Source organism: Trachypithecus francoisi, unplaced genomic scaffold (genome assembly GCF_009764315.1).
Source record: "Trachypithecus francoisi isolate TF-2019V2 unplaced genomic scaffold, Tfra_2.0 Lachesis_group16, whole genome shotgun sequence".
Lineage (NCBI taxonomy): Eukaryota > Metazoa > Chordata > Mammalia > Primates > Cercopithecidae > Trachypithecus > Trachypithecus francoisi.
In genome coordinates, this window is record NW_022681461.1 from 61,681,597 (window position 1) to 61,825,775 (window position 144,179).

At 35.9% G+C, this 144,179-nt stretch overlaps 1 long non-coding RNA gene across 1 annotated transcript; it reads left to right on the forward strand.

The window, feature by feature from the left end:
* Positions 1–18,246: 18,246 nt before the first annotated feature.
* LOC117098700 lies at positions 18,247–110,327 on the forward strand. The gene is made up of 4 exons (XR_004443548.1): positions 18,247–18,371; positions 99,161–99,338; positions 104,457–104,569; positions 108,739–110,327. It is a non-coding gene; the product is annotated as an uncharacterized LOC117098700 (long non-coding RNA).
* The last annotated feature ends 33,852 nt before the right edge of the window (positions 110,328–144,179 follow it).

Sequence of the window (144,179 nt, forward strand, 5' to 3'; positions counted from 1 at the left end):
TTAAGTTTCTCTCCAAATCTAAGGTTCTATGACATTATATTCAATATTCACATGTGCGAATTTAAGGTTAATTTAAATTATGTAATATAATTATATTCTCTATCCCATTGCTTTGAGTTTGGGGTGAATATCGCCAGTATAAGGTTGGAAATCAGCACATTTGAAAAACAAGATATTTCCTACATCATATAGGAGACAATCTAGACTAAAAATATTTGGATATACAAGACATATTATATATGTATTTTTGTATTATATTACGTAATTTACTATAGTACATTTTGAATAAGTGAAAAGTTGTCATTCTTAATTCAAACATGGTTTTATTTTCCCATTAACACAATGTTTTTAAAAAAGCAAAGTCTTTAATGGGTCAATAAAAAGCGCTTTTATATTTTCATGACTTTAAGGCAAATACCTGTCCATAAAATGAAGAAGACTCAGTAAAAAGAGAAGCTACAAGAGTATCCCTTCTGAATGACTATCATTTCAGACAACAAAGTTATCACAGTACAACTATTGCCATTTGGGGATAACCACATTTTAAAAGTCACACTTTTAACAAAAGAATACTGTTTTCTTTTACTAGTGCCAATGAATTAATGGAAATAAAATCTCATCATTACTCCCTCCACTGTTTGGAAGGTTGTGCAGGACCATCTGCTGATAAAAGAGACACAACCCTGACCGAAATATTCAGGGTTTCCATTCACATCCGTTTGCCTTTTAGTATCAGCGAAATTATCTTTGAGCAGGTCCCTTGGAAATCTCGTTCTCTGATGATTCCCTGTGTATTCTTCCCAATCTGTCTGCTCCCTCTCTGATGGCCTCTTTCTGAATCCACCTCTGAGACCATTATTCCAGTCCCCTTGAGGACAAGTCAGTGAAACCACATTTCTGATTTTTGACCTCAGAGGCAAATAAGGACCTTTACATTCTTCACAAAGGAGCAATAAATATAATATATTCTTGCATACATGGACCATCTGGCAAACTTGCTATGAGTTAGAGTTGAAAACTGTATAATCTACACCAGCGGTAAATATGTAATAAACAAGCTAAATGTGGATAAAGCCCACCCCATCACACAGGTGCCTTCAGCCCACAGGTCAGTGCCAGTCTCTGTGACTGCCTTGCTTTGTGAACTTGGACAAACAGTCTAATCTGCTCTGGTACTTTTTATTTAACTTGTGTAAATTCAGTATTTCTTTTCTCCACATAGGTATGTCGTAAAAATAGCAAAATGGTTTTAAAAATATATTATTTTGAGATTCCAGAAATAAGTGAATTATTTTAATTGGATATATTAATAAATACATGTATCCATCCCTGTGTATAAAAGTTAATCCCTGGTTACGTACAGCATTAATTATATTCATGGTCATCACTATTATTATTTGTAAAGTATATTTATGTACAAGTGACCAGAAACATGAATGGCATTATGATTAACAATGGACTTATTCAAATATCACTATTTATAGTAATTAATAATGACTGAGCTCGTACTGCACATCAGACAGTGTTCCAGGGGCTTTACTTATATTAACTCACGTACACAAACAATGAAATTCAGAGATAAGTTCTGTTAATACCCTTCCTGTTTTACAGATGATAAAATTGATTCATGAGTAGGACAAGTCATTTTTTCAAAGTCACACAGTTGGCAAATTTGAACAAGATAATTTGACTCCATAGATTCCACTTATTACCACCATGATACACATTCTCTCTAAACACAAAGGGAAAATTGTAGGAGTGGTACATAAGGGATCCATCCTAGAATCAGAGCTGCCAGGCAAAGAGGAGGGTATAAAGCTCAATGTGATTCACTTTTTTTTCAAAGCATGAATCAAGTGACTCAATATTGCCATTAAATTCATTCAGTCCCTTGGTTATAATGTGTTTCAAAGTCTCCACAGAATAATAGCACTGTCAGCCACTTTAAAAAGTCATAAAATAAAATTTCAGTTTATTAACAAGGAAGATGAGATGCAGAGAAACGAAGAGCCTTGATCAAAGTCACCGTGTCACTGAAGAGCTTAATTGACCTGCCACACACCCATTTCCAAAAGTCTCCTGATTCTAGCCCCCTACTTCTTTTACTTACCTCACTCATTGATGTTCTGTAGAATCTTTGGTCGTAATAAGGAGGAGTGCTTTCTCCCACAGAATCACAAGATAGTAGTTATTTATTGATTTAGGATCAGGAACAATATTTTAACCTTAAAATACTTTCCAGTCTTACTTCATCTTGTACCATCATTCTTCTAACCAAAATGGTTTAGCCTAACTACACACAACTTAGGAAGGTCTTTAAAGCAGTATTATGCCCCTTTCATTTCTCTCATCACAGACTCCTGACATTCATCCCTTGATCTTGTATGACTGTCTGATCTGAGGGCTATGACAGCTAAATTGCTGCAAATTCTAGTGAGTGATACCACCAATATGGCTCATTCCATTTCATACTTCAAGAAATATTGTTTAACCAAAATAAAATAATAAAATAATTTTAAAAGGCAAAATATGTGAATTAAAATATCTTAAATTCACTGATTGTTGAGAAAAAAAATATTCAGTAAAGCAACCATCAGAAAATCAGCCAAAAACTTTAATTAAAGCAATCAGAGACTACCGCTTCATTTTGCCATATGTTGAGTAGGTTTTTTAAAACTTACAATTAAAAAAAAAATGCACTAAGAGTCTTAAATAGTACTTAGAGTGAGAAAAGAATATGTGTGGTGTTATACTTTTTTTGTTGTGAAGTGTGAGGTTGAAAATAATATTCTCAGCTACTGAACTGATAGCACTTTATTTACAGTGCACTGTATTTACCCTAGCAGGCTACAGCCATAATCTTTTGCTACTGACATTCTGGAAGAAAAAAATCTCAGTGCCAGGAAGAAGTAATGATGAAAGTACATCCATGTGGTTATATTTTTCAAGTTTGTGCAAATATTTCTTTAACAAGAATTCAAAAGCACATCACTAGAAATCTAAAACAGATATACTGAATATGCTTTTTGTGGAAGCTAAATTATGTTTTTAACCTTATGTCTACAATGTTTTGATTTTTAACCTTGGACAAATTTTACTAAACTTTTGGGGCCTTAAATTATCTACCCATTCAAATAAGTTTCAAATTCCTTTTTTTCTCTTGCAGACTAGTTTTTTATTGTTATTTTATTTTTCATAAAGATTCAATGTAGTTCAAAACTATGACTTAGTTGTCATTTGATGTGCATGAACAACTTTTAAATTAGAAGAAATAAGACTACCATAATGAAGGAAAAGCAGTACCCTCTATTTATTTATATTTTCTAGTTTTTAATTTTCACCTATACATGGATGGATGGATTTTTTATTACAAAATATTACCAACAACATTGGGTTATTTCATTTCACTGTTTTTACAAGAGCCTATTCAGAACATGGGCACTAAATATACAAGGGCAAAGTACAAATGAGGATCTGAGTTGGATCAGGAATTAATCCTACTTTAATACTTAGCAATTACAAATCTGATGGAACACTTGAAATTTTGCTTTTAATATTGGGTTCTATAATTTTAAAAAGACTTTCTTGAAAGGAAAATAGAAATAGTTACTCTAAAAGAAAAGAAGCAGCATAAGTGACCAATAACATATGAAAAGATTTGTCCTCTTATTAGTAAAGAAACTTAAATACAAACGATAAACATACTGAGCATCTTCACTGTTGTTGAACGTATGGGGAAGCTGGAACTCTTACTCTTTACAGAAGTGTCATTTGCTAAACGTGAATAAATTGACGAGCTATTGCAGTTTATAAACTATCCCTGGGTTTAACAGCATAAAACAACAAGCATTTATAGGCGCACAACCCTGCAGGCACCTTGGGATGTCCTGCTAATCTGTGCTGGTATGCTCACATATTTAGAGCCTGAGCTGGGACAACTGTTCTGAATGAGCTAGATCCACATGGCTTGCTTAGCTGGAGGCAGGGTCTCATGGCAGTAATCAAAAGTATGCAAGGCTTATTTGAGGCTTAAGCTCAGAACTAGCACAGTGTCAATTCCAGGGCATTCTATTAGGCAAAGCAATTTTCAAAAACAATGCCAGATTCAAAAAGTAAGAGAACAGAATCCATTTACTTATGGGAGAAGTAAAAACCTGTTGCCATTTCAACAGTAAGCTATAGGTAATTTAATCTATACATATCAGCCTAAAAATTTTCCATACTTATACCCACGAATTCCATATCTGTTAAGTAAATATACATTATGTGTGCAAGATACTTGTGGAAAGCTATAGCAGCATTGATTATTTTAGCAAATGTTGGAAACTTTTCATTAATAAGATTTTATTGTAATAAATTGTTACATTCTTTAATGAAAATTACTATAGGACTTAAAGTGATGTTTAAAATGATATGTGTGCTTATACACATATTTATAGAGATAGCAAACACTATAAATACATTTTAAAGGAAAAGAAACTAATTCCAAAATTAACAGTGACTTCCTATGGATGATGAGGTTATAATGGATTTCACTTTTATAACTTATTTCCTAAATTTCTTTTATAAATAATTCATGCACCTATCCATTAATTTATGTTTTTCCCCTTTGGTTTCCACAACAAAGTAGACTCTGCACCTGTGATCTTAAATCTTACGTTCTAGCTTTGAAAACAGACATTAAATATTTTTAAAAATAATTAAATGAATATATGTTCTAGAAATGAAAGGTAGAGTCAGCAAAGAGAATGTGTTCCAGTGAGATCTAAGCTAATTTGGTGAATTGCTGGTGTCATGTTCTGGAAAAGTATCAGAGAAGGTGTCTCTACAACAGTGTCATTTTAGCTGCCTTCAAAAGACAGCATAGGAGTGACTTAGATGTAGAAGCACAGGCCATTCCAGACAGAGGTAATAGAGAGAATACGAGAAGGCCCAGAGGTAAGAAGAAAGAAAAACTGAGACACTAATGTTAGCTGTAGGGTATTGATTATTTACTTATTTTATCAAAAAGATCACACATGCATATGGAAGAAAAAGAAAACTACAAATGTGCCACGAAGAAATGTAACTTTTCCTATTACGCTAGATTTACTGAGAGCTACAATCAAATTACTGGAACCTAGCTAACTCAGTCTGAAAGATCTCAGGGTCTCAATTGTGCAGGCTTGGAAGCAAGTCTATTTCTCATTTCGGAACATGAGATCAATTGATCCTATCCAGAGCACTCAGTTCTGGACATCAAATATGAATAGCCTGATCACCTGTCCTCTCGTTTTCCTCTGCAAACTACTAGTCGTTTCTCCCCACTCATCCTCTCTAGCTGGTGTCCTTTTTGATCCCTTCTCTTGAACATTCCGGACTCTTATCTTGTCATCAAGAAGCATCTTTAACCTTCTTATTCAATGGGTATTTTATCTCTGAATCTAGACTAAAAGCTATTCTGTCCCAGGGACATAATTTACAACCATGTTATTTCTAGGGCAGGAGAAAGGTAGCAGCATTTTGTTTGATTTTCTTCACTTTTTCTAGACCTCTGGCAGCATCAATTTATATACCCCTCCTCAACATCATCAATTTACAAATCTTTCTGATCTTCTCCATATTCATAAAGGGCTTTGTAGGAGGGTTCAAGTCTTTGTCCATACCTCTTATCATATTCTTGGGAGATTTCAATGCCCATGGGGTTTATCCAATAGATCTCAATAGCATCATCTTTAAAAATTTCTTAATCCAATGACCTTCATTCTTACTCCATTTTAGCCTCCATTCTGTGTCCATATATCAGATTTTTGTGATTATATGGTACTGTTCCTCCTCCAAAGCTCTAAACTTCAAACATCAGCTGTCTATATTTCTAGTTTCTCTTTCATTCTCCTACGCTGCACAACTTTTTCCACTGTGCTGAGATTGCAGTCCCATGACACCTCCATTTTCGCCCCGTCTGTCAATTCCCTCTGGATTTCTCCCTCTTTTCTCACTTGAACCCGGTTGTTGGCAACCTCAGCTATTACTTTTCCTCCATTCTCAGCTTCTTGCATCTTGTCCTGTTATTTCATTCACTCTGCAGAACTTCAGGTCAATATTAAAGTATTTTCTATTTAAACAATTATGGAGGGAAATATGAAAGCAAATAAATTAGTACCATTGTAGGTCAATGGATTTCAATTCATCTCGGGGTTCTGAAAATGCCACCTGATAATCCTTTAGCTTGCCTTTTTCACTTCTCCTGCTCCATGCCCATCTCTGCCTCCCAACCTCCCATCCCAGCCACACTCATCTCACATTTTCTAGCCCAATCCACTTCAAAAGATGACTTCACCTCTTTTGAGAATGATTAGAAAATCATTACATCTTTAGTCTTGTAAGAACTTTCTCATTGCCCAAGAATTTTTCCCACACTTGTATTTTGGTCCTTCCCAGTGATCTGTGACCCATCAAATGGTATACTTTCCACTCTTACAGGGAACTCAGAGGTAGCAATTGTTTTACCCTTGCTGTCAAATAGTCTGTCTGTTTTTGCAGATGTAGAGTTTGTGGTGTTTATGCTTGTATAACTTCGGTTTCTCTCTGATTTTACTTTTCATGCTTTTTTAAAAGCATAAAATGTTTCTAATGGTATATTTTGAAATATTTTTAAAGTACAGAAAAAAATACAATGGACACTCATGTACCTGTTACCCAGATTTAACAATTCAAATAAATGTTCGTATTTTCTTCCATTTTTATTAAGAAATAAAATATTACAAATAGTCCTTAGTGTGTTGGATATAAATATACATACTTACATAAAAATTATCCCAGGAAACTAGCACATTATCCACTGGATAGCAGATAACATTCTGCATGTTTTTATACATTTAGTTCATAATACACATACTTAAAACAAAACATAGTGTTGTTGGAGCATTAATTCATTTCAAATAGAATGAACAATCCTTTTGCTTATGAATGCGCTATTCAAAGTGCTTTTTTTAAAGGTTTGTGACTTTCTTAAACAAGTATGTATTTCTGACATATGTTTGGCATAGCTAAACTTCAGATTTATATTGCCACCAGAGAAATACAGAACATCTGGCATTTTTGGAAGTGATCCTTTCTTGATTTATTTAAGTATAATACATGTATTTACATGATGGTGGTTCTGCATTTTATACTAATAGACTCTAAGTCTAATGAATCTGAGAGTAAGTTAAATATCTGTTCACTCCCTAGCTTCCCTAAAATGACTCTCTCATCTATTTTTTCCTTCTAGCTATTCTTCTAATGCATTGCCTAATTGCCTAAGATATAAAGAAGCATTTTGCCTAAATGAAGCAGCATCAGTAAAACAAATGATGCTAGACTTTGACTATGATATTCATTCTAGTGCTTAATCATTCATCCAGAGAAAATTATCTCTAAAGGGCCCTGTTCCCTCTCCTATCTGTCTCAAAAAACACCCACCTACGTATTCTGGAAACAGTTTATTTTATTTGAATTTTAGTGAAAATGGACTTATGTATGAGAAAATTTACCAAGTTTAAAGTCATGTGGCAGATTTCTTTTTTAAGTATTAAAATGCTACCTGGGCTTCATTCCCTGAATTCTTCTCTCAACAATATTGAAAAATAGTTGTGCACGAGTAATAGAATTAGCATCACCTGCTTTAATGTAACACTAACTTCAAAAATATTTCAGCATTCTAAACATAAAAAAAAAAACAGAACATTGCAAATTGTGTTTAAATACAGAAGGTTCTTAAACTTTCATTGACACAGTGCTCTTCGGTTTGCTGACAATGCATTAGAAAGAAATGCATTCGAAGAATTGCTAGAAGGAAAAAAGGCTCTACAGTTATTTTTTTAAAGCAGTTTAGAAACTACCACACTTCACTAAAAACAAACAAAATAAAACCCACAAACACTTCTCCTCTCGCTGACCCCCTTTGTCCACAGCTAAGAATGGCAGCAGAATGCTATGTCACCATACACAGAAAGGAGACAACCTGAACCTGAATGGATACCCACTGCAGAGACAACAGGTCCAACCTGATGGTGCACACCCTGAGCTACAGCTCCTTCAAAAGTCATCTTCCCTCACAGCCTCAACACCAGGCAAAAAGCATCAAGAGTTTATCTCTGTTGTTTTGTTCTTCCAAATCACAGATACATACAGTTAAGAACTCAGAATTTCTAGCCAATAATCACCTAGTTACCACCACCTTAGAAATAAAAATGCCAGAAACATCTTTAAATGCTTTGTCCCCCCAGCAGCAAAGTGCACAGAGTAAGAAGAACACAAGAGTGCCTTTCCATATAAAATTTTTATGGAAATAGATACAGCTTTGATACAGTTTCAGGATGCTACACACTCATGGCCACTTCATGTGAACCACTGAGAATTTCTAGAGCACTTTGAGAGACTACACTATGATGGTAATCAATTTTTTTCTTTTACCATACAACCCAGGAATCCCACTCCTATGTATTTATTCAAAAGAAGTGTAAATGTATATCTACACAAAACCCATATGCTGATGTTTGTAGCAACTTATACAGAATTGCCACAAACAGGAAACCTCTCAAATATCTTTTTTTTTTATTTTTTTCATTTTTTATTTTTTATTATACTTTAAGTTCTGGGGTACGTGAGCAGAATGTGCCTGTTACATAGGTATACATGTGCCATGGTGGTTTGCTGCACCCATCAACCTGTCATCTACATTAGGTAATTCTCCTAATGCTATCCCTCCCCCAGACCCCCATCCCCTGACAGGACCCAGTGTGTGATGTTCCCCTCCCATGGTAATCAAATTTTACAATTAAACCTAGTGAGGGTAACAGACACTTCTCAAATAAGGGATGTGTTGGTAGCAGTGCTCACCTACTCTAAGGTATTCACAAGGAGACAGTTTTTTTTTTTTTTTTAGTTCATCCTTCTCTTCTTCATCTTTTTCTTCTTCGTCTGACACTTCCAACTTTTTATGGGCAACTTTAGCGGGACTGTCCCTCTGCAGCATCAAGTTTTCCTTTAGACTTATAGTTGGCAATATCCTTCTTATACTTCAGCTTCACTGCCTTAGTGATGTCAGGCTGCTTTTCACTGTCACCTAAGTTATTCTGCATCTCAGCCAACCTTTTTGTTTGTTTTGCACATCTCCAATGGGGGTGTCAGGGTTTCTGGATCGGATCTTGGGGCAGGATTCTGAACAGAACGGGAAAACTTCAGACAGAGGCCTTTTGGGGGCATTAGGGTCCTTCTTCTTGCCTCCCTTAGCTGGTCTGTACTCCTTCATTTCCCTATCATTGCATTCTTTATCCACATCTGCCATGTTATAACTTCAACTTCTCTTTCCCATTGTCTTCGACTTCTCATAGCACTTCTTGAAAAACTACAAAATTGACAGAGATCTCCGAGTTTTTCTTATGTTTCTGCACGTTTGCACAAAGAAGACATAAGCAGACATCTTGCCCTTGGGTTTCTTGGGGTCACCTTTAGCCATGCTGACTATATCGTTTGCTAGTCTCTACAAAAAACAAAACAAAACAAAACAAAAACAAAAACAAAAACAAAAAAGATAGAGTCTCACTCTGTCACCTAGGCTGAAACGCAGTGATGCAATCATAACTCACTGCAACTCAGATTCCCAGGCTTAAGCAATCCTCCTGCCTCAGTCTCCTAATAACTGGGACTACAGGCACATACCACTACCCCTGGCTAATTTTTGAATCTTTTATTTTTTGTGGAGATGGGTCTCGCTATATTGTCCAAGGTGGTCTCAAACTCCTGGGCTCAAGGAATCTTCTCACCTTGATATCTCAACATGCCAGGATTATATGTGTGAGCTACAGCACCCAGCCATGCACCTACTTTTGCATGGAACAGAAAAAATATATATCCACAAGCTTCCAGGAGGATCAACAGTAACTCCTGCTGGATTTCATTGGATATTTTATAGCCAGGGCATCACAAGATGAAAACAATATAAACAGGTGGGTCCACACACTCCCCAGATCAGTTTCCTTTCACTTATCATTCATTAGCTATTTAATAGGAACTTCAGCTTTCTGAGTCTATCCTTGTGTTACTGCATCCATCAGGGTCTTGGGAGAAAATGCAAGTAACTAAGGTGAGGTTTTGAAGATAATTTAATGAGAAGACTAGGTATAAAGGTGTTGAGAAAAGAAAGCAATAAGAAATATTGAAGAATACTGGGACAAGTAAAAGTGGAAGGGAGTGAAAGGAGCTGTGGAAATCACGTTGTAGCCTCAGACTCCCTGAACAGGGCAAGTCTGCGCGAGAAGATTGTAGCAGAGGCTACAATCTCCCCAATGGAATTTGGGGGCCCACTGAATCTGCATAGATTACATGCAACTTGTTGGCATTTTGAAGAAAATATGAAAATAACTAATAAGTTAGAATAAGAGAAGTAATCTCTGGCCCCAAAACAGAGGATCCTCATATTAGAAGTTATGACTCCATACCATACAGGGAATGCCAGTCCAAAACACAGGAAGTCCAGAGACTACAGCAAAGACCGGCCAAGCTGCCTTCCTTCATATTATATATTTCACAAGATGTGCTGGTCTATAAAAATACCCTCCCTCTATTGCAGGCAGCAAGACAACTCTTTGTTCCTATGGATTATGCTGCCATTAGGATAGAATGTAAGATGCCCTTAAAATTCTTATGCTTATATATTGTCGTTCTGACCAATTTCTCTCTCTCTCTCTCTCTTTAAAATAAACATAAGTTCTTGTGTGGCAGAAAATCAATAAAAATGTCTTAGACATTCATCATAAAAGAATGATAAAGACAGAGTAGTAACTTGATGAAAGCTAGAGTCATAGAAGTTCCTGGAAGGAGCTATAATATTAGAGAGAGAAATAGACTAGAATCAATGTGCCCAGGTTTAGAGGGAGGTGGAAAAAAAATCAACTCATCCTCTGTCCTTCTTGTTCTGCTCTTCTATTGGCCACACTCAAGTGGAAGCCAGAGTCCAAACAGTATTGGTGATGCTTCTGTAGGACAAGCCTCAAGGATTTCTTTCAGAAAAAGACTTTTGAGAAACACTGGCTTTAATTTCTTCATCTGAAAATAGTTTAATGTTAAGTGCCCCCTACATGTCACTACATAGATACAGTTCTGACTTTATAATATTACATTATCTTTATGTTAGCTATATCTTCTAATTCAGGATACAGCATAGATTTTTAAAGTTTTATGCACTGCTTATAGGCATATGTAATACTAGGTACTTGTGCAGCTAAGTTAGACTTTTATTTGTTTTTGCCTTGTGGCTCTAATTATTGAGGTATAAATTTACACACAGTAAAGCATAAAATATTAAGCACTGTAAAATTATATGTATATATGCATATACACACACACACACACAACTACCAGATAAAAATATAGACGATAAGGCAGGATTTTATATAAGAATCTACCAGCCCTGTTTATAACGGAATCATGAAAATGAGGTGTTCATTTGGGGCTGAGAAAAATGTTTCTCAGGCCTGCTTTTCCTTTTCCTGCTTATTTGCTATAGTCAACCTAACATGCTCTACTTAGACATAATTCTCAGTATCTGGCTCACATCCCAACAGTATAAACTGTCACGGTTGTACGGAAAGACAAAGAGGAATCAACATTTGGCAAACATCATGATAAAAATTGATTCAGGGCAAAAATATCAACAGATGTTAATAAAGTAAAAGTGCAATGAGGAATAGAATAGTTGTCTGGTCTCAAAATATTAATTATACAATATATTTATTAATTATAAAATAAAATAACTTTACAATGCAGAAACCCCAATTGATCAGAGATAACATCAATAATTCTTCTGGATACGAAAAACCAAGAGCACAACACTTCTGTGGGTATTCCCATCAACACTGAATAATAGGAATTCAAGCATGAAGAAACATCAGACAAACCTAAATTAACAGTCATTCCACAAAATACTAAGCCAGTACTCCCCAAATATGTAAATGCCATTAAAGACACTGATGTACTAAAGAGCCGTCCAGAATAAAAGGACTACAGAGACAGGATACCTGAATGCAGTGCATGATTTGGAAACTTCCTTCAGTGTAAAGGATAATATTGCGACAACTGAAAAACTCTGAATATGTATCAGTGAATTTCCCAGTGTTATTAAATTAATTAATTAATTTTTTTGATAGAGTTTCCCTCTTGTTGTGCAATGGCATGATCTTCGTTCACTGCAACCTCTGCCTCCCGGGTTCAAGTAATGTTCCTGCCTCAGCCTCCTGAGTAGCTGTGATTATAGGCATGGGCCACCGCACCCAGCTAATTTTTTTGTAGTAGAAACGGGGTTTTTCCAAGTTGGTCAGGCTGGTCTCGAACTCCCGACCTCAGGTGAACAGCCCGCCTTGGCCTCCCAAAGTGCTGCAAAGTGCTTACAGGTGTGAGCCGCCATGCCCAGCCCCAGTTTTAATTATTATAGTGTGGTTATGCAAGGGAACATTCTTGTCTTTTGGAAGTACGCACTGAACTGTACCACATAGAGACATGAACTATTCCACATAAAGTGATGTGAATTGTATAACACAGAGATTTAAAGATAGAAACAGAGATAGTAATGGAGAAAATCATAACATTTAGAGAATTTTAATGAAAGGAGTTTGGGAATTCTTTGTACTAATCTTGAAAATTTTCTAAAATTATATCAAATAAAAAGTTAAACAGAGGGGCAAAAAAAGGAGGAGACTAAACTAGGCAAAGGAGCCCTACGGCAAGACAAAAAAACTAGTCCCAGTCCTAAAACAAATCAAAGAAGAAGTGATGATATTTTCGGTGAGGAGTTAGAGATGTCCATTCCTCCTATCACAAAGCAGAAATAAATACGTCTGTTTTAGGAAAAACAACAAAACAGAAAAACCTCAAAATAGAATAATTTTGAGGAAAGCAAACTCCAGGCACAAGCATTTTCACTGATACATAGTACCGCATGCTCCATGGCTGATACACAGTACCCCACGCTCCATGGCTGATACACAGTACCCCACGCTCCATGGCTGATACACAGTACCCCACGCTCCATGGCTGATACACAGTACCCCACGCTCCATGGCTGATACACAGTACCCCACGCTCCATGGCTGATACACAGTACCCCACGCTCCATGGCTGATACACAGTACCCCACGCTCCATGGCTGATACACAGTACCCCACGCTCCATGGCTGATACACAGTACCCCACGCTCCATGGCTGATACACAGTACCCCACGCTCCATGGCTGATACACAGTACTCCACGCTCCATGGCTGATACACAGTACCCCATGCTCCATGGCTGATACATAGTACCCCATACTCCATGGCGCACAGGCTCAAAATAGTTGCCCCCAAAGGGACCAGGGTTGTTGCCATAATGGGTGTTCTCATTGAACAGTGAGGACTGCTTGGCTGCTGATCACACAGCACCCTCAGTACCTTAGCACTGCACTAAACTCTGGTAGAGGGATCTTCAAGAAAGGCTGATGTTAACATTTCCAGCAGCCTGGAAAAATGGGAACCGTGAGTCAGATTTGGGTTGTTTTAATGAAAATAGAGGGTTCCAATTTCTCCGCATCCTTGCCAACTCTTGCCCTTTGCGTATGTGATAACAGCCATTCTAACAGGTGCAAGGTGCTATCTCATTGTGGTTTTGAATTGCATTTCCCTAATGATTAGTGACTTTGAGCATCTTTTGATACACCTGTTGGCCATTTATATGTCTTCTTTAGAGAAATGTCTATTTAAAACCTTAGTTCATTTTTTAATCAGGTTATTGCATTTTTGGACAATGGTTAGTAGGAGTTTCTTACATATTTTTGAAATTAACTTCTTATCAGATATACGGTTTGCCAAAAGTTTCTCCCTTTCTGTGAACTGCCTTTTCACCCTGTTGATTGATTCTTTTGTCACATATTGGCAAGGATGTGGAGAAACTGAAACCCCTGTACAGTGTTTGTGGGTATGCAAAATGGTAAAGCTGTTATGGAAAACACTACAGAGGCACCTCAAAAAAATAAAAATAGAACAACCATACGATCTAGTCGTCTAGTTTCTGAGTCTATATACAAAAAAATGAAATCAGGATCTCAAAAGAATAAATACAACCCCATGTTCCTTGTAGAATTAGATTAACAATAGTCAAGATGTGAAAACAACATAAACGTTCATCAACAGATTAATGGATAAAGAAAATGTGGTATGTACATACAATGGAATATTATTCGGCCTTCAAAAGGAAAACATTCCACAATATGCAATATCATGAATGAATCTGGAGGACATTATGCTCAGTGAAATAAGCTAGATACAGAAGAACAAATACGGCATGATTCCACCTATATGAGGTATCTAAAATAGTCAAACTCATAGAAGCAGAAAGTAGAAAGGTGGATACCAAGGGCTGGGGGAAGAAGAACATGAGGAGTTGCTAATCAATTACACAAAATTTCAGTTGTCAAAGATAAATAAGTTCTGGAAATTCACTCTACAACATTGTGCCTACAGTTAACGATACATTGTACACTTAAAAATCTGTTAAAAGGGTAGATTTCATGTTAAGTGTTCTCACCACAACAAAAAGACCCCATGAGCACCTAAAGAAAATATAAACAGAGAAATGTGACAAATACTGGACTAACATTCTGTGATGATTTAAAAATGCTCTCCACTTCTTTGTGACTCTCCCATAAGGAGGGGAGGTCTGTATTTTTATTTTTGCTTTTTTTCTCACTGATTTTGGAATGGGCCTGTGACTGCTTTGGCCAATAAAATATTAGTGACATGTACCGGCTTTCCACTCAGACTTTAAGAAACCTGGCAGCTTTCACTTCCTCTCTTGGAATGTTTGTGTTGGAAACCCCGAGATGCTTTAAGAAACATGCTGGAGAAACTAGGTGCAGGGGCCACATGGAAACAGAAATAATTTGAGACTCCATAGGAAAAGAGGCCTGAGCAGCCCCACTATGCCAACCTAACCAGTCCTCCTCTCTTCCCATCCCAAGGCACCAGACATGTACATGAGCCATCTTAAATATTCCAGACTAGGGGAGACCCCAGATGGCTGTATTCCCAGTTCACATCACATGGAATAGAAGAAACACTCAGGTGAGCTCAGTTAACATTCAGAATCACAAGAAGTCATAAAATGGTTATTGCTTTAAACCACTAAGTTTTAGGGTAGTTGGTTATAAAACAAGGACAGACTCATATTCACTCACATGTGTAATTATTTCACTCATTCAATAATTATTTTATTAAGCATTTATTAAAGACCCCAATGGCAGGTTCCTTGCTGTTGATTTCTGCTTCCTTGGAAAATAAACATAAAATACATGAGAATAAAATACATCCATGATGTTTGTAACTAAAGTGTATGGTATAATAAAAGGAGATTGGACCCAGGCAGGAAAGTCAAGGTGAAGCCACATCATTTGACTGGAGAAATACCCAAGGTTTGTTGTCTCGTGCTAAGGAAAACAAAGACATGGACATACACACAGAGTGGGTTTTAAGAGCAGAAAGTTCAATAGGCAAAAGAAAGAAGAGGGAGCTTCCTCATGCAGAGGAAAGGAGTGCCCAAGTTGGTTTCCAGGTTTGGGGTGGGATGCGGTTGATATTCTAGAACAGCTTGAGGTGGCAGTGTCTGATTTACACAGGGTATAGTGGATTGGTTTGACCAGGTGTGCCATTTACATAATCCCCGGAGAGGATGGCCATCCCACCCTAATCTTTTATTATGCAGATGGGGTTCCCACTTGGCAGGTGCCATGACACTCGCACACATGGTGGAAGAAAAGGAGAAGGGAAGAGAAAACCTCCATGTTGGATATACCCTGCTTCTGTTGTAGCTGCTGGCATTCACCTACGCAAGCTTCCAGCTTGCTTATCTATGCTTGCAGCTTGATTTCTATCAGGCTGTTTTCTGTTAGAAAAGAAATAATTTGGCCAGGCGCGGTGGCTCAAGCCTGTAATCCCAGCACTTTGGGAGGTCGAGACGGGCGGATCACGAGGTCAGGAGATCGAGACCATCCTGGCTAACACCATGAAACCCCGTCTCTACTAAAAAATACAAAAAACTAGCCGGGCAAGGTGGCAGGCGCCTGTAGTCCCAGCTACTCGGGAGGCTGAGGCAGGAGAATGGCGTAAACCTGGGAGGCGGAGCTTGCAGTGAGCTGAGATCTGGCCACTGCACTCCAGCCTGGGCGATAGAGCGAGACTCCGTCTCAAAAAAAAAAAAAAAAAAGAAAAAAAGAAATAATTTGGGGGCTGCTTTTTAATAAAAGAAAAATATTACTGAGGATTCTTGTACCCTATCTACCTAAATAATTTTTTTAACTCCTATACTGAAGGCTGTGAGGATTAAACTGAGATCAAGCAGTAGGAGGAGGTAACTGGCATGGGAGAAACAACCTCCTGTGGAAAGCCATCATAGTATCACAGAACATGGTACACTGAGGACTGAGAGGCTCTTGTGTCTAGGGCCCAGCTTAATGAGCAATACGTGGTCAGGTGAGGCCAGAATCAAAGCATGAAGCCAGAATATAAACTTAATTAAACTGTAAACATCTGGTTAGGGACTGTCTTGTTTGCCTTGTATTTTCCTGGCACCTGATAGGTGCTCAATAAATGCTACATCTTTCTAGGAAGGAGGGAAGAAAGGGAAGGAAAAAGAGAAGGAGGGAGAGAAGGAGGGAGGGAAGGGGAAGAAGTGAAGAGAGAGAGGAAGGAGGAACTTGTCCTTTGCACTTGCGTTACTCTGTTTAGACAAGAACACACTCTCATCCAGTAGTTCTCAAATTTTGTCACATATTACAATTACCTGGGATTTCAAGAAAAATCCTTGTATCCAAGCTGAATCCCATACCTAATCAATTAAATCCTCTCGAGTGAGACTCAGACATCACAGGTGCTTCCACTGTGCAGCCAAGCTCGAGGAGTGGTGTTCCCAGCAGTCTATGCTCCTGTATAGGGAATGATGCTCCCTGACTTATTTTCTACACAGACCTTGTAGTTGTAAAGGTCAGAATATTAATCTAGGTCCTAACACAACCAGATGTTGGTAAGAAATGGGAACAAAAGACCACGTCTAAGAATCACTGACTATTACTGAAAATAGAAGACATAATTTGAAATATACGTCTCCATGCCTGTGTCAAATAACCCATAATAGCTGAATAATCAAATCTCTGAATCAATGAAGTCCATGTTTCAGGGCCCTGACTTCAGCTAGCAGCATCTTTACCTCACCTATCATTAATTAATTCCTAAGGAAGCTGTCCTCTTTCTGACTTCTCCCCATCAAAATCCATATACTGTTTGACAGACTAACAGAACATTTTAAAACATAAGTTGTGTTTGTCATTCAAACTGCCTTGTTGCTTTCCACCAGCTACCATATAAATTACATCCTATCAGTAAAAACTTTTATTACACTGTTTTTCTGACACATTTTTCAGCAATATGATGAGCTTTGTTTGCTTATTTACAAATTAAACTCATCCTTTTTATAAAATTATCACGATGCCTAACTCACCCCCGTTTGAGTCCACTTACCCTACTTATATAATTATTCCACAATATACCTTTGATTTCCTTTTCTACTGCTCCTGTCAAGTTAAATGTCCCCTTCTACATGTATCTATTATATCTTCTACTTGTCCTTTCATTTCGCTCCTTACGCTTTCATTAAAAGTTCAATGTCTATCTTCTCTACCAGTGTGTAAGCTCCATAAAGGAAAAGCCTGAGTTGCCACACTATCAGAATATCCTCAAAGTCCAGCAAAAGGCTGTGCACTTAATATAAACCCATGAAATGAGTTTATGAATGAATAAATGAGCAAGTAGATGAATAAATGCCCATTGAGGATAATAAAGACAATTTATCTTTGACATTTTGTAGACATCTCAGAAAAGTTCTAATTCTGTCCACAGTCGCTTCCTAGAATAGATTCAGAAGGAAAAAGAGAGAGGAGCTGTTACTCTAGGCTTTCATTATGTTCTAAAAACTTTCCTTATGTGGAACTCTTAGAATCACTCAATCACGGATTATTGAACTGGCAGCGACTACTACAGTACAGTTTGTTTGGCAACATCAAGGGCCAATACATTTCTTGGAAAAGTAGTCCCAGGCCTGAATAATTTGTATTTGTATCATAAAATATTTGATTACTCTGGTATATTCTTATGACACTGAATTGATGAGTATTTCTCTTGGCATCATCATAAATACATTTATATTAGACATAAAACTACCTACTTTCCTTGTTATAGATGAGTATGTTTTTGATGATTTTAAATCTCAAGTTGTGGCTCAGCATCACAAGTGGAAGAAAAAATAAAAGGAAAAATGAATGGCAATCAAAGGTAAGTTTGTCATCATTATAACAATAATGGTAATAGAGGTATTAATGGTATCTACAGAAGAAACTTACATTTTTAAGTATATACTATAGATTATCCACTTTGCTAAATGTTTTTTGTATATTATTTAATTTTTACAACGTCTTCATGAGAGTGTTCTATTTTTCTCGCTGTACAGATAAGGAAACAGGTTAGAAGAATTAAGAGACCACCAGTCAAACAGATCATTACATATGGCTACTAGGGCCTCAAACTGAGATCTTTTTGTTTGGTTGTAAGATCAATACACTAACATCAGGTGGGGTTAATGGCTCCAGTTTCAGGTTCTGGTTGTGCAGAACATACATCTACCTTTTTGTCAAGGCATCATTTCATTTGCTTCATCTCCCTTGGAAGCCTACGGGCAAGTTAATTGAATGCGATCTCACACTGACTCCCTTTACAAAAATAGCCTAGTCAGAATCTATGTACATACTCCAAATTGGATGCATAACAATGCCATTTTACACAAGAGCACTGAATATATTTACAAATAATTGTCTAATATTAACTAAGATACTTAGAGAAGAGTGATAAGAAAAAAAAAAAAAAGAAATTAAGATGGGACACTGAACCAGAATGTGCAACTGGCAAAGATGCAATTAAGATAAACATGTTCCAAGAATCTTACCTATAAAAAAGTGAATATTGAAAATGCTGGAGTACAGTTTGTAGAAAAAGAGTTGTGCCTACAAAGTGAACAGAGAGATATGGTAGACCTTCAGTAAATCTATGAAATCAATTCCTGGTAGGCTCAATGCTACTTGTATTTCAAGAAAGAATTCAATCAAAAAAAAAATTTTTTTAATGAAATCACCAGTTTAGTACAAAAGATCTCAGAAAAGGATATAAGGCTCCTAAGTATAAAACACACATAAATGAAAATAAACTGCACATACAAGTGTATTGAGGAGAACAAAACTAAATCCAAATTTATATTTAAATGCTCCCATTTAAATTGTCTAAGAAATAAATATTTAACTTCAGTAGAATGAGAGAAAGCTTGTTTGGCTGCACAGCTTCTTCAATTCAGTTCTGCTTTCTGGAAACATTTACAATGGGAGAAAGGTTAATAAGCTCCCCTGATGGTAGTAAGGGCATACACACTAGAGAGGAGAAAGAATGATTTTTTAAATTATTTCTATCCAATCTGTTTTTCCTTTTTACTCTAATGAGACATGCTAAGTACTCCTATTATAGTAATTTACCATAATATATATGGTGAAATGACCCTGACACCAGGCAAACCAAAGACTGTATCTTTTTAAATAATTGAAAAACAGACACAGAAACATTTTCTTTAGAAATGGACCCTTAGATTGTCTACACAGTATGCTGACTAGTGGAATACTTAAGGAACAATGACACCTGTATTTATATATTTCTAGGCAGTTACAGCTGACAGTATAAACTCATTTTATAGGATTGCTAAAACAGCTGCAGGAAAGAGATAAAGACATTTTATCATTTTAATTTGCTATCACGTAACATAACAGCAGTGGAACAAAATTGTCTGGGATTATTGAAAATAATCTGTCATCAGAACTGATGGTATTTACCAAAGCAGTTTCACTAGCAAACTTCACTCTGTTCTCAAGTTTGAAAAATAAAAATCTATTCCATGCCGTGTGAAAATGTCCTTGGTTCTACCTGTATTTATAAATAATTACATCAGCTACAAAAAAAAAACTGATTTTGGATAAAGAATAGTATTCTTCGTAATCACAAATAATTATCCTAGAAAATTGTATTAGAATACATCCAAATCATCTGATTTAATAGAACTATCCCTTAAGACCTTTTATATATAGGTTTAAAACATATCTTAATTTTTATTCACCAATATAATCTCTATTCGTGCAATTTTTAGAATGTGCTAAAAGCAAACAACCTTGATAAATTCAAAAAAAAGAGAAATATAATCCCAGAGCCTCATTATCAATTTCAAGCCGTATCACTTTTATGTTGGGTTTCACATCAAACAAATACCTTAGGTGGCCAGAGACAGACTTCAGGTTGTGATGGCAACATGAAAATTAGTTTAAGTCCATCAAGAGCTTACACCAGGTCAGGAAGTTATTGGTTTGACGTGTCTATTAAGGGGAGAAAGAGCTTTGCTGGCATAGACCTAAGGACCTAAGACACACATCACTGTTTCATGCCCATTTGGAAAGCTGCAGGTCTCTTGTAAGAATGTGCCCCTACTCTTCTTTCAGGGATAAGTTATTGCTTCTTCCTTGGAATACCAACAGCACCTGTCATTAAACATTTTATCATAGTCTGTTTTCATGGTTGTAGAACTGAGAAAGTCGTTCAGGAGAAGGGCAGCTGGAAATGACATTTATGTGCCAGATGTTGCTCATGAAAGTGAAATGTGGAGAAAAGCTGGGAATTTAGAACATTTTCTTCTGACTCCAAAACCTCTTCAGAATCTCTCCACTATTATATTATTGTTTGTGTCATATGCCCAGATAGGTTTGTAAGCAATTTGAGATGAGGAATAAGGTTTTATATATGTCTCTGCACCCAGGACTACCTATACAACTGTACCTGTATAAACTGTTCAATGGAGATTTAGCTATCAAAACAAAACCCATAGCTGTGTTGGCTATTTAGTTTTGGTATTTTCTTAATTTTTTTTTACATTTTAGAATAAGCTTGTCAATGTCCAAAATGTCCACTGGAAGTTTGACTGGTAGTGCTCTGAATTTCCAAATCAATTTGAAGATAATTGACATCTTAATAATTCTGAGTCACTACAATCATGAAAACAGTGTACTTCTATTTCGGATTTACTCTCAGCAGTTTTGTGATTTTCTTTTTTTTTTTTTTTTTTTTTTTTTTTGAGACGGAGTCTCGCTCTGTGGCCCAGGCTGGAGTGCAATGGCCGGATCTCAGCTCACTGCAAGCTCCGCCTCCCGGGTTTATGCCATTCTCCTGCCTCAGCCTCCCGAGTAGCTGGGACTACAGGCGCCCGCCACCTCGCCCAGCTAGTTTTTTGTATTTTTTAGTAGAGACGGGGTTTCACCGTGTTAGCCAGGATGGTCTTGATCTCCTGACCTCGTGATCCGCCCGTCTCGGCCTCCCAAAGTGCTGGGATTACAGGCTTGAGCCACCGCGCCCGGCCCAGTTTTGTGATTTTCAATGCACAGGTTGTTCATATCTTTTTTTCTCTCAAATTTTAAGTTCTGGGACACATGGGCAGGAGGTGCAGATTTCTTACATAGGTAAATGTGTGCCACGGTGGTTTGCTGCTGAGATTATTCCACCACCCAAGTATTAATCCCAGCATCCATTAGCTATTCTTCCTGATGCTCTCCTACCCCCCACCCCCAAAATGCCCCAGTGTGTGTTGTTTCCCCCCAAGTATCCATATGTTCTCATCGTTCAGCCCTCACTTACAAGTGAGAACTTGCAATGTTTGGTTTTCTGTTCCTGAGCTAGTTTGGAGGATTACAGCTTCCAGCTCCATCCATGTCTCTGTAAAGACCATGATCTTGTTCCTTTTTATGGCTGCATAGTTTTCCATGGTGTATATGTACCACATTTTCTTTAACCAGTTTGTCAGTGCTGGGCATTTGGGTTGACTCCATGTCTTTGCTACTGTGAATAGAGCTGCAATGAACATGTGTGTGCATGTATCTTTGTAATAAAATGATTTATATATCTTTGGGTATATACCCAGTAATGGAATTGCTGGATCAAATGGTATTTCTGCTTCTAGATCTTTGAGGAATGACCACACTGTCTTCCACGATGGTTGAACCAATTTGCACTCTGATCAACTGTGTAAAAGCATTTCCTTTTCTCCACAACATCACCAGTATCTTTTATTTTTTTTATTTTTCATAGCAGCCATTCTGATTGGCATTAGATGGTATCTCATTGTGATTTTTATTTGCATTTTTCTAATGATCAATAATGTTGAACTTTTCTTCACGTTTCTTGGCCACATGTATGTCTTCTTTTGCGAAGTGTCAGTTCATACCCTTTGCCCACTTTTTAATATGGTTGTTACTTGTAAATTTGCTTAAGTTCCATATAGACTGGATATTAGACCTTTGTCAGATAGACTGCAAAAATTTTATCCCACTCTGTAGGTTGTCTGTTCACTCTGGTGATAGTTTCATTTGCTGTGCAGAAGCTCTTTAGTTTAGTTAGAGTCCATTTGTCAATTTTTGCTTCTGTTGCAATTGCTTTTGTTGTTTGAGTCATCAAATCTTTGCCTGTGCCTATGTCCACAATGGTATTGCCTAGAGTTTCTTTTAGGGTTTTGACAGTTTTGGGTTCTACACTTAAGTCTTTAATCCATCTTGGGTTACTTTTGTATAAGGTGTAAGGAAGTAGTGCAGCTTCAATTTTCTGCACATGGCTAGCCAGTTCTCCCAGCACCATTTATATGGGGAATCCTTTCCCCATTGCTTGTTTTTGTCAAATTTGTTGAAGATCAGATGGTTGTAAGTGTATAATCTTAGAGTTATCCCTTCTGTTCATTGGTCTATGTGTCTGTTTTGTACCAGTATCATGCTGTTTTGGTTACTATATCCTTATAGTGTAGTTTGAAGTCAGGTAGCATGATGCCTCCAGCTGTGTTACTTTTGCTTAAGATTGTCTTGGCTATTTGGGCTTGTATTAGTCCATTTTCATGCTGAGGATTAATACATACCTAAGACTGGGTAATTTATAAAGAAAAAGAGGTTTAATGGACTCACAGTTCCATGTGACTGGAGAGACCTCACAATCATGGCAGAAGGCAAAAGGCATGTCTTACATGGCAGCAGGCAAGACAGAATGGCAATCAAGTGAAAGAGGGTTCCCCTCATAAAATCATCAGATCTGGTGAGACTTCATCACTATGCTGCGAACAGTATGGAGGAAACCACCCGCATGATTCAATTATCTCCCACCAGCCCTCTCCCACAACATGTAGGAATTATGGGAGCTACAATTCAAGATGAGATTTGGGTAGGAACACAGCCAAACCATATCAGTGGATAAAAAAAAATAGTTTTATCCAATCCTGTGACAGTGTCAATGGTAATTTAATGTGAATAGTATTAGTCTATAAATTTCTTTGGGCAGTATGGCCATTTTAATATTGATTCTTCCTATCCATGAGCATGGGATGTTTTTCTACCTGTTTTGTGTCATCTCTGATTTCACTGAGCAGTGGTTTATAATTCTTCATGAAGAGGTCCTTCACTTTCCTTGTTAGTTGTATTTCTAGGTATTTTATTCTTTTTGTGGCAATTGTGAATGAGAGTTCATTTACGATTTGGCTCTCGACTTGCCTGCTGTGGGTGTATAGGAATGCTAGCAATTTTTTCACATTGATTGTATTCTGAAACTTTGCTGACATTGCTTATCATTTTAAGATGCTTTGGGTTTGAGACTATAGGGTTTTATAGATACAGTATCATGTCATCTTTAAACAAAGATGGTTTGACTTCCTCTCTTCCTATTTGAATATCTTTTATTTCTTTCTCTTGCCTGATTTCCCTAGCCAGAACTTTTAATACTATGTTGAATAGTAATAGTGAGAGTGGGAATCCTTGTCTTGCGTGAGTTTTCAAGGGGGAATGCTCCCAGCTTTTGCCCATTCAATATGATATTGGCTGTGGGTTTGTCATATATGACTCATTATTTTGAAGTATGTTCTTTCAATACCTAGTTTATTAGGGTCTTTTAACATGAAGGAATGTTGAATTCTATTGAAGGCCTTTTCTGCATCTATTGGGTAATCATGTGGTTGTTGTCTTTAGTTCTGTTTATGTGAGGAATCACATTTAATGATTTGTGTATGTTGAACCAACCTTGCATCACGGGGATGAAGCCTACTTGATTGTGATGGATAAGCTTTTTGATGTGCTCTCAGATTCAGTTTGCCAGTATTTTGTTGAGGATTTTTGCATCTATGTTTATCAACAATATCGACCTAAAAGTTTTTTTGTTGTATTTCTGCCAGGTTTTAGTATCAGGATGATGCTGGCCCCACAAAATGCGTTAGAGAGGAGTCCCTCCTTTTGTAATTTTTTGGAATAGTTTCAGTAGAAATGGTACTAGCTTTTCTTTGTACCTCTGTTAGAATTCAGCTATGAATCTGTCTGGTCCTGGGTTTTTTTGTTTTGTTTTTTGTTTTTTTGTTAATAGGCTATTTAATAGTGCCTCGATTTCAGAGCTTGTTGTTGGTCTAGTCAGGGATTCAGTTTCTTCTTGGTTCAGTCTTCGGAGGGTGTATGTGTCCAAGAATTTATCCATTTCTTCTAGATTTTCTAGTTTACATAGAGAGAGGTGTTTGTAGTATTCTCTGTTGGTTCCTTGTATTTCTGTGGGGTCAGCGGTAATATCTCCTTACCATTTCTGATTGTGTTTATATGAATCTTTTATTATTCTATTATTAGATAGTGGTCTATTTTTTCCAAAAAAAAAAAAAAAGTTCCTGGATTCATTAATTTTTGAAGGGTTTTTTGTCTGTATCTCCTTCAGTTCGGCTCTGATTTTGGCTATTTCTTGTCTTCAGCTAGCTTTTCGGATTTGTTTGCTCTTAGTTCTCTAGTTCTTTTGGTTGTGATGGTAGGGTTTCAGTTTGAAAACTTTCTAGCTTTTTTTTTTTGAGGTCTTTTCCAGCTCTTTGATGTGGGCATTTAATGCTATAAATTTCCCCCTTAACACTGCTTTAGCTGTGTCCCAGATATTCTGGTACATTGTATCTTCGTTCTCAGTTGTAAAGTTTTTTTGTTTTGTTTTGTTTTTAGCCAGAGTCTCTCTTTTTTTTGCCCAGGCTGGAGTGCAGTGGCGTGATCTTGGCTCACTGCAACCTCTGTCTCCCAGGTTCTGGCAACTCTCCTGCCTCAGCCTCCTGAGCAGCTGGGATTACAGGTGCATGCCACCATGCCTGGCTAATTTTTATATTTTTAGTAGAGATGGGGTTTCACCATGTTGACCAGGCTTGTCTGGAACTCTTGACCTCAAGTGATCCACCTGCCTCGGCCTCCCAAAGTGGCAAAGAACTTCTTTATTCCTGCCTTACTCATTTATCTAGTTTTCAGACTTTTAATGAGTTTCACTAGAGCTCAAAAATTACTGCAACGAATTCCATATATTGGAAAATTATTTCATTTCCAAACTGCCAGCTTATTTTTAGTTATTTGACTGTAAATGTGTCTCCTTTGATAAGAGATTCAAATTTTCTGAGTTTGTAGGCTTTAATACCAGTATGCAAAGATTATGTGCCTGACTAGTATTGAATGTGATTGCCTATAGCTTCGTACATGAGTCACTATGAGACAACCTACAGGTCCTCAAAATTAAGCTTTGTACTCTGGACATATTAAATAGCATTGGTATATAAACATATTTCATGGCATCTTCGTGACAGAATGGGTTTTTTAGTTGCAGAATTTTTGTATAATTCAGATATTTAGTAAGACTAACACAAATCCAAAAGTAATTATCTGCATATAAACATACATCCTGAGGCAAATCAATGATGAACAACTGGTATTTATTGAATATTTTTAATGTGGGAAATATGCTTCTATATCTTTTAGGAGCTTAAAGACTAGCTAGTTCATCAAGATGAAATTAAATATGGCACTAAATAGTGTTCTGTGGAAATTGGTCATCAATACAACAGTAGAGTTAAAGTTTGCAAGATGTAAACTAATGCTATCAATTTTGACTAATATTCCAAACCAGGAAATTAGAAGTCATCCTTGCTTCTCTTATTTAGTCACCAGAGTTGGTAGGTTCTAATTCCCAAATAATTTCAAAATCTGACTTTTCACATCTATCTCCATTGACTTGACTTGGACTTATATCGCCTCTAATCTGAGTAGTTCCAAGAGCATCTGAAGTATTATCTGTGTTCTCTTCCAAATAACACAAAGTTTTTCATGGTTCTAGTCTCTTCATCTTGATCTTCTTTGCCCAGAGCTTCAAGGATAAACTCAATGTCACTTGGTTGCTGTTGTCTGACCTGCCCCAAAGTCCAGTAAGAGTTGGCTATCATGTCACTTGTGTTTACATATCATTTAATATAGTCTTTTTTTTTTTGTAAGCACTTATCACATTGTATTATTTGTATTGTGCCTGTCTCTTCTGGAGGGTAACCATAAGGTTTATTACTTCTCTGAATTCAAAGAATTTGGTCAATGCTTGGTTCACAGCAGGTAGTCAGTATTTAAGGAACTGAATTGAGTTCCAGGACTGTTAGTATCTTAAATGTCTCATGAGTGAAGAACATGACTGGAACTGACATGCCTTGCTCTTGTCACTCACTTCCACTTCCATCCCCATCCAGAGATGTAAGTGCAAAACTCTGTGAAATTAAAAAAATCATAGACCAGAGATTTTAGAAGTATGGACCATTTGATTATTTTTATCCCAACAACCTTTCCAGCCTGCTTTATAACAAGGTAGCTTTTCAGCCAAATTAAAAAGATCAGGGAAAAAAAAGTGTTAGTTAATTATTTCTGGAATAGAAAACTGAAAGATACACTTTGTTAGTTTTCTTGGAAGATATTTTTCAAATTATTATTTATGAAAAAATATTAAGAATTTTGATACATATTCAAAATATTTTCCATCATTGCATATCTACCTATGTTATTTTGTTTCAGTTTACAAACATCTCTGATGCTAAAATACCTCCTTCAATATATAATTAAGGATTACAAACATGCTTCAGTTTTCAAACTAATGTCTATACTCCAAGTACAAATGAAATCATTATGAAGTTTTAAAACACCACAATATCATTAATACTATAAAATCTTAAAAACTACTTTTATCATTGTTCAAGTATTTTATGAATATCTCAGATCCAACTTGAAAGCATTTTTTCATGTAGTACTGTTTTATATGCATTTTAATGTCTTCTCTACTTTCCACAATGATCCCATGAATGGTTGAACACAATTTGAGATAACATCTTTGTTTTTAACATAATTCATTTGATTATGTGATGAAACTATTTCATTTATGTAATAAAGCTCCAATACATATCTTTTACTTTTTCCTTGCTTTGTAAATTATTTGGATTTTTTCCTCAAGTCAAATTCCCACAAATTATTATATCAATGAATGAGAACATGTGCATGGCCCTTAACATATTATGCCAAGTTTCTTGAAAAAAGCTGTGCCTATTTATTCTGACTCTCAAGAATGAATATAAGCATATCATGTTCACTGGGCCCCTTTCTAGTGCTCTTCTAAAAACAGCCTTCAACTCCTGAGCTTGTTGTGCCATTCCCAAAACTGCTCCTCCTGAGTACAGACTGGTAGGAGAAGAGACCCTGAGAGAACCTTCGCTGTTACCACCATATCCCCCACTCTTGTTGTTGCCACCACTTTTGCCTGCTACAGGGCTGCAGCTTCATTAGGGGCAGACAGGGAAGGTTCAAAGAGCTCTATTCTGTAATAAACTGTCTTCCAAGTCCTCCAACCAGTCTTTTTTTTTTTTTTTTTTTTTGTCTGTAGCTTTTCAATATCCAAGAGATATATATGACTAAGAAGATACAGAAGTCAAAACAAACAAATAAGCAAATAGAAGAAATAAAGTAAACTAACTCTCCAAAGTATGGTCATTCTTTGAGTTTTGATTATGTCTACCCAGTTCACCTACTTTTCTTTACTTTTAGAGGCATCTTATAGTTGCTTTATGAATTTTGTCTTCCTTTCCTTTCACCTTTCATCAATGGGAAAGATAGAATGGAGTGTACTTATTCCTTCCTAACTGACATTAGAACCTATCAATAAGTTTTTAATCAGGAGACTGAGAAAGTAGACTTACTCCTTTGTCACTAGTTGATTTCAAAGATAGTGGCCTGGTTACAGTATATGTTTGGTTTTGAGCCAGTTTGATCCAATGAATATGAGATTTACCATTGATTCATTTATTGGAAATACATGACATTGGAATTATACCAGTTGGGCAGATTTAATTCTACATTAAATTTGCTAGATGAGAAACATATAACCAGTTGTCTTTTTCTTTTCTTTCCTTTTCTCCCCTCCCTCCCTCCCTCCCTCCCTCTCACCTTTCCTTCCTTTCCTTCCTTTCTACCTCCTCCTCCCTGCATATGGGAGCCTAGATTCATGGTTAACATTTTTTTTTCCTTTATAAAGGACCCGAGAGTATTTTAGGATTTGAGGGATACAAAGTCTCTACTGCAACTACCGTATTCAACTCTACTGTTGTGGTGTAAAAGCAGGCGATGGACAATATTTAAATAAATGAGCTGGCCAAATTTGGCCAACAGGCTATAGTTTGTCAATCTGTGGCTTAGAATGATGAATTAACATATTTGATCTTCAGTATTTACCCAGTAGTAGGGTTGTTACAGTAAAAACCCATCATAACATTTTAAGTGGCTTAAAAAATGTTTGAGTAAAAATGTGTTTGGGGTTATTGAGAAGTTATTGACGCCTGATATGATACTGAAATACTAGTATGTGTGGGTCCAGGTTCTGAGATTTCCGGGAGCCAATTTCTTCTAATTACTTTTTTACATTTGATTTTTTTATCTATGTATATGTTCTTCTAATGAACTCTTTACTAGAATTTAGGCCATTAATTAGAAGACCTAAATTAAGAGTTATGTGTATATATATGTGTGTGTGTATATATATGTGTGTATACACATATATATACACACACATATACACACACATACACATATATATACATATACATATATAGATACATTATTTTTATATATATGTGTGTGTGCCTAGGTAATCTGAAAAAAAAGCTGACTTTTAATTATATAGGTTGAAAAATACTGGAAAATAACATTTAATTAGACTCAAATCAAGAGCTGCCAGATTCCACACTGAAATGTAACATTACTGAAAACAGAATTTTTGAAGGTTCTGTATTTATGAGTATTCAGTAAGAAATTATTTCAGCTCCCATTTTTAGTATAGCACTCCAGACAAGAAATAGACTATCTTGGCTTTTAAAAGTTCTGTTAATTCTTCATATGAAACAAAACTCTAAAACAGTTTTATTTTTGTAAAACATTCTTACAAAGTATGAACAATTATAGTTGACTGACTTAAGTTGAGAAGTTTCTGTATAAATAAATAGCACTCTCAATTTTTGCATTCACAATTCAACACTGTCTAGCTCTGTTAAAATGGTGTCATTTCACAATAGTTGTATCATCTACGTTTCAGAAAACAGGGTTGTTATCCTGCCCTTCAGACAGGACAGGACCAGAAGATACTGTAAGACAAACATAAACGCTGTAGTGCGAAGAATCTAAGGAAGAGGTAATAACCAAAGCCATAAAATGATATATATTTTACTGCAGAAACATGAGCAATATCTATGTGGCTATTCATGCTACAAACTAAGCCACCCACAAACATTCAGCAGAAAATTCCCTTTGAATAGTTATAATTCAAGAAACAGAAAGCTCTCTCTAAAAAATGTGCCAAGTATTTTTAATAGAGAATTCATAAAGAAATACAGCTGCTCAAGATATGAATGATAAGAGGATCAAACATATAGAACAGGGCTTTGTGAAAAGCAAAATTTGGCTTAAAGGAATGTAGGATGAAAATAAATGAAAAAATAAAGAACTATCAGAATGCCTCCAGAAGTTATAATGGATATGGGCTCTATCGCTTTTCTCCCAGGTGATAGTAGTTTATTTCCTTGCCCAAAAAACTTTTTCAAATCACATTTGCCACTACCCAGACCAGGAGCATTACATAGCCACTAAGTTTCACTTTCTTAAAAGAGATATGTTAAGAATATGAACGTAATCTATGCTGAGGAGCAGTTTACCGGCTTCATGGAATTTACAGTACCAGGAGATGCCAACCCAGTATTCAGCTGGGCTTTTTAAATAACACTACATATGCAACTTTAAGTATCATGAGTTCAAACTTATAAGATTGTGCAGAGGAAAGTGCTGTTAATGTTAATAAAGATCGCATTGCCAACTGAACTATTACTCACCTACACCTCATTTGCTTTGTTAGTTTAAGTCCAATACAGCATTTTGGGAATCTGAGAGGCTAAATAAAAAAGCACATGAAGAGAAGTTTACAGTTTGATTTGACCAATAATTTCTGCTATCATGAACTTCTAGGTGTCACATTCTAGACTATCTTTCTTAAAATTCTCCATCTTGGTATTATTATAAAGAACAAATGGAGGACTGAGTCACTATGCATATTATTGTCTCTTAAAGTCGGCACTCCTAACACTGGGCTTATCAGGGCCTACTGAGAAAAGGGGAACTTCAGGAAGGCCCTGGCTTCAGGGGTGAGGATTCCACCCAATTCCTGCATTATCTCCTTTCAAATTTCATTTAGGACGATTGGAATGTCTAGACAGATTTTCGGTTTGAGTGAAGCAAGCCTAACAAAAAGTTTTCTTTACTACTTAAGAGAGGTGTCATTTGGTTCATTTCTCACAACATTTTAGAAAGACGCCAATGTCCCTGAAATGATGTTGAGTGCTAGAAAACCAGTTATCATAAAATGTTAGGGAAAGATGATAAAATATGTGTCCGTCCAATCTCTACATTTAATTTTTGTATTTTACTTTTTGGACATTTTAATTCTATTCTTAAGTTGTCTCATTTGTAAAATGAGAATAATAGTACCTCCTTCATTGAGATGACATAAGAATACAACCTAGAAAATATTACAACAGGAATAAATACAAGAACAGCTGAGGGAGTGATGTAATAAATTTGCCTTGAAGAGCAGGGGTTGGTTGCTCTCTCTCTCTCTCTCTCTATACACACACACACACACACACACACACACACACACACATTCCTATATATACATATATACCTATATATACACACACACATATACACATACACACACACTATATATAAAATATGATGTATGTATATGTATATATACATACACACATATACATACACACTAGGAAACATGAGCCGGACTTTATATAATAAAGAATAAAAGCAGTGCAGAAGGAAATGCATTATAAATACACTAAAATATAGCTAGAAAGGGACATGGATAAATAATTCTGGAGGAATATAGGGTTATAGGCCATGATGCTAGAAAATCATTGTGGGGCACAATTGTGAAGTCTTTCATAGCCTTGCTAAGTAGTTTAACATTTGTGGTTTTCATGAGAAGCCATAAAATATATTTAATGAGCAGTAATATGAACAGCCCTAGGGTTGCTTGATGACCTTCCAAAAGCACAACAGTTTTAGCAGAATAATGATGAAAACAAGTCATTTGTGTTGAAGTAAATCAGATCATACAAAAAATCAATTTCAGATGGATTGTAGATCTAAATGTAAAGGATAAATAAAGCTTTTAGAAGAAAATATTAAATGTCTTCATGAACTGAAGTGAGCAAATATTTCTTGAAAGGGCATAAAAAAACACTAACCGTAAGTGGAAATTTTGAAAAATTAACCTATTAAAATTAATAACTCTTATTCATCAAAAGGCAACAATGAGAGAAGTCACAAAGAAGAAACAATCAATATTTATATCTAGCCATATATCTACATCCAGAAAATATAAATAGCTCAACAAATCAATAAAATGCAGACAATTCAATAGAAAGTAGGCTAAAAATATGCATATCTATGACCTAGAAATCATATTCACAGATACATACAATAAGAAAGTGTACATGTGTTCACCAAAAGGTATGTTGAAGAATGTTTAAAATACAACTACTCGCAAAAATTCCAAACTGGAACTAACCAAATATCCATTAAAAAAAAAAAGGCTAAATTTTTATATGTATGCACAATGAAATCCTACCACAGCAAGAAGAATGAACAGCTACATGTAGAGACACTATGGATAAATCTCACAAATATCACAAGTCCTGTACACTATGGTAGTCCAGGGTATTATGTTCTCACATGGAGTGTGAGAAGCCTAACACCTAGAGTGCATTCTACCTGATTCCATTTCTATAAAGTGCAAACCCAGGTATATGGTGTTAGAAGTTAGCATAGTGGTTATTTTCCATTTGGGCCTAACGATCGAGAGGAACGATGAAGCTTCTAAGAGGCTGATGAAGTTCTGTCTTGTGATCTGGCACTGGTTACATTTTTGGTTCATGTTGAAATCCATAAAGTTTCATTTATGCTTTGTGCACTTGTATGTATACTTGAATAGAAATTATGAGAATTACTAAAACAATATTTAGAGGACTTCTACTTCCAACATCATGCCTAATTAAATATATTGAAGAAAAGTCTTCCAAAGCAAATGCCAACACACTGGATAAACCATGACTACTTTTTAATGCATAGCTGAGCTCACAGTAAATTACAGGAAATCTGCATGGGACACATGAAAACATAGGAGCTAGAGCCATAGATGTGATCCTTGAACTCTGAGCTGGTGCTATCTTGAGGGCACACCTATCCTGGGGATTAAATCACAGCCCTGAACTACCACAGTTTACAAGACTTGACTAAATCAATGAATCTCTCTCTTTCTCTCTCTCTCCCCACACCCAAAAGTCCATGCCTCCCTTTCTCTCTCTCATTGATGAATCTTTGGGATAGAAAAGAAGTTAAAATCCGGGCCGGGCGCACTGGCTCACGCCTGTAATCCCGGCACTTTGGGAGACTGAGGTGGGTGGATCACCTGAGGTCAAGAGCTCAAGACCAACCTGGCCAACCCAGTGAAACACTGTCTCTACTAAAAATACAAAAATTAGCTGGACGTGGTAATGGTTGCCTGTAATCCCAGCTACTTGGGAGGCTGAGGCAGGAGAATCACTTGAACCTGGGAGGCAGAGGTTGCAGGAAGTGAGCCAAGATCACACCATTGCACTCCAGCCTGGGCAACAGAATGAGGCCCCGCCAAAAAAAAGAAAAGAAAAGAAAAAGAATAGTAGTTAAAATCCAACTAATGAAATACACAAAATTTTCTGTAGAAAATAAGCTGACTTTGACTGCTTTTCTGTCCCAGTTTTCCCTAAAATATATATTGTCTTGTTCTTCTCATTTTCTGACAGAAAATGGGCTTGCCCTCAGCAATCTTGCAATTAGAATTCAACCCACCAGTAGACACTCTTTTTTTCCCTAACACCATTTGAGGCACCAGAAGCTCTCTGTTTTACAGATAAAGCTACCTATAGATACCTCATGTTCATCTAATTTCAAAAGAAAATATTATAAAAGAGTTCTGAATTGGAACTCAGGAGGAAACAAAAAAGCACCTGGTACCCAACATGTCCACTGATTATATGGTGCCCTCAAGCGTCGCTGTTTAGGCCTCAGTAATTTCATTTGTCAAATTTAACGAGTGGACACTGGTTTACTGGTTTTTCTAGGTATTATGTTCATAAGCTTTGGAGTCAGGCAAACTGAGAACTGCCCTGTATTATGTAAGTAAATTGACAGGAGCATCCACTGAAACCTCACATAGACTTTGCAAAGATGAAGCATATCTGTGTGCTTGAAACAGAAAGATCTTTATGATGTACTGTTAAGTAACAAAGCGCAGAGCAGTATGAATAGTAGTTTATTTATAAAAGAAACAGTGTGAATACAAATATATTATTAATAGAATATATCTGCAGAGATCTACATAAATCAAGTTTCTTCTAGGTTAAAAAGAGGTAGTACAATGTTTCTGTATTGATTGAATAAATAACATGTGGATACATAACTTTTATAATTTTATAATCACAAAATTTAGTTAATTCTTTTTCAATGGCAGGCACAAAGCTGTAGTTAAATAAAATTTGGTAACCTTTACCGTGGTGAACACTCTAAGAAGCTACTGATTATTATTATTTTCCTAAAAACTAAAAATAAAAATATTTGAAATTAGTGGATTGTATGACAATGTGATAATAAATGTATTTAACAGCAAATACATGTTACAGTGAATCTCATTTATTCAGGGATAGGTGGTAGTTAGGTATGAAATCAAGCTTGATCAGAAAAAGATCAGATAGAAATAGGAGAAAGATAAAGGATTTGGCCCTGTTGCCTTCTTAGAGAGAAGAAAGCTGACATAGGACTGGTAATAAATAGTGTAGAGATGGGGCATGCCAAGGGACATTGTTAATGACATCTTCCTGAGATTACAGAAGCAACCAAACAAATGTCCTGGGTGGAAAGATGTAGAAGCTGCGAAAAGGAATGATACACTTCTAATACAGGGTCTCAGACTACAATGGTGATAGGAAAGTAGGATTAAGTAACTCAAAACAAGGGTTTTACTCTAATTGTCAAATTCAATTTAGGGTATGCAACATAAGGCATAGCAGTGAGGTACAACATTTAGTGATGAGTTTTTCTGACCACTAGGAGCTATTTAATAGAATTCCATTTTTAGAGGCACAGTGTCCAGAAAAAACAAACAAACAAACAAAAACCCAGTTTTTCTAGTTATGAGATTGAATCAAATAATCGTCCTGTGCCCAGAGTGACATAACTCTAAAATGAGCCTTGTTTCTCAGAAGTGTCCCTGTTGCTAACTGCTCACAAATTGTATGCTGGCTTATTGAAAGAATCTTGTGTCAATGCTGTCACTTTTGTCCCTTTGGCTCTTTATGAAACTACCCATTTTAGCTCTTTTGAAAGAATGTTCTTTTTTTCTCAGGTTTATTAGATCTCTAATACTGATCAGAAGTTCTTGAATTCCTATCATCTTTTTTTCTTCAACCATGGTTTAGAGGAATACAGAGAATATTTTCATAATATTCAAGTAAAAAGAAAAATCTTTCTAAGCCTGTCAGGAAACTAAATAACCTCAAAAAGATGAAATATGGCAAATGGTAACATATGGTAAATGGTAACAAATGGTAACATATTGCTAACCATAACTAACTCCAAAACTCTGAGCAGTCAAAAGCAATCATAATCTCAAGAAAAATACATGCCTTTATAAACAGCAAAAGCTCCTACAAGAAAAGATGGGCAAGAAAATGCCTCAGTAAATTAGACCAAGAATGTGCTTGAAAAGATATCTGAAAAACAATGACATCAGAATATGGGAAAATGGTCTAATAAAGTAATTTGAATTAAAATTATGCTGTTGTCAAATTTCTATAATGTGAGAATGAAAATTTTAGAAGTATACATTGTTAAACATAATTGAATGGCAATTTGTTAATACTATATATCAAAATTAAGATGTAAAATCTTTTAATCAGAATTAAACCTTAAGTATCCTCGAGTATAGCAAAGAGTAAACAACAATGTCAGTACCCAGCACCAGATTTGCATTAAGAGATGATACATTTAATGAAACCTTAAGGAGTAGTGAACCAAGTAAAGGCCAGCCAACGGGTGGCAGAGACTGCCAGCGAGCACCCACATAAACCCACATTTTCCCCTACATGTTAAAAAGCCTTCCTGGCTGAAGACTGAGGCTATGTGACTATGTTTTAGCCAATTACATGTGGGCAAAAATAATGTATGCTGCTTTTAAGCTTTACCTTAAGACACCTGCTCAATCGTCCATTTTCTATCTACAATGACTATGGAGTCCATATGTTGGTAGCATCAAGCAAGGAAAATAACTTGAATCCTTGGCTTATCAGACAGTTCCCAAGGAGAGTCACCTAACCTGAAGTGACTGTGATGTCACCAAGAACAAGCCTTTATTGTATTAAGTTACTGAGTTTTTTAGGTTTATTCGAAATTTATACAATTGCTTAGAACAGTGCTTCTCAAATTTAAGTGGACATAAAAATTCTTCAGAGACCTTGTAAAAACCCAAGTTTCTGGGTGACTTCCTTAGATATTTTGATTCAGTAGGTCTGAAGATGGCAAAATTGGGATTCTGCATATGTAACAAACTCTGGGTATTAATGCTGCCAGTCCACAGACCACACCAGACTAAATATTCTGAATAAAATACTGGAGTGGAATTAGATAACAAAATGTGTGTAAAAAAAATAGGTCTTGAGGCAGGATGGAAACTTAGGCTGATGGAAATGAAGATGGGTGAGTGGAAAAAATTATTGTAAGCAAAAATGATGAGTCAAGATGATACAGAAAGTTCAAGCTGTGAACTTTGAGGTCAAATTGGCACCAAATCAGAATTCCCAGAGGAAGCACGTGGCACTAATTCAAAATTAGTTGACCCACTAATATTTAATGGTATTGATGGAGGGCAGAATTTGCTCACAAATAGGGCACGTCTGACTGCCAACACATCCATCTCATGTACCTAGAGGTCTCCAGTACAAATTGAATGAATTCTGAAAACTCAAAGGACAAGACATTTTTTATCAAGTGTAAAAGCTGCAGTGTGAATGGGCATTTTGACAGACTACTCCTGTGTGAACAGCCTTACCTCTGTAAGTGGTATATAAATTAAGGCTGTCTATAAATTAAGGCTGAAAAACAAAGAGGGAATCAGAGTATCACAATCTTTGTAGTCACCAGAGGCATCATGTAGAAGCAGTGGTACACTCAATGGTAATGTTCACAGTGGGTGGGAATCAGAGACACACAGATGGACTTACCACTGAGTGTGGAGAAAGTGTGACCAAAGACCCATTTCCAAAATGAAACCCTATATCCCAATCATGATATATGGTAGAAGCGGTATATGGTGATGTTCATGAGTGGGGCTTCTGCAGCCAGGTAACCTGTGCTCCAGTCAATCCTAGTCTACCACTTGTTATCTTAGTGATCTAGGAGCAAGTTACATTTCTCCTATTCCTCAATTTCCTCATTTACAGCACTGTTTGTTGGGGGAAAAAAAAAACAACAACAACAACAACTGTAAACTAGAGTTTGATAGAGAACTAGACACTAATTTTTTAAAAAAGAATGAATTAGGTATGTATATATTGATATGAAAAATTCTCCAAAACAGGTTGACAAACTATGGCCTGTGGTGGCGCACCACCTGCTTTTGTAAATAAAGTTTTATTGGAATACAGCTATGCTCATCCATCTATATATTGTTTATGGCTACAGAAAGGAAGCCTAAAATATTTATTATCTGGCTATTCAGAAAAAAAGTTTGCTTAGCCTTGCTGTAAGATATTATGCTAAACAATAAAAGTAATGAACATCTTATATTATTTCCATTATATGCCATTAATGTGGTAAAAAAAATATGTATACACAAATGTATAGAATCTCTCTATGGATTCAGAAACAAAAATGAAAAAATTATGATGTGCACTCTCCTCTCCCCTCCTTAGCATCTTTTGAAACTTTTGTCATGTAACATGAATTATATATACATATAAAAAGCATTATGCGTGCATAAACAATGTTCAGTTAATCATAGACATATACAGAAATAGCACAAGTGTTGTACAGCCAGATTAAACCATTTGATAAAAGTTCCATCTATCAGCAGTTTGGCTACATTAAATTATGCAGGCAATTGATCTAATTGATCATTTTCACTGATTATTCTTACATTAAGAAAATTCATATTTAAAATCTTTCTGTCTATAATAGAACTGCTTACTTTCACTACGTCTTGAGTTTTAAAACCACCTTAAGAATTTTCAATGTCATCTCTTCATTAATATTATTGTAAATTTGGAATACTATTTTATGTTCTGTTCCTGATAACGACTTAGTTCATTCCCACTGTTCTAATATAATACCTTAGACTTAGCAATTTATAAACAATAGAAATGTATTGTTTACCATTCTAGGGGCTGGGAAGTCCAAGATAAAGGCACCAATAAATTCAGCGTCTAATGAGGCTGCTTTCTGCTTCCCAGATGGCACGTTGCTGTTGTATCCTCACATGGTGAAAGGGGTGAATGCTGTGTCCTCTCATGGCAGAAGAGTTGAAAGGACAAGGCAGCTCTCTGAAGCCTCTTTTATAAGGGCATTAATCCCATTCATAAGGGTAGAACCCTCATGGCCTCATCACTTCCCAAAGGCCCCACCTTTTAATACTAACAACTTGGGGTTAATGTTCCAACACATGAATTTTGGAGGACATGTACATTCAAACAACAGCAACCACTTTCTAAAATCTCTAAGTACTTCTATGTGCTGTCCCAATAACACCAGGGAAAAAAAGTTGATCATGGTGTTCTCAGTCCTCCTTCATGTCTAGTTTCTGAGCTACAAGTTCCGAAAAGACTGCTCCAAACCCACGTATGAGAAAGGCTTGACTGGCTATGTAGTAGTAGAAACAACCCTGAAATTAATAACTTAACAATATTCATTTCTTGCTCATACTACATGTCCAACTCTGGCCAGGGCACTCTGCTCCATGCAGGCACTCAGAGACCCAGCACGACAAAGGCTCTACTATCTTGTGGCTTTACTGTATGGAACATGTAACTTCAGTTGCTGTGTTATGGAAGAGTGCACTGGAGGGTTGGACACTGACTTTTAAGTGTTTGAACTCAAAAGTGACACTAGACACCTCTGCCTACAGTGTAGCAACCAAACTTAGTCACAGGGACCCAACTAATATTTTGAACCAGGAAGTACCAATAATAATACTTTGATCTCTAATAATACCTTGGTCCAGTTTCTCAACATTTTTCTTGTTTTCATAGTTTTCGCTGTTGAAACACTGTCAGTTGAAATAAGCAGTTTTACTATATAACGCTAAGGCCTACATAACTTTGTCCAGCAAGGGAAAAATGTAACTTGACTGCAGAAACCTATGGAGACTAACACCTAGAGCACTGTTTCTCAATGACAGCTGCACACAAGAATTAGTGAGAAGCTTTAAAAACTACTCTGTCTGAGCCACCCCTAGAGAGTCTAATTCAATTGATCTGGGTAGAGGGAGCCCAATATATCTTATGACACCTCCCTACCTTTTCTCTCACTGAGTGGGTGGGAGTTTGTAAAAAAAAAAAAAAACTCATATCTATAAATGTTCAGATCCTTTTAGTTTAAGTCATTAAAATTTTAGTCATTTATAAGCTCCTGGGTTTATGAACTTCTTTAAGTCAGATATTAGGTGCTGAGAGTAGAACTTCATAACAAAAAGATGACTGTTCCCCCATTTATTGTAAAGATGGTTAGAAGGCAATGCTGGTTAACTTGTTTTAACCTGTTTGAGATTCACCAAATTGAAGTAAAATGAAATATATGAGTCTTATTAGAGAGCTTGCTTAGATATTCATTTTCCTAAGCATTCAGTAGGTGACATTAACTTTGTAAATAATTTTCTGAGCTCTAAAATGCTCCATATGAGAAAAAGAAATATATGAAAATTGTTAACTGTGAGATCATCATCATATAACTTCATTGAATATGACTCATATACAAATCAGTTAAGTTACTTCTGCAAATGGTATTCTTGATGACTGTTCATAAAGCATAGTGGCCTAAATAAGATACTTTTGCATAAAGCATCAACCTCTGGTCATGTACCTGATTTATTTAGATTAATTTCACTTTCATTTATATATAATTATCCTTTTTCACATTTTTCTACTAATCTTTACTCTTTCTGAGGCATTCTTTAAACCACTGAAAGATAAGATACTATTATATTCCTTAAATGACACGCTTTTCTAAGAAAAACTTTGAATCAGTAAAGGAAAAACGTTGATAACTTCAATCAACATTAAATCAAGGAACAAATAAAAACAAAATTTATGGCAAGAAAGCAAAGGTAAACAAGTTTGAAAAACATTTTACAGTATATAAGTCACATGAATTACATGAAACTCTTATAAAATTAGTCAGAAAAAACAATAAAATTAATCAAAAAAAGCACAATGATGAGTGAAGATATTTTTTAAATTCTCTGGTGGGACAAAAATAACATTTATAACATTTATAAATCCATAGAGGACTTATAAATTTGCCATATAAATTTCAAATTTGCTGAGGCAAGTCTAACCACAAAACAATTAAAACTTCTGCTATTAACAAATGAAATCAAAAAACAAGAAAACCTAGTAGAAAATTGGATAAAAGCATAATGTTAACTCATATAAGAATAAAGATAAATGCTAAATAAAGTTATAAAAAATGTCAACCTTTTTAATTACTAAATAATTAAGTAGATTTTTAACTTTTAAGACTGGCAAAGATTTAAAATTAATAAAATTCAGTATTGGAGGGAATGTAAACTGATATTTTTTGGAAAACAATTTGTAAATGACTATTGAAAATTTCACTTGTCTTTTAACTACCAATTTCAGTACAAAGAATTATAAAAACGATATACTTGAGTTGGTAGATATATGTTTTAGGGCATGTACTGCAGAAATTCTATAGGTCCACTCGTAGGAGCAATTTATATTTCAAAATTATTTTATGACTTTAGAAAGACTTTAGAAAATGTACACACATGCACAACTGTGTGCTATGTAGTACCATCAGAGGCATTCATGGAAGCATTTCATCACAAAACAACATTAATATTTCCAAATAGGAATATATGAATATTTGCACGAAGTTGAATAAACACAGACACTGAATAGTTTTAGGTGAGTTCTGGTGAGCTTCTGACATCAAATGACTTCAGGCTAGGTTAGTTTCAACCTCCAAATTAGTGAAAAAGAGACTTTTAATTTTAAGTGCTTTTGGGGTTTCAAAACGGAAAATAAGGGAACATAGACCTAAATTATTTAAAAACCTGAAAACTAAACTAATAGTTATCTTAAATTTATGATTCTCCCATAATATATCTACTAAGGGATCATTTTAAGCAGTGATAGAATTAACATTAAAATATAAATGCCTAGGATATATGATAAAGTGAGAAAAAGAACAGCAACATTATCCATTTCTTTTGTGCAACAAAATTTCTGCTGATATTTCCTTTTTGTTGAGAGAAATAATGCAAGACTTAAAGACTACTGGGAGGGGACATGCAGATTTTATACATTGCCCAGGATCCTTTTTTGAAACTTGACTTCTTCCTCTTCTTATATATATAATCTATTACCTATAGGTAATAAAATTTGTTAGAGTGCATCAAGATGCACCTGAATGACCAAAGTTGTATGACAACTAGGGACAAGGATATCATCTACATGAAGATAGAAAGAGAGAAGATCAGGAGCTAGACTTTGCAGAGTCAGGTGACAAAGATAAATGGAACCTCAGTCACACCTAAGATTCCCATTTACAGAGCTGTTGTCTAATAGAATCTAAAGATCTGTGATTTGTAAGACTAAGGGCACTGTAAGGCTCAAATTACCTAATAAACACACACACACATACACACACACACACAACACTGCAAATAAAGTAGAAAAACACTGAAAATTTTAGAAGCAAGTCAAAATCTATGAAAATCCACGCATGCATGAAAGGATATGTAAACAAAGCTTAAACATTTTTTAATGTTTCTTTTCTCTGTGTTTCGTTTAAAATAGTTTCTATACCTATGTCTTCAAATTCACATAAGGTGCCTAATCTCTCTCAGCATAAGGGATTTGTGTATTAAAATGACAGTAAGGACTTTCATTTCCAACCAGGATGGAATTCCGGAAGCAGATTTGTGCTCCCACCTGAAATAAGTAAAAGCGGAGAAAGTACGTGAAACAATTTTCAAGACACTGGACATTAGGGCATTACACGGTGAAGGGCAGGGATCCTTAACAGATAAGAAACAAATGAGCTGAGCCCTTTGGCAGCCCCAGCTGAACTGCTTTTGGAGCTTCTAAACTGTGGTGCTGGGAGAAGAAACCAGAGCACAGCCCTGTTGATTGCTTGAACAGGGCAAAAGGAGCTGACAAACACGAGAGATCAAGGCTAGAAAGCTCAGGACAGAGTATCAGAGAGAGAAAAACGCTGCTCAAGGAGAGAACTGCAGAAAGCTTCAGGAGTCTCCCTTTGGCACTTTCCTCACACTTAATTTAAAACATCTTCATTCTTCTGTGAGTCACTTGACTTTCTTCTTCCAGCTGTTTCTGAGAATTTTTTCCCCTTCTCACCAATATTGAACAATTTGTTTTTGATTTGAGTTGGTGTCTTTTTTTTAACTGTTTTTATGCTTGAGTTTCATCCATCTTCTTGGTTTTGTGGATTTATGATTTTCATCAAACTTGGAAAATTTTTGACTGTTATTTCTTCAAACATGTATTCTATCTCTCCTGCTCCTCAGCTCCTATGACTTGTATTTTAGGGTTTTTGAAGTTGTTCCACAGCTCACCGATGCTGTTCATTTGTTTATTTGTCTGGATTTTCTTTTTCTTTTTTTTGTTTTGTGTTTCATTTTAGATGGTTTACACTGCTGTTTACAGATTTTTACTTTTTTTCCTTTTTCAATGTCTAATCTGTCATTAATCCCATCTTTTGATCTTTTCTTCTCAAACATTGTATTCTTCATCTCTAGAAGTTCAATTTGTGTCTTTATATATCTTTCATGATTATTATTAATTTCTGAACACATGAAGTAGTGTTATCTTAATGTCCTTATCTGTTAACACTGACATTTGTCAGTTCTAAGTCAGTTTCAATTGATTGAATTTAGTAGCAATGAGTCATATCTTCCTGCTTCTTTTTCTGTATGACAGTTTTTTATTAAATGCCTGACACTGAGTTTTATACCCTGTTATTCAAAATGACTTTGAATTAAGTAAAACTAAAAAAATAGGACATCAAAATCTGTGGGATGCAGCTAAGCAATGTTTAGGGGGAAATTTACAGCACTAACGCCCTTAGAAAAAAAAAGAAGTTCTCACATTAATTGTCTCAGTTTCTACCTTAAGAAACTAGGATACCATGATAAATTAAACCCAAAGTAGAAGCAAAGAAATACTGAAATTCAAGACAGAATAAATAAAATACAAATTACAAAATATCAGTCAAACAAGAAAGCAATGCAGTATTGATAAATGCAACAACATGAATCGATCTTAAAACAATTATGCTGAGTAAAAACAACTGGGCCGACAAAAGAGTACATACTATACTACGTAAGATTATAGAAAATGAAAAGCAATCTGTAGTGACAGCACATCAGTGGTTGCCTGCATGTGAGGAAACTGTTAATATTAGAGTTAGGGAGAATAGAGTGCCAAGAAGTACAAAGAGTTCAGAGGAAATTTGGAGGGTTGATGGATATGTTCATTATTTTATCATTAGAGGTTCAGTTATATACATATGTCACAACCCATCAAATTGCACATTTTAAATATATGCAGTCTATAATGTGTCAGTTATTTCTTAATAAAGCTGATCCTACAAACACTATACTGGAAAGCAGATGACAAATGACGTGTGTACAAGGTTATTCTGCAGAAGGTATAAAAACAATAAATTAAATGCAAACTTTATGTCTAGGAACAGAGGACTTGTTAAATTATGTTCATCCAGTTCTGCAGAAAGAAAATAGAATATCTTAATACATGGCTATGAAACAGTCTCCATGACATATTGCTGAGAATACATGTATACACACACACACCCCTCAAAAATAAAAACAAATTCAGAATAGCATGTATTGTATGTTTCTATTTTTGTAAAAAAAAAAAAATGGCAAGGAGCATTTGTTACATCTGGAAAGCATATGTAAAAGTATAAAAAGTTTGATTAGCATCAGCAAAGTGACATGAATGGCTAGAAGACAGGGAAGAGAAATCAGTTTTTTGTTCTATATATTACCTTTATCCTTTCAATCTTTGAAACACGTAAATGTCTTACATATTAAGAGCCTAAGCAAAATGTATCATACTGATTATTGAGCTATGGAGTCAGATAGCTTATGCTGTGTGACTTTGGACAACTTAAACTCTCTATCTCTTAATTTCCTTTAAAGTGAAACAGATATACTGATGGTGTCTTGTCATAGGCTCTTTATAAGTATTAAACGAACTCTTATAATAAAACTTCCCACATGGTAAACATACACTATACCACTGATATTACTAATGTTATAGGTTCAGTTAAACCTGGCTGTTTGCAAACTAAGAGGACTGCCTGTTTAAAATTCACAAGTTATAGAATATCTTAAACATCTGCATATTGATTAATCTTATTTTCATCTCTTTTCTCACACTAAACTGACTTGCAAACTCTAGAAAGCAAGCCCAGTGTTTATTAGGAGCACATCCATTGTTTCAAATACATGGTACTTCAGAAGTAGATGAGGGCTCTTAAAACAATTTGTCATCATTCCCATTCTAAAGAACCATACAAAATGTTGCCATTATGGATTATGCAATCTATTGTTAATAAAGTCAAAGTAAGTAAATATCAGTATAAATACATTTTATATGTTTATGTGTGTATATGTATATACAATTTGGTAATATGTTGCTATGTGGTTTGAATGTCCCCTTAAAAACTCATGTTGAAAATTAATTGCCATTATGATGGCAATTAAAGAGGTGGTTAGATTATGAGGGCTATGATTAGATTATGAGGCCTCTGCCCTCAGGAGGATTAATTCCATTACCACTGAAGTGGATTCCCAATGAAAGGATGAAGCTTAGCCTCTGTCTTCTCTCTGTCTTGCACATGCTCTTTTGCTTTTCCAATTCCTGCCAGGATGCATGAGGCAGGCCCTTACCAGTGCAATGCTTTTAGACTTCCCAGCCTTCAGAACTGTAAGAAAATAAATCTCCATTTTTATAAATTGCCCAGACTCTGGTATTTTGTTGTAGTAGCAAAAGATAGACTAAGATATATGTCAAAAGGAGTTACTTTTCCAAATTCCGCACCATGGCATCCAATACTGATTTCTATCAGAGATGACTATTATATGGTTTGAAATATAGCAATTAAAATGTATGCAAATTTCCCACAGGTTGTTTGTGGAGTGAAATTTGCTGCATACCTGCTGGATGCCAAATAATTTTGTATTTTATTTCTATTTTGTAGAACATAATGATACAATTAACAGCATTGCTCACCTATCAATGAAAAAGACAATTCAGAGTTTAACTGATTTGCCAATGATCACAAGTTTCACTTAGTAGGAGCCAATAATTGAAAAAAAAAAAAAAAATATATATATATATATATGCACCAAAGTTACAGTACATTGTATCATAAAAAGTTATTTATATATTCTCCTCTTCTCTTTCCCAACATGTAAAATACAAAGAAGAGTTCAAATATAATTGACTAATTATAAGAGGAGTGAGCAGATCCCATTCCTGGTTTATAAAACAAAACAAAAAAAAAAAATGAGGGGCCTGGAGAGTAGACCAAGTTTATGGAGCAGGTGACTGGCACCATGTTGCCTAACACCCCCTCTTCTTTTTCTTTGAACTACATCATATTCTCTGTCTTCCTTTTGATCTTGAAAAGGCCGAATAAAATCCCAGAACCCCAGAATCTCAGAGAGAAAGGCCAGTGTTTCTGCATTACCCATTTTTGGAAAACACCTTTGAAACCAATGTTTCCTACATGATTAGTGACACACTGATCATTCTAACATTATGAAGCAAGAAATACATGGCAAGAAAAAAAAAGGGAAAAGGAGAAGAAAAAGGAAGAGAAGGAAGAGGGGAATAGGGAGGAGGAGAGAAGGACGAGAGGAAGAGGATGAGGAAGAGGAAAATGATGGCAATGGTAAAGATCAATTATGTTTTAAAAAACTCTAGAGGGTTCTGTGACATCAGAACAGATTCAGACCAATGGCACACACCACTTATAGCTCAATTATACTATATTTTACTTGATTACATTATATTAAAATACTAAATTATCAACTAAGGAAGCATGTATGTCATGATTTGTGGATTTAGGTCATCATTTGGTTACTTTATTCTTGATTCTTGTGCATTGCAAGAATTTGTTGTGGAGACAGATGGGGGTAACTGTTCTCTCTTCAAAGGGCTGTGGCTAAAAGGCTCTCACTCTTTGTGCTGGTAGCCTCTCCAAACCCAGTATAAACAGGGAGCTTACCAAAGGTCTCTGAAACAGTATGAACATTGGTATGTTCCCAACTTCGATATGTTCCCAACTTTGCACAGTGTATTTTTTTAAAGGGACTCTTGGATGAATTTCTATCTTCTCCAAAAAAAATGAAAACAACTAAACTTTAAGTTATGTAAGTCTCAGAGACTTTGCTAAATTCTTCAAATACATTATTTAATCTTCAAAACCACCATCTGAGGTGGATATTATTTCCATCTCCATTTAATGGGTGAGGATATTAGGCACTAAGCAGTAAATTAATTTTCCTAAGACTAGAATATCTACAAAGCTATAATTTGAACCAAAGTAGTCTGATTTTCCAGAACTTTGCTCTTCCTCTTTGCCCAATAATTCAAAATTAAAGTGCTTCTTCTGACAACAATTATTTATATCTGGAACATTAAGAACTATGAGGCTTACCAGGATCTCCTTTTAACCCATGGATATGACAAAGCTTGCTTACCCTAGAGATTTAATTGTAGATCTCTGTGCTAGTCATTTATTTGCCTTACTTCCTCAATTTCTCTTGTTCTTTTTTTCCTCATTAAGCATTTGCATTATCTTGTTATATTTTATGCGTTCTCTGTTAGCTGTCTTTATATCCCTTCTGCAATAAGTAAAGACATATAAATGCATTGTAAAACAGTCATCTCAGAAAGAGAAACATGGGCAGTGACAAATAAGTGATAAAACCCAAAATTACAGAAAATTACTTCATTATGTTTCCATCACTGTATACCTAAAAATGTCTTGTCTGTTTTTAGGAATGTTTGCAAAATTATCACCATAATTAAGGATGAGCTAAGGATCTACGATCCTTGAACTTTGAATGCAGGCTTTATATCAATATAAATAAATGAATCCACCACTTAGTAGAGCCAATGAGGCCACCAGAGTCAGCCCTGACAAAGCAAACACCTCCAGAGAAAATTTTGAGTGCTTTATCACATACACTACATCTTAAAAGGAAAATAAATGGGTTCACCAAGTCTACAGTACAGTGAAGCATTTAGGATTATTAATCTGTTCCTCTAATGCTATATTCAAATGGCCTTCCACATGTCACTTCCTATCTCATAATGGATCTCTATCTTACATAATGAGTACACATAATTTCCTTTATCTCCTCTTTAGCCAAATAAGTTAACCATTAATCTGGAATTCGGGTTGTAAAATGCCCTTAGATCATGTAGTATAACACCTCTATTTTTCTAAAGAAGGGACTGAGTCTCAAGGTGTTTAAACCATTTCTGAGATCACACTGCGAGTTAGACTCAGTACTGGGACTAGATTCCAGTCACCTCAACTTTAATTCTTTGATATTTCTAGCATGAATATACTGCATATTTCCCAGAAAAAAAGCTTTGACTCTTACAGCTCTTCTGGTATTTTACCAAATATGAATAAACTCTACAGCATTTAGCAAACATTCAATGTAATCAATTAATAGTTCACATATTCAAAACTGCATCTTCCTAGGATAAAAGTGGAAGAACCAAAATTGTCTAGAAAATTCCTTCTACATATTTGAAATTCCATCTCACAAGAAAGAGTTAATAATCAGAATGGAGTATTGAAAGTCTCAAAAGAAACGAGCCACTCAGATGCTTGAATTGTCAGTCATATGGCTATCCTTCACCTCTTTTAAGGTTTCTAGCTCACTGAGACAAGTTCATTGTGACGAGGAAAAGGTAGGCTTTGAAAAAAGTAAAAATAATAATAATAATAATAAGTTAAATATATTCTACTTTGCATTAAAAAGAGAAAAGCAATTGTTTTATTTCTTAAATGTATTTAATTTATAGAACAAAAATATATTTAAAGAGGATCTATTTGACTCGTATCAAATTAATAGTACTGTCATTAGAAGGCTTTCAAAATGAAATCTTACTGAGATTTGTTTTCTGTGAATGAATAGAGCTAGAAAACTGGGATGAGGATTAAACACAGAATGAATATAGGTGTTTAAATTGGTCAAAATTTTGTCCGTTTGTTTTTCAATGAAAACTAAACCAATATTTTAGGATATATTTTCTTAATCAACAGAAAAGATACTAAGGTTTAAGTTTTACAAGGACATATGAAAGACCAAGAGAATATTTTTACATTTATAATTTGATGGGACAAAGATATCCAGTTACAGGAAGGATTTGCTGCCAGAAGTAGCTGAGTTGGCTGTGGAGCTGGAACAAATTGCAATACAAGAACTCAATATGCCATAATACTTTTGCTTTATTTGATTTTCAGTATGTTCACTGTAATTTTGTTTTAAATATACAATTCCTTTGTGATTAAACAGTGCTGATTTTCTGGTCCAGTGAAAGCAGATGCTTTTATTAGTCGTAATTCAAAAGCTTTGAATCTCTGCAAACAGTAAGCACACCATGAAGATTTCTGAATAGAAGGTCAGCTCTGTATAGAGCTTAATGAGAGACAGCACATCGAAGGAAGTAGAGCTGCTACTGTTATTTCTATGCATCATGTTTTAAGTAAGTAAGCAGACATCCCTAAGTCACTGAGGGGGGTACCAAGTAGATGGAGAGAAAATGAAGCTGTAAGAGTCAACTACAATTTGTGTCTTTCAAATCTTAATATAAAGAGACAATCCTAGTTTTTTTGCATTTAGGTGTGAAAGTGAGAAGCTTTTGTTTAAATTATTATATCCCTACTATACGACCCATATTGGGTTTACAGTCTATGTTTTGTATTTGACCTGTAAGTAATTTTATTGTATAAATATATGCTTTCTTTTTTTTTTCTTCAACCTTTAAGTTCAGGGGTACATGTGCAGGATGTGCATGTTTGTTACATAGGTAAATGTGTGCCATGGTGGTTTGCTACACAGATCAACCCATTACCTAGGTATTAAGCCCAGCATCCATTAGTTATTCTTCCTGGTGTGCTCCCTCCCCTACCCACCCCACAACAGGCCCTAGTGTGTGTTGGTCCCCTCTTGTGTCTATGTGTTCTCATCATTCAGCATTTTATTGTATTAAGTATTATAAGTAATCTAGTGATTATTTAAAATATACAAAAAGATGTGAAGAGTTTATATGAAAACACTATGCCTTTGTATATAAGGGACTTCAGCATCTGCAGATATTGGCATCTGTGGGGTCCTGGAACCAATGCCCCATCAACACCAAGGAAAACCTGTTTTTAGCTCATTGTCTGTAAGTATAAGGCTGAGAAAATTTGGAAATTCCCAAATCCAAGGAAAGTTACCAAAGTTTCTGAGTAGAAACAGGACTTAAATATAATTCTGGCTAAGAAAGCAAAATCTAGTTCACTGTAAAAAAAAAAAAAAAAAAAAGGCCATATTATTATAGACTGTTAACAAAGGGAAGACAGAATGCATGAAGTGTAGAACTAAGTGGGGAGGATCAGAGGAAATATATACTAATGTTTCTTTAGCATTATCTATATAATAATAGAACTGGAATATTCTGATCTTTAAATACCTGAGGCTTGCTATGAGACAGAAAAAAAGTCCAAGTTTCTGTTTGTTTATTCACTTGCTTCATGAGCCATGAAAAAAGCCCCTTGAGAATTTTTCTGAATTTTTATTCACTAAGCAATCTTCTGTTCTTTGAGCTCTTTTACCAGGAATGACATGCAAACCTCCTGGAGAGTTGCCACCTTGTTTGTTACTTGCATGAGATAGTGCAGAGAATGCCCTTTGCATAATGCCTGGAATTCACTGCTATAATTAGAGATACCTTAATTCAGTTTGCCAGCTAATTTGATAGCAAGAAGACTGAATTCTACGCCAAATAAGGTGAAAAGCTGGCACAGTTGGGATCATATCTAGACTTACAATTTCTGTCCTATGAACTGAAAAACAAAACAAAAATAAAAAGGTTGGAAGATCCTAACTCTTTTTGTCTAAAATTATAAACGAAAACAGCATGGTACTGGTACCAAAACAGACATATAAACCAATGGAACAGAACAGAGCCCTCAGAATAGCACCACACATCTACAACCACCTGATCTTTGACAAACCTGACAAAAACAAGCAATGAGGAAAGGATTCCCTATTTAATAAATGGTGTTGGGAAAACTAGCTAACCATATAAAGAAAACTGAAACTGGACCCCTTCCTTACACCTTATAGAAAAATTAACTCAAGATGGATCAAAGACTTAAACATAAGACCTAAAACCATAAAAACCCTAGAAGAAAACCTAGGTAATACCACTCAGGACACAGGCATGGGTAAAGACTTCATGTCTAAAATACCAAAAGCAATGGCAACAAAAGCCAAAATTGACAAATGGGATCTAATTTAACTGAAGAGCTTCTTACAACAAAAGAAACTATCATCAGTGTGAACAGGCAACCTACAGAATGGGTAAAAATTTTTGCAATCTATCCATCTGACAAAGGGCTAATATCCAGAATCTACAAAGAACTTAAAGAAATTTAGAAGAAAAAAAACAACCCCATCAAAAAGTGGGGAAAGGATATGAACAGATACTTCTCAAAAGAAGACATTTATGCAGCCAACAAACATATGGAAAAAAGCTCATCATCACTGGTCATTAGAGAAATGCAAATCAAAACCACAATGAGATACCATTCTCATGCCAGTTAGAATGAAATCATTAAAAAGTCAGGAAACAACAGATGCCGGAGGGGAAGTAGAGAAATAGGAACACTTTTACACTGTCGGTGGGAGTGCAAATTAGTTCAACCATTGTGGAAGACAGTGTGACGATTCCTCAAGGATCTAGAACCAGAAACACTATTTGCCCCATCAATCTCATTACTGCGCATATACCCATAGAAGTATATATCATGCTACTATAAAGACACATGCACATGTATGTTTATTGCAGCACTGTTCACAATAGAAAAGACTTGGAACCAACCCAAATGTGCATCGATGATAGACTGGATAAAGAAAATGTGGCACATATATACCATGGAGTACTATGCAACCATAAAAATGGATGAGTTCATATTGTTTGCAGGGACATGGATGAAGCTGGAAACCATCATTATCAGCAAACTAACACAGGAACAGAAAACCAAACACTGCATGTTCTCACTCATAAGTGGGAGTTGAACAATGAGAACTTATGGACACAGGGAGGGGAACATCATATATCGGGCCTGTCAGTGGGTGAGGGCCTACAGAAGGGATAGCATTAGGAGAAATACCTAATGTAGATGATGGGTTGATGGGTGCAGCAAATTAACAGGCACATGTATACCTATGTAACAAATCTGCACATTCTACACATGTATCCCAGAACTTGAAGTATACAAAAAAAAAAAACCGTAAACTGGTTGAGGCTTCAAAATGGTCTGAAACATACAGGCAACCTCTGACTTTAATTCTTAGCACTGAATAAGCAATGTCACTTTGAGAAAAAAGATTGTAAGAATAACTGAAGATTCTTATTGTTCAGAGCCTTTGCAACAGCCATCACCACCCACATCTTCTCCTCTGCTTATGAAACTCTGATCCATTCATGTAAGCAAGCACAAATCCCTCAAACTCTGGGAAAATATGTGTATCTGCTGATTCCAGTAGGTTAATCAATATTCGTCTAAACCAACCATGATAATACCAGTCCCCTTTTCCATGTATTTTCCCACCCTCTCTTCATAATATGCATGGCCATGAAACATAAGTTTCAGGACGAAAGAAGAGGAAGTTCTGCCGGGGAAATTTTGAAATAGATTATTGTCCCAGGTCAATACACACAACTTTGTGAAAAGAAAAGCATTTCCCATAGCCATTTCTTTTTAGCTTAAAATATTGTGATCAAGAAGTGATGCCTGGAGCTGTAATAGCTATCTTGTCACAATGTGGCAATAAAGCAGAAGAATGAAAAGCCAACAGTCTGGGCATTTTGAAGCACAAGGATGGAAACCCTGTATACTTGACATCAATGACCCTCTGAAATAAATCTGGACATACATATCTATAGATTTCTTAATATATTAAATACTCTTATAAACTAAAGCATTTGGTGGGATTTTAGTTATTTGCAGCCAAATTTATCTTAACACTCATTTTCAAGCAAAGAGCTGGAGGAAATGTAGATAACAGACAAGTATTATTTGGACACTGAATTTGATAAAGGCACATAAAACTTTTGACTAGTCTTTTGTTCTTGCTGTTGTGTATTTAAATTTGTTTCATTTCAAATGATACAATGTTCCTAGCCAAAGAAGAAAAACATCTCAAATACTGGGAACTCATAAAATACATGAAAAAATTTTACATTTAAACTAAAAAGAATTACTGCAAATGATGAATCTTTCTAAAGACATCATTTTGTTAGCACAGAGGCTTGACTCTGGTTACCATATGCATTGGGGTTCCACAGAGGGACAGAATAGGAGGATATATATGTATATAAGAGAGAAGGAGAGAGAGAGGAGTTTATTAAGTGTCAACTTACACAATCACAAGGTCTCACAATAGGCTGTCTGCAAGCTTGAGGAGCAAGGAGAGCCAGCCCCATTTCAAAACTGAAGAACTTGGAGTCCAACGTTCTAGGGCAGGAAGCATCCAGCACAGGAGAAAGATGTAGGCTGGGAGGCTAGGCCAGATTTGCCATTTCATGTTTTTCTGACTGCTTTATATTCGTTGGCAGATGATTAGCTTGTGCTAATCAGACACACCAGATTAAGGGTGTGTCTGCCTTCCCCAGCCCACTGACTAAAATGTTAATCTCCTTTGGCAACACCCTCACTGACACACCCAGGATCACCACTTTTCCTCCTTCAATCTAATCAGGTTGACACACAGTATTAACCACCACACTATAAATAGATATTTTAATCTCAGGATCTCGAATTTGGATCACTGTTTTGCTGATAAGAACACTGGAAGAGAGACTAATAATTTTAGTCTAACTATCTTAACAAATCTATGGTGTTAATTTTTTAGACCTTCATTTTGTTTCTTTCAAACTGGACCTTGGTCACACTTTTCAAACTCTCTTTCCCCATCTAAAAAGTAATTCAAAAGCATAATAGTATTATTATTTCTAAAAGTAAACTGGATTTATATTTCTTTTTGTTAGCCAAATACTATATTAGTGCTTTCATATAGATAAAAAATAAAGTACTATAAACAAAGTCAAAATTCCTGCTCGTGCTTTTACCAGGGGTTACCTCTATTGTAAGTCTGTAATTCTTCTAGATTTTTCACATTTATTTGCTTACCAATGGCTTTACCTACAGAATATACTTAAGCATACATTTACATAAATATATAGTTTTTTGTATTTTCTACTTAAAGAATGTATACCATATGCATCATTCATTTTTCCAGTCTCTTTAATTATTCCATAGATATTTCATAGTATGTACATACTATAGTTTAATTATAAATGTATTGTCAGATATATAGGAGTTTCTTGATATTTTGTTTTATAAATACTGCAGTTAATATCTGTGTATATGCAACAAGTATAAATGAATCTTAAGATAGACACGAACAAGTGGAATACTTGAATATACACAGTTTAAATGTTAGTGGAGTTCGCCTGTTGAAATGAGCAGTCTAAACTTTATTCCCATAAAGAAAGTTTGTGAGAATTATCTACTGTCCAATTACTTGATACTATCAGATTTTTCTATTTTTAATAAGCTGATATATAAAAGTAAACATCTGAGGATTGTTTTAATTCAGTTTTCAGAATGCAAGTGAGGCTTAGCATCTTTTCATATATTTAATGGCTGCTTACATTTTCCCTTAAGAGAAAAAAGGTTATATGTTTAATTTCCTACTGAGTTTTAATTTTTTTTACTAATTTGGAGCTCTTTATGAACCCTGAATGTTAATCCTATGTCTTTAATAATTATTTTTATCAAAAATATTTTATCCAAATTGTCTTTTAATTTTTATAATCGCTTATAATACATTTTAATATAGTCAACTTATCAATGTTTTCCTTTATTTTGTTTTTCATATTATTTATGCACGCTTTCAGAGTATACGTGTGTGCATATACAGAATATTAATAGAGACATATGGTATTTCTATAAATTACTATGCATTTGGAGAACAAATGCAATTAGATTTTTACTCCCATCACACATAAAAAAAAATAAATTTCAGCTAGATTTAAAACATAAAAGCAATATAGATAATGTTAGAATGAGACTGCAACTGTATATAATATGCATCAGTCACATAGAGGCATCACAATGCTCAGCTGGCTCAGGTTTAGAGCAATGCCTCACATGAAATTCTAGGAAATCCACATTGGACTCTAACATAATAACATCAGAATCTTTTTACTTGGAAATCTAATAATCACATTATATAGATACTTTAGACCTAATGTATTTTACCCTTGCTGAAATACACATGACTACAAACACAGTACTTTACATCCATATTTCTGTGAACATAAGCTAGCTTTCACAAAAATCACATACTACCGAGAAAAATAAAATTTTTAATAAAACAATTTTGTCAAAAAATGTCTAGGAGTCAGGAAATAGAACACTAATATATTTTTTTAAAGTGGAAGGAAAGTGTTGGCTTCATGCCATATTAAATGACTGTAACTTCTCTACACTGCAATTTATTTAATTATTGGTACCAGCTTCCCAGAATGAGGTCAACAGAGTGGATGTGTTCTTGGAGCATAGAAACTAGACTAGGTTAAAAATGTTGTTACCTTTTTTTTAATGGCATTGTATCCTGTAAAAGGCATTAATTTTCAAAAGGGTGATTATGGCTTGCCTTTTTGTACCATTATGTCTAATTTGTTTTATGTTCCAGCAGTGAAAATTATTTTCCTCCTCCAATTTATATCACAAACACAAATGAATATTCGAGTAAAAAACTTCATTGGTTTAATTTGACAATCCTCTGCACCAGCATAAAAGTACATACTTTATTCTAAATTATTGGTAGAAATAATAACTGGTCTTTAAATCACTGCAATTCATTTGCCACCAGAAAGAAAGATTCTTGTAAATAAAGTATAATTCTCATTCCAGGAGGGTAAGAGAGTGAATGTACCTGAAAGAAACCAAAGCAATTAATAGTAATACCTAAAAACAAATGACTCAATGTGTCCTTAGCCTTAGTTAAAAATATCTCAGTAGGAAGAGGCAGAAAACGTGGATAGCTAGAAAAAGTTAAGCAATTTTGTCTAACAAAATGAGATCTGAAAAATTCTTTTTCAGATATTAAAACAATTATATCAGTGTTTATTTATTTTTGTAAATAAGAAGATTGAAACCCAGTATTGTGAGGGAGCTTATAGAACCAGGGAAGTCCAGATTTGAAGAGGTTATTGATGCTGTACATTTCTTCTGGTAGCTAGATAACATAGTGAGTGCATAAAACTTTGATAAACATTATTATTATGATTATCTTAGATCAATTGTTAATTATCAGAGAGAAGTTTTAACATCTTCACCGATCTAGAGTACATGGTCTCTTCTCTGAGGAGTAAAACTAACAACCTAAGCCAAATGGTATAACTTAAATGTATTCCCTAAAGTTCATGTGTTGGAAATTTTAATTCCCAATGCAACAATGTTGAGAGCTGGGGCCTAATGGGAGGTATTTAGTTAATAAGGGCTCCAACCTCATGAATGAATTAATGTCAATTATAAGTGGGCTTGAAGCTGTGAGTTTGCTTTTTTCTTTTTCTGACCTTCTCTTTGCCCTTCTGTCATTGGATGATGCAGCAAGAAGACCCTTGCCAGATATTAATCCCATGATCTGGGACTTTCCAGCCTCCAGAACGATACAAAATATATCTCTGTTCTTTATAAATGACTCGGTCTTTAGAGCAGCAAAACACAGACTGAGACACCCAGATAACTCTGCCCACACCCTGAAAACCAAGAGCAAGATCCTTAATAAATCTTAGCTGCTGTTGTGAATAAACGAGGTTGGCGTAAGAGTTTAACTCACAGTAAGATAAATCACCAAAAAGGTACAGTTTTACCTTTATCTGTAAAGGGGAGGCAAACTTTGATATACTGAATGTTTAAAGGAAATGAGACTTTACATCTGAAGAGACAGAAATATTTTTCAATTGTTTCCCTACTCAAGGTATTGTAACTTCTTGAGGAAAAAGTGGAACTGGTTTAAATATCTACCTATCTATACATATTTATGCTATTTTTTTCTACATACTTGACGGTATTATGAATAAATTAATGATAGTACTAAAGTAGCAACTTCTGATAAGAGCTATAGAGAAATAAAAGGGTCTCGAGATAGAAAGTTATGGTGAGAAGCAAAGTCTGAAATGAGATATGGTCCAGTCACATATAAAGGTGGTGGAGGGTGAGGAGGTGGGGATGGTGACAAGTAAACAGGTTCCAGATATAGGGAAGTTCTACATTGGCAATGACTGGGTGTGCTCTAAACAGCTAAACATCTTGTGGCTAGAGTACACTGGGAGTGGGTGAGAGAGGTATATGAGAATGAAAGACAACAGGAAACAATATCTATAGGAGAGTAAAACGACCTGATTTATAATTTAGAAAAATCAGTCTACATTCTACTCGAAGAATGGAAAAGGGAGACAAAAATTAATGAGGTCCTGGAGGTTTCCGGTTTGACTGGAACAGTATGACAGAGACTGAGATACAAAACGGGATGAAAAGGAGAGTTGAAAAGAAGATATGAGTTAAGGTTGAGCTATACTGCATGTGATGCCTTCTATGCAGACTGTGATATGAGGTCCAATAGGCAGTTGAAACTATTGATTTTAAGCTCTGGGAGTTGGAGATGGGAGCTTATATGCATATGAGGTCACTGAAGTTATGGGACTGTTAATATAGAATAAGGAAGAGAAGTTGACTACAAATCAGTCTTTATTAAAGTAGCCTATGAAGTAAATTGTTAAAGAAGGCCTGGGAATCTGCATTTTTGAAAACACATCAAGTTGTTTTTAAAAATTCTAAAGGTTGAACACCACCTGTTTTATATTTTAAAATGAGCCTCTGGAGTCAGACTTTATGAGCTTATATTAATGCTCCCTCATATAATGGATGTCTAAACTAAGGCAAATAGTAAAACTTTTATCACTGGCAAAAAGACAAACAAAAATATCAGTGTTATTGTGGACATTACTGAGTTGTACATGTAAATACTCAACAATGTCATAGTATTCTGAAGTCAGTTGCCCTCTCTCTTTCATATTACTAGAGGTATGACCCCCAAAGGATATATATGAATATATAGCCCAGTTCATATTTATTATGGCCCAGTTGTTTACCTTTTTGAGTCCCGAATTCTACATGACAGATTTTATATTTGCAAAACTGTTAAATCAATAAATAATCACATAGCTATAAAGTTAGGATCAATTATCTAATACATCTTCTGCCCCCTGACAAGCAAAATGTCAGAACTCTTGCATCACTATTGGACTATCTTTTAGGATTATTTAAAAAAAAAAAAAAAAAAGACTTTTAGGAGAAAAGAAGAATTTAGGGTTCTCCTTCTCTGTCCTTTCCTTACTCTCATAAGAATAGGGAACCAATTTTCTTGACTTTGTCTAGTTCTAGGGTTTCACAAAAGATTTCTCTAAATACTAGGAGTTTGCTATTTAAAAAATCAGAATTTTTTTTTTCAAATTTACCTTAGGAAGGCAAAGACAGTCTCAGGGGAAGGTCATAGACATTTCAGAGAAGATTGTTCAGAGTACCAGACCCAGGCACAAGCATTTAATTGTCCACACTAATAACTTTCCCCCAAAAAAGAAAATGCAGTTCCTATTTTTTGTTGTTCAAGCATCACTGGAGTGTCTGAGCTGCTATGTTCTCTGTCTGTAAAGAAGATTTTTCTTTTTTGCAATTAACACTGATAATATTTAACAATACAATTTATTCAGCCACTCAGGATAGTCTCAGGATAGAGGAAGGAAAATTTGACTTTCTGCATTTAAAGTAAAGTAATATAAGTAGAACGATAAGAGTTCAAGTCATCTATCCTCATATCCCAAATCTTAAAGTCAAAATATTTATTACTATTCTGCTGCATTCATCCTGGGGATAGAGTTAGGAGGTTCTATCTACAGAATGCTAGGTTCCTTCCTATTTCTTAGCCTTGGTGCTCTCCAAAATACAACAGCTAGCCCCATTCTAGTTCCCAAGCTGAATGTAACTTCAAATAGGAAATCCGTAAATTGAATAATTTTAGTCTGACAAAGATAAGCTGTGCACTGAAGTTTACAAGTCCTCCTTGAAGAGTCATTACATACATAATGCAAATTTTGAATTTGTTGTCCAAGTGCAATGCCCCAAAGTGCCCTTCCATGATCACTGAATGTCCTATATGGTTCTTTATCTTCTGCTTTCTAGGATAGCACCCTGACTTATCCTTGACATGGACTCTATCAGGGAATAGATTAATCATAACTGACACTCTACTTTTCTGGAAAATGTTGTCCCTTAGCCATGACAATGATATTTAGATTTGCTATTTTTATCACCTTCCTACTCAATAAGAAATCTTGATCTTTATCCTGGCCCTTCCTGTTTATTGTTTACCAAGATTTTGTTTATGGTTTTAAATATGGGTTGAATGTTCACTGTTACAAGTATTGTGCTGGAAGCAGTAGATTTAGGAAGAATAAAAACAAAAAGATTTGATCTCTATCCTTTAGAAGTTCAAGAAGACTTCAATCTTTGTATCCCTTGCTTTGTCCCTGCAGCTTACACATCTGCTGTCCACCCTTGAAACTACATTAGATTCCCCAGCATGTGTCCTGCCTAAGAAAGCAGAAAAGGACAGATGATTCCTTTTCCATGCAGACTTACAGTAAGAGTTACCAGTTCCCAATTCTCTAAGCAAATAATACATAGATGAATTTTCTAAAGAGATAATGCTTAACCATGATATCCCGACACAATGGAATTTGTGAAACAAATATTTTTATACTAATAGAGTTTTAATAGAGAACGTAGGTGAATTACTTTATTTGTATTAAATATATTAAAAACATTCTGATATTTATAAAGTAAAGGTGTATTCACTAGAATCTTTACATTTTATCCTCAGAAGGAAAGAAAAGGCAGGGGTATAGCTCTTCTGGCCAGGCAATTTCTGTCACAGACTATAAACTTTGATACACCCATAAGAGAATGTGAATTACTTTATTTGTATTAAATATATTAAATGCATTCTGATATTTGTAAAATAAAGGTGTATTCACTAGAATTCTTCCATTTTATCCTCAGAAGGAAAGAAAAGGCAGGGGTATAGCTCTTCTGGCCAGGCAATTTCTGTCACAGACTGTAAACTTTGATACACCCATAAGAGAATGTTGAAAATGAATATTGTGTAACAAGTCTTGTATGGAAAACAGAACATATTTGGGCAACTATTATTGTAAAGAATATCATGGTTTATGAACAACTAGAGAGCCTGCTTAGTGTCCAAGTTGTGTTTAATCCAGAGGAAGAACCAATAAGGCCATTAAAAGATCATTAGCCATACATAACCAGTTTTGAGATAGAATCACAATGTAGGAAACTTACTGTTTAATTACACAGAAGTTTATTAGACAAAGGGTATTTATAAAAAGCAAGAAGGCATGCTCTTAAATATAGATACACTAGATCCATGAATACTTAGCTATAAATAATTTTGATATAAATTATAATTTGATATAAATTATAATTTTTATGAAAAAGAAAGAAAATATCTTTTTAAAAAGGAACAGGAATGTACTGTCATGTTAAACTTGTAATTTTATGTAGTCAACATAACAGCAAATAATAATTTTTTGTTGTCTCAGTGGTGACTGAAGTTGTTAGAATAATAAAACTACTATAATGCTTTTGTAGCATTCCTACCAAAATTTTTAAGGAAATGTGTTCATTAACTGAAACTGAGTGCAGGGTTTTCTCCTAATAAATATGAATTGTAATTTCCCTCTAGCCCTTCACACAGCGTGCAATTTTTTCTCTCAAATATCATATTCCACACAGTGCAGAGGCAGGCCTGGTTTCTTTTATTTCCCATCACATCTTGTCTCTCACTCAAAAACCTGAATATTCTGAAATACACTCGCTCCTGCCCTTCTTTACTACCTACTGATTTCTTAGTTTCTCTTTATACTATGATAATTCTAGCCCCAGATTCAAGATCTTTCTCTCCTCTATTAGTCTCTTCATTGTTTTTGGTAAATTCAACATCTATGTAGATCATCAATACCTTGGATTTTCATTTCTTTTACTTTATTCTCCTAACAACTATTTGTGTTACTTTAGCTCAGGTAACCAGCTCCACAGTCAGTACAGATAACTGCACCAACTGCAGTGCAAAATGTTTTGACTATTTGTACCCCCTATTCATGGTTACTTGCAATACACCTTCACTTTCCTTCTTCTTCAGCTTAGTGTTCATAGTCAAACACAATTGTTGCTTTAATTGCACAATCAGCCTTGTTGCTTTAATTGCACAATCAGCCAACTTGCCTCTCTCTTTGTCTTCAACTAATGTACTTTCCAATCTACTAACCTATTATTTTATAAGATTTAAAGGTATTTTGATGGTGGGACACAATACAGTCACACTCAGATGTAAGAAAAGTAGAATTTCTTGTTACCTTCAGCTCCAAGACAGAGAAATATGTCAGGCAGAGTTGTGCAGGAGGGAAACAGCAAGCTGAAACTGTAATGAGCCACTTATGTATGGCAAGTGGGGTGTAACTGGCTAGGTTTTGCAGGTTCTTCATGGGTTAATTTGAATAATCTTAGTGAACTCTTGGACATAGGGGTTGTCCCTAGTTGTCCAGTACCCTGTCCCGGAGTGACTAGGGCAGGTGTATAGTGGCCTGGAATGAAAGACCGATAAGAAAAGTGGTTGTAGGTCATGGATTTAGGAGCTCACTAAGAAAACTGCCAGGCCTCTAGCCAGAGCCTCAAAACTGGATCAACATATCTCTTACCATATAAAAAAGTCAACTTAAAATTGATTAAATTCTTAAATGTAAGACCCAAAACTATAAAACATAGGGAAAACCCTTCAGGGCATTGCTGTAGGCAGATTTTCTGAGTAAGACTTCAAAAGCACAGGCAACAAAAACAAAATAAACAGGTGGGACTATATCAAGCTAATAAGCTCATGTGTAGGAAAAAAAAATCAACAGTGACCAGACAACCTTTAGAATAGGAGAAAATCTTTGCAAACCAGTCATTTGACAAAAGACTAATATCCGAACATGCAATAAATTAAACAACTCAACAGCAAAAACACAATTTGGGTAAAGACTGGGCAAAGGCTATAAATAGACATTTCTTTAAAAAAGAATTAAAGATGGCCAGCAGATATATTTTTTAAATGTTTAGCATCACTAGCTACCAGGAAAATGCAAATCAAAACCACTATAAGATATCATCTCACCGCAGTTAGAATGGTTATTAGCAAAAAGACGAAAAATAACAAGTTGCTGGCAAGGATGTGGAGAAAAGGTAGCTCATATAATTTTGGCAGGAGTGTAAATTTGTATGGCCATTACAGAAGACAATATGTAGGTTTCTCAAAAAGCCAAAAATAGAACTACCATGTCATCCATCAATTCTACTGCTGAGCATTTATCCAAAGGAAGGAAATCAGTATACTGAGGAAATATTTGTACTCCCATGTTTATTGCAACACTATTCACAACAGCCAAAACAAAATTAACCTGTGTCTATCAATGAATAAATAAAGGTGATATGTGTGTACACGCACACACACAATAGGGTACTATTCAGTCACACACAAAAAGAATAAAATCTTGTCATTCACAGCAACATGGATAAGCCTGTAGGACATTATATTAAGTAAAATAGGTTAGGTTCAGGAAGATAAATAATGCATGTTCTCACTCATATGTGAGAGCTAAAATAGTTGATCTCATGGAAGTAGAGAGCCGAATTGTTATTAAAGGCTGAGAAGGGAATGGGGGAAGGCAAGATAGGGAGAGATTGGTTAACAGATAGAATATTATAGATAGGAGGAATAAGTTCTAGTGTTCTGTAGCAATATAGAGTGAATATAGTTAACAAAATATATTGTACATTTTCAAAAACCTAGAAGAATTTGGGATGTTCCCAGCACAAAAAATGTATGAGGCAACAAATATGCTAATTACCCTGATTTCATCATTACACATTATATACACGTATCAAAATACCACTCTTTATTCCATAAATATGTACAATTATGTATCAACTAAAAATTAATAAAACATCAAAAAATTTAAAACTGAGTCAAAAAAGCACACAAACTATAATTACATTGAGGTAAATATAACTTTCCACCAACTTCATGCTTTTACCCAAGGAACTGAGTACATCTGAAGAGAAATCTACAACTCTTCTTCCTCTCCTACATGATCAATAAAGACAGTATCCTACTTAAGCCTCATGTCCCTTTCCAGTTACTACCCCAGTTCTCTGATATTCTTTACCCCAGTTCTCTGATATCCTCAGAGTTTTTTCATGGTCTTCACTTCCATTCCTTTCTTTCTTTAACACATTCCTGTAATAATTTAACCTCTATTATTCCTCTGAAATGGTCTTACTTTGGTCACCAATGAACCCCAGATCACTAAACATAATGATGTTCTTACTTTACTCTACCTGTGAGCTGCATTTGAGATCACTTCCTTCCTCTTTAAAGACTTTCTTCACTGGGCTTCTAGAACATTCCACCCTTGATTTGCTCTCTACTGCTATTTATCTTCCTCCTCTTCTACCTCTAAATATGGCAGTGGAGCTGGGTTCAGCCTTTGGCCTCCCCATTCTTCTTAGTGTCATTCACCCCTTAAGTGATCTCATCTTACTATTTTAAGTGATATCTATATGCTCTTGACTATAATTCTGCATTTTTTTCTCTTATTACTCCTTTGATCTTCAAACATAAATCTAATTCCTAACTTGTCAACTCCATTTCCTATTGGGGCAGAAATTGTTTGTTGCCTACTCCAAAGCTACCTTTTTCTTCCTTGTGTCACAGTTTTGTTCTGGTACAGACAAACACTCACTGATAGCATGAAAGTTGAGTCAATTCTTTTATGTTGATGCATGGAAATTGTTTCTGCCATTGAGAAACTAAAGGGAATCTACCTGAGGAATCTCTAGGAAAGGTTTGTAAAATAAAAATAAATGAAAAGAAATAAATGAAAAGAAAACCTCCACTTCAATTTCCTCTTTCTGAAAAGGGGTATCTCATACTTGTACTACAGCAGCCATCTTGTACAGGGAGAAGAAGGCCAAGAGAATCATGTGACATATTTACCCAAAATCCTAACACTGTGGGGCCACCTCTCAACCACAGCAACATCTCCTCTTAACTATGGACCTCCTGAAATTGACTACTCTGATTTTTGTGTGACAGAAAAAAACAAATAACAACAACAACAGAACCCTCCCTATTTGATTAAATCTTCCTCAGATATTCTGTTATTTCAGATAAAGCATGGACTAACTGATATCTACCTACACATATTGGCACACTTGAACTTAACATTTCCTAAGTAAGACTCAGTTTTCCTACTTCCGACCAAACAGGTTTGGGTTCCCACAGAAGATCCTGAAATGAGAATTTGAATCCAAGTATTTTACTTGGAAGATGATCCCAAGAAAATTTGTTCAGGGATTGGAAAGTTAGACAGGCAATGAAAGGCAACAAATAAGGAGTGTGTAATCAAGCTGATTACCACGGAGGGTGACTGAAGCAAAACTTCATGGGGAAACTCTGGTAAATAGTGTTAAAAACATTCCTTGGAGTTATTCCAGTCTCAGGATGAAAAAGCTGGTATTTGTATATCAGCTCCTGTAGGCCACTGCTTGAGTGCTGCTGCCTGGAGTGTTAATTTCTTGGCACGTCAAGTCTGCCCTGTATGTAGGCAGAGAAACATTTGTTGGCTTCTGAGAAAACCCTTAGGCAAAAAAAGAAGCAAATCCTTACTGTTAGAATTTGGCATCTAAAATCCGAAAGATATAGACAGAGAATCAACTGTTTCTGCTTTGCTAAACCTCCATGCCCTGATCGTTTCTACTGACACTCTACATGAAGTTCACCCTGTGATATTATTGCCTTCTTCAAAGAACCAGTCAAGTTTTCCTTCAGAAACAGTGTATAAGAGAGTTAGTAGAACAAGCTACATTAGTTGATGTTTTAGTTAATTCCCAAGGCTGCAAGTTAAATTCATCATCTGCTGAACCTTGGGTTTCGCGTGCTTTTCAGGCTAAGCGTGATGCCTTTTCTCATTTATAGTTGTCATAGAACTTGGAAGCACCAAAGGAGGCCCAGGAAATAGTCCTAGTTCTATGTGTTATCTCCTCTGGTTCATTATGGAAAAGCAGCCTTATCTTCTCCCGCTACAGTCAATTATCCCTGGAAGTGTAGCCATCCCTTTCTTTGATTGTTGGTCTCCTGGCATGAGGATGCCAAACAACTATATAGTAGTATGAGATGGGAATACAAATTTCTCCAACAGAAAAACTGGAAGTGATGGTAAGTGAAGTCATTGCTACTTGGTTCTTGGATACATGTAATTTACCTATTGAAAGTATACCACTGCGTAATGGTGGTCATTACAAAATATACCCTCCAGTTTTGAAACTAGTCGCCCAAACTCTCAGAGAATTATTCCCAAATGAGCATCGTGGCTGTGTCTTTAAGAGGCAATTCAGTGTTTCACTAGATTGGCAACTTCTGGTTGATTGAGTATGTGGTAGTATTTGTCTCTAGGCAGTAACTCCCATCTTCATATCTTCATTATCATACATCTTTCATTAGAAACAGGTTCCCTGGTCCAGTATAATATCTGTGACATCCCATGCTGATAATCTAGATATTCCCTGATTCTTCCATGCTGTTGCTTGCCAAAATGCTGTCAGCAGGGAAAGCAAACTCATATCCTCCAACTTACCAAAAACTGATTCACTGGTCTCCTCAACTGATGGTGCCAATATTAGGATTTGGCATCAGTCCATGCTATTGATAGCCCATGCAAGGAACTGATGCAAGGTCCCTACTCATACATGTAAGGGCCATCCCTCCATCCCAGACACCATGATTATTCCATTCATTTTTTCACCAAAGGTGCCAAAGGTGGAGACTGGCTTGTTTTTTCCACCATGCATGTCTTCTGATGTGTTTCCAAATACTAGATCTACATTTATATAAGGTTCTACCTGATCACCAGTAATGCCTGTTAGACTTTGCTCTTAACTGAGTTTTACATATTTCTAAATAAATTCACATTTCCCTTTACTAAAATACAGCTTAAGAAAACCCAGCAATTTTGTATTCTGTACTAGTTTCTGTTCTAGCCTTTCCTATATTCATCATTTAGAAAATATTTCTAACAGAAATACTTAGGTTGAATACCTAGTCATGCATTATAATAAATAACTATTTGATCTTTTCTTTTCTTGTTTTCATGAGCATGGATCATCCATCGTATGAAATGCTGAGTTGGATGATCAGACAGATCAGTTTATTTTTTCCTTGTCCAATTCTAATTTCAGTCCTACAACAGACATTCACCAATGAGGAAGCTGATTTTTAGAAATGGTAAAAATAAAATTGGCAATGGTCCTGCAACTAGTATGTAACAAAGGTGGTGTTTGAACTCAGTATTTCTGATTAATAAAACATCCATTAGAGGGTGAGGCATACTCAGTTATTCATTAAATATTGGATCATTTTATTTCTGCCATCATCATCTCCTCTATACAGTTACTCCAATTCAAAGAAATATGTTAAAACCATGGGTAATGCCTCATGATTCATAAAGCATTTTTATGTATTAGATAAATAAGGAAAGACTTATAGGCAGATGTAACAGTCAGTGGACAAATATAATTAAGAATAAACAAATAGTGTGGATAAAACACTGTGAAGTAGATATTGCTTCTATTTACATTGATGGACCTGCTTAAAACCTTGTCTTTGCATGTCCATACTGGAAAACCCAGAGGGGAGGTGTTCAGGAATCAGACACCTCATTTTCCTGGAACCCGGAGCACCCCCTCTTAGATTACTTGGTAGAGAAGATGACACTAATGAGAAACCACAAGTTTCCCGGCACAGAGTTACAGAAGCCTCATGAATGTTATGTTACAAAATACTTAGCTAGATGACAAAGATAAAGTAGTGTCTCTTTGTACTGAGGAAGTGCAATGATCAAGGTTTGCCTATACATGACGTCTTCTAGGATACCCCTTCTCTCTGCTACTCCAGAGTGATCCCAGCACAATCTCTGCCACCCACTCTGCTCTCCCTTCCTCATGTGCTAAACACCAGGGCTGCTGTCCAGAGATGACCTGTCTTGTTCCCCAAGATAATTCTTGCTTGTCATATGACATGGCCTATTTCACTCTAATAAGAGCAATCTATGCACATCTTTCTGTACATTGCACACGAAGGCACCTATTTTTCTTCTCCATTAAATCTTCTGAATGAGGTGCCTCTCTCTGCATTTCAGTCATTATCATTTCTGTAAGTGGATCTGGTTTTCCTCCTCAGAATGAAACATCGTATGACAATGTTTCCATTGTCATACAATGTCTTTGGCCCTGTATTATCTGTCAATCAATCTGCTTCTCAAGGATATGAATTATTTTTTAAGGATGGAAAGAGAAGGTTATTACGTGTGATAATAACACTTAAACTTTCTCAGCCCATTCTAGTTGAAGCGATACGAAATCACATCCTTTTACTAGCCCCTTCTCTTCTCTTGAAAATAATAAGACTGCAAATAATTCCAGGGCAGACCTGTGTTATATTGGAATAAATGCAATGAAACAGGAAGGAGGCTCGTTTTACTTCTGGTACTAACAGGATGTTGTTCAAATGCCAATTAGGAGAGCAAAAAAAAAAAAAAAAACTTCAATGGTGTTTCTGGGAAACCTTAACACAAGAAATAGTGTAAGATTTTTAAGCTTTCTTGTAAAGCTTAACATACCATGTGCTGCCTTGACATCTTGGAGCTTCACAGGGCCCCAGGGGCACAACCACGAGTTCCCTTGCCCTGGCTAGAAATACTTCCCACCCAGTGGGAAAGTGTCTTTTCCTGGCTAGTTCCCCATCAGCTATACAACTGCATGTGATCCACTGGGTCCTCAGTCTAATGGTGTTCACTTCCCTGGAAGCTTGCAGAATTATTAAAATAAGCCAATCATATCCACCCACAAAAATCTGGTAGCACTTCACCCCCTTGTTACTGCAGGGCCTGCCTCCTACAGCCCTATTGGTTCACTCCTCTCTTCAGCACAACCTCCATGAGGTCCTGTGATGTGGCAATTACACATCCATGGCCTGTGATGTCCTCCTGTGGGATGTCAGTATATGTGACTAATAAATTGCTGTGAACTCATCTGTCCATTGTTAGATGTCATGTTTCTGGCCACCTTGGATTATTCAAGATGTGTATCCCTCCCTCACCAACAAGGTGAACAACAGGCAATCAAAACACAGCTCATACCTGGGAAGTCAGAATAATAAGATTTTTTCTTTATTAAAAACTTATTAATTTTTCAAGTGATCACTGTTGCTAATAAGTGGCCAAGTAAAAGATGTATATGAACATTAAAGAATTATGTACAACCATTATTGTAACCATAGCATTTTGCGAAGACACATTAAACAGATTAGAATGGTTATTAGGTGGTATGTTAAGTGAATGAGAGGTGAATACAGGGATAAAAGGGAATTTAGAAAACAAACAAAAAGGGAGTCTTGGATAGAACATATGTAATAATATGTCATGAATTGAGGCCAGGAAAAACAAACCCTATTTGAAAACTCTCTACCCAATATAAGACAGTAATATGTGCACACGGAGAATGTGTGTGCAATGGCAGCTTGTTTTCTATATTGGAAATCTATTTATTTTTATACACCAATTTTGTGACCAGCAACATCATTGACCTATTTTATGTTTTCTAATAGCTCAAGGTCCTTTTCTAGGCTAAGGACTGCCAAAAATGTATCCTAATCATCTGCAAATAATGATTTTAATCTTGTTGCCTTGTTGTTCAGCGTGTTCCTTATATTTCTTTCTCATATAATAGAGGTGGCTAGGACCTCTAGAACAATGTTAAATAAGGATAGTGCCTCTCTTTGTTTCTGACTTTTATGAGAATGGTTCTAGTGCTTCATGATTAAAAAGGATTCACTTCCCTGAATATTTATAGTAAATATTCAGCATTATACTTAATTATGCAACAATAGAAATATGCTTACATTCATATTAAAGGATTCTTTCATTAATATATGTTTTCTCTTTTATAAACTAGAAGTGGGAGTCTGATTTATCATATGTAATTTTGTATCTCTGAAATTAGTTGTATATCTTTTCTGCTTTGGCCTCTTCTTGGAGTGATGTATTGGATTTTCTTTATATTATTGTTAGAATAAGCATAGTATATTTTATAATATAAAATGCATACAGTCTGATTCGTGCTGTTCTCAAGTTAATTTGTTGAAGAGTATTACTATATGAGCATGCAAGTCTTATTAGAGATAAATAGGCAAGAAACTTTGGGTGGCCTTTGATGTATAGTGTTCCAAACTCTTTTCATTTTGCCTCCCAAAAAGTGATCCCTTTGGGAAACCAGCTCAGACTTCAACTGTATCTCCCTCAGAGTGCATATCACTATTAAAGCATGTTTGCTTGTGTTACAGTTTTATTTCTGTGCAAAGAGCATTAGCTTCTGTTTTCCCAAGAGGACCTGTTTTCATACCTACATTTGGCCCTAATTATGAACTGCATGATATATTCAACTGTGTTTACATTGCAAATTTTCTGCCATATTCTATGATTGGTTCAGAATTTTGATGTTTTGGAGTAATTACTTTGATATAAAATATGTAAGCTCTGTGAAGGCAGAAACTTCATTCATTGCCTCTCCACAGCCTTCTTAGAATAGTGCTCAGTGTATAGAAAATGCTCCATAAATATTTGACATTTTTGTTTAAATTTGTCTTGAAAAATTTGTTTTTATTGCAAAGGTTATATGGTTATATTTTTAGAAAATATTAATTTAGTGGGAAACACTGTCTTCTGAACACTGTAAAGAATACTGGTAAGAATCCTACCTCTGATGTATTTTGGATATAAGGACATTAAAAGTCCTTCCATGGCTTAACTAAGATTTTATTCCTCTTTAAAGTGAACAAAGCATTTTAATATATCAATGTATTCTCACCAAAACTCTTTGATGTATTGTTAATTCCCTATTTTAAACATAAAACAAATCTCAGAGATCAGGTAATTTACACAAAAGTGCTGATTTGGTAATCCCTGAAAAACACACACAGAATTTTAAGTCCCAGATATCCAAATCGTCCATTAAATGTGTATTTTTAAAAAATATCTATTACCCTTTTACATTCATATCCAAACATATTGATAAGCACATCCATTTAAAATAAACACTAATGTCAATCTCAAAGCCAAAAGCATAGATGAGATTATAAAGTATGGTTTTGGCTTGAAGCAACTACATGGAGGATAGTAGAAGTATATTATTTGAAGACAATAGGTATATTTTGAGACGTTTTCAAATGAGAAAAAAATATTGTTGAACAATTCCAGTGAAGAAAATCATACAATAAAATTAATCAGACAATGTATTTATAAAAAGTCCTCAAGTAGAGGACACATTTTTCTCTTTGCTCTCCTTACATCTGTGTAATTAAATACTCAAAACTGTTTGATCAATGAGAGAATAATCATAATAATTGACTATACTTCCAGTTTTATGTAAAACATGTTGAAAGTCATGGTAAAATTTTTAAATGTATATTCAATCTTCAGGTGTTTTATTAAAAATTGTCACTTAGCTGTAATTCACTTAAATGTTGTCAGCTTTTACTTATTTATGTATTCTTAAGGGTGGATGTACAATTCTTGTCATATAGAATCTGATGTTTAGCTCTTAAGTGACTTTTTTTCTGGACTTTCTGCTCTTAGGGTTCCCACCTGAGAAATTAGATGACATCTGTGATGGCTACTTTTATGTGCCAACTTGACTGGGCTATGAGATGCTCATGTATCTGATGAAACATTAATTCTGAGTATGTTTGTGAGGATGTTTCTAGAAAAGATTAGCATTTTGAATTGGTGGACCGAGTAAAGCAGATAGCCCTCCCCAATGTGGGTGGACATCCTCCAATCTACTGAGGGCCTAAATAGAACAAAAAGGTACAGGAAGGTGGGATTTGTCCTCACTCCGCCTGACTGCGTGAGCTGGAACACTTATCTCTTGCCGTCTGTGTCCCTGGTTCTCAGGCCAGACTACACCACTTACTTTCCTAGTCTCACACTGTGCGAGAGGCAGATTATAGGACTTCTTAGCCTCCATAATTACCTGACCCAATGGGTCCATCAATACCTTACAGTAAACAGTTAACTCTCTTTTTCTTTCTCTCTGTCTCCCTATGTGTGTGTGTGTGTGTATACATATATATACACACACACATATATATGCATACACACACATACATATATATGGTTCTTTTAGGAGAAATAGACTAACACAACATTCTCATAACAGTAACTGTTAATGTGATCTTTCTTATGCCTTATACACCTCATAAAGAGGTATCAGTAAAAATCCAGACTTTGTCCAGTCAACTGGAGATTAACAAACTTCACTTTAGATGTGGTAATTAAATACAGGTACAGATACATCAAATAAAAAGAAATTAGTGCCATTCTATTTAGAATTATATGATCTCAGAATTGAAAGGAAATGTACATTTAGTTTACTTCAACCACTCACAGAATGTGTAATGGTACACTACAATATTCCATGGAATGATTTGGCTTATAATTATTTTCGTCTATTAACATGTGTTTATTTCACTTCATTTGATGTTTTAAATTAAGTAATTATTTATTTTAACAAGCCAAACAATTCAGAAGTATAAATAATCTGCATTGAGTTCACACCTCTTTACAATATTAATCCCTTAGAGTAATGATTATTAACAATTTGATCTATATATTTTCACATCTTTATGCTCTTAAAAACATTTACAGACATTTAAAATTACTTTCAAGGACAAGTTATTCTATCCTTGGGTATGTAACCATAGAAACTGAGATGTATTTTAATTAATACATTAATTGTTTTTATTAAAGTTTTACTTAAAAGAAATACGCCTTTTGAGTTTATTTATGTAATATCCGACTCAATATAAAGGAAATCTAATTTGACTCACACAAGATAGTAATTACAATTTTACAAAGGAGAGTTTGCTTTAAAATATATTAAGTAAAAATTATAACAAAAAGATTTACCATAGAATCACATGGTTTGATACTACTATACAACTGATTTAGGATCAAGAAAAATATTTAATATTGTTTTGTATTAAGGCAGGAAAAAATATAAGACAGACTTGCAATAATTAACTGTGATCATTACTTCCAGGTGTCAACTTGAATGGATTAATGAATACCAACATAGCTGGTAAAGCATTATTTCTGGATATGTCTGTGAGACTCTTTCCCATGGGGATTGAGAGGAGCTTGTCATGTGAGACTGAAAATCTGCCCCCAATGTGGGCAGCACCATCCAACAGCTGGTGGCCAGACAGAACACAAATGGCAAGAGGAAGAGGAAAGGTGTATGTGCTTGATCTCTCTCTCTTTCTTTCTTTCCCTTTCTCTCTCTCTCCTGACACACACACTGTCCCCCATTACCTTGATGCCATATCACCACCACCACAGGGTTCTCAGGCCTTTGGCCTTGGATTCAGAGTTATACCATCCATGGTTCCAAGGTTTTCAGACTTGGAATGAGCCCCAGGCTACTAGCTTCCCAGGGTTTCTAGCCCTCTGATAACCTGTCATGGGACCTCTCGGCCTCCATAATCTGCAAGCCAATTCCCCTAATATATCCCCTTTTCTTTCTTTCTCTCTCTCTCTCTCTCCCCCCCTCCCCCCAACCCCCCATTGTTTCCATCTCTCTGGAGAACCCTGAATAATACAATCACTTTATTAAATTTTTGATTTCAGTGAACATTCTAAATTTACATAAAATAACAAATGTTTAGACATATTATAAAAGAACATGAAAAAGTCATCTTTCTGTATATTAGCAAAATTTGATTTGAATTTACAATTAAACTAGACTGAAATCAATATAGTTAATAACAGCAAACAAAACTAGGTACTTAGTGATAAGTTAAATATATGTAAACTTACATGTAAAATATTTTACTAAAATATTTTTTAAATTTATTTTTTATAGACAGTGTCTCACTCTGTCTGCCAGGCTAGAGTGCCATGATGTGATCATAGCTAACTATAATCTCAAACTCTTGGAGTCAAAGGATCCTCCCACCTCTGCCTCCTCACTATCTAGGACTAAACAGGTGTGCCATCAAGCCCTGATCATTCTTAAATTTTTTGTAGAGATTGGGTCTTGCTATGTTGTCCAGGCTGGCCTCTGACTTCTGGCCTCAAACAGTTCTCTCATCTCAGCCTTCCAATCTGCTGGAATTGCAGGCATCAGCCGCCACACCCAGCACTGAAAGATTTTACATAATTTCTGAATATACAAAAGTTTCATGCTCTTGGATGAAAAATATTAAAATCGTATAAATGTGAATTATTAATGTATAAAATCAAAATCCCAACATTCTGTTTTCCTTTAGAATTTCCCAATTATTTGACATTTATACTAAAGTACAAAGGGCTAAGAATAACCAAGACACTTTTTTTTTTTTAAATTTTAAGTTCAAGGGTACAAGTGCAGGTTTGTTAAATAGGTAAACTTGTGTCATGGGAGTTTGTTATACAGATTATTTCACCTCCCAGGTACTAAGCCTAGTACCCATTAGTTATTTCTCCTGGTCTTTTCCCTACTCACATCCTTCACCCTCTGAAAGGCTCCTGTGTGTGTTGTTCCCCTCTGTGTGTCCATGTATTATGATTTAGTTCCCTCTTACAAGTGAGAACATGCAGTATTTGGTTTTCTGTTCTTGTGTTAGTTTGCTAAGGATAATGGCCTCCAGTTCCATCTATGTCTCTGCAAAAGACATGATCCCATTCTTTTTTATGACTACATAGTATTCCATGGTGTGTATGTACCACATTTTCTTTATCTAGTCTATTGCTGATGGACTTTTGGGTTGATTTCACGTATTTGCTATTGTGGAGAGTACTGCAATGAACATATGAATTCACGTGTCTTTATAATAAAATGATTTATCTTCCCTTGGGTATATACTCAGTAATGAGATTGCTGGGTCAAATGGTATTTCTGTCTTTAAGTCTCTGGGGAAAGACCACACTGTCTTCTACAATGGCTGAACTAATTTACACTCCCACCAACAGTGTATAAGCGTTCCTTTTTCTTGACAACTTCACCAGCATCTGTTATTTGTTTACTTTTTAGTAACAGCCATTCTGACTGGTGTGAGATGGTATCTCATTGTCGTTTTGATTTGCATTTTTCTAATGATCAGTGATGTTGAGCTTTTCTTCCTATGATTGTTGGCCCCATGTATGTCTTCTTTTGAAAAGTGTCTGTTCATGCCCTTCGCTCACTTTTTTTATGGAGTTGGTTGCTTATTTCTTGTAAATGTGTTTAAGTTCCTTGTAGATGCTGGATATTAGAGCTTTGTTTTGGATGCATAGGTTGCAATTTTTTCTCCCATTCTGTAGGTTGTCTGTTTACTCTGTGGATAGTTTATTTTTCTGTGCAGAAGCTCTTTAGTTTAATTAGATTGCATTTGCCAATTTTTGTTTTTTCACGTCTTTGCCATAAAATTTTTGCTCATACCTTTGTCCTGCATGGTACTGCCTAGGTTGCCAAGACACTCTTAGAGAATAAGGTAAGAGGGCGTGGTGATATTAACACTACTAAATCTCAAGGCTTAATGAAATGACCAAGATGGCCTGCTATCTAACACATGTTTAGAAAAATGAAGCACTGCAACAAAATAGAGAATTATATGTGGCAAATTAACAATAAAAGAATAGATTGCATAGTAAATCCTTTTGCTGTGATAACTGTAGATACATAAAGAGAAAAAAGTTAAATTCTCACTATTTAAAAATTTGGGGAGAAAATCTAAACTATTTTAGAATATGTTTTTAAAGTCAGCAACAAAACAATCATAGAATAAATTGTTGATAAACTTGATTACTTCAGTAACTTCTATACATCAAAAGGTTATCTAGAGAGATACTAGATATTTACTGAACTCGAAAGAAACATACATACTTGAACAAAGAAACAAGATGGAACTATGCATTGTAGTATTGCTTGCAATGACAAAAGACTCAAAATAAAACTCAGTATATATCAACAGAAGAATGGATATATAAATTACAGGATATTCATATGGTGTGATGGCATACAGTAAATAAATTTTAGCTAAATGTTCAACATGAATAAATGCCAAAAAGAAAATAATGAAAAATCAAGTTGTAGAATGATATGTGCAGTATGATACTCACATAGAGAGAAATACTATGGAAAACAATGACATAATTTATGCTTCCTCATAGACAACAAATTTCTTGAAAGTATTAATATATTCTTGAACACATTACACACTAAGTTTAAGACATTTCTGTGGAGGTGGATGAGAGAAAAATGAGAGTAGGAAATGTTAAATGTTAAAATTTGATAGAGCTGTGATTGGATAAATGGGTGTCAATGTTTTTCTCTGTTTTATCTGCATGCTTGAAATTTTCCCTTAAAAAAAATCCAAGACAGCAAAATTTTACTCCATGCTTAAAATAAGACTAACTGCTTAAACTGTACAGAAAACATTCAGCTTGCATTTGAGGACCTCAATGTGTAACATCACTATATACTTAAAAATGACATTCAGCATGATTAAATGTCCAGAATATGAGATAAACACTGAAACCAAGCCTCCACTGTGGAGTTGGTAGATTTAGGTATCTTATCTCAAACTCAATTCAGGGCACACTAATCATTAAATGGGATAGTATTTCATGTTCTGTTTAAAATACCTCACCAAAGAAATACATGGATGGCACATGCATGCATGAAAAAATGTTCAACATCCTTATCATGAAAATGAAAATTAAATTCACAATGAGATACCATCACACACTCATCAGAATAGCTTAAGAAAAGAAATGGTCATACCAAGAGTATTAGGTTGTGGCGAAACTGGAACTCTCATTCTGTCAGAGGGAAGATAAAACAGTGTAATTTTGGAAGCCATTTTAAAACTATGGCTTTAACTATGAAAAAGTTAAACATGTACTTGCTATATGCCACAGCCACTCTACTACTACGTATTCATTCATAAAAAAGCATATATTCATACAAAGTCATATACATGACTGTTTACGGCCTCTTTATTTGTAAAAGCCTCAAACTGGAAACAACCAAAATTTCCATTAACGGGTAAATAGATTTTTAAAAATGGTGGCATAATATGTAATAAAGATACTACTTAGCAATAGAAAGGAACGAACTATTGATACAGTGAACAGCACGATTAAATCTCAAAATTATTACATGGAGTGAAAAATGTCAAACAGAAAAGGGCACATATTATATGATTTCAACATATGAAATTGTGATGAAAATGAATCTTCAATTACAGAAAGCAGAGAAGTGTTTGCCTATCTTACAGTGGTGAAGAAAGGGATGGATTACAAATGCACAGGAAAACTTGTGGGAGCAGTGGAAAAGTCTATTTGTTGTTTTGTATTGATGGCTCCATGAATGTCTGTGTACGTTAAAACTCATCAAATGGTACACTTTAAATATGTGCAGTTTATTGTATACCAATTACTCTTCAATAATCCTTTAAAAGTTATAACTTGTTGTTCAATAACTGTGATAAGACATCAATAACAATATTTACCATTTAGTATGCTAACTTTTGCTAGGAATTGTTTCCTGCACTTCTCAGAGTGAATACTTTTCACATCGTGTTTCAGTACATGTTTCTCCCATCACCACCCCAGCCTCCCTACCTAACCAAAAAACAATGCCTTGAATGCAAGTAGATTTTATCAGAAGTGATCCTAAGGAACAAGAAATGTAAAGGAGACTGGGAAGAGCCAAAGAGGAGAGAGGAGAAAGCCAATCTAAATGTGATTGCTGTGACTCAGTCTCTCTAGAGATCCCTGCAAAGCTTTCAATCACCCCCTGCACTGTATGGTGTTTGTATATGCCATATCCATTAACCTATCTCCCACAGGCCTCCCACATGGTGACATAGCTCATGACATACCCGGTGAAGCTGAAACAAGACCCTTATTAAGCTACATCTCTTTGCAGTAAATGGCTGGGGACAAATAAATAAATAAATAAATAAATATAAATAAATAAATAAATAAGTAGAGAGATGAGATATGGTGCCTAATGCACATCTTAACAAAATAAGTAGTATTATCACCCCCTTTTTAACAATGACTGAATCATTAATCGGAGACACACGGTAACTTGACAAAAGTTACATGTTTGCAAGCAGTGAACTAGATTCCAAGACTGAGCATGATCTTAATAAAGTTAATTCATTTGCTATCCACTCCATCCTGGGACTCGTTTTCCTCACCTGCAAAAATGAATTTCAACTCAATGTTCTCATAATATTTATTTATGTTGGTAAAATACTGACAACACAGACAAGGCTAAAATCTTTTGTGACCATCACTCCCAAATTTTACTTTGTTCCACAGAGTTAGCCATTATTGTTTGTTAGATACATATGTTCCCGAATCCTTTCAAAGCATTTGCCTACATCAATGTGTATGTATATATGCATTAACAGAAGTTTATACACAAATACAAATGCACATTCATTTATATAGTTTAGTATTTAGTAACTGTGTGTCTATTTAGACATTCATGGTATTAGACAATACTTTGGAAATCTTATCCCATAACTATACACATAGTCTCCCACTATTTTTTATTTCATCTCTCATCATTTTTCCCTGATATTCCATTGTGTCACAATATTACATTTTAATTGGTCTTGTTGATACGTTTGGGTATTTTCTATTTCATTGTTTTATAACTGTTACAAATTTTTTCTGTGTACATGTGCAATAATTTTTACAGGACCATAACAAGAAGTAAAAGAGCTGTGTTTGAGCATACATTACTCATTTAAATGGAATGAATACAACCAAATTACAATTTGCCCTATCCCTGACTCTGCAAATAATAAACAATGTAGTAATGAGAATATACACATATCACATTTTTGTCTTATTTCAAAATACATCTTAGGGACATTAACTTTACATAGAATTGTATATCTCAGGAGAAAAGTGAAGAAAACATTCCTTCTGTGCAGTACTACATTTGATTTCTAAATAAGTATGTGTCTGTTGCTAATGCTAACTCACTTTGAAGTGATAAGAAAAACTAGAAAGTCTGTCTAAATAACAGTAATTCAGCTAACGAATTGCTGTGTCACAGCACTATCACCCAGGCTGAACTTATAGTCCACTTTAGGTAGCCACGTTTCATTTATGCTTGATGACTAACACTCACAGAAGATGGACTGTCAGCCTAAAAATTATTGGTGTTCTCCAAACAACAGGCTGCAGTGGAGCAGAAATTACACCTGAAAGCATTACCTAATTACATGTGAAAAGGGGACTGTTAATGACTACAAGCAGAATATGCTCAAATGTAGTGAATTCAAACCTAGTTTTGCACATAGGACAATAATACAAACATTTCTGATATTTGCTCTGCTGCACACCAAAATAAATTAATGTCTTTAATTATGTTTTTCTCTGTTTACTTGAGTTTATCTTCATTAACCATATATTAAGAGACTATTAGAATGAACTTGAAACCAAGAAGAAATAGAATAAATTATTTTTCAAGTTATTTCCCTCATTAGTCTACACAGAAATGCATTATTATAATTGTATCTTAAATTTTTATAAAGTCTTCTCTAAACAAAGGATGTACTTTCTTAAGAGTAAAGATTTTTACTTAGCTTAATTTAGCTAATACAATATCAGTCTGTTTTCCCCAATATACTTTTTGGAATTTGTGACTAAATACGTTTTCTTCATTATTTTGGCACTATAGTAAAGGGCAGGACCAAACATGCATTCCTCTTTCAAGATCAGTAGAAAACCTTGTCACATGCATATTGTACATGAGTATCACTTTCATTTTCTGCTTACATATTGTATCCTATTGCAAAGTCTGTTATCATTAATATTCTAAATTATCTCCAAATATTACAAATAATTATTGGAATGTAGCTATGCTTTATAGTGTAATCGATTGCATTATTGACCCCAATTCTTCATTCTTTTCTGTAACCACACCTTGTTATGTGACTTCGGACTTCCTCCCTTCACTTTGGAATTAACATGCTGTTGCAGACATAAGGTAAACATAAAGTATGTTGGTTTATGGTTTAACCTTCAGAGATTTTATCTGTTTCAACATACATTTTTGTGTTTCTGTTAAAGCTATTAGAAGACTATCCCCGAAAAGTCCACTGGTCCAATGTGAATGGGAAATACATAAAGCAGACCTGGTTTCAAAGACCTAGAGCATGAAACAGTCTCTCCAGCTGTTTTAACCTAGATGAGCTGACCCAGAATCATGTAAGAGAGTTCAGCTGCAATCAAGGGAGACACAATAACCCCCGTTTTATTAAGAGCCCCTGTTAGCCCTCAGGTGAGTGAACTAAATAAACTGTTAAATTTCATTGACATTTTTGTGATTGCTATGCAGCATTATCATGACAGTAGCTAACTGATGCATACATCAATATACAGTCTCTGTTTTAAAAAACATATCGCTATCAGACTCATCTGATGTATACAGCTCAAATTTAGATTTATAAGAAGGAAAAATTACAAGAATTAGAGCATGTGTTTTTTAAAAAAAAATTGGATGTGAAAGCGTTAGATTACATAAAAAGAAATGTTTTCCACACTTCCATTTAGAAGAGTTTTTGTCACCCTTCTAATCATTATGCTGTATCTATACTGCCTTCTCATATACATAGGCTGTCATCATCTAAAACAGGTATTGTCAACATAATTTGAATCTGTCTCTTCTCATTATTTCTATTATTGCATCTTCATACAACCATAATTATTGCTTACATGTGACTCGTAGGAGTCCCCTCCCTGCCACTCTTGCCCCTCTCTAAAGTATTATTAATTTGTTCAAAAAAATTTAATCAATCCAAGTAACACTGTAGATTCTGGTAACAGAGCAAGGAAAAAATTATCGAAATTCCTACCTTCATAGAGTAAAAACCCTACTGAATAGAGACAGACATTAAATAAGATAAATTAGTAAAACTGAACATGTTATTAAAGGAGGTGTATAAAGAAAATGAATGGAAGAGTGTTGGCAGGGGTGCAATGCAATTTTAGCAATGGAGGAGAGGGAAGTACTTCCTAGAAAGATTACAAACATCGTTGGAGATAAGGGAATAAACTACGTCAACATCTTAAGAAGAGCATCCACAGGCAGTGGGAATAGGGAGTGAATAATCCTTAAGTGGGAGCAAGAACTCAAGGAGAATCACAGAGGTTAATATATTAAGTGAGAAGTAAATAATAAGTGTAGTAGTAGGATATGAGATCAAAAGAGTAGCTAGGGACAAAACTGTGTAGCATCCTATAGGACAGTGTATAGGACTTTGGTTTTACTTCTAGTGGCATTAAAAGTCATTGAAGAGTTTTGAGTGAACAAGTGATATAATGTGATTTATGTTTTACTAAGAACATTTCATATTTTGGAGATACTGAAGGCTAGTGAGTTCATGAGGCATCATTCGGTCAAGAAAACCACCACCACATAAGGAACTTAAGGCAAAGGGGTTTCAATACTGGGACTCGACTACCAAAAAGCTGAAAAGGATACAAGAGCAAAGCTAAGAAGTGGAAGTAACCCAGAGATTTGCATACCTCGCCTAGTGCTGAAGGAAGCAAAGGGAAAAGGTGATGTTACCACAGCCTACAGCATACTTGCTGCTGAAGTTTCCGGCACTGCAGCTAGAACCTCCAAATGTCACATAGAGCACATAGTTACTACTGCCTATGCTGTTACCACTGATGAGCAATTTAGAACCACTACCTGCTGTTGAATACGCCTCCAGAAGCAGAAAGAAAACGGGTCCCTTCCCTCTTTCCAACTTCTAATTTCCCAACAGCCCTTCCCAGTGGCCAGCTGGCAAGGAATTTGGGGAAATGCAGTTTCTAAGGGTCAAGTTTCTTTGCACAAAGCAAAACAAGGTTGGGAAAAAAACAGACATAAGAGAAAATAGGCAAATGACTAGCACAAGGGGCAGGGGTAGAATAAAAACTATTGCCTCCTTGTGGTTTCAAGTTTTGTGACATCCTAGAGGATAAACGAGGTTAACCACAAGAAATAGATAACTGTAAATTCCTATGGTACAAATTGGGTCTAGTGCAATTTGCAGTAATTCCGGATAGCCAATTATGTTAATAGCCACGAGTGTTTAGAACAAAAAGAAAATCTATAAACACTAAATCTCAGTATGCATAAATGTAAATTTTATTAAAGCATATTCTGTCCTAAATACCTCCCCCTAGTGATAAAACTACTGCAACAATCTAGGAGAAAGATAAGTGTGACTTAGAAGTACAGGACACAATAAGAAGTGATGAAATTATAGATATATTTTTAAGTATTTACATACAGATTTGATAAAGCAACCGAAGGTAAGAGAAAAGTCAGGTGTCAGATAATGGTACCTAAGCATTTTGTCATAACTAACTGTAAAAAAAAAAAAAAAAAAAAGGAGTAAAAGAGTATCATTAATTTAGATGGGAAACATTTTGAGAGTAGCAGGTTAAGAATGAGGGAGAAAAGATAAGGACATCCATTTAGGAAACACTAAATTTGGGATACCTGTGAGATATCCACATACAGATGTTAAGTGGATAATTAGATGCATGAGACTGGAAGTTGTGGAATAGAGGTCTGGCATGGCTATACAAATTTCAATGTTGTCACCATATAGCGGGCACTTAATGCTATGAAAATGGATAAGATATTTTAAAAAGTGAGGGAACACCACTGAGAGAGCCAGTGACTGATCTTGATGTATTCTAATGTCAATAGGTCATCAAATGAGGAGGAATTAGCAACAATATATGAGAAAAAGTGACAATGCTGTCAGAGAAAAAACTGGAGAGTGATATCCTGGAAACCAAATGAAGAATACATTTCGAAGAGTAGGAGTGATTGTCTATCAGATGCAACTGAGAGCACAAGCTAAATGAGAACTGAGAATTGACCCTCAGATATCATCAGCTGCCACCTGGTTATGTTGTTACTTGACCCTACTTTTTGGTGTGTTTGCAGAAGAGGAAGTAGTGCTAGATTCTGAGGACTGAGAATGTTATTTTGCAAGCGTCAGTCTCTGCATTGTCACTCATTGTCAACTAAGATATGATTAAAATATTATTAAATGTTAATTCATTAATGAATGGATTTTACTTGTTACAAATGCAAAATAAAATGACTGTTTCAAGTCTTTGTTGCAGAGTTTATCATTCACATGAAGTTATGATCTTGAATGATCTTTTATCACTCTGAACTTCATGCTTGAGTACTTGGCTTCAAGTCCAGCCTCAAGATCCTTAACAGAATAATAGGCTTTGATCAATGATTGATATCTGTCATTGCCACAAGGCTGAAAGAAAGAAGTGGCATATTTGCCAGGTATTTACCTTATCTCCTCTAAATCTAACATAAACCATCACTATTTTACTCAATTCACTTTTTTTTTTTTTTTTTTTTTTGAGACGGAGTCTCGCTCTGCCGCCCAGGCTGGAGTGCAGTGGCCAGGTCTCAGCTCACTGCAAGCTCCGCCTCCTGGGTTTACGCCATTCTCCTGCCTCAGCCTCCCAAGCAGCTGGGACTACAGGCGCCCGCCATGTCGCCCGGCTAGTTTTTTGTATTTTTTAGTAGAGACGGGGTTTCACCATGTTAGCCAGGATGGTCTCGATCTCCTGACCTCGTGATCCGCCCGTCTCGGCCTCCCAAAGTGCTGGGATTACAGGCTTGAGCCACCGCGCCCGGCCCTCAATTCACTTTTATGGCGAACTACATATAACTCCCACACTACATATTACTCAAATGAAGATTTACTTTACAAAACAAATAAAATGTTATAGATAACCAAAGTCAATAATGTTTACGTGAGCACCTGATTTAGAATCTTATTCTCGTAGTATGGTCCATGAAGATTGTTTCATCTATCACTCTTACTTTACACGTGAGAACACTGAGAACTCAAAAGATTAAATAGTTTTCCTATGGTTATACGTTTATTTAGTAGCAAAACCCAAACTAGAAATATCCTCCTTTTCACTAATCTGGCTCTAACCAAGAGGCTTCTTTAAATCTCTTGTAGTCTATTTGCAATTTCCATTTTACTTACGATGATTTTATGGAGACTCTGTCTTAATTTATAGCCTTTTATTTCAACAGAGTAATGGTAAACAAAACTATTGTATATATTTGGGAAATAAACTCACAGTTAACGCATAAACCCATATTTTCTACATTATGAATATAAATAAGCAAAGACTATAGGAAGAGAAATGTTTCAATCAAAAGTCCAAGTATTCCATGGTGTGCCATATTTTCTTAATCCAGTCTATCATTGATGGACATTTGGGTTGGTTCCAAGTCTTTGCTATTGTGAATACAGCCGCAATAAACATACATGTGCATGTGTCTTTATAGCAGCATGATTTATAATCCTTTGTTTACATACCCAGTGATGGGATGTCTGGGTCAAATGGTATTTCTAGTTCTAGATCCTCGAGGAATTGCCACACTCTCTTCCACAATGGTTGAACTAGTTTAAAGTCCCACCAACAGTGTAAAAGTGTTCCTATTTCTCCACATCCTCTCCAGCACCTGCTGTTTCCTGACTTTTTCATGATCGCCATTCTAACTGGTGTGAGATGGTATCTCATTGTGGTTTTGATTTACATTGTATGCAGCCATAACAAAGGATGAGTTCATGTCCTTTGTAGGGACATGGATGAACTGGAAACCATCGTTCTCAGCAAACTATCACAAGGACAAAAAACCATACACCACATGTTCTCATTCATAGGTGGGAATTGAACAATGAGAACACTAGGACACAGGAAGGGGAACATTACACACTGGGGCCTGTTGTGGGGTGGGGGTAGGGGAGAGGGATAGCATTAGGAGATATACCTAATGTAAATGACGAGTTAATGGGTGCAGCACACCAATATGGCACATGTATACATATGTAACAAATCTGCATGTTGTGCACATGTACCCTAGAACTTAAAGTATAATAATAAAAAAGTCCAAGTATTTTATTATCTTTTCTTTTTGCTTTAAGTATCTCTCTCATAAAAACATGTATAAATCTTATTTCAAATGCAGTTCTTCATTTCAGTTTCTAAAGAAAGGGACTATGTAAGAATTCTATATGTGCTTAACTTTATGATTCCTCCATGAGGAAAAAATAGATTCTTATATATATTTTAAAGGTATGAAATAGGACAGCCCCTTAGAATTACTATAACTCTAAAAATAAGAAGGAAAATAAATTGTTACAGATTTTAGAATAAAGTGGAGAAAAAAGGATTAATAGTATCACTGCATACCTCATCTGCAATATGGTTTCTCAAATTGTTTAATTGAAGAATTGAGTTCATGTCTTCACTTGATCCAATGATGATTTAATGTGAAAAACAAATTTATTGTTAATGGGATGTGGAGATAACCCTCAGGCGAGTTTAAGCAATGAAGCAGCCAACATGTCAGACAGTTTTATTGACTTCAAGATATAGAAAAATAATTCAAACAGAGAGGACACAGAATCAGGTGTGACACTTGGTTCAAGGAGGTAATGGTGCATCAAACAAGGGGTCAAAACAAAACTATAAGTCAGCATATGCACGTATAAACAGTTGTTTTATGGTGTTAGAGTTCCAAAAGTGTTTTGGCTTACCAGTGAGAGGTTTTTTTTTTTAATTGTATTCGTATCCAACCATTATTTTCTGATTAATTCTAACAAAAATTACTTCCTTCTCAGTAAAACATGTGCTTGTACACAAGTGAATGTGTGTGTGCGTGCACATGCATAAGACAAATGGGTACCTATCTAGCACTGTCCTCCCTACTTCTAGGATCCACCATTTCTATTGCTATGACATGAATCCCATAGATATGATACTGGAAAGGTTCTTTCTTTTGCTCCATGGCTGCCACCATTAATGTCAACTATCCTATAAATTTATTCTTAATAGCCTGGGAATCTAAACCAGAAAATAAAGAAGGATTTAAACTAAATCAGGACCAAGAGTAGAAAAGCAGTGTAAGAAAATCCAACAGGCCTTTACAAAATACCCAGTATTTGCCTAATGCTGTGTTAAGTGCTGTAAATAGAAAGAGGAAAAGGCACAATTATCTACCCTCAAAGAGCTTGCAGCACAGCAAGGAAATATCATAGGCTATTCTGATGGTGTGCAAGCAGTGTTGATTTAATATATGAAAAGTAGAAGGCCATTTAATTTATAACTAGAAGTCCTTGGGGTAGGATAAAGCAAGATGTTTATCCTCCCTAGCATTTATTGACAGTGACAGAACAGACCAGTGGATGTAAAGTAAGCATCTACCCTTACGGCTAGTCCTAAAAAGGAACTGGGGCTGTCATGTGTATAACCAGCCTATAAATTCCAATCATATCTCCCCTGCCTTTTCAGTCACAAAGAAAGCAAATTATTCCTACCTTAACTTGTTCTGCAGATATCTCTTAAATTCATCTTCTGTAATGGTTCTCTTTTTAAATATATTTTTTAATTATATTTAGAATTATAAAGTATTAGGTATCTATTATATAATGTTTGAACTGTGAAGAAAGTAGAAGAAAAAAACACTTATAATTCCAATACTCAGAGAAAACCAATATTGACATATTCAGTTATTCATTTGGTCATTCATTCATATTTTCAACAAATATTACCAAGGGCCTACTATGTGCAATACATAATAGCCTTCTGGATTTTTTCCTTGGATTAATATACATTAAAATATACCTTTCACAGAACTAGGACCATGTTGTGCTCTCTGTTACATAAGCTTGTATTTTCACTCATCAGTATGTGGTAAATATTTTCATTACTATTAAGTATTTTTGCTAGATCTATTTAAAACATTAAGATATTTTGTTAGTACACTCCCTGACAGTGTGGACTGTCCAGAATCCCATGCCCACAAGGAATGGCTGTGTCTACCAACATTACTTTTGATATCAAAAATTTAGAATGACCTGAGCCAAAAACTCCTTTGTGAAATTAGGTGGAAGCTCCTTGAGAACAAGGAATAGGACTAAAGGATTGTGTAACATATCTTCTTTTGCCTTTTGCTGTATAACATACAAGATTGAGGGTGTAAAAATTTGTAAATGAGGGTGGGTGCAGTGGTTCATGCCTGTAATTCCAACACTTTGGGAGGCTGGGGTGGGTGGATCACTTGAGGCCAGCCTGGGCAACATGATAAAACACCGCCTCTACCAAAAATACAAAAAAAATAGCTGGGTTTGGTGGTGCGTGCCTGTGATCTCAGCTACTTGGGAGGCTGAAGCACAAGAATCGCTTGAACCCAGAAGGCAGAGGATGCAGAGAGGCATGATTGCACCACTGCACTCAAGCATGGGCAACAGAGCAACACTCTCTCTCAAATAAATAAATGTGAATCTCTGAATGACTACCAGTTTGTCATTTAAATTAATCTTGCTACTACTTCACACTACTCCTATTTTCTTGTATGTGTCATGCATTTTGATCACAAGTAACATTGCTTTAATATTACGTAACACTTACCCTGTTAGCTGTCTCTCTTCTTTTTTCCTATCTCCACACAAGACAACATATTCTACATTTCAGGTGATCTTGTTATTTAAAAAGTGACATACTGTCTTCTCACATTCACTTTCCCACTTTGTTATAATCTTCTAATTACCTGTCTGTACTATCCAGTCCTGACTAGATTATAAACTCCACGAGGGCAGGAATCAGGTCCATATTCATTATCACTGCATTTGCAGTGCCTAGTACAATGCCTGGTACATAATAATGTTTAATAACTAATGAAGGGAGAAAGAAATATATTTTCCAGGTGAGAAGTTGGAAAGTTCTGAACCACGGCGGTAGTGGGGCTAGAAAGCTAAGGTGCCACAGGTTTACAAAACATCTGAATGTGGAATTAGGACCCTGTTTACAGGCATCTATCTACACTGAGATACTCCCTCAGCAACTTCATTCCTTACCTCCACCTCAAGTATTCTAGCTAATCACATTTGGGAAACTTATTCTTCCCCTAAACAAAGACCTGTACTCGATTTAATTTTAAACAATTTGATTCAATTTCTTTTACTGGATTCCTCTGCTGTGCACACTGTAAACTTTATTTCTGATCTACTGTCTGCTTTGAAGGACAAGAGGCATGCCGCATTGATGCTCAGTGTCAATGTATGAATGCTGGTTTCTAGCTACGTCCTCATTTTCCACAGCTGTGAGTTCTCCCACTCTGTTGTCCTCCTTAATTTGGGAAATAGGAGTGATGTGGGGAAAAGAGAATAAGCTGTATTGCCAATAAGCCCTACATGTGAATCTTGGCTTTACCATTATTCATACATAAGACATGTTTGTCAACTTTTCCTACTCTAGACATCATCATCTATCAGAATTAAAATAGATAATGTGTGTCTGGTATATAGTAAAAGGCAACTAATATTTATTCACTTTCTATCCCATGATTACCATCAATATCTGGAGCTATTTGCAGTTCTGCCAGGTTTTTTTTTCCCCTCAAAGTTATTATCTGGAATTAGTCCAGTGAACCTATAACTTACTGCTGCCCACACTTCCAACTCAGTAACAGCTTTGTAAAATTGACTCACTACATCCATATAACATGTTACAAATATTGCCTTAAAAATGAGAGCAAATTACGTAAGGCTAATATACCAAAGAAATTGGATATATTTTAGGAGTGATTACAGATTTCATATTTACCTTCTAAATCAAATAAATCAATAATTTTAGAGCACATTCTAATTAAAATTATAACTGTGTATTAGTGCCTTTGTTCTATTTTGTAACTGTCAAGAGAAGACCATGATTAACGCCATCATAAATCATAAAAACGTTTGAAAAAGTTCAGTCAGTTTTATCATTTCTGTCAATTTTATATTACTATATTTTTATCATTTTAAGTGTATATTTTATATCCAAACTGATATTCAAAATAGGATTTGTTCATGGTGTCAGATGATAATATATATAACATGATTTTGACGGTCTTTGTGTTTGCTTTAAGAATATGGAAAATATACAAGAATGAATTTGTTTCTGATACTTTTTATTTGAATGTAAAAAATTAATGATGAAATTTTGATGAAGGCTCATGGATCTAATTGTCATCATTTAAATATCTTATTAAATACATCTTGAAGTTAGAAAATACACATTTTGAAAGAGAAAAAACTCAGTAATTCTGATGGTTAATTTTATGTGCCAATTTAAATGGGCTAAGGATGCTCAGATAGCTCGGAAAACATTTCTGGGTGTGTCTGTGTTTCTGGAAAAGATTAGAATTTGAACTGGTAGACTGGTGAAAAAAGAACACCCTCACCAATGTGGGTGGGTATTATCCAATCTGATCCCTTCCCTCTCCCTCCGATTCTCAGGCCTTCAAAATAAAATTATACCACAGGTTTTCTTGGTTTTCAGTTTGCAAATCTAGGACTCTACAACTTGTGAGCCAATTCTTATTACACACACACACGTGCACACACACACACCAGTTCTGTTTCTCTGGAAAAGCTTGACAATACAATTATTTAATGCCAAAAGCACAAAAGAGTTTTTGGGAGTTGAGCTAATAAATTTTTTTCATCTTCTGTAAGATTCTTAAAGGTCATCTAATATACCTTTTTTAAAAACTAGCATAAGACTTCTATGACTGAAAAAGTACTCAACCTTTTAATTTTCTAAAAGGGTGAGCCTTGTTAAGGTGATGCAGCTAATTGATGAATAATAGCATTATGTAGACAGAGACAGAGCTATCAACAGAAGAATATCATTTCTATTTATATAAAATGTCTGTACCAATCTGAGGGAGAAGCAATAGGCCCATCTAACAGAAAACATCCTTGCTTCTTGATGCATGCAAGCTTGAGTTAAGCTTTCTGTGCTTAAAGTCAAACTCTTCCTCATTCTGACCTCATTCTTTTTTTTTTTTTTTGAGGCGGTGTCTCGCTCTGTCGCCCGGACTGGAGTGCAGTGGCCGGATCTCAGCTCACTGCAAGCTCCGCCTCCCGGGTTCACGCCATTCTCCTGCCTCAGCCTCCCGAGCAGCTAGGACTACAGGCGCCCGCCACCTCGCCCAGCTAGTTTTTTGTATTTTTAGTAGAGACGGGGTTTCACCGTGTTAGCCAGGATGGTCTTGATCTCCTGACCTCGTGATCCGCCCGTCTCGGCCTCCCAAAGTGCTGGGATTACAGGCTTGAGCCACCGCGCCCGGCCTCTGACCTCATTCTTAATGTCCTTTAGAAGTGCTTTCCAAATATTTCCCCTTCCCAAGCTTTCCCCAAGGTGGAATTAATTGGGATGCTTTGCCCATAATTATTAGAGAACTCATTTCCTTGTTGGCTTTTTGTTTTTCTATAATGCAGTTTGCACAACGCAGCACTGGCTGAACCCTTCCATCTATCTGATTGCATTCTCCTGGATAAAGTCGTAGCCGCCCTCACTCTTGTGTTTAAAATTAGGCAAATATTTTACTATTTGGTTTGTTTTCTCTCATTTTTATATTTGCTTTTTTTTTCCCCCTCCCTCTATCTCTCCCAGGCTCTGTCTCATGTGCATGGTTTTTTTTGATTAATTACTTTAATTCACATTAACCTTGGTGCCTGTATTAATCTGTATTTCACGCTGTTGATAAAGACATACCTGAGACTGGGCAATTTACAAAAGAAAGAGATGTAATGGACTCACAGTTCCACGCGGCTGGGGAGGCCTCACAATCAGGGCAGAAGGTGAAATGCACACCTCACACAACGGCAGACAAGCGAAGGATTAAGGCGAGGCGAAAGGTGTTTCCCCTTATAACTATCAGATCTCACGAGACTTACTCACTACCACGAGAACAGTATGGAGGAAACCGCCCCATGATTCAATTATCTCCCACCAGGTCCCTCCCACAACACCTGGGAATTACCAGAGCCACAGTTCAAGATGAGATTTAGGTGGGGAAACAGCCAAACCACATCAGTGCCTTTCCTCCTCCTACATAATAGGTTTCTCCCCTAAGCAATATGTCTCCCTCCTTCAACAGCATCATAAATTGTTAGCTATTTTCAAACTCTTCACTCAAATAGTTATTTAATTTGTGCTCCCACCAACAGTTTATGATAGTATGTGTTTTCCTATACTCTGCTAGAACTACATATTTTCAACCTTTTAACAATTCTAACAATCTGATACGTTAAAAAAATAGTATTTCATTGTTTGTTTGAATATAAACAAACTAAATTTGAACTTGGATATAATTTCTGGGCAGATTTATGTTTTCCACACCTTTTTTATATATATTGGTTATTTTTACTTTTCTCAAAATTGTTTCCCATTCTTTGCCTTTTTTTCTATTAAATTATATTTCTTTTTCTACAAATGTTGATGAGACTGTCATAAATAAATATTGGAAATTAGACCTTTGTAACTTTAAGAAAAATAATGTCTCTGTGACAAATTTTGGTTAGGTTGTTTCCTAGAATGGAGGGTGCCATTTTAAAATGTAGACTTTTTTCTAAAATAGTTATTTCTTCCTCATCCAGATTTTGAAGAAAACAATTAAAAACAGGGTTTTCTTTTTCTAATATATTATTACCATTCTTTTTGTTCTATGGTTTTTAGAGTATTTTCTTTTCAACTTCAGGGACATTAAAAATCCTTACAATGGTTTGTCATTGTCTCCATCATTATTATCTTTGTTTCTAATACCTGTTGTGCCTTATTCTTTATGTTTTTCCTCCCTGAATTCCATGCAGTTATCTCCAGACTTGTCTTTATAATTAATTTAATGTTCAAGTATTGCTACTGTGTTCCATGCTCTTTATAAGTTTTTCATCTTGTATGTGTTGTTTTGATCATTGTTTTCTTCACTTTCTCATCTTCATTTACATTTTATTCCACTGATACACACACACACTCTCTCTCTTGCATGTGCACATACACAAATAGCTTAAAAGTTTCTATTTTATTTAATTTGTGTCCTCATTAAGTTTAAAATATAAAGTAGCTTCAAGGGATTTCCTTTTTTATTTGATTGTTTTGTTGTGATTTTGTTTTGCTTTAAGGCTGTAGTTAGTATCTTTTGGAGTTGGCCATTCTGTCTTTGGCTTACGTTGTATCTTTTTAAGATGAGATTTCACTCTGGTATATTCGAGAAGCTTTAATAGACTTTCTGGGTTTTTTTTTTTTCCTTTGCCAATCCTAATATAACTTTACCAGTGATGTTCAAACATCATGTCTCAAATAGTTAATTGCAAATCAGTACAATGATAACATGAAAATATACTTAAGATGTATATGTTTACTGTCAGCTCATGAAAATAAAATACAAAATAAAAATATTCATTCCTGACATCCATATCAAAAGCTGACATGCATTTTAGTTCAACTTTATATTCATTTAGGACCCTTGATATAGTTCAATTTTAACCCAGAGAACAGTAGGGGGAATATCTGTATTAATGCTGTTAGTTATAAAATATGTTGATTCCAGTCTGCAAAACTAGAACTTTTACTGAGGCTTACTGAGAGCATATGGACAATCAGAGTTCGGTCATTAATCATGGACTATTTTTTCTCTCACCTCAGCATCATTGTGATAAGCTGCCAAGACTGCATAGTTCTTAGTGTATACTTTACATTCATGAATCATAGGGGATCAGGAGGTAGGGAGAGTAAATTTTAAGTGAACTGATACTTAAAGAATATAGCTGATCTCCTTTGGAAACTAATTTATTTTATTTCACAGAACAATGCAGTAAGTATTTTATCTTTCTGGTTAAATAGTCGTACTTATTTTACTAAGCAGCCCTTTTGTCGTGGTTAGATATTTAGGCAAATTTTTAAAGTATTTCAGAAGGTTTTTTTCTATTTACTATGACTAACAGTTCAAGATGTTCTGAAATAATGATTATTGTGTCTATTGGTTTTAATAATCATTAATAATATTTTGGCCATTTAACAATTGAGCCAGTTTGATGGCTGAGTTGAAAAATAAGAAATTATGTCCTCATTCATTTGATTGCAGACTATTCTTGCTCTAATTATAAAAAAATTTAAAGTCCTAGCCTAACTCTGAGGGTAGAAATTATTGTTTTCAATAATCGAGATCATTCTCATTATAAAACTGAGATCTTGGGCAAATGTGGACAAAGTACTGGTACCTATAGCAGCCATAGCTCTTAAAGAATTTTTAGTTGGAACAATTGAGCACATCAGTTTATCAACCACAAGGACTCAAATTTGGTTCTAGGACTAAAGACAAACCTTTATGTGGCCCTTTTCTGATTTCTGATTTCTGACTATAACTATAGTAACAAAGCTCAGTTTTGAAAAAAAATTCAGTCTGAAGCTCAACTCATCAGAATCTCAGTCGAGAATAAGCCCAAAGCAACACTTTATTCTTGCCTTAATTTGGTGTTAATTTTTTTCTGTCGAGCACAAAAAAAAACTAAATATGATTACTCTAAAGAACCACATATTGTTCAATTTATAAAATGTTTACTTTTTTTTTACAGCTAAACAGAAAGTGAGTTCTAATTTTGGCCACTTTTTCCTAATTCTATTGTCCTTTTTTAACTTAAAAAAATTTCAAATCATTTTATTTCAGTTATTCTTGTCTCTCCACCTAGGTGATAAGCTCCTCAAGGACAAATACAACTTCAAATACCTTTGTTTTCAGTGAAGTGAAATTCACATAAAATATAGTTATCCATTTTAAGTGTACAATTCAGTAGCATTTAGTACATTCACAGGGTTGTGCACCCATCACCTCTATATTATTGCTAGTGTCAGCTCTGGCTATGAATTTGAATAGAACTAAAGGGTAATTCTAAAAGTAATTGCAGTTTTTGGCATTAAAAGTAGTGACAAAAACTGCAATGGTTTTGCACCAACCTAATAATACCCGCTCCCACTCAGACCCTGGAATCTCTCCTGGTCTTTTTCTCATCTCATGCCTTGGCTTTACTCTTGATAGGGCAGTGTCTAGGCATGGGCTCAGTCTTTGGGTTGGCCATGACCTCAGGCTCTATTGTCTAGTCAGAACCATTACCTGGGTTTGGGTCTTTTTTTTTTTTTTTTTTTTGTATTTTTTTGGCTGCTGCTTAAGCTTCAATATCCAAGCCTAATCATCAGTTTGGGACATCAGCTTTCTGGCAAACATCTTCGTTTCAGCCAATGGCTAAGTCTGGCATTGGCTTGCCCAGACTTCCATCTGAGTCACTGCCTCTGTCTTGACTGAGCCTCTGCCATTGAGGTCAGTCTCCTCTTAACCTGCTCAGTCTGTAACTCAGTATCATATATCAGCACCAGTCCTCACAGATATTCAGCCCATCCACTGTGAATAACTCATTCAACATGCACTGCTAATGGCAAGGACAGAATGTAGACAGGGGATCTCTCAGGGTAGGATAAAGGGTGATAAGCGAGGATATATATCAGTGGATGGTGGTGATCTTCAGGCACTCAAACTGGCCACCACTGATTGAAAAAATACAATGTCAGGGTAGGATTCTTTCTTTGTTTAGTTTTTACTGCTCAGTGGGTCGCAGTATGTGAATGTGTGTGTGCATGTGTGTTGTACGTGTGTTTGTAATCTTAATTTTATTTAAAGGGAAGAATTCTACAAATACACATACTTGGAAGGAATTAGGTATCACTTTATCACATTAACTTAAATGACTCCAAGATTATGTTTCAGTAGAGATGTTTCAAACACGTTTTTAGACACAGAGGCAAAGACATGGGTCTCAGAGTTTAAATAAGTTGCTCAATCACAGGAAAGATGTCCTTAGACAAGGAATGATTTCCAAGGAAGGTAAAAGAGATGTTGGAGGAAGACTACCAGTGTAGTCGTAGCTGTTTAAGTTGACCACACTAGATCACTGAGTCCCCACTCAGGGCTTTAGGTAAGACTGGTCTAGAACATCAGTCTTCAAACATGGCACAAGTATACATAAGTAACAAACCTGCACGTTATGCACATGTACCCTAGAACTTAAAGTATAATAATAAAAATAAAAAAATAAAGAGAAGAGAAGAGGAAGAGAAGAGAAAAAGAAAAGAAAAGAAAAAAGAAAAGAAAAGAAAAGTAACATCCAAAGCTTACACACATGTAAGCTAACACTTGTCTATACTGCTCCTGGGAAATGTACCAGGATCCTCCAGGAAAACAACTTGGCCATAGGTAGCAAGAATCTTCCAAGTTGATTTCCTGGATATAGGTCTCACACACACATTGTTAAATTGACCCACCGGAATGTCATAATTTTGATGCTACTGTGTTACTTTTACTCAATTTCTGATTATTCATTTCTAGGAAAAAAGTACAATTGATTTTTGCATATTGATTCCATATCTTGAAATCTTGCTAAATTCACACATTGTTTAGTCACTTTTTTGAAGAATAGGATTTTCTTCATATTCATCGTCTTCAAATAAAGACAGTTTGACTTCTTCCTTTCCAATAAAAAAAAAATGTTTCGTTTGTACACCATAAAATAATATTAAAAATGTATGTCCCATCCTTAAAACACATTTTTGAGTTGTCATGTCACAATTGTTACTATAAGTTGAAAGAGTTTCATATTGTTGAATACTGACATTTTTTAAATGAAATAACTACAGGCTCTACAGTAAAGCTACTCAGGTCCATGAATCTTTTACTTACTGGCAACGTGACCTTGGGCAAGTTAATCCCAGCTACTCGGGAGGCTGAGGCAGGAGAATCGCTTGAACCCAGGAGGTGGAGGTTACGCTGAGCCGAGATCATGCCATTGCACTCTAGCCTGGGCAACAAGAGCAAAACTCTGTCTCCAAAAAAAAAAAAAAAAAAGAAAGAAAGAAAGAAAGAAAAGAAAGTTTAGCTAAATTACCCCAGCACAATTCTCTGCAACAAAAATATCTATAAAAATTGAATATTTTATTTTCTCTGCCAATATAGCTCTAATAGTTTAAATATTCTGGAATGAGTTATCATTCCAACAAGTAAATTAATGTATAGTGAGTTTCAATAATTGTTAAATATAAAAATACATCTTTTGATGTAATGTTAATGGGGCTTTCCCTCATTATTTTATGTTTCTATGGAAGAATACTATATATTGCTTGAATAAGACAGGGTTTATTGTTTTAATTTCTATTTTTTTCATATAACATAACAATTTATTTATCCTATAATACATAGATGAGAATGGAAGTTTTATAACAAGGTCAGATCATTCTTTTAAATTATTCAATTCCTCAAAATTCTATGACAAAAATCTCATTAAAATATGTCATCAAAAAAGTTAATAAGAAGTTGATTAAATTCGCCTTTTTTTTTTTGGATGAGACAAAGAATTGGAACCAAGATGAATTACAAAAGGGTCTTTTGCATGAGGATGTTCAATTGTTTCAGCATCATTTACTGAAAAGACTATTCTTTCCCCCATTATATGACTTTGGTGCTCATTAAAAATCAGTTGACCATAGGTGTGTGGCTTTATCCTTGAACTTTCAGTTCTATTAAATTGTTGTCTCTGTCTAGCCTGTGGCATTACTAAACTTTTTTTTTACTCATTCAACATGATATTAGCTGTGGATTTGTCATACACGGTCATTATTGTATTGAAGAACATAGCTTCTATGCCTAATTTGTTGAGATTTTATCATAAAGCTATGCTTAATTTTGACAAATGTCTTTTCTGTGTCTATTGAAATTGGTTATATGGTTATTGTCTTTGTGTTAATGTGATGTATCATGTTTCTTGATTTGCGTCTGCTAAATCATCCTGTATCCCTAAGATACATCCCATCTAATCGTAGTAAATGGTCTTTTAATATGCTGTTGGATTCAGTCTTCTAATATTTTGTTGAGCATTTTTGCATCTATGTTCATTAGAAATATTGGCCTGTAGTTTCTTTTTTTGTTGTGTTCTTGTCTGGTTTTGGAATCAGGGTAATGCTGGCCTTGTAAAATGAGTTTTAATTTTTTGGTATACTTCAAGCCTCTTCAGTTTTTTGGTATACTTTGAGGAAAATTGATATTAGTTCTTCAAATATTTGGTAGAATTTGTCAGTGAAGCCATCAGGTTCTGGGCTTTTCTTTGATGGAAGACTTTTATTTATTTACTCCTTATTGGTCTGTTCAGATTTTTTATTTACTCATAGTTTAATTTTGGCAGGTTTTATATGTCCAGGATAATATACATTTCTTCTGTATTATCAAATTTGTTGGTGTATGGTTGTTCATACGATCTTTTGTGTTTTGTGGTATATTGTAATGTCTCTTTTTTATCTCTGGTTTTATTTGTTTCAGTCTTCTCTTTTCATAGTCTAGCTAAAGGTTTGTCAATTTTGTTTATCTTTTCAAAGAAACAGCTCTTCATTTTGTTGGACCTTTGACTTGCTTGTTTTACTTTCTATTTCATTTCTATTTTGAAATGGTGGCTGCCACTAGGCTGGCTGTGAAGTTGAGCTCAGATGCAGCAGGGCCAGGCAGCTCTATATTGGTCTGCCCAGAGAGACAGGGACACCACTGGGCCAGCTGTCCAGACTGGCATGCCAGCAGGCATGCATATGGCATGGTGAGGCATCTCTGTGGCAGTGTGTCAAGGGCCAGGGCTGCCACCTGGCTAGCTTTCAGGCTGGGTGCTGGTACACATGGACAAAAGGGACCAGTTGGCTGTGAGGTACAGGTGTACATGGGTGAGGGGCTGGCCAGCTGTTTGGCAGCTTTCGTGTTATGGCAGTCCACCTGTCCCTGGAGGGGATGGGGTGCCATGTAGGTTCCAACTGAAAATCTCAGTCTTTTCATCCTGCCTAGGCTCCAGAAAGATAAAATCCTAGTGTTGGAAGCACCTGTGTGAGCAGGGTGAAATGATGGCAGGGCCTCAGGGATACACAGAGTCAGTTGCTCCTCGCCCCTGGGCAGGATGTACTCTAGCAGTGAGTTCAATTTCAAGATGGTGCCATGCCATAGCAACGTAGCTGGCAGGGTGGGAGGTGTTCAAAGTGAACTCCTACTCCGGTACCATGCAGCTGCATGAACTCCCATCTACTCTCCAAGAATCCTTACAGGATGCAAGGCCTATGAGGACTGGGGGACCCTTCTGTAGCAAGAATTGCTGGTGCTTGTGGTGACAATGGGACCTGCTAGGGATCTCTAACTTACCTATTTTCCTGTAAGAACAAGTTCCTTCTGACTTTGGGCTGAACTAGATAGGGAAGACTGTGGCAGAAGTGGATGCCTCACTCTGCTCTTTATAGTGCTATTCTGGGCTTCTGTGCTACACAGGGATTTTGTCACTTTCCCGAAGCTCTGAAGCATAACTCCTCAGTCACTCCAATGGAAATATAATTGCTTGTTGATTGTTTTGGTCTTTTCATTGGGGGAAACAAGCACCAGGTAACTCTAGGTGGCCATCTTGCTGTTGACAATCCAAAGTATCTTCCTTTACAATATTATGCATTTTCTTTGTTTTTCTTACTAATTTCCCTAGCCAGAACTTACAGCCCATTGTTGAATACAGGTGCAGAAAGTAGACATTTTTATCTTGTTTATGCTCTTAGGGAAGAGCTTTCAGCCTTTGAACATTAAGTATTATATTAGCTCTAGGTTTTTCATAGGCACCCTTTACTAGATTGAGGAAGTGACCCTCTATCCTTAATTTGTTGAGTGTGTTATCATTAAAAAGTGTTGGATTTTCTCAATTGCTCTTTTGCATCTATGAGACAATCATGTCATTTTATTTTATTTTTTATTCTGTTAATAATACATTATATTGCTTGATTTTCATATGTCGAACAAGGCTTACACACTTAGGATAAAACTCACCTGATCAGCCGGACATGATGGCTCATACCTGTAATCCCAGTACTTCGGGAGGTCAAGGTGGGTGGATCTCTTGAGGCCAGGGGTTCAAGACCAGCCCTGAGAACAAATCAAGACCTCGTGTCAATAATAATAATTATAATTAGCTAGGCTTGCTGGCCATGCCTGTAGTCTCAGCACCTGGGGAGGCTGACGTGGGAGGATCACTGGAGCCCAGGAATTCGAGGTTCAGTGAGCTATGACTATGGCACTGTACTCCATATTAAGTGGCAGAGCAAGGCCCTATTTCAAAAGAAAAAGAAAAAAAAAAAAAAAAAAACACCTGATCATCTTGTATAATGCATTTCACAGGTTACTGGATCTTGTTTGCTAGTATTTTGTTAAGGATTTTTGCATCTATATTCGTAAGGGACATTGGTCTATAGTTTCTTTTTTTGTGATGACTTCGGTTTTTGTATCAGAATACTGAGGTTATAAATAAATTAGAAAGTTTTTCCTCCTCTTCTATTTTTTGCAAGAGTTTGAGAGGATTTGTGTTAATTTTTCTTTAAACAGAATTTAATAGTGAAGCCATAGAGTCCTGCACTTTTCTTTGTGAAGTCATTTGATTAATAACTCATTCTCTTTACTTATTATAGGTTTAGTCAAATGTTCTATTATTCTTGAGTTAGTTTCATTAGTTTTTATGTCTTTCCAGAAATTTTTCCGTTTCATATAATTTAATTAGTTGGCATAAAATTGTTCATAACATTTTCTTATTATATCTTTTTCCTTCTGAGGTCTGTAGTAATTATCTCTCTTTTTTTCCCTTTCAGTAATTTTAAACTTCTCTCTTTATTCTTAGTTAATATGTATAGCTAAAAGTTCTTCAGTTTGTTGATCTTTTCAAAATAAACAATGTTTGGTCTTGTCGATTCTTTATTATTTTTCTCTATTTTATTTATTTATGCTCTAATAGTAATTATTTCCGTTCTTTGCTGCCTTAGTTCTCTTCTTTTTCTGGACGTTCTAGGTAGAAGGTTAAGTTATTGGTTTGAGATTTTTCTTTTCCAACCTAGGTATTTACTACTATAAATTTCCTTTTATGTATACTTCATCTCCAAATGTATTGCAACACTGCATTTTCATCCTTATTCATATTTTATCTTTATTATTAATTTCCCTTATTATTTATTATTTGACCCATTGGTTATTTAGGAATCTATTGTTGTTAATATCCAAATATTTATTAATTTATTAAGATTCTTTCTGTTAATACTTTCTAATTTATTTTTATTACGATCAGAAAACGTGCTTTCCAGAATTTCTTGGCTCTTTCCTGAACATGTGCACAGACCTAGGCATGTAAATGGCTTTCTGGGTGCCCAGAAGTATGATGGAGATTTAAAAGTAAAAGTCCTATAAACATCTCATTTTCTTTTAAGCTTTCTAGTTAGTCTATTGTTTGCCCCAAATATTGCTCATTGCCTCAGGCAGTGGTAATTTAAAATACTGGCCAGTGAATGTTTTCTGAGTCTTTTAGCACTGAGCATGTTCTATCAAGTCAAATAAAGACATGCATTTTGTGTAGAATTTTCCATGAAGGCAGGAAGCAGGTCAAATAATGCCATCTTTGTGAAAATGAAGCTTAGAAACAGCTTTAGCTCAATTATACAACCTCTGGTACTGGGAACGAGGGAAATTTTTTTTTTCCTCAAGGCTATCGCCAAACTGTGAAATGGGATGGAACTAGGGTGAGTTAAGGTAGCATAAAACTTGTTTTTACTGTGATTTGTAATTTTTTATTGAATACACACTCTCACTCTCACACTGCTATAAGCCTTTATTTCCAGAGTTCTGAAGAACATATATATATTTTTTTGGGGGGGGGGTGGGGGGCAGCTTTTTCTTTGCTTTTGTGGAGATTGTGGAGGGGTGAAATTTCTGAGATCCTCATGCTGCCATTTCTGCTGATGCCAATCACTTCTGTTAAGGTTTGGATAAGCCTCGAACCACAAGTGCACTGCAGTCTGAATAGGCATCATAATCCTCCAGGAAATTCTGAATGGTCTTGACACAGGTAGGAGTCACTTGATGACAGCCACCTTTAAACCCTACAAAAGACCACTTTGCCTGAGAGTTTAGAACTAGGAGGGAGTCTCAAGCCTGTGAGATGAGATGGATGCTAAAATCTTCTCCCTAGAAGATGCCTCAGAATTTGTGTTTCTTTTTGTTGGTTCTATTCTTTTCATTTCACCTGGAGCTGTGCCCTCCGGGAGCATCTCAATAGTTACATAAGCCACTCCACTTGATCTCTGCTGGATAATTACTTTTAAAACTTACATGTAAATAGGGCTTGCAGTATTATATGTAGAACATAAATAATAAATATTTCTGTGGCTTCTGTGGAAGCTAAAAATCATGATATGGTGTTTGAATATGATTTGTCTTTATATTTATCCCAAGGGCTGAATTATTTTTGTTATCAGTATTTACATCTTAAGCTGACCTCTTTCTCAGAAAGGCTTACATTTATTTAGGCTGCATCTATTTTCCCTTATGCTGTCATTTCCCAAGTAGGCTCCTCAGTAAAGATTCAAACAAATAAGGAGATATCTGACAGAGAGAGAGAGAGAAACAGTAATAAATGTCTCCAAATAAGAAGTCATTTATCTAAATTGTTTGACCATCAAATAGCAGGGCTTTTTTTTTTTTTTCCTTTTATCTCACAAGACCACTGTCTGCTACCTAAAATTTAGAAGGAACAAAAACTCTGAACTTAGATCGAGGCTCCCCAAACCACAGAGCCAAACCTCAACTTCAGAAATTCCTGGCAAACTATGTATTAGCTGGTACCTGATAAAATGAAACCTCTGTACTTGTTAATTCCTTACATGCAGAACTGTTCATATTAAATAACGTCACTTTTGTTTTTACTCATGCTTTGTTTTTACTTATACTTACGCATTTCTGAACAAATTATAACAAAGGGGGAAAGAAAAAAAAAACCTTTATTCAGTTTATCCTAATCCCAGTAACCAAAACATTATAGACAAATAGACACTTAGGCCAAAGTTTCACTTGGAAGGTGTAACGACAATTAACACATTAATATGAATGCTACTCTGTGACAGCTGCAGTGATACCGTTCTGCATTTCTGCTCCTACTGCCCTGGCCTGGCTATCATTGTTTCTTACTTAGTCAACTGAAGTAGCCTCTAAATTGATTCACTGAATTCTCTCCCACCACTCTCTACTTCATTTTTCATTATGTAGCAAGGGGAAACCTTTAAAACTATACATCTGATCATGTCACCTTCCTGCTTGAAACCCTTCAGAAGATCCTCATTGTTCTTAGTATAAAGATCTAACAAGGACATGAATAATCCACCCCAGCTTACTTCACCAGCTTCATTTTATGCCACTCTCCTTGTATTTTCTAACAGCCTCCCTCATATTCCCATTTCAGCCTCATATGTCGAATTCTCATAACACATGCTTATATTTCCCACCATCCAATTATACCCTTTCTTCTGCTCAGAGCAGGTTCCTTCTGTGAGTAATTCATTGTAACTAGACCTCCAGAGTCCATTTGAAGTACCATTTCCTCAAGACAGCCTTCACTGTCTGTGTAATTGAGATCAAAATTTTGTCCATTTTAGTAATAACACAATTGTAAATAACTGATTATGTGAGTTGATATTAGTATCAGTTTCTCCAAAAAACAAATAAATAAATAAGATCCACAAATTCTAGGACTTCATCTTGGTCATTACTGTATTCCTACTTCCCAGCACAGAGAAGTACTCAATCTCAGTATCTATATGAATGGAGTTTACAAATAAAATTTATGAGTATAATTTATAAATGAAATAAAAGCAGGAGTACATAAAATGTTTTCACATAGATTATCTTATTTAATTCTAACAGAAAACTCTATAGTAAATAACGATATTATCATCTTACAGAGGAGAAAATGAGAAAACTGAGTCCTCTACTGTATTATGAGACTAAGCATATGTGTGTCTTTCTTGGTAAGACCAGTGGTTCATGGCCGGGCGCGGTGGCTCAAGCCTGTAATCCCAGCACTTTGGGAGGCCGAGACGGGCGGATCACGAGGTCAGGAGATCGAGACCATCCTGGCGAACACGGTGAAACCCCGTCTCTACTAAAAATACAAAAACTAGCCGGGCGACGTGGCGGGCGCCTGTAGTCCCAGCTACTCGGGAGGCTGAGGCAGGAGAATGGCGTAAACCGGGAGGCGGAGCTTGCAGTGAGCTGAGATCCGGCCACTGCACTCCAGCCTGGGCGACAGAGCGAGACTCCGCCTCAAAAAAAAAAAAAAAAAAAAAAAGACCAGTGGTTCACTCTGCACAATTTCCCTAATAGTATCAAGAATTGTTTTGTTAATAAATATAATTGCCAACCACTAAGGTAAATAATACGCTTGAATACACTTACTTTCCTTAGTAATGTGACCTAGATTTATCATAATTTATTGATCCAGGTCCATTTTTAAATAAATCACATATTTATTTAGTCTTACATAATTTCTTGGGCCTTAGGTCTAGTCCTATTGACTTTAAAGAGAACTTCCTTTTAGTTATCTTAAAACATAATCTTATTTCATAACTGAAATAAATGTAACTGAAATAGTCATTTAATTTTTATTGTTTCTGTGTTCAATGGAATACCTCTGTTAATTTAATAGCATAACATTATTCATATATAATAGAAATTATTTATGCATATATACATGAGTATATAGGCCAAACTACTTCAGGTAAAAATTCAGGGCAGATTTGTTATGGGGCTATGTGCTTGATTGTGTGATTGTGTGTGTGTGTGTGTTTATGTGCAAATTTACTTTTTTAAACTAAATGTCCTCTTTAAGCATTTATTCTATTTCCTTTACTTCCCTAGAGGGATTAAGACAATTTCTCCTTTGGTACCTCTATCAACACGCCTTAAGTAACAGCTTCAGCATGTTAAGTCATGAAATTCTTTCAGTTTGCTCTAAAATCTGTAAAAGAAGCAATTCTAAGGCTTCAAATGCTTAAACCCTCAATATAAGATTTGACATTTAAAAAGTAGGTCAAGTGCCCTAGTGCTGTTTTGGCACACATCAATCTATTATTTAGAAACAATTTTAGTGACTAGGCATCACAAAAGAGCCTTAAGTTTATTTCTAATACTCCCTGTATGTTTTTCTACTTAAGGGGTTAGGGCTTTAAATAATATTGAGCATGAAATGAATTTTAAAAGCTTAGTCCTTAGCCTCCTTTCAAGACTTTTAACAAATTCTTTTGTAAGTTCTGTTGGTATTGCAAAGAGGGGGAAATAGAAACCAGAATTAGAGTCCTGTTTCTACCTAACTGTGTTGACTTTTGGCATGTTAGTAATCTCCTTTGTGAATTAATTTCTACATCAGAAAGAAGATAATTACCCAAAGATTTGAAAGGGAAATAGTGCCCCCATGACCACCCAAATAACAATGATCATCACAGTATGCAAGCCATTTCAAAGATTCAAAACCTAGGTCTGAATTCATTGATCTATCAAAGTGGGATAAATAGTCCTAGGTAACTTACATAAGATCAGAGAAGATTGTATATCCTCTCTCTTGTAACTTATATACAACCATCCCCCTACCACTACTTCTGGCTCATCCTCTCCCAAATGCAGTTTTTTCTTTTCTTACTCAATATTTTCTCAGTTGGTCCTATTCTTTGAGGTAATTAATTTAGATCTATAATACCATTAATTTTCCTACAGACACCAGTCTATTATGTTTTTCTGAAATGCCTTTCTAAGATTGTTTTACATTTTGTGCTATAATCCCGGAATCACAGGATTTTTTCCATGCTCGCTTTACCTTTTTAAAGAGATTGTTCATTTTATGTAATAAAGCCTTTATGCAATTGTATCTAAAACATATAAAATAAGACAGTGCATGGCTCTCTTAAAATTTGAGATCAAGCATATATGGAGATTGAAAAAAACTGAAGAAAATCTCTTCTCAGAAAAGATGTAGCAAAAATTAAATAAACATAATCATGTTATTTGAAAACAATGAGAGATTCATGTCCTCTTAAATTTTCTTTTTGCCCTTTATATCTTTTTCTTGCATTATTGCACTAGACAGCACCTACAGCAAAATATTGAATGGAAGTGTTTATAGTGAATATCTTTGCCTTATTCCAGCATGATTTGTGCATGAAAAATCCAAAGGAATCTTAAAACAATCTATTACAATAACAGAATTTAACAAATTTGGAATATACAAAGTCAAAATACAAAAAGCAATTGTATTTGTGTTCCCAAGCAATGTAAACTTTTAAAAAAGGAGATTAAAAATAATGTTTTTTTCAATAGCATCAGCAAGCATCATTGGCCAGGCATGTTGGCTCACACCTGTAATTCCACTACTTTGGGAAGCCAAGATGGGAGGATTTCTTGAGCTCAGGAGTTTGAGACCAGCCTGGAAAACATAGCAAGACCCTATCTCTATAAAAAATTTAAAAATTAGCCAGGCATGGTGGTGTGCACCTGTAGTCCCAGCTACTCAGCAGGCTGAAGTGGGAGGATCCCTAGAGCTTGGGAGGTTGAGGCTGCAGTGAGCCATGATCATGCCATTGTACTCCAGCCTGGGCAACAGAGACTGTTTCAAAACTAAAAAATAAAAATATAGTTGTACACCAATGTACATCCTTATGTATAATTTACACACATTCATGCCATGAAATGCTAATCAGCAATAAAACGAACAATTATTGATTCATACACCAACATGAATGAATGTAAGAAGTATTAGATGATGCAAAAGCAATCACACACTGAATGAAACTATATATCCCAATGCTCTTAAATCCAAATATAGGCAACCTAGTCTATTATGATAGTGTTTGATGGAAACAGGAAGCATAAGGAGTTGAGAAAAGTTATAGAATGAAATATTTTGAGGGGATGAAAATTGTCTATGAATCACTGTCTGCAATTGTTGCAAATGAGAAAGGTTCATACGATTGTCAAAACTCATCAAAGTGAACACTTAATATCTGTGCATTTATCTAAGTAATAGTTTTTATTTCAGTAAAACAAGATTAAATAATAAATCCTATACAGCATCCAGCACAGGTTCTGGAACAGAGAACTTTTAAAAAAGAAAAAAAATAGAGCTTTTTCTTTTTCTTTGAAGACTCTAAAACCCAGGTGGGCACAGTGGCTCACACCTGTAATCCCAGCACTTTGGGAGGCCGGGGCAGGCAGATTGCTTGAGCTTGGGAGATCGAGATCAGCCTGGGCAACATGGTAAAACACCATCTCTACAAAAAATACAAAAATTAGGCATGGTGGTGCATGACTGTAGTCCCAACTACTTGTGAGGTTGAGATGGGAGGATCCCTTGAACTCAGGAGGTGCAAAAAAAAAAAAAAAAAAAAACTGTAAAAGCCGTATGATAAGTTAAATCTGTACTATATCATATACAGATAAAGTAGTTTTAGAGAATGCAGCACTTGTTCAAACAAAATCCATGAGCAAATTCGATTGCTTTATATCATAACCCAGGGAAGTGTTAAAACCTGGTGGCACCACTGTATTTTTTTAAGAGAATGATCACTCTGAAAAACATCAGTTTTTATTACACTGAGGAACATTCTCAAATAACTCCAATTTTATATTTAATGTCCACTTTTATATTTAATGAGCAATTTCTATTTGTAAGCACACATGCCTTGAATAAACAATTCTGGCTCTTATGGGCGTTTGAACTACACTTGCATTAAGAGGATGGCTATAAGATACTGTGACTTATAGTAGTCATTGTCAGAATATGCCTTTTGAAGCCCTCATACAAATAATGAGCTTCATTACAACATATTTTAGAGTGTTTTATGCATATAATCAGCAAATTAACCTCATGAATAGTTAGTCATAATAATTGTGCCTGCAATGAATTTGCAAAGTGCTTTCTAGATGTAAACTTACTGCTATTCTAAGCCTATGGGAAGATGAATGTGAAAAGTAGAAGATTCAAGTATTGGGAAATCTCAGAGGAAAGTCCAACTGTGCCATTAGAAAATCTTTAGTGGGTGATATTGGAGCTCCTTCCAGATCCTCTCACAGCCCTCTCTCATTTTTGTGTAAACTCCCACCCCTGTCCAGTCTTAATGTATTCCTCTTTCTCGTCATAATTCCCAATAGTGGTTTGATATCCTATGAAACATTTATACCTTTGCTGATTAAAATATTTCCCCAAATTAACTAGTTATGCCCCCTTTCCTCTTGATGGTTAACTATTTTTTAAAATAAATATTTTCATGGATATACGCATTCCTCCCGTTATAAGTAATTTTTTTATGCGCTGTGTGAGGAGGTGTGTGTGTTTGAATCTACCCTTTCAGCCAGTGCCTGACATTTAGCTCAGTATCTGTCACTGGCAGGAAGTCAATAAAGGCTTGCTGATCTGCGCTGTGTTCCCAGGTGATTTACCTCATCTCTCTGTGTTTAAGGCTACCAATGATAAAGACCCTTAAAAATGGCACAAATAGGTCCTTAGGCTCTTCTGTTTGCCTTCCTCTTTTTTCATGTGGATTATTTGCTTCTAACAATTGTAAACTTTCCCCTTTTTTCTCATATACATTATTTTCTAGTTCCCTTTGCATGAGATTGTCACACAACGTTCATCAAAATTTGTCATTGACAAATACTTCATTTTTATGTTCTTGCCTAGTTGTACCTTTAAGTAACATTTAAAATGCCATAGAAGGATGGATGGGCGCGGTGGCTCACGCCTGTAGTTCCAGCACTTTGGGAGGCCGAGGTGGGTAGATCACGAGGTCAGGAGATCGAGACCATCCTGGCTAACACGGTGAAACCCCGTCTCTACTAAAAATACAAAAAAATTAGCCGGGCGCGGTGGCAGGTGCCTGTAGTCCTAGTTACTTGGGAAGCTGAGGCAGGAGAATGGCGTGAACCTGGGAGACGTGGCTTGCAGTGAGCCGAGATCGCGCCACTGCACTCCAGCCTGGGGGACAGAGAGAGCGAGACTCCATCTCAAAACAAAAAGAAAAAAAAAAAAGTCATAGAAAACTTCTGTTGGAATACTAATTGGTACAGTATTCAAACTGTAAGTTAACTTGGACAGAATACTTATTTTCACAATACGTTGTGGAAACAGTTTAGAACAAAATACATGTGCCAGCTATCTTTTATTCTCCATGTATTTTTAACCTCAGGGACAAGAAGCTGAATTAAACATAATCCTGTCTTCATCATGTGCTCTTGTCATTGGTGTAATCAAGGCTCAGTTCTTACTTCGTTTCTATTCTGTTCATATTAAGTTTCTCCTCCACGCTCCTGCATGGATATCCACTCTCATGTATAAAATATGTGTCCTTCAGCATGTCTCAATTTCACAGTTTCTTTATATGACTCATCCAGATTGCTTATTTCCTATTCCCCCAAATATTATCTTTTTATTATGTTATGAGTGGAATTTCCTTATAAATTATAAAATTTAGGTACTTATTGCTGGGATGCAGGATCACTATTGCGATTTAATTATTTTTTATTATCCAGCCCTTTAGTGAATTTTTTCATTATAGCTAATAGTTGTGAGTTGACAACTCAGGATTGCTCAGGTATGTGATCATAGAATCTATAAAGAATTACTTTTTTTACTTGGTAATATTGTTTGTATTCTTACTGTTACATCAACAAAAATTTCTACAATCACAAAACAATTATAACATGATGTTATTAACAATTTCTATTCTGTTATTTAATTTCAAAGTGATATATTGAATACTCTACAGTGACGTTTGATAATAACTAATGGTTTAGGATAAAATCCTTTTCTAGCTTTGTTGATTTTTAAATATGTCATAGGGATGCTTCTGATTTTCAGCCAAGATCCTATTTCTTATATAAATATCATTTTTCCATTCAAATTAATTAGATATTAATTTTAAACCACACAATGCTTATTTACCTTCCCAATTTTTCTGTTAGAGTGACTTGGCTTATAATATAATGGTCACTTAAAATTAGCACATCTGTAAATTCCCTTAGATTTTCAATTGAAACATGAAACGAGAAAAACAACATCCTCATTTTAACTTTCAAAAATATTACCATCCACTGAAGAACCACACACACACAAAATGATTGCACAACAGTTTTGTGGAATCCAACACCAACTTAAGATGTTGACCAGATTGTGTATGCAATTGTTTGGAAGGTGTAACTTCAGCAAGATTGCAAGCATCTCGATTAGCTATTGCAATTTTCCAGGAAGCTGATATTGTCATCCTGTGAAATAATTGTGAATATGCAAGTCTGTTAGGTGCTGATGGAATCATCTTCTGCATATGCAAAGACACGTTCAAAAACACGGGGTTATTATTCATAATTAATTATAATAATTTATTAAATGTCTACTATAAGTTCTCGAAAAGGGTAAAGCTTGATTCTACATTCCATGAATTTTAACCTGCAAGATGGTTTATCATGCCTACAGAATAGGATCTCACCATTTAGACATTAGGATACTAGGAAAAACTGCTTTTAAATCTTGTGATGTTGCTTAACACTGGTCCTCACTGTAAGTGGCAGTACTTAATGTCTGTAGTGGGCCTCATAATTATCACCTTTATTTGAATTTGAATTTTTGTAATGTGCTTCCCCCCAAAAATAGGATAGAATCATAACACAACTTGCTTAACAGTGTACCACAGATCTAAAATCAGTTTCCAAAAATGATTACTATTTTTTGTAGATACATTTTTTATCTTGGCCTGAGAATAGTTTTCCTCCTATTGTAGTCACATAGTCAAACTACTGTATAATAACATTTTTCTCGTGTATTTAAGATCTACAGATTAATAAAACTCATATCTCCCTTAACAAAAAAAAAGTGAAGCTTTACAAAAGGTTTTTGCATAATTAAACACAATGTAGATTGTTTTAAAATCTCTCATCAGATAATGTCCTCCAAATGCTTTATTTCAGAATATGTAATTTTAAGAATACAATTAAAATTGTGTGACTTGTATCACTAGGCATCTCTAGCAGGAGATATTCTATTTCAAAAAAGTGATTATTTAATTTTTTTCTGGAGTACATCCATGACCAAGTTTAGCATGCCCTGCACCAGTTAGAAATTTTAGATACATTAACCGATGTTAGTTGAAAAAAATTAACTTCTATCATATATGCTTAGTGAGAGCTCCTCTTATCACAAAGTATCTTCCTTTTTCATTACAATACACAAGAGAAATAGAAGGAGTGGAAGCTAAGAATTAGAAATTGTTTCCTGCTTTTAATTATTGCTTTGTATTTTCTTGCAAAAAGTGGTAGATTAGTAAGCACTAAACCTCACTGTCATGCACTTAGTTGTGCTGAGCGAAATAGGATAAAAGAGACAATCTGCTCATAGGACAGGACTGCAGCAATTGCTAGTTGGCTTATTTTGTAAGGGGACCCTGTCATCCAAACTCTGATCCAAAGGAAGCCACCGCCATCATATCCATATCTAGCCACACTTGGTTTGAAAGCTTCCTGGGCTCTGTGAGTGCTGGCTTTTGGGACCTATTTTTGAGGGGAAAGAATACGGGCATTGCTTCCTTCTGGATACACTGAACCCTCAGTAAAGGACTTGGAGGTGGCTTGTACAACTTTTACTGCTGAAGTAAATAGGCTTTGTTTTAAGCCTGGTACCTAATCAGTTCAGAACTTAGCTGTGTTTATATGCCACAGGGAAGTCAAAGCCAATGTGTCTTGGAACTGACTGAAAGTAAATGACCACTGTGTAGCTCCCTGTATTAATGCATAAGCCCCTCTAGACTGAAATATATCATGCAAAACGTGGCATACAGAAAGACATGTTGAATATTTCCTGTGACTAGTCAAGACCCTATCAAGAGGTGATCAATATCATCTACACTCTAATTGAATCTTGCATTTATACCCTATCTGAAACTTGCATCCTTTTGTACACTGTTTCTCCTGTATCTTTCTAGTTGGAACATAATCCTTAATACACAGATTTAGGGTTTATCCTCAACAGTGTCATTAGCTGATTGTCTAATGGAATCAACCTCTTTCTCTATCTTTATATGAAATTATTTATTTATTTGGATTTCCTTATTATCAGAAACATACTGACCCATGCAATTATTTAAAGACTTGATTTTGTCGAAAATTAGGTCACTCTCATGATGATAAAATAGGATAATGAAATGTGTATCCATATGTAATAATAAAATAGAGAACACAAACCTATTTTAATTTAAACAGAATAAGTAAGGTAACTGCATTAGTTTCCAAATGCTGCTATAACAAATTTCTAAAAACGTAATGGCTTAAAACAGCACAAATTTATTATGTTACAGTTCTGAAAGTAAGTAGTCTAAAATGAGTTTGCAAGACTGCATTCTTTCTGGAGGCTCTAAGGAATAACCTGTGTTCCTGCCTTTTCCAGTTTTTTGAGGCTACTCACATTTCTTAGCTCATGGATCTTTCCTGATATCACTCAGATCTCTGCTTCCATCATCACCCCTCTTTCTCAAACACTGACCCTCCTGCCTTTCTCTTATAAGGACCCTTGTGGTTATGTTGGGCTTACCTAAACAATACAGATAATCTCCACATCTCAAAATACTTAACATTATCACACCTAAAAAGTCCCTTCTACCGAGGTTATATATTCACAGGTTTCTGGGACTGGGATATGAACACCTTCAGAGCTATATTCTGCCTACTACAATAAGCAATACCCAAGCTAATATTTTATTCTGTGCCTGAGGAACTGTATTTTCACATCTCATTTCAGTTATGCTTGTTCATTCTACATCTTTATCATCCAAGGTGCAGATGAAATAAGAGTGTTTTGCTCTATGGAACAGTAGAAAGTACATTGGCTTTGGAGTCAAAAAGTCCAGTTTTCATACTCTGGCTTTTCCATTCAGCCAACTGTACGGCCATGAACAAGACATTTAACTTCTCTGATCCCTGACACTTTGAATACAGTATGGTCCTCAATAAATGGCAGTTGCTTTAACAAAATAATAATTATTGTCAAATTTCAAACCCCAGGCTCCCAGCTTTATACCCATTGTCTTTATTCCTGCAGTGAGGGAGTCCCTTCTCTCACAATATTTCCAGAAATACTGTCAATATTGCTGTCATGCTTTTCCCAAGTAAGGAATTTGAATTCAAACCACATTGTAAGTGTTGGATCACACGCTTGGGCCATGCCTTTCATCCTGGCAGTAAGGCAGTATGCACGCTATCTTGCCAGGCTCACTTGCTATCCAGACCAGCTCCTAATTCACATGAACCTTCCGATGCTCCCCAACTCTTAGATATAGAGAGCATTTTTATCTTTAACTCATATGAACAATGCTGGCAAAATAATTGCAGGTGAACACTTATTCCAATTAACAGTATTTTAAAGTCTATATTCTAAGAAGATGATTTACTAGATTATAAACTTAATATTGTTCAGAAATAGCACTTCATACACTTTAACAATTTTTCTGCAAACTACCCCCTAAATTATTTCCCTCCCTACAAAATAGAATATTAATACATGTTAGACCACTTTACTAGCATTAAAGTGTTATCATTGTTATTATTATTAATTCATTTTAAAAAATGTTTTCAATGTAGTATTGTATCCTGTGGCTATTTGTATTTTCTGTCTTGCAATTATCTCCTTGTCTTTATTTTTCTAGTGGAGTGTTTATTATTTTTCCTATAGATTAATAGGAGCTGTTTATATAGTATTATGCATTGACTGCATTGAAGGCCCAATTCTTCGCCCTCCCTGTTTCCAGAGAACTGTCCTTCTGCCATATAATTTTGCAGTACCCTCCTACTCAGGAAAAGATGTTATACTCACTCCTTAACATGGTGATCAATTACGTGACCTATGTTGACAAATGGCATGCTAGCAAATGTGATACAGGCAGATACTTGAAAACACTTCTGCATTTGTATTGGTTTTCATTTCTCTGCCATTGCCATGAGTACTTACCTTTGCTAGCCTGCTAGACGAAAGACATGTGAATAAAACTGAATCATTCCCTATCATCCCAGCCAAGTCTATCCTGTATTAAGTGACAGCCAGCTGGCTCTTAGTCTTGGGAGAGAGCCCAGACAAGATCAGTAGAACTGCCTCACTACCCCTCAGTTGACCACAGGCACATAAATGAGTCCAGAGGAGGTCAGCTAAATCCCATGGACCTGTGAGCTAAATAAAATGTTACTGTTTTTGCCACTAAGATTTTGTGGGTGGTTGTTATGCAACATTATCGCAGCAAAAGTAACTGATGTACCTAAAAGGATATTTGGCATATTCACACCCAGCCCTTTCCCAGTTTGTCACTGACCTCTTAAGTATATTTATGTATTTTTAAATATATACGCTTATACATTTTCATATCAACTTGTGGTGAAATAAGAAATATATTTGGTGTTTGTCCCCAGTTCCTGGCACAGAGCTGTTAAAACCATTGGAACTTCCTAAGGGCTAAGGTTGACAGGAATGTCTTTTGTTCTAGTAAAGCAACTCTTGGCAGGCCCCTAGATAGCTTCAGAATGAGGGCTAGTTGCCAGAAAGACCAAGCCTTAATTAGAAACTTGGAATTTTCAGTCCTACCCGCCTCTCCACCACCCACCCCTCCATGCCAACCTTGGGGAAGAGAGAGAGATGGAGAGTTAATTAATAACCAATGGCTACATCAAGCTTACATAATGAAATCTCAATTAAAAACTAAAAAACGAAAAATAAAAATAAAAAATAAATGATGGAGTTCTGAGAGCTTCCTAATTGGGGAACACATTCACATGCCAGGAGAGTAGTACACCTCAACCCCATGAGTAACAGAAGGTCCCACCATTAGGACATTTCTGAACCTCTCCCTACCTACCTCTTCACCTGACAGTTATTTTTATCCCTTATAATAAGCTAGTAGACCTAAGTAAATGGCTTCGTGAGTTCTGTGAGTCATTCTAACAAATTGCAAAACCTGAGGAGGAAGCCATGGGGATCCCCAATTTATAGCCAGTCGATTAGAAGTAAAAATTTGCATCTGAAATGAGGTTGTGAGATTGAGCTCTTAAACCTGTGGAGTCTGACATTAAACCTGAGCAGTTCGTCAGTTTAAATTGAATCGTAGGACACCAAGTCAGTGTCATAGAATTGGAGAAATGGGTTTTGAAAAGAGAATTGGAAAGGATATCACATATTTTGTGTTAGGAGGAAAAAATCCTCTCAGTCCATGTTCAGAAATCTCTAGCTATAGCTACATTATAGCAGCAACTAAAAGTGACACCAACAAACTTGATATATATGACAGCTCTCTGGATTCTCTCAGCAAAGCAAATATTGGCAATGCAGCTCCAGGCTGGGTAGAGGTCACCACAGAGATAGATGGGCTCTAAGGAGACCCTGAAGAAGTCAGCCTCCTGCCCCTTGCAGGCTGATATTTGATCTAAACATGGAGTCTCCATATAGAGCTCTCTGTTTTCAGCTCAGTTTAGTCATTCAGTGCATGACGACATTTGAAAATTTAAATGAATAAAGAAGAAACTCATATATTCTTGCTTTTGTGAATAGTTTCAAGGTTTTTTTCTTTCTTAACATATTCATGTAATAAAATAAAATAATTCAAGGATTATATTCTAGTTGGACAAAGAATCCTTACAGATGATGACAAATACAAACATTATACAGATGTGTACAGATACGCCAATATAGATAGACACAAATGTATATAGATATGTACAAATGTATATAGATATACAGATACGTATGTACATACAGGCACATAAAGGCAAAATACAGACATATACAGATATGTCAACTAATACTTATTACCAAGAAGGTGACTGTGAAGTATGGGGTCGGGGCCAAGGTCGTGGTCAGATCAGAGTTAGTAACTGTTCACAGAAGGAATTGTATTATATACATTAAAAAGTGGGCAAAGGAATAAATGTAGTATGGATTATTTATTTAAAAATCCTTTTTTAAAGAAGGCAAAAAATTACCAATAAAAGCAATCTCTCATGTCAAGAGCTGAGCTGAGCTGGAGACAGCTGAACTATGAGGTATTAGGGCAGTAAATTAAAACAACAAGTGAGAATATCAGGACAATCATGTGATGTTTATTATTAACAGGACTTACAATGAGAGTATAGATCATTTTTTATAAACAAGAAATACAGATGGGGGTTTCAAAATAATAATTCTCACAAATTTGTCAGGTTGGAATTATCAATGAATAGTTTCATTTATAGTAAAAAAAAAAAAAAAAAAAAAGCCAAAATGAATGTACTAGTTGTCCACCAAAAAAAGTTAGAACTAATAAATGAATTCAGTAAAGTTTCAGTATACAAAATCAACATAAAAAACTTGGTAGTGTTGTCATACAGTAACAAAAAACTTTCTGAAAAAGCGACCAAGAAGCAATCTCATTTACAATAACATCAAAAAAACTTAGGAATAAATTTAACCAAGGAGTTAAAAAACCTGTGCACTGAAAATAGAAAAACACCGACAAAAGAAACTGAAAAGGACACATATAACTGGAAAGATATTTTGTGTTCATGAAGTGGAAAAATTAATATTTTTAAAATGCCAATATGTCTCAAAGCAATCGATAGATTCAATAAAATTCTTATTGAAATTTGAAAGTAATCTCTCACAGAAATAGAAAAAACTATCCTAACATTCACAAAAACCCAAGAAAGATCCAGAAGAGTCAAAGCTATCTAGAACAAAAAGAATAAAATTGTAGGCATCACATTACCTGACTTCAAAATATACTACAAAGCTTTGCAATAGAAGCATCATGGTACTGGCATAAAAGAGAGATCTTGACTAAATAGAACAGAATAAAGAGCTTAAACATAAATCTATACATTTACAGTCAAATGCCAAAAATACACAATAAGGGAAGGATGGGTCTTTTTTAAACAAATGGTGTTGGAAAAACTAGATATTCCCATAATTGAGATTAGAGCCTTATCTCACACCATATACAAAAATCAACCCAAAATGAATTAAAGACTTAAATGTAAGACCCAAAACTATAAAAAATACTAGAAGAAAACCTAGGGAAAACTTTCCTGAACATTGTTCTGGGAAATTTTTTTTATATGATCCCCAAAACAAATGGATTTGACAGGCAACAAAACCAAAAAGAAACAAATGGGATTTCATCAAGCTAAAAAGTTTCAGGCATGGTAGCTCACACCTGTAAACCCAGCACTTTGGGACACCAAGGCTGGTGGATCACGAGGTCAGGAGTTCGAGACCAGCCTAGCCAACATGGTGAAACCCCATCTCTACTAAAAAATACAAAAATTAGCTGGGTGTGGTGGCAGGTGCCTGTAGTCCCAACTACTCGGGAGGCTGAGGCAGGAGAATCATTTGAAACCGGAAGGCGGAGGTTGCAGTGAGCTGAGATTGTGTCACTGCACTCCAGCCTGGACAACAAGATTGAAACTCCATCTCGAAAAAAAAAGTTTCTGCACAACAAAGGAAACAAGAGAGCAAAGAGAAAACTCACAGAATGAGAGAAAATACTTGCAAACCATACATCTGATAATAGATTAATTTCCAAAATATGTAAGAAACTCAAATAACTCAATTGCATAATCAAAAACAAAAACTCCTAAAAAATGGACAAAAGACATAAATAGATATTTCTCAAAAGAACACATAAAAATAGCCAGCAGACATATGAAATGAAATGTTCAACCTCATTAATCATTGGAGAAATGCAAAGTAAAACCACAGTGAGCTATCAAGGCATACCTATTGGAATGGCTATTATCAAAAAGATGAAAGATAACAAGTGCTGGCAAGAATTTGGAGAAAAGGGGTCACTGGTACATTGTTGACTGGGATGTAAATTGACATACCCATTATGGAAAACAGTATAAAGTTTCCTAAAAAAAAAATTGAAAATAGAACTGTCATATGATCCAGCAATACTACTTCTTGGTATATATCCAAAAGACATGAAATTAGTATATTAGAAAGATAGCTGCACTCCTATGTTCATTATAGCATTATTTATAATAGCCAAGATAAAGAATAAACCAAAGTGTTCTTCAATGGAAAATTTTCAAATGAAAATGTTACACACACACACACATTCACACTCACACACACAGAAACATTATTCCACCTTTTAAAAAAGGAAATCCTGTCATTTGCAAAAAGGTGGATGAACTTGGAAGACATTGTGCTAAGTCAAATAATCCAGGCACAGAAAAACAAATACTACATAATCTCACTTATTGTGAAAACTAAAAAAGTCAAACATGGAAGCAGAGAGTAGAATGATGGTTGCTAAGGGCTGAGGGTGGAGGAGTGGGGGAAATAGAAAGATGTTGGTCAAAGGGTACGAAGTATTAGTTTGGCAGAATAAATAAGTTCTGAAGATCTAATGTAGCCTCATGATTAGAGTTAATACTGTATTGTATACTTGAAATTTGCTTAAATGTTCTCTCCACACACCCATACAAAATGACGATATGAGGTGATGGATATGTCAATTGGTTTCATTGTGATAATCATTTTACAAGGATTTTAAAAGATCACCCTGTACAATGTAAATATACATAATTTTTATTTGTCAAATAAACCTTAAAAAAGCTGGAGGAAAAATCAAACACAAAAGTAACAGTTAAGTCTTTAATCACTCACTGTGATTAAACACTCTTGTGTGTAAGCAAGACACTAACCTGGAGAATGCACTGGCTCTCTGCTGTTCTATTTTTCCCCCATGTAAAAGTGCAGATAAGAGTAAGCTGAATTAGTGCAGATGTAGGGAAATCTGGGTTCCTCACTCACAATTAAAGACTTCGTTTCAGATATGAAGTTTACTTCCATGGGATATAGTAATAATCTCTAAAATCCAAATGTTTTACAAGACACTGTTATAAAAATAAAAGTTCAAAAGAAATATTTGCAAAATAAAATAATTATTAGTTCCTATAAAAATCTTCAGATTAGAAAGAAGACAATAAATACTTTTGTTAAAGTCATTGATTTGTCTCTTAATTTAAACTAACTTTATAGAAAACAATAATATCAGCTCCGTAGGACAGCTGAGTTTCTTTCACCAAGAGTACAAGGGACTATAATTTTAAGACTAGGTGTTGGAATTTCATTAGAGAGACAAAACAAACATAAAGAGAAAATATATAGGGAAAGAGTAAAATGTGATTATAAACAAATGCAATATGGGCATATAATATTTTACAATTATTAAGCTGTCTAATTGATGTATCAGGTGATTCATATGAGCGTTCAACACTATTCTAATTGCTAGTCACCTGTATGCTGGTTGGAGCTATGGCACAGTATATTGATATCCTTAGCTATTTGGGTTATGGATGCACAAAGCCTGAAGCAGCTGGAGCTTCATGTTCCATAATCCAAGTAACAAACTCCAGACATATAGTCGTTAGTTCCTTGGATGACAGATGAGCAGAACAGGGTCTTACCATTTCTCTACATTATCCACTAGTAGTGAACATGCTGTGCCATACCTACTACTTACCATTCTCCATGATTCAATGTGTGGTCAAAGAAGGGTTAGCATCCCCTGCACAACTATTTCAAGAATAGTGTTGATGGCCAGAGTGTGTGATAGAGGCCAGGAGAAATTTTTGGTGAATTCACAATTTGACAGTGACCCAGAAATCCTGTCTCCACATATAGCACATACTTCTGCCTATTTGAGGTCAATATGGTAACTTAATGAGATCTAGACCAGCACAGAATGGCATTTCCACAATGCTTGCAAGTGTAAAACATGAGTTCTCCATCTTTTTTTTTTTTTTTTTTTTAGTTGAGACAGAGTCTTGCTCTTGTTGCCTAGGCTGGAATACAGTGGTGCGATCTTGGCTCACTGCAACCTCTACCGCCCAGGTTCAAATGATTCTGTTTCAGCCTCTCGAGTAGCTGGGACTACAGGCACCTGCCACCATGCCTGACTCATTTTGTGTGTGTGTGTGTATTTTTGTATTTTTAGTAGAGACAAGGTTTCACCATATTGGCCATTCAAAGAGATGAATGGATGAAGAAGAGAAGGAAACATAAAGTAAGAAGTGACAGGGCTAATGAGTCAAATCAAAATGTAGGGCTAGTCTTCACTGAAACAAATTAATATGCCAATAGTAAATAGTAAATTTGAGATTTATATGGGCCACAACTAGTTTGTAGGGTAATCTTATTTGGTAGGATGGTTTAGTAGCAACCATCTCTCAGTGTGGATGAAGCTTGAAACCAAATATATAATCCTATAGTTTCAGGCTGTCAGCCAGGTTTGGAAAATTGTCAGCCAGGAACTAAGAATGTAGAGAAAAAGGGGCAGTCCTTGTAAAGGAGATGCAAGGGACATCCAGTGCTCAAGCATAAGAAAGTAATAGAAAAAATAAGTGACTATGAAAATATAATCCATTTTCTAGTCTTTCTCCATGCAGGTAGCCATAGTGATCTTTCCAAAATGCAAAATGTATCATGTTGCTCAACTGCTTAGGTTCAATATTGTTTCATTTATCTCTATGCCCTTTGTTTATTTGTTTTTGTTTTTACTTCTTTTTGCTGGAGTGTTTTAAAGTAAATCAAAGATACATGTCACACATTAACACTTCAGTATGCATCTCTTATTAATAAGCATTTACTTTTATGCTTAGTAGTCATCAACTTTCTGCCACTCTTTTTATCAGCTAAGATCCTTCCATCCTGTTTTTCAGTTTGGGCATTCCAATACGCCTATAGGAAAAAAGGCAGGATAGATAGTATACATAATGTCTAATGTGATTTCTCTCATGTAATTGTTACTCAATAATTATAATGATGAATTTTTAAAAACCAAGTATTTCACACTGGGGAACAATAATATAGATTTTCTATTCCTCCTATCTGTCTTAGGCTGGGTTTCAACCTTTTGCATAGTGCTCTATCTGGGTGACAATTTGTACTCATCATCATTTGGCATATAAGAAAAATTGAAATAGAGTGTGAGCCTCTAAAATTATTTTTTAACTTGAGTATGTAGAGGTTTTCAGCCCTTCTCAATGTCATCAATGAAGTAGATTGAGCTTTAATTGTATATTTAGGTTTAATGAGGATCATTCATCCCTTACTCAGGAGCAATCATTCTAGAATTTGAGTGTACTTACTGAGGGAAAACAAAAGATGAAAATTTATAACGTATCAAACAAGACATCAACAACTTAGCCATATCTTAAATTTACCTTCTCTAAGCAACTCTGGTTCAACAAATCCCTGAGCAAAATCCTGGGATTGCCCCTTACACTGGAGAAATGAGGCAAATAGTAGACACATTCATTTATAGCATAAGCCAGGATCAGATAGCGACTATATTGGGCAGAAATATTTCCTTCAGTTTCATCATTCAAGGAGGATAGTAATTCTTCAAATCTACAAATAAATAAGAAGTTCAAAATAAATAAAGCATGTGGTATAGGCTTTTAGGTATCACCATTGTTTAAAGTTTTCCTGTAGATAAGTTCTGATCTTTGTCAATGCATTCATATACATTAATTCTACAGATGTAGACACACAGTTCAAAGCAGAGTCTATTCAAATTTTTAAAAGGAAATTAATCCCTCTAAAGTCATTTAGAGGGATTGACTTACTGGGAAATTTATTAAAAATCTATCCTGGTTTATTTATTGGAAAATTGTAGTTCTAAAATATTCTCCATGAAGAGCTAATGAGATTTAGACAAAATTATTCTACAAGTAGCCATGGTGAAAAAGAAAATCTGATTTTGTAGTCAGAAACCAGTTAATGAGCAATCTGTATAAGTCTTAAAATGCCACATTTTAGCTGATATTCTCACACAATTCATATCAATATTTAAAACTCATATCAAAATTGTGATTACTGTTTAAAAAAGATTCTCATGGTGTATAAATCAAAATTTAATTTGGTAAAAACATATTTTTTCACTCACCCAACCTCTTCGTTTTAACTTGCTTCTTACTTTTCAATGAGCTAGATGTACACCACCTGTTATTTGATCATTATCTCAAGCCTGTGTTCAGCCAGGAAAGCAGAACCATACCAGAGAATTTAATACAGCAAACTAGTCACAGAGTTTTCCAAAAAGCCAAAAACAGGGAAAGATGAGATACCCAGAGATAAATCATCTGCAGGAAGCTGCTGTTTGTACTCCTAAAACTGGAGGTACAGAAGCAGAAGGAAATGATACCAGAGTCCAGAAGCCAGGCTCACCAGGGGGAACCAAAACCCCAGTGAAGGAGATTCCCAGGAGACCACCAGATGAGCCACATAGAAGAGACCACCAGATGGGAGCTGGAACTCTGTCGGAGGACCACAGGTGGGGTTAGACCCATAGTATGGGCTTCTAAGTGTGATTGAGACCATGAAGGAAGGAACAGGTGACAATAAGGAGCTTTCTAAAAAGAACTAGAGTTATAAAGATAGAGTTACTGCTGAAGATTACATCTGAAGCAGCAAAAGGGGCAGAGAAAGAACTCAGCTGCCTTCCCACACTCCAGTCTCCTACCATTTAGGCAGACAGAATCTAAACAGAAGTCAATCAGCCAGGGAACCTGAAAGACAGTTTTCACAGGTTTACTTTCTGCTATAGAAAGAAGAATCAGAAGGGGGATAGGAAGAACATGCAAAAGTAGATAGGCAAATGGCTAGAACAATGATGCAAAGAAGAAAAAAGTAGGTATTAACCTTTAAGAAAATGTCCAGTCTTAAGCAATTGTTTCTCTGTCATTTATTTCCTACTACCCAGTGGAAGTGATTTCTGATATGCTCTAATCTGCATTGGCAGTATAATTATTTATTGATCTCAGTGTTAGAGATCAATCTGTAATAGTTCTGAGAAGTATTTAAACTCCTTCAATAACAATTCACCTGAGCCACTTTCATGTCCTGGGGCAATGACCATCCCAGTCTAATATCTCAGGTAATCTCCTTATTATATGTGGACTGTAACAATATCCTCTTCTCTGTTCTAATTGTAAATATATATATGACCATTATCACCAAAATTAATAACGACATCCAAATTTTCTCAAACATGGCTCCTAACAATTGTGAGCAATCAGGAGGCTGAGTTTGTACCTCTCTTAAAGGGAAATAAGTATTAGAGATGTTAACTAATTTCATTCAAGTCAAGTAATGAATAGCAAGTAGTAAGACTGGAAATAAAATCCAAAACTTGTAAGGGAAAATATTTTGGTCTTCCTTCTGTACCACTAAGTTTCCAATACATAATTAACTCTAGTCACATACAAACTTCAAGAGACAGAAGTTGGTTCGCAAAAGTAATTGAATAAGTCACAATTACTGGGTAAGTGATTTCCGTAACAATATGAATAAGGATGTACTATTAGAAGCAATTTGGACTTTTCAGAAACTACTGGATGGTTTTTTTTCTTTCTGTTTTCTTCTGGCCCTAGGCTTTCTTGCATTGGTTCACTTGCTCCTTTAGGGATTATCAATCTGAGAGATATAATTCAAGTTGGTGAATTTTCTATCCCCATCCACCAACTCTCATAGTTAGATTGCGGGCTCTTTGAGAACAGGAACTCTTTTTTATTTCTTTTATTGCTACAAAAAAATTGCACATATTTATGGTATAGATATGAATGTGATATTTTGATATGTGCATATAGTGTGCAACGATCAAATCAGAGTATTTAATTTATTTATCACCTCAAACATCACCTCAAATATGATAAATGATATCACCTTAAATATCATTTATTATTCTTTTGTTTTGGACCATATCAGATCTTCTCTTCTAATTCTTTATTTGAGGTATAGAATTAATTATTGTTAACTATATCCTGCTACTAAATAATTTGTAAATCATTTCTTCCCGTTCTCCAGGTTGTGTCTTCATTTTGTTCATTGTTTCCTTTGATGTATAGAAGATTTTTATTTTAAAATAGTGATATTTGTTTACTTTTGCTTTTGTTGCTTATACTTTTAAAGTCTTAATCGTAAAATCTTTCCCTGGATCAATGTTCTGAAGCATTCCTCCTGTGTTTTCTTTTAGTAATTTTACAATATCAGGTCTTACGTTTAAGACTTTTTTATCTTTTTCAATTGATTTATGTTTATGGTGAAAGGGGTCTAGTTTCATGCTTCTGCATGTGGATATTCAGTATTCCTAGCATTATTTATTGAATAGAGTGTCATTTCACCAATGTATGTGCTTGGTGCTTTGTTGAAAATAAATTGGCTCTAATATGTGAAATTAATTATGTGTTCTCTATTCTGTTACATTGGTCTATATGTCTGTTTTTATGTGAATACCATGCTGTTTTGATTACTACTGATATTACTTTGATTATTCAGGGTCTTTTGTAGTTCCATGTGCATTTTAGAATGTTCTATTTCTTTGAAAAATGCCATTGATATTTTGATCAGTGGTTGCACTGACTCTGTAGATTGCTTTGGACAGTATGGTCATTTTAACAATATTAATCATTCTGATTTATTAGCATGTAATATATTTACATTTATTTGTGTTCTCTTCAATTTCATTAATTGGTATCTTATAGTTTTCATTGTAAAAGTCTTTCACCTTCTTCATAATCTTATTTCTAAGCATTTGTTGTAGCTATTGGCTATTGTAAATAAGATTGCCTTCTTGATTTCATTTTTAGCTAGTTTGTTATTGGTGTATAGAAATACTACCAATTTGTATATGTTGATTTTGTATAATGCAACCAGCTGAATTTATTTATCAGTTCTAAGACTTTTTTGCTGAAGTCTTCAGGTTTTTCTATATATACGATCATGTCTTCACAAAGAGGAACAATTTGACTTCCTCTTTTCCAATTTGGACGTCTTTTATTTTCTCTTGACTGATTCTTCTGTCGGAACTTACAGTACTGTGTTGAATAAGAATGGTACAAGTGGGCATTTTTGCCTTATTCCAGTTCTTAGAGGAAACGTTTTCAGCTTTTCCCAATTCAGTATGATGTTGTCTGTGGGCATATGCTATATGGACTTCATTATGTTGAGATATGCTCTTTCTATACCTAATTTGTTGAGAGTTTTTATTACAAACAGATGTTGAATTTTATCAAATGCTTTTTTTCTGGTCTATTAAAATCATCATATATTTTTTGTCCTTCATTTTGTTGATGTGACAACTTACATTTGTTGATTTGTCTATGTTGAACCATTCTTCCATCACTGAGGTAAATCTTATTTGATCATTATATTTTATCTTTTTGATGTATTGTTGGTTTCAGTTTTCTGGTTTTTTTTGGGGGGGTGTGGGGGTTGACTTTTCTGTCTATGTTAATCAGGAATATTGGCCTATTGGCCTGTAGTTTTCTTTCTTTCTTGTGTCTTTGGTTTGGGCATCAGGGTAATGCTGACATCATATAATAAATTAGAAAAAATTCCCACCTCTTCAATTTTTTGATACCAATTTTTTTAAATGGGTGTTAATTTTTCTTACAAGTTTGGGAGAAATCAACAATAAAGCCATCTGATCCGGGGCTTTTCTTGTTGGAAGACTTTTTAACAATGATTCAATCTCATCATTCATTATTGGTCTGTTTAGGTTTTCTATTTCTTCCTAGTTCAATCTTGGTAAGTTGTATATGTCTAGTAATTTATCTGTTTCCTCATGGTTTTCCAATTTGTTAGCCTATAGTTGTTCATAATGTCACTATTGAGTCTGTATTTCTGTGGTGTCAATTATAATGTTTCCTTTTCATTTCTGATTTTATTCATTTGGGTCTTCTGTCTAGCTAGCAGTTTATCCATTTTGTTTATCTTTTTAAAAACTAACTTTTGTTGATTTTTTGTATATTTTTAGTCTCTATTTCATTTAGTTCTACTCTGATTTTTATTATTTCTTTTAGTCTATTAATTTTTGGTTTATTCTTGCTTTTCCAGTTTTTTGAGGTTCATTAGGTTGTTTATTTGAAATCTTTCTACTTTTTATGTAGTTGTTTATTGCTATACACTTCCTTCTTTGCACTGTTTTTGCTGTATCCCATAGTTTCGATATGTTGTATTTTCTTTTCCATTAATTTCAAGAAATTATTTTATTTTCTTCTAATTTCTGTATTGACTTAGTGGTTGCTTGGGAGCATGTTGTTTAATTTCCAAGTAGTTGTACAGTTTCCAAAATTCCTCTTGTTATTAATATCTGTTTTTATTCAATTGTGGTCTCAGAAGATAATATAATTTCAATATTTTTAAATTTGTTGACACTTGTTATGTGGCCTAATATATGATATCTCCTGGGGAATGTTCTATGTGCTGATGAGAAGAATGTGGATTCTGAAACTGTTGGATGTAATGTTCTATAAATGTCTGCTAGGTACCTGTAATCTTGTCACATTAGTTATATTAAAATTATCTTAATTGTGCAGATTAAGTCCAATGTACAGAATAAGTTCAACTTTTTAAAATTAGTTTTCTGTATAGTTGATCTATCCAATGCTGAAGGTGGGGTGTTGAAGTCCTTAACTATTATTCTATTGGGGTCTATCTCTGTTTTTACCTCTATTAATATTTTTACTATGTATCTGGGAGCTCCAATATTAATGTGTATATATACTTACAGTTGTTATAACTTCTTGGTGAATTGATCTCTATGATTATACAATGATCATCTTTGTCTTCATTCAAGGTTGTTAATGACAGGTGGTGACTTATTTCCATCATTTTGTTATTTGCTTATTATTTATTTTCTGATTTTTTGTATATCCTTTGTTTTTTCCTCTTCTGTTGTTTACTATCAAAAACAAAAAGTATCCAAGACAGGTCTTAATCAATTTAGAAATTTACTTTGCTGAGGTTATGTACTCAGACAAAAGGATAACAAATCCACAGGAACAATCCGTGCTCCACACTTTTTTCAAAGATTTTGAAGGCTTCAATATTTAAAGGGGGAAAGCAGGCTACAGTAGAAAGAGGGAGGGTGTGCGCACATTACTGGACCCACCTGTTTGTTGCAGGAGAAAAGGAACAGGTAGAGGAATAGTCAATTATTTATTCAGCTAGCACTTGGTAAATTGACACTTTACATAAGATAAGGTAAAGATAGTGTATCTATCTGTGAAGATATTTAACATTTTATCTATAAATAATGGCTTGAAAACAAAAGGAAATGCAGTTTCTGGCATGAATCGGCTTTCAGCTTAATTTTTTCCATTTGGTATAGTCAATTGAGATCCCAAGATTTAATATTCCTTTCACAACCTTTATGATTTGATGGTTGTTTTGTAGTGATAATGTCTGGCTTCTTTCTCTTTCTCATTTTTGTATCTTCTTTAATAGTGAGTTTTATACTTTTGTGTGTTCTCATCATAGTGAGGTACCCTTTCACTTCCAGATGTAGGATGCCCTTAAGCATTTCTCGTAAAATTGGTCTAATAGTGATGAACTCCTGTAATTTTTGCTTACCTGGAAAGGGCTTTACTTCTACTTCATTTTTAAAGAACAGTTTTGCTGGGCAGCGTATGCTTGAGTGACAGATTTTTCTGTTTGTTTGTTTTATTCAGTCCTTTGAATACATCATTCCATTTTCTCATGGCCTATACGTTTTCAACTGAGAAATCCACTGTTAGTCAGACGGAGATTCCCTTATATGTGACTTGATGCATTTCTTTGTTTTTAAATTCTCTCTTTGTGTTTAACTTTTGAAATTCTAACTATAATGTGTCATAGAAAAAAATCTTTTGGAGCTGAGTATGTTTGAGGATCTTTGAACTCCTTGTATCTGAATTTCTATATCCTTTGTAAGACTTGGAAAGTTTTCAGCTATTATTTTATTAAATAGGTTGTCCATGCCTTTGCCCATCTCTTCCCCTTGAACTTTCAAAACTCAAATATTTGGTCACTTTTTTATACTCCATATATCATGCAAGCTTTTATTATTCTTTCATATTCTTTTGTTTAGTTTGACTTGGTTCTTTTGAAAGACTTGTCTTCAATTTTACAAATTCATTCTTCTGCTCAATCTATTCTATTGGTGAATCTCTTGATTATGTTTTATTTCATTTTTAAATTTATTCATTTTCTGGATTTCTAGTTTTTTATGGTATCAATTTCTGTGTTGAATTTCTCATTTAAATCATAAATGGATTACTTCTTTGTGTTGTTTGCCTGTATTCTCTTGTATCTCACTGAGTTTCTCTGTATTAGTCTGTTCTCATGCTGCTAATAAAGACATACTCAAGACTGGGAAAATTATAAAGGAAAGAGGTTTAATTGACTCACAGTTGCACATGGCAGGGGAGGCTTCACAATTATGGCAGGAGGCAAATGAGAAGCAAAGTCACATCTTACATGGTGGCAGGTAAAAGAGTGTGTGCAGGGATCTCCCTTTTATAAAACCACCAGATCTCATGAGACTTATTCACTATTATGAGAACAGCATAGGAGAAAGACCAGCCCCCATAATTCAAGTACCTCCCATTGGATCCCACCCACAACATGTGGGGATTAACTTCTTATTTATTTGTCTTCTCACTTGAAAATGAGTCCCTTGGGGGCAGGGGAAAAATGAACTGTCCTTCAGCCCAAAGTCCACAGCCCAAAGTCTCCTCTGAGACAAGGCAAGTCTTTTCTGCCTATGAGAGTGTAAAATCAAAAGCAAGTTAGTTATTTCTTAGATACAATGGGGGTACAAGTATTGGGTAAATACACCCATTTCAAATGGGAGATACTGGCCAAAATGAAGGGGTTACAGACCCCATGAAAATATGAAATCCAGCAGAGCAGTCAAATGTTAAAGCTCCAAAATGATCTCCTTTGACTCCATGTCTCACATCCAAGTCATGCTGATGTAAGAGGTGGATTCCCATGGTCTTGGGCAGCTCTGGCCCTGTGGCTTCACAGGGTACAGCCCCTATTCTGGCTGCTTTCATGGGCTGGCATTGAGTATCTGTGGCTTTTCTAGGAGCACAGTGTAAGCTATCAGTGAATCTGCCATTCTGGGGTCTGGAAGATGGTAGCCATCTTCTCACACTTCCACTAGGCAGTACCCAGTGGGAACTCTGTGGGTGTGCTCCCTTCCCACATTTCCCTTCTGCACTGCCCTAGCAAAGGTTCTCCATGAGGGCTCAACCCCTGAAGCACACCTCTGTGTGGACATCCAGCCATTTCCATACATCCTCTGAAATCTAGGCAGAGGTTCCCAAAGCTCAATTATTGACTTCTGTGCATGCGCAGGCCCAACACCATATGTAAGCCACCAAGATTTGAGGCTTTCACCATCTGAAGCAATAGTCTGAGCTCTACATTGGCCTCTTTTAGCTATGGCTGGAGTGGCTGGGACACAGGGCACCAATCCCCATGCTGCACATAGCAGGGGTTCCTGGACCCTGCCCATGAAACCATTTGTCCCTTCTAGGCCTCTGGGCCTGTGATGGGAGGAGCTGCCATAAAGATCTCTGACATGTCCTGGAGACATTTCCCCATTGTCTTGGCAATTAACATCTGGTTCCTCATTGTTTATGCAAATTTCTGCAGCCAGCTTGAATTTCTCCTCAGAAAATTGGTTTTTCTTTTCTATTGCATGTTCAGTCTGCAAATTTTCCAAACTTTTATGCTCAGCTTCCCTTTTAAATGTAACTTCCAGTTCCAAACCCTATCTTTGTGTGTACATAAAACTGAATGCTTTAAACAGCACCCAAGTCACTTCTTGAATTCTTCTCTGATTAGAAATTTCTTCCGCCAGATACACTTAACTATCTCTCTCAAGTTCAAAGTTCCACAAATCTCTAGGGCAGAGGCAAAATGCTGCTAGTCCCTTTGCTAAAACATAACAAGAGTCACCTTTATTCCCAAAAAGTTCCACATCTCCATCTGAAACCGCCTAAACCTGTACTTCATTGTCTATATCACTATCAGATTTTGGTCAAAGCCATTCAACAAGTCTCTAGGAAGTTCCAAACTTTCCCACATCTTCTTGTCCTCTTCTGAGCCCTCCATTCCAACTTCTGCCTGTTACCCAGTTTGAAAGTCACTTTCACATTTTTGGTTATCTTTACAGCAGCACCCCACTCCACCAGTACCAATGTACTATATTAGTCTGTTCTCATGCTGCTAATAAAGACATACCCAAGACTGGGTAATTTATAAAGGAAAGAGGTTTGAATGTCTCAGAGTTCCACATGGCAGAAGGTGAAGGAGGGGCAAAGTCACATCTTACATGGCAGCAGGCAAGAGAGTGTGTGCAGGCAAACTCCCCTTTATAAAACCATCAGATCTCATAAGACTTATTCACTATCCCAAGAACAGCATGGGAAAGACCCACCCCCAATATTCAATTACCTCTCACAACACATGCGAATTATGGGAACTACAATTCAAGATGAGATTTGGGTAGGGACACAGCCAAACAATATCATTCTATAATATCAATATTTTGAATTTTTTTCAAGCATTTTATAGATTTCTATTTTTTAGGTATGTTACTGAAGAATTATTGCATTCATTTGGAAGTGTCAGGTTTCCTTGTTTTTTAATGTTTCTCATGTCTTTACATTGATATCTGTGCATCTGGTGTAATAGTCACTTCATCCACTTTTATAAACTGGCTTTTATTGGGAAATTTATTTTTTCTATAGGTGTATCTGTAGTATCAGTTAAGTAAAGTGCTTTGGCTTTGATTCTGGATTGGAACAGGAATGTACTCTCTGTATAATTCCGTTGCTGTAATCAGCATCAGACTGATCACTAGATTAGTCTGCAGTTATTAGTGAAGGTTGTGGGATGTGTGTGTGTGTGTATGTGTGCATCTGTGTGTATGTGTAAAAAACACTTTTTGTCTCAGCACTGTCACAGTAGCATTTTGAAAGTGGAAATTTATTATACAGAGAATGGAAAGTTTCTACCTAGGACTTTTTACCCAGAATATCAGGATATATATACATATATATACACACACACACACACACACACACACGAAAAATTCACGAACAACTACACTGAGAACCAAATGATCAAGATTTGGAGCAGAACTACAAAAACCTCACTCACCAGAGATCTTAAATTGCCCACTCAAATAGAAACCAGCAGGTACTGGCACAGGAAAAGAGCAACTACATCTTTCTTCTCTTAACCTTTTGGCCTCAATTTCATTCTTCCTTACTTTTGGTCTCCTTCTGATATTAAGAGTGCTCATTTATTTGTTGTCAGTATGGTCTCGGAAGAAATGGTGGATGCATGCAAGTAGCTAAACAGCAAAACGTGGAATACCACTGATGAGCAAAATAGTTTCCACTGCCACTGGTGATAGGGGAAAGAGGCAGTTGTTTGAGGAAGAGGAGTTGAAAACCAGTGAGGCATTAAAATGATATATAACTTTCCAGTTCATAAATGTAATATGAATATATAGGTCTTTATGCCCAAATTAAGGACCAATAGCAATAGCAATAATTATATGATTATATATGTTGTTGGTTTCTGTCTTTCCCTTCATTATTTATGAATTGCTTGATCTTTATTCTTTCTTATTTTCCTTCATTTTTAAATTATGCACTTATGCACATGTCTTTTTTTTTTTTTTTTCAGTCTCGCTCTGTCACCCAGGCTGCAGTACAGTGGCATGATCTCGGCTCACTGCAACCTCCGCCTTCCAGATTCAAGCAATTCTCCTGCCCCAGCCTCCCTAGTAGCTGCGATTACAGGCACACACCACCATGTCTGGCTACTTTTTGTATTTTTAGTAGAGATGGGGTTTCACCAATCCACATGTCTTTTAATGTAAACTAGTTCAAGAAATAGTTATTAATAACCTAACATGATTTAATACTGTTACTCCCCTCAACCCCTATCATACTCCCCTCAACCCCTACCATATTTATTTTTGAACCAATGATCCCCACAGGTAAGTTTTTTTTTTAATTTCATAGGTCTGTTTGGTTTTTTCCCTCTGTCTAGTTTCAATAATAACTGCACTTCGAAAAATAAAAGCAATTATTTCTTATTCACTAAATATGGATCATATATGAGTATTCACATATATTATTTCTATTCCTCCATGAATTTCTATGGAATATTTCTATATTATATTCAGGAATATTTCTATTCCTCCTTTCAGTTCCATGAAAGAAGCAGCTACTATTTCTGTTGAGTTTTATAACAGAAATATGAGGAAGGAATGGTAGATATAGGGATCTGTAAATAGTACATGTTAGGAAACTGAGGCTGTAATAAACATGGGGAAAGATATGTTCATCCAAGTTCCTTGAATATGTTGATCCAAGTTCCCTGAGGGAAATAAAGTACAGATATCTCAAATCATTTCAATGAAGAGTAACTCTTCTGAGATCTTCTTACCCATAAGTTCCAATATTAGGATGTATGTATAAATTTCCACTATTAGGATGTATGTGTAAAGTTCTGCTAAGAAATGTGCAAGTTTGCTTATGGTAGTATTTGTGATAAAAAAATTAATTAGGAATTAACCTAAATATTTCATCAGCCAATAAAATTATGGTTTATCTGTACATGTAATACTATGAAATTAAATTAACTAAGTATACTTTTATATGTTGATATGGAACATCTCTAAAATACATTGTATCATACGGAACATCTCTAAAATATACTCTGAAAAAAGCAGAGAATGAAATAGTGCACAGAGCATGTCTTTTATGTGATGTTAATACTTCACATAAGAAAAATCATACTCAATATAATATTAAAGATTTTTTGGCATCTTTTCATAATGTCTATGACTTCATTATACAGGTATTATATGTATTTATAACATCTAATAAATATACTATTTTACACATACACACACACACACACACACACACACACACAGATGGATACCCAAAGCAAAAAGCCTGTAACAGTAATTTTGGAGGGAAAAAAGGTTGGAAAATACAGAGAAGATTATTTTATTTTGTAACTTTCTATGATTTGAATGTTTTCATCTTGATATATTATTTTTACATAAATGGAAGCTTTTAGGGATCAGGATATTGGATTATTTATTCAATCATAGTTACTTGTTTTAATTGTGCACAAAATGAATATTAAATTATTATTTAAAATTAAAGACAACAAGATTCATGAACATAAAGCATAAAAGTTATGTAAGAACCCTAAAGGAAAAAAAAGTTGATTATTTAAACAAACATAGTTTGAAAGAGCAAACAAGAGAAAGAGAGAAACAAACAAGAGAACCATATAAATAGAAAACATAATAACAAAAGTGACAGGAACTATTTAAACGAATCCCTCCTACTCAAAATGAACATGGATTTACTGAGTTTTGCTATTGAAAGATCAGCTTTCAAATTTCTTAAAAACCTAAACATTTGGCTGTTTCCAAGAAACACATTAGAACAAACTAAATCATATGCAAATGTCTTTAGACCTCAGAAGTAAGGTAAGCAGCACAGAGCTTCTGTGGAGGCTAGCATGCCAAAGTTTTGTCAACATAAGTCCTTAGATATGACCAACACCTGGGTTCTTTCACTTGACCACCACAGCCTCATACATGTTTACACCAGCTCCACATATGAAGGGCACCAATGCACAAACATGGAATGTTTGGGGCCCCAGCCTACTTCTCTCACCTCCTGAGAGGCCACCCACATGAAGACATGAACTCTGCAGGTGCATTCAAGTCAGTTTTCATGAATACACTCATATACAACAGATGCCTCATGGTTCCCCCATCAGAACGGTGTCAGGGGAGGCCTACTGGAGACCAAGGACTTTGGGGAGATTGTCTTCTGCTTACTGAAATGCCAGGGGTTTGGTTTACATTCTGCTGATCACTGCACAAAAAGCCAATCACTGAGAAAATTAGTATTGCCAGAGAAGGCTTCATGTGAGTACTGCAGCCAAGGAGCATGAAAGATCAGTCTCAAAACTACCTCCTCGGCCGGGCGCGGTGGCTCAAACCTGTAATCACAGCACTCTGGGAGGCCGAGACGGGCGGATCACGAGGTCGGGAGATCGAGACCATCCTGGCTAACATGGTGAAACCCCGTCTCTACTAAAAAATACAAAAACCTAGCCGGGCGCAGTGGCGGGTGCCTGTAGTCCCAGCTACTCAGGAGGCTGAGGCAGGAGAATGGCATAAACCCGGGAGGCGGAGCTTGCAGTGAGCTGAGATCCGGCCACTGCACTCCAGCCTGGGGGACGAGTGAGACTCCGTCTCAAAAAAAAAAAAAAGAAAAAAAAAAACCATCTCCTCACTAAAATTAGGGGCTTATATAACAGAAAGAAATGTAACTACCTGTGGGAAAACAGGAATTTGGGGAGGTAAAGAAAAGAAGTTGGTCAACAGGCAGCAGGTGGTCAGTTAGGCAACCATAATGGGTAAGAAGTCTGGTGTCTCATTGCCTAGATGTGGTGATCTGGTATGTTTCATTTTCTTGATACTATCTGGGAGGTCTGATGCATGGTTTCCTGAGAAAGAAACTCAAACAAGAGGAATTAAAATTTCTCAAGTTTTAAGACAGAGAGTGTGAATTATAATTTATGTTTATTCAAAAGAAACCATAAATATCACTTCCAAGGCAGAACTGGGCCAGTTTTCCTCTTAACATAACTCAAACTCTTAGGAAAACAATGGAGTTTTATATAACAAAAATCTTTGTTTGAATCACATCAATTATTCCATTCAGGAATGGTTTCCTGATTCTATTTTCTGTATTTTAACTGAAATCTCTACCAGCCCCTCAATAATTTTGCAAATAATTAATAAGATCATTTTTGATAAAGATACATACATATGAGTGCGTGCACATGTGTGTATGTGTGTGTTTGTGTTTTCTACCTACGTTAGCCAGGCATGTCACCAAGTTATTATATAATATGAAGATCATAAAATGCAAGGACTATGCATTGAAGATTTTATTTTAAAGACAATTTCATATGGTATCATTCTACTGGCTTGAACATGGAACCACACAGCCCAATATAAAACTTGCTGACAGAAGTGCATAGGACTATAGAAGCAAAAAAACAATAGATGCTGGTGAGACTACAGAGAAAAGAGAATGTTTGTACACTATTGATGGGAATGCAAATTATTTCAGCCACTGAGAAAATCAATTCAGTGATTTCAAAGAATATAAAACAGAGCTACCATTTGACCCAGGAGCTCCAATACTGGGTATATATATGAAAGAAAATAATTCATTCTATCAAAAATATACATGTATTCTTATGTTTACACAGAGCTATTTATAACCGCCAAGACACAGAATCAACCTAGGTCCTCATCAATGGAGGAGTGGATTTTTAAAATGTGATAAACAGACACCATAAAATATTAATAGTATGCAGTCATAAAAAAGAATTGAAATTATGTCCTTTGCAGCAACATGGATGTAGCTGGAGGCCATTATTCAAAATATAATAATACAGGAAAAGAAAAGCAAATACTGCATGGTCTTGCACAAGTGGGAGGTAAACATTGAATACACATAGACATAAATATGGGAACAATAGAACAGCAGGCTACTGGATAGGAGGGAGGGAAGGAAGTGTAGGCTAAACAACCACCTATTGGGTATTATGTTTGTTGCGGGAAGTCAGGGACCCCAAATGGAGGGACCGGCTGCAGCCGCAGCAGAGGAACATAAATTGTGAATATTTCATTTTAATATGGACATATATTAGTTCACAAAAGTAATAGTTTTATAATTTCTTATGTCTGTCTTTACTTCAATCTCTGAACATAAATTGTTGTGAAGATTTCATTTTAATATGGACATTTATCAGTTCCCAAAAGTAATACTTTTATAATTTCTTATGCCTGTCTTTAATCTCTTAATCCCGTTATCTTCGAAAACTGAGAATGCACGTCAGCTCAGGACCACTATTGCGTTAACTGTACAAATTGATTATAAAACATGTGTGTTTGAACAATATGAAATCAGTGCACCTTGAAAAAGAACAGAATAACAGCAATTTTCAGGGAACAAAGGAAGACAACCATAAGGTCTGACTGCCTGCAGGGTCAGGCAGAATAGAGTCATATTTTTCTTCTTGCAGACAGCCTATAAATGGATGTGCAACTAGGGAAGATATCACTAAATTCTTTTCCTACCAAGGAACATTAAATATTAAGACCCTGGGAAAGGAATTGCATTCCTTGCGAGAGGTCTATAAATGGCCCCTCTGGGAGTATCTGTATCATGCGGTTGAGATAAGGACTGAAATATGCCTCGGTCTCCTGCAGTACCCTCAGGCTTACTGGGATTGGGAAATCCCGCCCTGGTAAACTTGAGGTCAGACCAGTTCTCTGCTCTCAAACCCTATTTTCTATTGTTTAAGATGTTTATCAAGACAATACATGCACAGCTGAACATAGACCCTTATCAGCAGTTCTGAATTTGCCCTTGTCCTGTTTCCTCAGAAGCATGTGATCTTTGTTCTCCTTTTTGCCCTTTGAAGCATGTGATCTTGTGACTTACTCCCTATTCTTGCACCCCCTCCCCTTTTGAAATCCTTAATAAAACTTGCTGGCTTTAAGGCTCAAGTGGGCATCACGGTCCTACCGATATGTGATGTCACCCCCAGAGGCCCAGCTGTAAAATTTCTCTCTTTGTATTCTTTCTCTTCATTTCTCAGCCAGCTGACCCTTATGGAAAATACAAAGAACCTACATTGAAATACTGGGGGTGGGTTCCTCCAATATCTGATGCCCAACATGGTTTACTTTTTCCCAAGTGCATGTGGAACCCAATTCCCTTTAGTAGGTACGGAGAAACATTCACTGGTCTAGTCCACAGAAATGCCTGTTCGGCTCCCTGATGATTGGTGAGTTGTCTGTGTATTGTCCAGGGTAACTATAGGTCATGCAGAGTCTAAACATAATGCTTATCTCTGCTATATTAAAATCCTATTAAAACAGGATAGTGTTTGAATGCCTATGGAAAATATGGTCACTCTATTCAGGGCAGTGGAGGAAGACTGTCCTTGGTTTCCTGAAAAGGGAACGTTAGATGTGGAACTATGGGATCATCTTGGTGCAAAATTTCAGGAACTGGTCCCGACAGGAAACTATGTTCCCATCACTGTTCGGGGTGATTGGGCCTTGGTACATGCCGTCCTAATGACATACCAATCCCGTCACCCCCTACAGTTACCACAGTTTTCTGAATCTTGTGACGCTCTACCTCTTCCTCAGCTTTCCTCTCCCACTCGGCCTTTGTTATCTGCTCAGCCTCTCCCTTTGCCTACTCCTCCCCCACCTGATGACATTGAGGATTCAATATCTAACTCCAGTGACTTTGGCTTAACGTCACCCCTTGATGATTTCATTTCTTTTCACGAAGAGCCAATACTTGTAGCTCCCGTGGCCCCAACTTGAACAGCCTGGAACCATATCTATGTTAACTCTTCCCTCTCCAAACCTTGTCAGTCTTTGGTTCCAGAGCCACCTAATGGCTCCAGGACCAAACAACAATTTACCTGTAATTCTGCAGGCCCTCCCCCATCCACCGCAGCCCCCTGTCATTTTGGTCCCTCAGCTAGTCACTTTGCCATCCACTCAACCTGCTTCTCTGTACCCTTCTTCACACATAGACACCAATAATCACCAGTATGCTTCTGCCTCTTCTGCTCCCCCAATGTCCCTTTCTCACACTCTCATACCGGTCCAATCTCCTCAACCTGTTTCCCTTATCTACACATACTTTTCTTGTCACTTCTATGCCAACTCTGTCTCATGTGCTGGCTCTTGAAACTTCCATGCGATGCTTATTACACCACAACAAAAGAAACAAGTGGATTAAAGGCGTGGGCTTATCCAGTCACACTGGAACCTCCAAATGCTCAAGGGGTACAAGTGCGTCGATATGCGCCACTTAATTTAACCTTTTTAAAAGAATTCAAGGATGTTTGTACTCAGTATTGTCCTACTTCTCCATATGTTAAAATGGTATTACAGACTCTTTGTACTGAGGTCATTTTGCTTCCTTTAGACTGGGACTTTTTGGCAAGGTGTGTTATGGAACAAGTAACAAAGGTGTGTATGAGAGCTTCGGATAAATTACATGCCCCAGGCCAAACTCCTGTTTCTTTTACTGCTGTTAAACAGGGTCACAATGAATTATATCCTGATTTTTTGGCCAAATTACAAGATGCTGTTCAAAAATCTGTCTCTGATGAGCGCGCTCAAGGCATCTCCTTTGTATGTTAACTTTTGAGAATGCAAACCATGAGTGTAAAATGGCCATGCGTTCCATCCAGCGACAACATTTACCTGATCACAAGGTGTTGCCTGCATATATTAAAGCTTGTAAAGGCATTGGATCAGAGACCCACCAAGTTATTCTGTGGGCACGAGCCATGAAGGATGGCAATCAAACTGGTTCAACTGATTGCTTTCTTGGAGCCTGCTATAATTGTGGTCAACTGGCTCATACTCAAAAAAACTGCACTGTTAAAAACTTAAAAATGGCCAAGCCAGTTCAACCATCACAGCCAAATGCTCCTGCTACTGTGTGCCCACGTTGTCGTAAAGGTAAACATTGGGCAAGTACTTGCCACTCTAAATATGATATAGATGGAAATCCCTTGCCACAGAACCAGGGAAATAGGAAGCACGGCCAATCCCAGGCCCCAATATCAAATGGGACACCTCAGACTCAGACCAATGTTGCGTTTCCACTTCAAGTGGTCGTAACGCAGCCCCCAGCACAAACAAATTTACCTACAGTCAACCCAGATGGGTCCCAGCCTCTTCTTCTGTCTCAGTACAATGCTTGTCTATCTCCACAGTAGGGGGCAGGGCAGTCGATCCCTGTAGTACCATTACTCTAAATTTACTAACTAATTCTTTGCCTTTAATTGTTCCCACAGGGGTTACTGACCCTTTACCTCAAGGTTTGGTGGGCCTGGTGTTAGGTAAGGCATCCACCTCTGCTAAAGGAATCATGGTTCATACTGGTTTCATTCATTCTGATTCCTCTGATGAGATTAAACTTATGGTGTGTGCCAAGGGTCCTGTTTCCATTCTGGCTGGTGAGTCAATTCTCAATTACTTTTACTATCTAATATTGTTTTAAACAAAGGAGATAAGATACGGGGCCCTGGGATGGGCACCGGCAGTGAAAAAGTCACTTATTGGATTACTGTAATTTCTAAACAACAGCCTCCCTGCACCAAACACATTCAAGGAAAAAAGTTTGAGGGCTTAGTAGATACTGGGGCTGATGTTTCTGTTATTTCCTCTAATTTATGGCCTTCCTCCCGGCTTAAACATCCCACTAACATGGGACAAGTAGGTGTTGGAAAAGCTGATGAAGTTCACCAGAGCACATTTATCTTGCCTTGCACTGGCCCTGATGGTCAAAAGAGTACAATTCAGCCTTATGTCACACCAATCCCCATTAATCTTTGGGGAAGAGATATGCTGGCACAATGGGGGGGCTGAAATTAATATTCCACATAACTCATAGTGCCCCCAGTCAACATATAATGGAAAACATGGGGTTTGTTCCCAGACTCAGTCTGGGTCCAAACCATGAAGGAATTACTAACCCCCTTCAAGTTACTGTAAAACAAAACTGGACTGGTTTAGTTTATCCTTTTTAATGGTGGCCACTGCCATGCCTCCTAATCCTATTGGTTTAAACTGGAAATCAGAAACACCTGTTGTGAGCAGTGGCCACTCTCTAAAGAAAAACTGGAGGCTTTAACTCACTTGGTTTCTGAACAGTTACAACTTGGAAATGTCGGACCTTCTCTTTCCCCCTGGAATTCTCCTGTGTTTCCAGTAAAAAAGAAATCAGGTAAGTGGCAGATGGTAACTGATTTAAGGGCCATTGATGTGGTAATTAAACCTCTGGGAGCTGTCCAACCCGGCATGACTTCCCCTGCTTTAATACCTAAGAATTGGCCTCTCATAGTTATTGATCTTAAAGATTTTTTTTATATTGCTTTGCATAAATCGCATTGTGAAAAATTTGCCTTTACTGTACCATCTATCAATAATCAGGAGACTGCAGCTCATCATCAATGGAAAGCACTTCCTCAGGGAATGCTGAATAGCTCTACCATCTGCCAGCTTTATTACGTTGGACAGGTGCTTTCACCAGTTTGAACTCAATTTCCCCAGGCCTATATTCTTCATTATATTGGTGATATATTAATTGCTGCCCCCACTGATAAAGAATTAATTGACTGTTATCAATTTTTGAGCCACCGTGCTACAGAGGCTGGATTATACATCGCTCAGGATAAAATTCAACAGACCACTCCTGTTCAATATTTAGGAATGGTAGTCGATAAAGAATGTATTCAACCTCAAAAGTTTCAGATTAGGAGAGATTCTTTGAAAACTTTAAATGATTTCCAAAGACTTTTGGGTAACATTAATGATTTAAGACCTACTTTAGGCATTTCAACATATGCGCTAACTTGTTTTCTACACTGCGTGGAGATTCCAATCTCCGCAGTCCCAAGACTTTGACCCCTGAGGCTTCATTGGAACTGGAATTCATAGAGGAAAGAATCCAAACTGCCCAGTTGTCTAGGGTACAGCCATCTCAGCCTTTTCAGCTTCTGGTTTTGGCTTCATTACACTCCCCTACTGGGCCAATAGTTCAACATAATGATTTAGTGAAGTGGTGTTTTCTTCCTCATTCTGTGTCAAAAACTGTCTGTTTATCTGGACCAAATAGCCACCCTAATTGGACAAGCTTGGTGTAGAATACTTAAAATTTCTGGATTTGATCCCAATTTAATTGTGGTTCCTTTAAGTCGGCTTGAAGTTCAAGCCGCTTTTCAACATTCCATACTATGGCAAATCCACTTGGCTGATTTTATCCGTGTTATTGACAATCATTATCCAAAAAACAAATTGTTTGATTTTATAAAAATGACTTCTTGGGTGGTCCCTCGATTGACCAAAGATCAGCCCATTCCTGAGACCGTTACAGTGTTCACTGATGGCTCCAGTAATGGAAATGCTGCTTATATGGGTCCTACAGACAAGCTTATTTCTACCCCTGACACATCTGATCAAAAGGCAGAGTTAATTGCTGTAATTACCACCTTACAGGAGTTCCCCAAACCTTTAAATATTGTCTCTGATTCTGCCTATGTTGTACATGCCACTAAAAATATAGAAACCACTACTATCAAACATATTGATAATTCTGAATTGGCTTCTTTATTTTCAAGGTTACAACAGGCGGTTCACCAACACAGACACCCTTTCTGTATTACACATATTAGATCTCATACCACTTTACCAGGAACCATGCCTATTGGCAACTAAAAGGTCAACTGTTTGGTCTCTTTTGCAACCCAAGAAGCTCAGGAGTTTCATAATCTCACTCATGTCAATGCTGTTGGATTAAAAGATGAATTTGCTCTCACCTGGAAAGAGGCGAAGCTTATTGTCCACCGCTCCCCTCAGTGCCAAGTTTTTGTACTTCCAAATCAGGAACCTGGCATTAATCCCAGAGGCCTAACTCCTAATGATTTATGGCAAATGGATGTAACTAATGTTAACTCCTTTGGCAGACTTTCATATGTACATGTTTCTGTAGACACCTTTTCAGGCTTTATCTGGGCTACTTGCCAAACAGGAAGGTATGGCCCATGTTAAAAGGTATTTGTATTCTTGCTTTGCAGTTATGGGGCTTCCATATCAAATAAAAACAGACAACACCCCTGGATATGTTAGTAAGGCTTTTGATTTATTTATGCAACAATGGGGAATTTCCCATATTACCGGAATCTCTTACAATCCTCAAGGACAGGCTGTGGTGGAATGGGCCAATCACACTTTAAAAATGCAATTGTCCAAACAGTCTGAACAACAAAAGCATAATTCGACCACTCCCCACTCTCAATTACATTTAGCATTGTTTACTTGAAACTTTCTAAATGCTCCTAAAGACAATACTCTGACTGCAGCTGAACACCATTATATAGGCAAAAAATTCTCCCTAAATGAAGGCAAACCAGTGTTATGGAAAAATTCCCAGACCAACACCTGGGAACCTGGAACAATTATAACGTGGGGAAAAGGGTATGCTTGTGTTTCACCAGGAGATCATCAATCCCCTTAGTGAGTACCCACTAGGAGACTTAAACTTCATGTGAATACTGACAACGAAAACCACAAGAAAAAGACATCTGCGTCAGAGACCATCCTCATACATGGTGAGATCTGTGCCAACTCCTCAAAAACTGGCATGTCAAATCAAAATGGATCTGGTTTGATCCTCCCTAATGGCAACGGAGACCCCTCTAACTAATCCCACTTCTAATTCCCTTTCTTTTTCTCCTTACAAACCTAAAAATCTCACCATTTCTATTAACCTGAAAATAACATCCCCCTGTTCTTCTCTTCCGCCTTCAGCACTGAATCTCGTTTACAATAGGTTTCATTTAATGATTCTCCTCCTTATACTTTCTGTCTCACCTGTTCCTTCTCACACTGATTTACCTACTACAAAAAAATTATTCTTATTGGGCTTATGTGCCTTTTCCTCCACTTATTTGACCTCTCACCTGCATGGATGCTCCTGCAGAAACCTATACTAAAGATACTGTGTGGATGCCTGGAGCTACAGATGATCATTGCTCTTCTGAATCAGGAGAAGAAGGCACTGCATTTAATGTTACTATGGGTTATAAAAACCCTCCTCTGTGCCTTGGATATGCACCTGGTTGTATCCATCTAGAAACTCAAGTCTGGGCTGCTTATCTTCTGGAGAGATTAGCTATAGACAAACTGGGACATTTGGTCTCCGGCCTCTCCCTTTCTCCTTCAAGACAAATGAAAAGGGGAGTATTAGGAGTACCCCATATTTTCAATATAAATCTGTAGGAAAACCACGTGTCCTAAAAATTTTGAGGGCCCATTAAAACTTTAATTTGGGAAGATTGTGTTAACTGACATGCAGTAATATTTAAAAAATGACTCATATGGTTTAGTAATAGACTGGGCATGAAAGGGCTATTTAAAAAACAATTGCTTCTCTGGCAGAAGGGAATGCCTGGAGGCTACTTATTTTATTTCTTATTGGGAGGATGAGGAGGATCATCACCCTACTTTGCATAGGAGGTTCAGCTCATTCTTTCCCTTAAAATCGGAAGATAAGGGCATTACCCGCCCCCTGGCCCCGAGGCCTCATATGATATTCCCCATTCTGAGCCCAGAACACCCAGAACTTTGGAAATTGGCTATTGCCATGTCCGGACTGTGAGTATGGGAAGGGGAAAATTTTCTGTCTGTTGTCCCCTCTACCGCCCCTTGCATCCAAGATTCTGAACCCCATGATAAATCCCCTTTGAACCCCTTTCCTCTTTTTGATGTCAGCCCTCCTTTATGGCACTCCAATTGGCATTTTGATAATTATTCTCAGCCCAGGTATGCCCCTCTACCTCTTTGGCATCCCCAGGCACCTCGGATTGCTTCTTCACTGGGGAGAACATCGGGCACAGCCACCGCTGCTCCTCTCCCTTAGTATCAATGTAGATTCAGACATTCTGCTTTGTTTACCTCTGCCTGACTATTCCTATACAAAGTTATGTTAAGCCTCCTTACATGCTGTTAGTGGGAAATATCAAAATTTGGGCTAACAATCACACTGTCCAGTGCATTAATTGTCACTTATACACTTGTGTTAACTCCCGTTTTGAAAAGTATAATGTTAGGCCAGGCGCGGTGGCTCAAGCCTGTAATCTCAGCACTTTGGGAGGCTGAGACGGGCGGATCACGAGGTCCGGAGTTCGAGACTATCCTGGCTAACACGATGAAACCCCGTCTCTACTAAAAAATACAAAAAAAAAAAAAAAACTAGCCGGGTGAGGTGGCGGGCGCCTGTAGTCCCAGCTACTTGGGAGGCTGAGGCAGGAGAATGGTGTGAACCTGGGAGGGGGAGCTTGCAGTGAGCTGAGATCCGGCCACTGCACTCCAGCCTGGGTGACAGAGCAAGACTCCTTCTCAAAAAAAAAAAAAAAGAAAAGTATAATGTTGGTTCGAGCTCGAGAAGGAATCTGGATACCGATAACCTATCTATCATACAAATGGAAAATAAAGAATAGCAGGGGCCACTCTTTTTATGTTACATAAAATGACTTTAAACCAACACTATTAAAAACAAACAAATAAAGAAGGAAACTACATAAAGTTTTCTATTTTACAAGAAGACGTAACTGTCATAAATATATATAAAACAAACAAATAAAGAAGGAAACTACATAAAGTTTTCTATTTTACAAGAAGATGTAACTGTCATAAATATATATGTACCCCAAAGTGGAGGACACAGATTCATAAAATAAGTACTTCTAGACCTACCAAAAGACCTATACACCCCCATATAATAGTGGAGGACCTCAAAACCCACTGACAGCAGTAGAGAGACCATCAAGGCAGAAAACTAACAAATGAATTCTAGACTTAAATTTGGCACTTGACCAGTTTGACCTAGTTGACACCTACAGAACATTACATCCATCAATATATATTCTTCTCATCTGTACATGGAACATACTCCCAGGTCAACCACAAGCTCAGCCATAAAGTAAGTCTCAAGAAATTAAAAAAAAATCAAAATTATACCAACCATAATCTCAGACCACAGTAGACTAAAAATAGAAATTGATACTAAGAATATCACCAAAACCCTCACAGTTGCACGGAAACTAAACAACTTGTTCCTGAATGATTTTGAAGTAAACAATGAAATTAAAACAGAAATCAAAAAATGTTTTAAAAAAACTTTGAAATAAATGAAAACAGGAGCACAACATACGAAAACCTTTTGGATGCAGATAAAGCAGCGTTAAGAGAAGTTTATAGAACTAAATGCCTACCTTATAAAATTAAAAAGATCTCAAATTAAGAATATAATATCCCACACCTAGGAGAACTAGAAAACTCAGAACAAACTAACCCCAAAACTAGCAGGAAAAAACAAAGAAATAAATAAAGTCAACAACATTTACATGTGAAAAACCATACTGAGAATCAAGAAAACCCTAAAGTTGGTTATTTGAAAGGACAAACAATATTGATAGATCAATAGCTAAATTTAACAAACAAAAAATAGGGAAGAGCTAAATAAGCACCATCAGAAACAACAAAGGCAACATTACAATGAATCCCACAGGCATACAAAAGATCTAAACTATTATCAACATCTGTATGCAGACAAACAAGAAATTCCAGAGAAAATGGATAAATTCCTGGAAACATTCAACCTCCCAAGATTCGACCAGGAAGAAATTGAAACCCTGAATAGACCAATATGGAGTTCTGGAATTGTATCATTAAAAAAAAAAACTACCAACCAAAAATGTAGGTCCTAGACCAAATGAGTTCACAGATGAATCCTAACAGACATACAAAGAAGAATTGGTACCAATTCTACTGAAACTATTCTAAAAAAATTATAAAGGAAGAACTTTTCCCTAACTCATCTACAAAGCAAGCATCACCCTGATACCAAAACCTGGTAGCACAGACACATGAAAAAAGAAAACTTCTGGCCAATATTCCTGATAAATACAGATGCAAAAATAATCACCAAAATACTAGCAAACCAAAACCAGCAGCACACCAAAAAGTTAATTCAGTATGAGCAAGTATCTTTATTCCTGGGGTACAACATATGCAAATCAATAAGTGGGATTCACCATTTAAACAGAATTAAAAGCAAAAACCATATGACTATCTAGACATGGAAAAAGTCTCCAATTAAATCCAACATTCTTCATGATAAAAACCCTTAACAAGCTAATCATAAAGGAATGTGCTGCAAAATAATAAGAGACATCTATGACCAACACACACCCAACATCATACTGAATGGGCAAAAGCTGGAAGCATTCCTTTTGAGAACTAAAACAAGATAGGATGCCTACCCATGCAAATTTAAAGTATAACAAGGCAGTCATTAAATTTTAAAGCTCCAAAATGATCTCCTTTGACTCCATGTCTCACATCCAGGTCACACTGATGCAAGATGTGGGCTCTCATGGTTTGGGGTATCTCTGCCCCTGTGGCTTTGCAGGGTACAGCCCCAATCCCATCTGCTTTCACAAGCTGGCATTGAGTGGTTTTTCCAGGTGGATGATGCAGCTGTCAATGGATCTTCATTCTGGGGTCTGGAGGATGGTGGCCCTCTTCTCACAGCTCCACTAGGCAGTGTCTCAAAGGGGATTCCACGTGGGGTCTCCAATCCCTCATTTTCCTCATTGCCCTAGCAGATATTCTTCATGAGGGCTCCACTCATGCAGCAAACTTCTGCCTGGACATCCAGGCATTTTCATACATCCTGGCATTTTCATACATCCTCTGAAATCTAGGCAGAGGTTTTCAAACTTCAGTTCTTGACTTATGTGCACCTGTAGGTACAACACCATGTAAAAGCTGCCAAGGCTTGTTGCTTGCACCCTCTGAAGCTATGGCCTGAGCTATATGTTGGCCCCTTTTAGCCATGGCTGGGATGCAGGGCACCAAGTCCCAAAACTGCACAAAGCAGCAAGGCCCTGGGCCCAGGCATGAAACCATTTTTTTCCTCCTAGACCTCCGGAACTATGATGGAAGGGGCTGCTGTGAAGATCTCTGTCATGCCTTGAAGACATTTTCCCCATTGTCTTGACAATTCACATTTGGTTCCTCATTACTTATGCAAATTTATGCAGCAGGCTTGAATTCCTCCCCAGAAAATGGGATTTCCTCTTCTATCACATCGTCAGGCTGCAAATTTCCCAGACTTTTATGCTCTGCTTCCTTTTTAAATATAATTTCTAACTTCAAACCATCTCTTTGTGAATGTATAAGGCTGAATGCTTTCAAAATTAACCAGGTTACCTATTGAATGCTCTGCTGCTTAGAAATTTCTTCCACCAGATAAGCTAAATCATCTTTCTCAAATTCAAAGTTCCATG